The sequence below is a fragment of the Polypterus senegalus genome, chromosome 13 (assembly GCF_016835505.1).
Source record: "Polypterus senegalus isolate Bchr_013 chromosome 13, ASM1683550v1, whole genome shotgun sequence".
Taxonomy (NCBI): domain Eukaryota; kingdom Metazoa; phylum Chordata; class Cladistia; order Polypteriformes; family Polypteridae; genus Polypterus; species Polypterus senegalus.
In genome coordinates this window covers 98,033,017-98,171,350 of record NC_053166.1, presented here as the reverse complement: position 1 = coordinate 98,171,350, position 138,334 = coordinate 98,033,017, and the positions used below count along the sequence as shown (strand labels likewise).

Here is a 138,334-nt window from a genome sequence, read left to right as displayed (position 1 = left end):
TTGATCATTTTCATTTCCATCAAACGATGTGGCATCCTTTCGTTCCTAACACATTACCCAGTCTATATCAGTATAGATATCCAGGAGGATTTCTTTTTCCCATTGAGATCTGATGTGTTTTCAAAGTGTTCCTTTAATTTTTTGAGCAGTGTGTTATATATATATATATATATATATATATATATATATATATATATATATATATATATATATATATATATATATATATATACACACACACATATACACACACATGCATATCATGTGTGATATATAGTACCTGCAAAATAATTCAAAGTATAAACAACATGTGTTTCACCCTAATTGGGGCTCATCAGGTGTAAGCAAACCAACTGCTGTGGTACAACATCTGAGAGTCTGACTTGGGTGCTGATGTTCGAGGTTCCATTCTTGCAAGGGGAAGAAAAAATGTGAATACCTGATGAGCACAATTGGGGTGAAACATGTGTCATGTACTGTTTGTATTATTTGGCAAGTACTATATATCATTTCTTTGATCTGGTTCTCTCAACTGAGAGGACGTGACGAATGTCCGTTGACTGACCAACCAACCACAGTGTTACCTGGTAGGTGACCACCCAAATATCAGATTATGATCAGGCATATGCATATATATGTGCAAACATAAGCGTGCACACAAACACACACAAACTGAGTTATTCCCTTAAGGTGTATTTTATTTTTTATTTTAAATAACTACATGCTGGGAAAATTCCTGAATGCTGTAGGAACTGTCCTTTTTTTCCCCCTTGTATGGTTATATAAACATGGGGAGCAGACTCAATCCGATTCTATTATAGTTTAATGTAAACTTCAGGAAAATTAATTGAAATGGGTACTGAAAAAGTGAGGCACACGTATCAACTCAATGTGTACTAACAAATAGCCAGCAATGGTTTAGATAAGGGCAATCACTTTTCACCAATACACTAAAATTTTGTTAGAAAGGAACAAAATGATTTGGTCATGGTGAAACATATGATAATTATTTAAAATGACACTAAAAAAGCTTTTGCTAAGGTACTTCAAACTTCAAGAACTATGAGAATTCAAAGAACGATTTATACAGTAGATGTGTAGAAAAAGGTGCTTAAGAGAATAATTGTAAATAAGTGTATAGAAGTTTAAAAGTATTTCTTCACAAAAGGTAAGAACCCTGATATCTATATAATAAAAGGTAAGAGAAAGATCTTTGTCCGGAGTAGGCACTTCATTTTTGGAGTTGTGATCTTGTAATTTTGACTAAAAAATTCTTAATATTTTCAGTCAGAACCATAAAGAGGGTTGCATAGCCAGACACCTACTGAAATGATTAAGAGCAGCTCCAAGTCTGCAGTCCTCATTGGGCTGGAGATATTTTTTTTGGGTGAGACCTATGCAAACATAGTGAGATTTTAAAGATACACTGGCAAAAAGATAGGGTTACTACTTATCAAAATCCCAAAAGACAATGTTAATGGTGCAAATATTGAGTACCTTTCATTGTCAGTCAGCTCATAAATGAAAAAAGTTAAATTTTTTTTCAGTGAGTGTATATAAATCTCATAAAAAATAAATAATTTACATGCTTTAAAAAAATGATAAATGTATTAAACTTTCCATTTAGTTATGATCAAATAATAAATCTTCTTAAAGGACAAAATGTGGAGTATTGATCACAATATTCTTAGAAATCACCTTAGTCAATGGGTGGGCCTCTTTGGCAATGTCTTAAATTGGTTTCAGTCCTACATGGCAGGTAGAAAATTCTTTGCAAGTTGTGGTAATTATACTTCAAAGACCAATGATATTCTATATGGTGTTCCACAAGGCTCTATCCTGGGCCCACTGCTCTTTGTGATTTACATGCTTCCGTTAAGTCAGATTATCTCGGAGCATAACGTAAATTCACGCTTTTGTTTTCAGTCGATTTAATTACTGTAACGCACTCCTCTCAGGATTACCCAAAAAAGACAAATCGATTGCAACTAGTGCAGAATCTTAACTAGGAAAAGAAAATCCAAGCACATCTCTCCAGTTTTGATGTCACTACATTGGTTACCTGAGCCATTTAGAATTGACTTTAAAATCCTGCTTATAGCTTACAAAGCCTTAAATAATCTTGTTCCATCTTATATTTCGGAATGTCTTACACTTTACATTCCAAATCGTAACCTTAGATCTTCAAATGAATTTCTGCTTAGGAATTCCAAAAGCTAAACTTAAAAGAAGTGGTGAGGCGGCTTGCTGCTGTTATGCACCTAAAATCTGGAATAGCTTGCCAATATTAATTCGCCAGGCTAATACAGTGGAGCACTTTAAAAAACTGCTGAAAACGCATTACTTTAACATGGCTTTCTCATAGCTTAGCATAGCATAGCATAGTTTAATCCTGATGTTCTGTATATTCCATTAATCATCATTATTATTCGTGGTATTCATATTCAAAATCCGTACTAAACCCTACTTTCTCTTCTGATCTTTTTCCAGTTTTCTGGGGTGGAGACCTGTGCCACCACTACCTTATCAAAGCACCATGATGGATTAAAGGCCAGAGGTCCACATGACCAGCCTCATCAAGTTCTTCCATGAGAACCCTGAATACTATGAGGACTGATTGAGGTAATTTATGTTAGGTAGAAGGCCTAGAGGGGGCTGGGCGGTCTTGTGGCCTGGAACCCCTGAAGATTTTTATTTTTTTCTCCAGCCGTCTGAAGTTTTTTTTTTTCTGTTCTCCCTGGCCATTTTACCTTACTTTTATTCTATGTTAATTAGTATTCCCTTATTTTAATTCTTATTTATTTTGTCTTTTTTCTCTTTCTTCATCATGTACAACACTTTCAGCTTCATTATTTGTATGAAAATGTGCTATATAAATAAATGTTGTTGTATTTGTCAATTGACTCAATAAAAGATGTGACTAAACAGAATCAAATCAACTTTTCCGTTGAATTTGTCAATTCTCTCACTCCAACTGGAATGCCTATACATCGCATCACTTAAATTAAGAACAGGAACCATTATTATTCTACTGTGCAAAAAAAGAATTGTGTAATGGAACAAGACTTATTGTCACACAAATAAAATCTAATCTCATAATCAAAGAAGTTCTTACTGGAGCTGCCAAAGGACAAACAATTTTTATACTACAGATTCTTTTAGTTCAAACTATCAACTACTTCCTATAAAAGTGGCATTTGCTATGACAATTAACAAGTCACAAAGGTAAACTTTTCAAAAACGTTGGAATTTACTTACCGAATCCTGTCTTCTTACATACGCAAGTGAATGTTGCTTTCTCAAGACCAACTTCACATAAAAATATTAAAGTTCAAATTGAGAAAAATGTGATTCAAGGAAAATGAGTATCAAGGAGCCAAGTTTTTACTCAGAATGTTGTTTATCCTGAAGTTTTGTAACTTTTGAAATTCAATGTAAAGAAATTAATTATTTTCTAATAAGTTATTTCCTTATTTCCTATATTGTATTACCCAATATAAGGACGGGTGTTTGGATTGGGAACATGTGTCAGAGGATTAAAATAATCAGCACATAGCTACTAAATACTAGTATTCAAAAAGTTGCCAGATAAATTACCCTATACTAAAAAAAACAAACATATCATTTTAGGAGGTAAAGCCTTGATTTATAAGTATCCCAGATTCTAGAATAATCAGCCTGCCTCAAAATGACATATTATAGCAAATACTTTGCTTTTATCTGCTAGTGATGCTGCTAATACTGACATTATTAAGGAAATCTTTGAGTGATTGTTTCTCTTTACCATTTTCATATTTTTTTTACCAGACTTCCTAACCTTTGAACAGCTGTGTTATCAACAAAAACAAAACATAGTGTCAGATTTGCAGGATTCCATTGATCATTGACGCTAGTCTGCATAATACTGCATTGCAGTATTTTCAACAAGTGTAGTGCAACTAGTTAGCTTTGTGATTTTGACATGCTCTTTTCTGAATGACCATACACAGCAGAGATTTGCGTTCACTGGAATCGGTTGTTAATAGTAATTATATTTTGCTTTTCTAAACTGCAAACTGATCGTAAGTTAACATGGCTACACAAGTTTTATAAAGGCAATACATATGTCAATCTCTATACATATTGCACTGTTGTATGCGGTCTGCATTTTTAATATTGTACTGTACAATTTGTGATAATTGTACCTTTTTGTAAATGTGTAAAGGTTGTAAACTGGTGTGAGATATATAAAGTTTAAGAAAATAAACTGAAACAAAAAGTAAACTGAATTACTAACGTTACAGGAATCCATCCAAAAACTGTGGTACAATTTAAAATAATTCAACAGAAACTTGTAAAACACCAGTGCAGTATAACATTTTTTATTGTTCTTATTTGTGGAAAAAAATGATTAGATAATATTTTGCAGTGATTTTCTTTGCAATTCCAAGTTGTTTTTTTTTCTTGATGTTCGTTTAAAGTTAGGGATATCAAAATTAATTAGTACTTATTAATAAAGAATACATACTTATATAATAGGCTTTTAAAATAAAGCACACGGTAATTTAATCACAACAAAAGATTACCATCTGTTGTCACCTACCTGATACTCTCTGGATTCTTCTTTGGTTTTGGTTTGCTTCGCTTATGTGAAAAGTTTCTACCTTGAAACGGTAAGATTGATGCATAGCCGTGCTCCGCTTCTGCTGAAAACGGATACGTAATGGTTAATATCACGACTCGACAAAATCTGTTAACTTTGAGAGCAAAGGCACCGAACAAGCAAGTCTATTTATACATACTATGCCACTACTTTGTAATATTGAGAGAAAAGTGCACACGCAATATACAAAACCTAGTGTATAAATAAAAAATAATGTATACACATTCAAATACCTCACTAATTTTATGCAACTGCAGGTATACGTCAGCCATTTAAACATTATTATATTGTTTTATTATTTTTGACACTATTTAAAATTACCGTTTCTTGATAGGTGCAATCAATTAAGAAATGAGTAAAATGCTGCTTGAACAAAACAAAAAGATTACTGACTGATAGGATTTGGCGCCAGGAATACCGTTCATAAAATAATGATAATAAAAAAGATTAACATCACTTGAACATAACAGCCTTGCTTTCCGAAGATTAAAATGTCACACAAATGCAAATACAAACGACGCGCAAACATCCAAAACTGATGATTAGAAACAAACTGTGCTACTGCTTTTTTAAATTATGTGCAACTTGGCGCCTTCGTTCCTATTGCTAAATGCCTCTTAGGGTTAATAAAGCAATTCCGGTCAATAAAAATAACATGTATCCATGCACTTCCACTACAGTTCCGTCTGAGAATTTAGAAGAGTTTTATTTACATATCTGTTCGTAGTGAAAAAAAGAGAAGATCTGTTATATACCAAAAAAAATGCATCCAAGTGGAATATGCAAGCCTACTGGGAAAAACAATGTTACGTTACCTCTCTCTCGCCTCTCTAAATATTCGGCAGCTTGTAGTAGAACGTGAATATTACATGCACTGTTATCCATACTTTTTATATAAAATACTTTGACAGCGGCTGCAAAATCCAATATTGCTGTTGCGAGTGGCATACAAATAGTAATTGTCTCGCTGGAGGATCACGTCATCTCCACCCGCCACACCGCCCCCATGTCACGTGACGAAGACCGTTGGGCTACATTATACCACGCCTCTTCAGTATTGTATTAGAAGACCGCCTCTTGAGAAATACAGTATTTTTCTGCTTCTGAATAAGAAATGGGCGATTTATTCATTTATTTTCAGGTAGAATAATTTAAGTATTCAACACAAGCACCTGTTTTCTCATAGTAAGAATTTATGAAAAAGAAGTTAACACAGATACACAATAACTATTGAAATGGTGGCTTATTTTAAAACTGATTTTGTATATGAAAAGACAAAACTTAACCATACAAAGTAAAAATGACATACTTAGCATAATCGTATAATTAAAATTAATGGTTTGTTTGTTATAAAATTTTAACATTAAAAATGAATATTATTGCATACAATCGATTTTGTGACAGAGCAAGCTGAATAGCGAAATTTAATTTAACTAGCATTTTAGGAATAAATATTGAAAAATATATTTTATGTTCTAGGTGTTAATATACATCATTAATTAAAAACGCATTTATCGTAGGCCAATGGTGCCCAAGTTCAGTCCTGGGGGACGCCTGAATCTACAAGGTTTTGCCTGAACCAGTTATTGATTGGACACCTCTCGTGCTTTGGTGTCAATACAAAAATTACAAAACTGTTTTTTTTTATTGAAATGCAGCAAGCAGTTCTTCATGTATATTGAGAAAATTTAATGTTTGTATCATAATTTTTAAGATTTTGTCACCATCATGATGATTTTCATTCCACTTTTCCAGGTAATATTTAAGCCATTATTTACTACTGAGCATGCTGATTGATCTGATGTGCAAGTATCTGCAGTCAGTTTTGTCTTCTCTAGTGTTTACACTCCTCATTGCTAATTGTCATTATTAGATTGCAATTAATGGAATAGAAAAGCCTGATTAAAAGTAAAATAATAAAGAGACTTTAAAGCTATAAGAAAAATACAAATATTTCTACATTTATTGTAAATGTTAATCTCACACTAGTGTGATTTTTTAAATGAAGGAGGAAAAAAAAGACCAGCTAATTAAACAATGATATGTTTCTAGAATGTGAATGTTGTTAGAATGACTTTCTCGTTGTGAAACCGTTTGGAGCAAAAACCTCCAGTCACAGGTTTGATTTTTTGATTTTGGGAACCACTATCATAGGCAATACTGACGACTGTTAATGTTGTGGTAATGAACTACAGACCAAGATATAGGCCTTTAAAGATATGTTGGGCACAGCCATCAGCAGTGTGTCTGTCTGCGGAGAGTGTGTTGACCTTGTTAAGAGGTTTTCTTACCTAGGCATTGACATTCATGTCTCCGGTGACTCTTCTTGTGAAGTCAGTAGACATTGGGAGAGCATGGGGCGTCATGCGGTGCTCCCGATGTCTTTGCAAAAGGATGAAGGTCCAAGTCTTTACAGTTCTGGTGTTTTCTATTTTGCTGTATGGTTGCGAGACTTGGACATTAGCCAGTGACCTGAGACAAAGACTGGACCCCTTCGGTACCATGTCTCTTCCAAGAATCCTTGGGTACCTCTGGTTTGACTTTGTGTCAAACAAATGGTTGTTCACTGAGTCCCAAATAAGACACATTACCTGCATTGTGAGGGAGCATCAGTTACAGCACTATGGCCATGTGGCAAGATTCCCCAAAGGTCATCCAGCTCTCAGAATCCTCATTGTTGAAGACCAGAATGGCTGACCAGGCCAAAGGAGATGTATTGACTTGGCAGAGCCACAGCACCATATGTTACCGCAGGTCTATGCTAGCAGTTTCATGGCAGAAGTAACATTACCACATGTCTAGACCAGCAGTTTGGTAATAAACATTTATAGGTTATCACAAATCAAATTGATTGACACATTAACTATATCAAACCCTAACCTTAACAAAACTGACCCTTCACCTTAACCAACTATCCTACATGCTAACCGTAACCTTAACTTCCGTCCTATAACTGCTGGCGTAGACCTGCAGTGATGTACAGTATGGTGCTGACCTGCAGTGATGTATGGTGCTCTGGATCTGCAGTTGTATATTATTGGACCAAAGGGATGCCCATGTGTCTGCCTGGAGGGTTGCCAACCAAGATACCAAGGCTGTATTGTCATGTGGTGGGTGTGGCAATGTGCCCCGACCTGACTAATAATTGGGCAGCAAAAATAAATATATGTTTACATCAGTAGCTATATATATAATAATGTACATAAGCAAAATAAAAAGGTAACTTGCAACAACTCAAAGAAACACACATTCCCTGATGTTACCAAGGTGTTGAATAATAGACTCAACTTTTAACCTCACTGATTCTTTAGTTGGAGTTCTTTTAAATGACCTGACCTGAATTTAGGGTTTAGCTGGATTAGTCCTAAATACAAGTGACATCTTCATTGACATGTTAAAATATTGTAGAGCCTGCTTTCTCCACCATAGAAACACTGCAGTATTTAAATGGTTTCTTAACATTAAGGATATTTTTATTATTTTAAATAGAGTGCAGATCTATTCTATTCTTCCTCTGCTTTGTCATTTCTCTCCAGTATACCTTACATTATACCCACATTAGAGTATCATAAATAAAATGAAATTTAAAAATATGGACATATTTTGTTTTGTTTGAGTTGCATGTAAAATGATCTCTTACATTTAGGAGTAATAGATAATTCTTCAACAAGAAATAAATGCAGCCCTGTTTTCTTTGATGTGTGTGTGTGTTTGTGATTAAAATCAATTGTTTATTAAAACAAATCTTGGAAGATGTGTGAGTTGGTAATGAAACCAGGAGATGATATGGGTACCAAGAGAAGTGTTTAGGGATGAGCCATGGTCAAAGCCAGAAAGAAAGTCAGAACCAAGCAAACAAAACCAGAGGGCAAAACAAACTTTAGAGTAGAAAGCATAAATGAAGTTGTAACCAAAAACATAAGTGTTACATTAGGGCCAGTTTGAGAAGAAACTAACTACCATTAAGATTTTGAAGCTGCTTAGGATAATCCATCAAGGGATGTTGAACCTGCCAGGCACTGCCATGTTAATAGCCAAAGTAATATCACCAATACTGGCTTCCATTCACTTGGGGTCAGAGGCAACATTGTCTGCCTCACTTTCTCCAATTATATGAGCTGATCCAAGCCAGGATTCTTTCTGAGTCTCACTAGCAGACACATACACAGGCCAATGTATTTAATCAGAGGAGTGTGTCTCATATGTGCTGCTAGTTTTTTTTATGACTGGCTCCTCAGGATGGCTCTGACCATTCTGGCAGTGCCTTCCTCCCAGATATGTGTAACACCACCAGAATTCCCATGCTAAAAACACCATTGATAATGAACAAAATAGTATTTTTCTATATTAAATTGGATTAGATAGTTTTAGCTAATTTTAAACATATGATGTACACTCATGATCTCATATATTCTTTAAATCAGTCAATAATTTATATACCACAATGAAACCTATCAAAAACACCTTAAAGTAATTGTCAAATTCTAAATATGTTGATTTAAACAAGCAGTTAAAGCCAGACAAATCAATAAGTAGAATAAACAAACTATTAAAATAATAAATGTGTCTTAAATGTCTCTTACGTTGCTACTATAACAGTGACAAAAAATATTGTGTAGTGCCCAAAGATTTTAATGAGTGTAATTTAATATTAAAAATATTTTTCAATCAAATTCTGAAAAGAGAATATTCATTTTTAACTCTAGTAGTAACGTTGATTGCATCAAAACAAGGTAACAAAGGAAATGAGAATGTTACCTTTTTATCTTTCTCTATAATATACATATAAAATCCAATGTCTGTCTGTCTGTCTGTATGTATGTACAGTTGTGCTCGAAATTTTGTGAACCCTTTAGTTTTTTCTATATTTCTGCAAAAATATGACCTAAAACATCATCAGATTTTCACTCATGTCCTAAAAGTAGATAAAGAGAAACCAATTAAACAAATGAGACAAAAATATTATACTTGGTCATTTATTTATTAAGTAAAATTATTGAATATTACATATTTGTGAGTGGCAAAAGTATGTGTACCTTTGCTTTCAGTATCTGGTGTGACCCCCCTTTGCAGCAATAACTGCAACTAAATGTTTCCGGTAACTTTTGATCATTCCTTCACACCGGCTTGGAGGAATTTTTGCCCATTCCTCAGTACAGAACAGCTTCAACTCTGGGATGTTGGTGGGTTTCCTCACATTAACTGGTCGCTTCAGGTCCTTCCACAACATTTCGATTGGATTAAGGTCAGGACTTTGACTTGGCCATTCCAAAACATTAACTTTATTCTTCTTTAACCATTCTTTGGTAGAACGAATTGTATGCTTAGGGTCATTGTCTTGCTGCATGACCCACCTTCTCTTGAGTGTCAGTTCATGGACAGAATGTTCTGACATTTTCCTTTAGAATTCTCTGATATAATTCAGAATTCATTGTTCCATCAATGAATGCAAGCCATCCTGGCCCAGATGCAGCAAAACAGGCCCAAACCATGATACTACCACCACCATGTTTCACAGATAGGATAAGGTTCTTATGCTGGAATGCAGTGTTTTCCTTTCTCCAAATATAGCGCTTTCATTTAAACCAAAAAGTTCTATTTTGGTCTTATCCGTCCACAAAACATTCTTCCAATAGCCTTCTGGTTTGTTCACATGATCTTTAGCAAACTGCAGACGAGCAGCAATTTTTTTTTTGGAGAGCAGTGGCTTTCTCCTTGCAACCCTGCCATGCACACCATTGTTGTTCAGTGTTCTCCTTATGGTGGACTCATGAACATGAACATTAGCCAATGTGAGAGAGGCCTTTAGTTGCTTAGAAGTTACCCTGGGGTCCTTTGTGACCTCGCTGACTATTACACGCCTTGCTCTTGGAGTGATCTTTGTTGGTCGACCACTCCTGGGGAGGGTAACAATGGTCTTGAATTTCCTCCATTTGTACACAATCTGTCTGACTGTGGATTGGTGGAGTCCAAACTCTTTAGAGATGGTTTTGTAACCTATTCCAGCCTGACAAGCATCAACAATTAATGAGCAACAACATTTTTCTGTGGTTCTCAGAAATCTCCGTTGTTCGTGCCATGATGCTCTTCCACAAACGTGTTGTGAAGAACAGACTTTAATAGATCCCTGTTCTTTAAATAACACAGGGTGCCCACTCACACCTGATTGTCATCCCATTGATTGAAAACACCTGACTGTAATTTCACCTTCAAACTAACTGCTAATCCTAGAGGTTCACATACTTTTGCCACTCACAAATATGTAATACTAGCAAAATACCCGCGGTTCGCAACGGAGAAGTAGTGTGTTAAAGAGCAATGAAAAAGAAAAGGAAACATTTTGAAAATAACATAACATGATTGTCAATGTAATTGTTTTGTCACTGTTGTGAGTGATGAGTGTTGCTGTCATATATATATATATATATATATATATATATATATATATATATATATATATATATATATATATATATATATAATACATACAGTGGTGTGAAAACTATTTGCCCCTTTCTGATTTCTTATTCTTTTGCATGTTTGTCACACAAAATGTTTCTGATCATCAAACACATTTAACCATTAGTCAAATATAACACAAGTAAACACAAAATGCAGCTTTTAAATGATGGTTTTATTATTTAGGGAGAAAAAATCCAAACCCACATGGCCCTGTGTGAAAAAGTAATTGACCCCTTGTTAAAAATAACCTAACTGTGGTGTATCACACCTGAGTTCAATTTCGTAGCCACCCCAGGCCTGATTACTGCCACACCTGTTTCAATCAAGAAATCACTTAAATAGGAGCTGCCTGACACAGAGAAGTAGACCAAAAGCACCTCAAAATCTAGACATCATGCCGAGATCCAAAGAAATTCAGGAACAAATGAGAACAGAAGTAATTGAGATCTATCAGTCTGGTAAAGGTTATAAAGCCATTTCTAAAGCTTTCGGACTCCAGCGAACCACAGTGAGAGCCATTATCCACAAATGGAAAAAACATGGAACAGTGGTGAACCTTCCCAGGAGTGGCGGCCGACCTAAATTACCCCAAGAGCGAGAGACGACTCATCCGAGAGGTCACAAAGACCCCAGAACAACGTCTAAAGAACTGCAGGCCTCACTTGCCTCAATTAAGGTCAGTGTTCACGACTCCACCATAAGAAAGAGACTGGGCAAAAATGGCCTGCATGGCAGATTTCCAAGACGCAAACCACTGTTAAGCAAAAAGAACATTAGGGCTCGTCTCAATTTTGCTAAGGAACATCTCAATGATTGCCAAGACTTTTTGGAAAATACCTTGTGGACTGATGAGACAAAAGTTGAACTTTTTGGAAGGCAAATGTCCCGTTACATATGGTGTAAAAGGAACACAGCATTTCAGAAAAGAACATCATACCAACAGTAAAATATGGTGGTGGTAGTGTGATGGTCTGGGGTTGTTTTGCTGCTTCAGGACCTGGAAGGCTTGCTGTGATAGATGGAACCATGAATTCTACTGTCTACCAAAAAATCCTGAAGGAGAATGTCTGGCCGTCTGTTTGTCAACTCAAGCTAAAGCGATCTTGGGTGCTGCAACAGGACAATGACCCAAAACACACCAGCAAATCCACCTCTGAATGGCTGAAGAAAAACAAAATGAAGACTTTGGAGTGGCCTAGTCAAAGTCCTGACCTGAATCCAATTGAGATGCTATGGCATGACCTTAAAAAGGCGGTTCATGCTAGAAAACCCTCAAATAAAGCTGAATTACAACAATTCTGCAAAGATGAGTGGGCCAAAATTCCTCCAGAGCGCTGTAAAAGACTCATTGCAAGTTATCGCAAACGCTTGATTGCAGTTATTGCTGCTAAGGGTGGCCCAACCAGTTATTAGGTTCAGGGGGCAATTACTTTTTCACACAGGGACATGTAGGTTTGGATTTTTTTTTCTCCCTAAATAATAAAAACCATCATTTAAAAACTGCATTTTGTGTTTACTTGTGTTATATTTGACTAATGGTTAAATGTGTTTGATGATCAGAAACATTTTGTGTGACAAACATGCAAAAGAATAAGAATTCAGGAAGGGGGCAAATAGTTTTTCACACCACTGTATATATATAAATACATATATATATTTGCACAAACACACATAAACATATATATATATACATATCTATACATATACAGTACACATATATATACACACACACATATATACATACATATATATCTACATATATACACATACATATACATATACATACATATCTACATATATACACACACAGCTATTTCAGATCAGTGCAATACGCTGCTTGTTAAAACGGATAACTCCCGCTCTTACGCAAGTCTGCGTGGATATTATGAACTATCGATTTGTTCAAGTTCTATTTAAATTTTAAATAGAAGGAATTTTTATTTAGTCAACAGAAATATCTTTGGTAGGAATGGTAAAAACAGACAGGAATATTATTCCTGAATAAATCAACTCAAACCTTAAACAACTTATAATATTTTGCTCTCCATAAAAATATATCCTGTCTAAATTATACAAGTTAGAAATAAAGTAAACGTTAAAAGAACAAACATTCAAATTTCTTTACTCTTATGTAATTTTATATAAAAATAAACTTAGATTTTAAATATCCCAAAAGATTTTGCTCTCCATAAAAATATATCCTGTCAAAATTATACAAATTCAAATATGAACATGCTGCATAACAAAACCTGGAAATATAAATAAAATGTGTTCCTTTCAGCAATAACAAATCAAATCATTCAGTTGTCTTTGCTCATATGTCATTTTAGAGCTGGACGCCTGGCATCTTTTTGGCAACAGGTTCGTTTATGTTTGGTGTGAGGTTCTGTGTTGTGGAGATTCTCAGGATGGATTGCAGGTGCTCATCAGTGAGGCGACTCCTGTGTGCTGTTTTGTTAGTCTTTATCACTGAGAAGAGCTTCTCACACAGATATGTGCTACCAAACATGCACAAGGTTCGAGCCGCATGTAGACGGACTTTTTGTTCTTCAAAGTCACCAAAGCGCCGTGCAAACTCAGTGCGCCAGTTTATCAGCAAAGTGCGATTTGGGAACACCGTAGTGACGACTTGGTTTAACATTACTTGGCAACAGGGAAAGTGGGGCAAGTTGCACTGGTGCATTTGTGTCTCCCATAAAAGCAGCTTCACTTGAAATCACTTTGTGATTGTGCACGGGTAAAACGTCCGCTGAAGTGTCAGATTCTTATTTAATTCTTCTGCTTTCTGTATCTTCTGCATTGCATTCAGCTCTTTCAGGTTACCCTGATGTTTTGTCTCATAGTGCCGCCTTAGATTAAATTCTGTAATTACAGCCACATTAGCTCCACAAATGAGACACACGGGTTCAGTAAACATATACTCAGCCTCCCATCGGTTTTAAAGGCTCTATTTTCAGAATCAACTTTTCTCTTCAGCATCGTGTGAGCTAGCTTCGCAATAACTTGCAGCATCATAAGCTAGACTTGATTAACGGTAAGTGTTCGCAAGGCAGCTGAAGCGCTGCATTATGGGATCTGTAGTTTATTGTGTTACCAGCGCTTCATATACCCGGGCCATTAATAACAATAATACAGTATATAAAATGATCTCGCGGGCCGGATTATAATTACATGCCGGCCGGATGTGGCCCTCGCCCCTTGAGTTTGACACATATGGACTAAGTAGAACTTGAAAAGATATATTTTTTCAAATGTGATCGCGCAATTCAGATAGAGTTGACGCAAGACTACAGCCTGCATGCCTCAATAAGTCATCCTCCCTCGCTCTTACTTTTTACCGCTCATCTAATGAATACACTGAGTATGGCTTTACCAAAACAATCATTGATGGCGAATAAAGTATCCATTATTCGAGTATGTAGATCGGGATATATATATATACATATATATATACCCGCGTATCACAGCGGAAAAGTAGTGTGTTAAAAAGCTAGAAAAGAAAAGGGAACATTTTAAAAATAACGTAACATGACTGTCAATATACAGTATTTGTTTTGTGAGTGTTACTGAGTGTTGCTGTCATCAAGGATTTGATTATCATTATTTCTTTCAATCAGGTTCGTATTTGTAGGATGTGTTGTGTTCAAGTTACATTCCGTGTTTGTCAATCGCTGTAAAGATGACAGGTTTCATTCATCGATTCGCTTCTTACTGCATCAATAAACAGCTCGCCTTCTTCTTTATCTGAGACCTGACACACTGCATGCACGGTTTTTTACACTGTCTTCCTTTAGCGGACATTGACTTTTCCCACGTGCTTTGTTTCCGCAGTAGCTGGATTTATGAATATGCTTGTATGTATCAGACGCTTCATATTTTTTGCTGCCTTTTCAATTGTGTAATTCGGTTTTGTTCAGCTCTTTGGAACTGTTGCTTTTATCTGTGCACTGCGTCAGTTTACGTGAGCCGCTCGGTGCACATGCATCGAAGGTTCCCAGCTGTGCTGGTGCCATCTCGTGCTATGTCCATGGCTGTATTTAATGTTACCTTAGTCCTGGCACTTAAAACTTTCTCTCGCAGTTTGTGCCAAACACCACCCTGACCATCTCATCTTCCTCTGCATAAGTCGTTCACCCGTGAATATTTAGTGGGAGTTTGCTATTGGATTGCCGCTGACGGACGGCCTTATATGGGCAGGCACTAAATTACAAACGCCAGCGCAGCCTGTCTATGAACTTAATTTAAAGTGTAGGTTTACATCGTGCTTTGTTTCAAGTAGCAGAACTCATGAATATGGTTGTATATGTCACTCGCCGCTTCTTATTGTTTCACTGCCTTCTCAATTATATAATGCATGTTTTCTTCAGCGCTTTTTGGAGGTCTTCCTGGTTTTCTATGTACTGCGTGATTACGTGGGAGGCGTGATGATGTCACACGAAACTCCACCCCCCACGGCGTTCAAGCTCATCTCCATTACAGTAAATGGAGAAAAACAGCTTCCAGTTATGACCATTACGTGTAGAATTTCGAAATGAAACCTGCCCAACTTTTGTAAGGAAGCGAGTGAGTGAGTGAGTGAATGAGTGAGTGAGTGAGTGAGTGAGTGAGTGAGTGAGTGAGGGCTTTGCCTTTTATTAGTATAGATTCGATCATTTTCCTCAATAAATAAATGACCAAGTATAATATTTTTGTCTCATTTGTTTAATTGGTTTCTCTTTATCTACTTTTAGGACTTGAGTGAAAATCTGATGATATTTTAGGTCATATTTATGCAGAAATATAGAAAATTCTAAAGGGTTCACTAACTTTCAAGCACAACTGTACATATACTAGCGACTGGGAGCCCGATCGAATCGGGCTACAAATTCTACTTTTTTGAAATCCATACTTTCTCTGCAAATAATTATTTGTTTTTTTAAGTCCTTGAAATGATTTTGTTATCATGGCACTGATTTGTGCTTAAAATAGACCATTTCAGCTGATGTAATGAAAAGCTTCCTGTTTAAACGGGGCTGTGAGACGTGAACTCCGCTCTTCGGCGCACCTCATTTGATTTTTTCCGGCAAACAAATTTTCTAAACAAACCGTATTTTATAACTCCAATCAGAGTCGCAGTAATAATTATGTTGGCGTGGTCATATAAGATTTGAGATCAGCTGAAATTTAAACAATGACCGTTGTTAATACCCAGCCGTCATTACTCAGTTTGCCAATAGATGTCAGACGGATGGATGCCAAAACCAAACTGCCCAAAAGATAGATTTTGACGTACCAAGCAAATGGCTATACGTTCTAAATTACTTGCGGTTCTGGAGCTGTTGAAGGGTTTAAGTCAGTCGACGATGTTAGTTCTGGAAAGTACGCCCCACCAAACCAACGTTCCAAAAACCAACCGAACTTACTGTTATCTGCTTGAACCAACACCGTCTTACTATACTTGGCTGTCCAGTGGCGTCACTGAAGCATTTGAACATTCTTAGCCAATCATGCAATACTGCATTCGCGTTTGCCACGTTATGTTCTAACTACAGAGGCAGACTTCTATTGCATGGTTCTAATTTGTATTGAGTGAAGGTATTGACGCGAACACCATAGATATGGATAGTAATAAATTATATATAAGGATATATCTATACTAATAAAAGGCAAAGCCCTCACTGACTGACTGACTGACTGACTCACTGACTCATCACAAATTCTCCAACTTCCCATGTAGGTAGAAGGCTGAAATTTGGGAGGCCCATTCCTTACAGCTTACTTACAAAAGTTAAGCAGGTTTCATTTCGAAATTCTACGCATAACGGTCAACAACGTCCGCCATGTTGAACTTTCTTATTTATAGCTCCATCTTCACGAAATTTGGTAGGTGGCTTCCCTGCGCTAACCGAAACCGATGTACTTACTTATTTCGATGGTATGATGCCACTGTCGGCCGCCATATTGAATTTTCAAAACGTCACTAATTCTCCAACTTCCCGTGTAGGTAGAAGGCTGAAATTTGGGAGGCCCATTCCTTACAGCTTACTTACAAAAGTTAAGCAGGTTTCATTTCGAAATTCTACGCATAATGGTCAACAACGTCCGCCATATTGATCTTTTTTATTCGTGGCCCCATTTTCACGAAATTTGGTAGGCGGCTTCCATGCGCTAACCAAAACCAATGAACATACTTATTTCGGTGGTATGATGCCACTGTCAGCTTCCATATTGAACTTTCCAACATCACTAATTCTCCAGCTTCCCGTGTAGGTAGAAGGCTGAAATTTGGTACTTATTTCGATGGTATGATGCCACTGTCAGCCACCATATTGAACTTTTAATGGAAACCGATGTACGTACTTATTTCGTTGGTATGACGCCACTATCAGCCGCCATATTGAACTTTCCAACGTCACTAATTCTCCAACTTCCCATGTAGATAGAAGGCTGAAATTTGGCAGGCTCATTCCTTACAGCTTACTTACAAAAGTTAAGCAGATTTCATTTCGAAATTCTACACGTAATGGTCATAACGGTCAACAACATCCACCATGTTGAACTTTCTTATATATGGCCCCATCTTCTCGAAATTTGGTAGGCGGCTTCCCTGCACTAACCGAAACCAATGTACGTACTTGTTTCGGTGGTGTGATGCCACTGTCAGCCGCCATATTGAACTTTTCAACAGTCTTTGTTACTTATGGGCCCATCTTCAAGAAATTTGGTACACGGGTTCCCAACGCTAACTGAATCCTACTTACGTACATATATACATCCATAGCCTGCAGCTCGGTCACCGTGTGAGGTGGCGTTGGGTCCCCCATCCCAACGCCTCCCACGTTGTTGGCTGCCTGCCTATATAAGACCGTCCGTCGCTCCAGTCTCTACATTCCTTTCCTTGTTTCGCCACAAGATTCACGTCTCCCTACTGATAACTACAGCCTTTTTGTTTAATCCACGGCTTCTCCACTGTTTTATTGTTTATTTATTACAATTATAGTTATTGTATATGTATTTTAGACTTACTTTACATTTCTAAGGTACCCATTTCCTTTAATATTCCAACCCTCATTACCATGTCTATCGAGGTGATCTCTGGAGGAACATTGTGTCTTATGTATTGAATGATTGGGACAGGTTCAAGGTGTGGACTGATGACAGTACAGGAGATAATTATACTACACAGGAGCACTATAAGAGTGAAATGCTTAAGCCCTTCACCTATGGTTCTGTATGTGAGTTGATGACTGCTGCTGAATTGTTCGGTTGTCGCTTTCAAGTGTACCGAAATAGCCAAACATTTTACAACTTTCGACAACCGCCAATGCCTCTTAAACATTTTAGATTCACAGGTGACGATTTCAGTATTGGACACTTTAATGTTTATGAATGTTTAAACTCTCAAAAGCTGGATGTGATTTTATCGATGAAACCGGTTGTGTGCTTACAACGCTTGACAGATGCCGAATGTCACTTCAACACAACAAGTCCTGCAAATACTGTCGTAATTGAAACAAACCATAAAACTCAAACTGATTATGACAGCAGCAATCAAAGCTGTGAGATTTGAGACAAGATTACTGTTCACATGGCCAACTGTAAGTTGCATGCTCAAGAGTAAGCTCAGTGCACAGCTTCGTCATATTACAACCAGAGAGCCGAACTGACAATGTGGTATACAAAGAGATCTTTAACAAATAATTATTGGCATATTTTCCCTCAGTTTAAAAAGGTTTAATTTTCTTCTTAATAAAAATTTTAATGCAGTACTTTGCCTCTGCGAAGCACAGGTATTTTGCTATATATATATATATATATATATATGTATATGAGCAACACTCATAACAGTGACAAAACAATTACATTGACAATCATGTTACGTTATTTTTAAAATGTTTCCTTTTCTTTTTCATAACTTCTTTAACACACTACTTCTCTATATATATATATATATATATATATATATATATATATATATATATATATATATATATATATATATATATACACACGTATATATGGGGAAATAATAAAATGAAATAGGGTAGAAAGAAATGGGTTAAAAGTAACTAAGCATTTATGTAAATTCAGAAAATGTGAAAGGGGAAGTTTAACTGTGGCTGCAGGTAGGTACAAAAAAAATCATTTTGGGTCTAATTTTCAGAGCACATGCACTGTGAGAATGTCCAGACATTTTTTAAATATTTTTTCCTGTATCCTACATGTTCCCTTCTTTCTCAAAACACAAATCTTTATTTTCCTATACGTGAATCTTTCATTTTTAGTTTTCCATTCTAAACATGCATCAAATTCACCATTTGCCATTAATGATAATCGTCAAGTTTTTCATCACTAAGGTATAGGTTGAATGGCAAAAATAATTAATTAAAGGCACATTAAACACAACACTTGAACATGATTTATCATTAAATACAGTACTAGTTATAATGAAATGCTGACATCTTGGTATTGCAGCAGCAGGACTGTGACCCTTTTTATTTCTGTTTCAATCAAAGTGCAGAGTGTAGGGCATTTTTGTCTTTGAGATCAAAATGGTACTGCCTCCCACTGACCGTTGTATGTACACTATGCAGTGCAATGACATGCTGTAATGGCACCCAACAAATATTGTCTCTGGTTGGCCAATGGATAGACTGCACATGATAGTTTGGATGCATGAAACATATCAAGATGCCTGATTCTGCTTCACTCATGTCACAAATCACACCAATCCAACATTTTTCATCATACATGCACACAACATAGCCACCAATAGGACACTGGTCTAATGTGAGGGATGCATCTGATCCATCAGGAGTGTGATCATTATAGGGCAGAATCTCAGCTACTACTTCAGTGGTGAATATTCAGTCAGTCAATTGACTGTCTTCATCAGACACTCAGCTGACTTTGAGTTTTTCCATCTTCTGTAGGGATGTAATAGTGGTATTCTTGAGTACCAGGTACTCTTTTGACCATGACAAATTGCAATTGCATTCTCTGTTCAGCAACATGAGGCAAGAAATCATCATTTGATATGAAAAAAAGTTTGACATTTTTGATAACTTACCGATTGAAAACTCAATGGTTACCATTATTGACACATTGCACATTCAGCCTATGTTTAGGATGGAAAATAAAAATGAAACATTTGCTTAAGAAATATAAGGTTTGTATTTTTAGACAGAATGGTCAATGTAGAATAAATGAAAAATATATTTAAAATTTTCTGCACATTTCCACACGCCATTAGGGTGCTCTGAAAATGAGATACAAAATAATTTTTTGGATTTCAGGGGTCTGCTATTCAAACCCTGATACAGTTTTTTTTTCTGTTTATTGCTTTTTCAGAAATAATGACCTGGGTTCGCTTCCCGGGTCCTCCCTGCGTAAAGTTTGCATGTTCTCCCCGTGTCTGCATGGATTTCCTCCGGGTGCTCTGGTTTCCTCCCACAGTCCAAAGACATGCAAGTTAGGTGCATTGGTGATCCTAAATTGTCCCTAGTGTGTACTTGGCATGTGGGTTTGTGTGTGTGTGCGTGCCCTGCGGTGGACTGGCGCCCTGTGTTGGCTGGGATTGGCTCCAGCAGATTCTCGTGACCCTGTGTTAGGATATAGTGGACTGGATGATGACTTACTGACTGGCTTTTTCAGAAAGCCCATATAGTTATCTGAATAAGGAAAAAAAATCAAAGGTCTGTATTGGTTACAAATATGTGTTTCTGAGGCCTAAACATAGCTAAGCCAAAAACTCAAATTAAATTTTAGTCAGTTTTAAGGGGCTGCTTTGACTATGCAGGGTCATTTGGACCAAATGTTTTAATTTTATCACATACTATACCAATTGATGTATTAGTATGCAAAGTCTGAGCCTGCTTGTTCGTTTAGTTCTTGAGTTATGTGAAATTTGATGACAAAATGAGGCTGGATAAAATCGACACCACCACAACCCCCCATCAGTAAACTGGCTGTATTTTGGAAAGTATTGCTCTTACATCAATAAAATTTACAGAGTGTCTCCTTACTAACATGGGTGCACCTGGTAATTTGTCCAGAATTTTTAGAGTCTGAAGTGTGTGGCCCATTGGTTGATGTGACATGGAATGACCCTACTATTTGATGAAATAAAAGCATCTCCAGGATTGTTTTATATAACATTTTTTATGAATTAATGGCATCTTCTTATATTGCTCTAGTTAAGCTGTGTGAGAAGATGTTCTTTTGATAACTATAAAGTACACAAGTCAAATATTCTCTAAAATAAAGTTGTGTGTATATGTACGTGTGTACTCATGCGTAAAGTATGCATAGGAAGCATGCTTACTTAACTCAATTGAGATGAGAGTATTTGAATATATTATGTTAAAGTGTTAAAGTGATAAAGTGTATAACTTAAGAGGAAGGAAAGTAATTAGGAAATTAAATAAAATAATATGCTATATTGACCTGATAAATTTTCCTAACTGCAATCCGTTTTCCCCATTTTAGTGGTTAATTTATTTGTGAATTTCTCCTTGGGATTAATAAAGTATCTATCTATCTATCTATCTATCTATCTATCTATCTATCTATCTATCTATCTATCTATCTATCTATCTATCTATCTATCTATCTATCCATCTATCTATCTATCTAAATTTTACAGATGACCAAACCTGATGAATTGCACATCAGTTTTGTTCACCCTTTATTTTCAATTCAAAAAAACAAATTAAAGTGGATGTTTGTTGTTTGTATGTTATGAGGCAGCACAAAACTCTGTTCTGATTACTTCAGGTACTAATGGTATATGAAGAATAGGCGTATACACTGACAACTGGTCAGAGTTCAATTCAAGATCCATCCATCCATTATCCAACCAGCTATAGCCTTACTACAGGGTCACAGGGGTCCGCTGGAGCCAATCCCAGCCAACACAGGGCGCAAGGCAGAAAACAAACCACGGGCAGGGCGCCTGCCCACCACAGGGCGCGCGCGCACACAAACACACACACACACACCAAGCACACACTAAGGTCAATTTAGAATCGCCAATGCACCTAACCTGCATGTCTTTGGACTGTGGGAGGAAACTGGAGTACCCGGAGGAAACCCACTCACACACAGGGAGAACATGCAAACTCCACGCTGGGAAGCGAACCCAGGTCTCCAAACTGTGAGGCTGTAGCGCTACCCACTGCGTCTTCAATTCCAGATATCCCAGGTTAATCGTCCCGTTCCCCGATACTAGCTATCGTTTATACCTGGAAGGATTCATCCCAAACGGCTGAAAACTAAGTTGCACAGACAAAAAAACATAGAAAAGGCTGTAAAATAATATAGCTTTTATTTATAAAGGCACCTCAAGAATCGAGCGTTGTAGTTGTCACCTGTGAATGAATCGCAGAAGCCAGCGTTGTCGCGGGTTCCTTGCTATTGGTGGAGGGAGAATGAATTTGGAGTTTGTACCTTGCAACGATCCGTAATAAAAGAGTGTGGTCTAGCATTGATTTATGTGCACGCTCCAATCACGAAACTTCACTGATTTTGTGGGGGGAGGGGAAACTGAATCGGATTCAACATCTGTGTATCAATATATATATATATATATATATATACATACATATATAAATTAAGTTTATCGTTTCATACCTCTGCCAGTGATATTAAGAGGTTGATGTGTAATGACGATATCGGTGTCCCGTGAAATTTAATGCCTTGGGTGCCATTATTTAACATGCCAGTCCTGCTGTGTGTTATACATTTTGGATTTTTAAGACTTGATCATCAATGCCACCACCCCAACCCTGATCTATTATTTCAGATGGCCCTTGAGCTATTTTGGTCTGGAGCCAGGGCTGTCTTATAACAAAAACGTAAAATCTGTACTGTAAAATTTTAATTTTACCATTTCACGTTTCAGAATGGCATATTGGCTCAGTTACCTCTACCACCTTACAGTTTGACAGCCCAGGGTTTTAATGATTATCGAATGTGTGTGTGCACACATTATTTCTTCAGGTACGCTTTCTTTTTCTTTCCGCATCCCATTTCTGGGTGCTGTAGGTGAACTGTCACCTTTAATTTTGCTCAGTATGCGTGACTCATTGTGGCCTTTTTTGCCTTACCTGCAATGCTGCCAAAATAGGCTCTGATTTCTGTAACTCTGGACTGGATTAACGGAGTCAAATTATTAATAGATTATTATATTCCCATAAAGGAAATGTCCTACTGTTTTGACTAATACACTGTTTCTATTTTTACATTGTATTAACAGGGAGCTATACAAAGAGCTTTGATTTACTTTCTAAATCTTTCTAAAATGTTCTTTGATAAACCTGTAGTTCTGTTATTCTATTGTAGTTTTTAGCTTTCAGATTTAATTATATTAAAAAAAATACATGCAAACACATTGAATTAATACTTTTTAAAATTCAATACACTAAAACAGGTCAAAAGCATCTTTCTCTTGATTTTTGCTCATCTGTACGGCACTTGCGACATCCGCGCAGCCACAGAGACTCAAATACAATTTACGAAACAAAGTTTAGGGGCAGTGTTGGTTGAATTTCTTAATATGGCGTGACTTGCTGACTCGGCCTTCCCATGATGACGTCAGTACGTTAAGCGCGTCTCACGGTATTTATTAAGTTGCCGTTAAGCAGTGTGGTTTTACATCTTACAGGGCTCTCAGCTGCTGAAGTGGTGAGATATACGGCGATAATGGCAAACTATCAGAAACCAGCCGATAAAACACTCCAGACGTTAAAGGACACAGCTAATAAGTTTAGGATTAACTCCATCAAGGCTACATGCGCTTCCAATTCTGGGTAAATAAGAGATTTTTTTTAGATACTTTACTAATCCCAAGGGGAAATTCATATTATTTGCATTTGGAAGAAATGACAACAGCGATGCGACTATTTGGTGCCCAGTTGCGATTTTTTTAACGATTTCTATCAGATGTCTAGTGTTTGTAATTTTTTTTCCATTTGAGTACGGTCTGAAGAATGTAATCTTAAGAGTCTTAGTTGTGAATGTTACCGTTTGAGCTGTTTTTAAATTGCACTAATTTAATTTATTGATCTAAATCCTTGAAGTAACGCCACTTGTTTAAAAAAAACAAAAAAAAAAAACTGTTGAACTAAATTGATTTGGTAAGCTAAAGGTTCGTATTGATTTTTGAGTTTGTGCACGCGTGTTTAGCACGTGTGCAAATGGGTGGGTCTAATGAATTTTGATAAACCCCCTTTTCTCTTTTGAGAGCTAGGTGGCTTAAAACAACTGTATGTTTCTGACTATATATTAAACAGTCTGGCATCTTTTATTCTATTTTAACAGTTTGTGCTATTACCAATGTGTTTTGTACGATCTATGTCCTATGCAATTTTTTTCGAGATGTGCAGACATGTAATATGAAATGTGCATTTGACATGGTCTCGGGTTAAGCGTAACAGCCTCTTCAAAGTAGAAAAAACGGAACAAATCTGGGGACTTGGGTTACTGCCCAAATTACCTCCGTGAAAAAGCGAGGTGCGACAGGTTATATGGGAGGTATCAAATGAAACGCATACCGCGACGAAGTATAAAGAATTGTGGGAAATCGAGGTACAAAGCCCCGCACATTGTCCCGCGCTATTTGCGTGTTGAAAGCTTGAACATACAAAGTAGAAACGCGTTTTACTTTTCATTTTTGCAACTTCATTGATGCTCATACTGAAAAGGAAATGACAAGAAGGTTTATTTCATTTTTGTAGCATTCTTGCGTGTAGACTTTTGAAAATGAAATTGCAAACGAGGTTGCATTTTCTTTTTTGCACAATATGCCTCCTATAAGGTGATGTCCACAACGTCATTCATAAAACGCCCTTCGGATCGTATAACCCTCCGACAACCCTAATCTTAAACCTAATGTAATGGGGCCCAAATCTTAACTACAGTGTAATACGATGGGTGTTTCGTGAATTGCACTCTTGGCAAAATCTGATGGGTAAGGGTGGGATTTCGTTCTTCCAGCCAATCAATCTCATTCCCCATCTCCAAACTGGCAACGCGCGTTGTTTTACTCCATGAATTCGGAATTACAAATTAAATACACTTGGAACATAACTTGTGCTTACAGACTGTATGGTGCTTGCACTCAGACCTTTAGCAGTAATCCAACTCCATACTAGTCAAATGTAGTTTCACATTTGCAGGTAAATTAGGGGATGTCGCACTGCAAAATGTCTGACCTACCTTGACCCATTTTTATGTGGTAATGTTTAGGGTTACTATGTGGTATTCAGATTTTTGTTTAATATGACAAGTGACTTGTGGAACAGTATGTGATGTGTGTTGCATTTTAGCATCTATTGGCTTATGATAAGGTTATGTAGTAGTGTAGCACAGTTAACATGTATGCACCCTCCTGCCATTTTTAAAATGCAACTGTAGACTTGTATTTAAATGAATGCATGATTAGATACTTTTGAGTTGATTTAATTGACTTTTCATGTTAGCTCATGGAAAATAACATTGCTTCAATTGTGGTTTTGGGGTTTTGCATGGGTTCACTCCCTGTAAAATGGGGATTGCAATTTGTGTTATGCCTTGCTGGTTCTGGAATAGAGTACATGTTTGTTGTATAAATAGAACCTCTTGCAATATATTGGAAATTTTAATTTTTTTTATCTAGTCCACACTTATTCCAATAGTATATTAGCTTAGATTTTTTTTTCTTATTGTCTTTCTTTCCCCTCTGTCTTTGTGAAACTAGTCTAACAGGTAATGGAGTTTAAAATGTTAGCTGTAGCAGTGTGGTAGGATGAAATTATGTTTTGAAACTGCCAGGAGAGGAAGCAGTTGGGTTATGTTGTGCCTTAGTGGAATATCCATTTTATTATAGTGTCTTAGTGTAATTTTTTTTTTATTTTAAATTTACCTCTAAGTAGGGCATCATAATGAATTGTTGGGGTATGTACAGTGCTTCTCCCTGTCAAATAACCTTAAAGGAGTAGACACAAACGGAACAAAATGTATTTTGCAGTTAACTCATTTTTACTAATTGTAGGTGTTCTTGTACATCAGCAAAGTTATTTGTATCAGAGATCCTCTCAATGTAATTTATATATAATGCAATTTTTTTCCCCAGTTGATAACAATAGTACAGATACTAGTGTTCTGGCAACATGTAGATTTTAATTTGCCTATCGGATATTCATACTATCCTAAGCTTTTCATTCCTTAATGATAAGTTTGTCTTGCTTTATTCTAGCAAGATTGGTTGTGCACAGTGTCTGTCATCTTTGATAGTCATTTCTGAAAGCCCTCATTTTTGGCTAACTAGATCCTGTGTGGCAACACCTAACTGGAGTAGCTGAAAGAAGCAATTGTGTAAGTGTATATTTACTGGACATCATGCTCCTCTAGCACTCTTACCCATGTTGATTAATTGTTTTCCGCGTTTTCTATGTATTTCAATGAAGAACATAGACATTTTAGGGAAACGGTATGGCAGGTAATGCTTGACTCTAAAGAATTTTGTATTGTGACATTAAAACTTAAGTTGATTTATTCATTAAAGTATTGGATTTAGTCACAAACTTTAAAAGGTAAATACCCCAAGAGAAATGCATGTCATCGGATTCTCTGACATGCATGTGGTTGCTAGATTTGTGAAACACACCTAAGGTAACCTTGCATTGATTTATATTTAAATTATATGTAGTTGGACTGCTTCTCCTGAACTCTGGGTACCAAAAAGAGAACCTAGCAGGGAAAAACTGTTTTGAGCAAACAGGTTTCTTGTGTGCATTACAGGCTACATTACATTAGTGTTCCCAGCTCCACTTCCTTTTTATTTGTCACTTTGTACTCAATCTTTTGTTGACGGAAGTGTCACATTTGTTCATCTTCACATACTTTTTTAAATGACAGTGTATATACCTTTTTTAATATGAATATTTTAACATTTTTGGTTAACTTGACAGCCATTGTGTGGAAAGTGAGAGGTTATTCAATGTTTGTAATTTAATTGATGAAAGAAGACTTAATCTGACATTGCTCCTAAAGAAAAATATTTGCCCCTCATGAGAGAGCAAGTAGACAGACTTTTAAAAGCAGCTCTTGGTTAAAAGTGAGACCACTAAGTAAGCTGTTCAGATTGATGTAGCAGTCTTTAATGGTTAACATTAATTATTCCAGATCTATTTCGTGTTTATTTAGAAAAAAAAAGCTGGGGGTGTTTTTGATGTAAATATTATACAAAAATCTAAGATGTGTTTGCTTTGCAGAAATAAACACTTAATATAGTGATCCACACTTGCCTCAATAGCAGTTTTGTTTTTGACAGGTACTCCACATTAACATTGTCATTAGAAAGAAAAGGTGTGTGTGTGTGTGTGGGGTTATATAAAATGTTATTTTATGTGAAGAAGTAACTTCTGTTTGTGCAGTTGCCCAGTTTCTATTTTGACCCTACTCTTCTGCATGTATACATCATGCCTCCTTAATCTAATGGAGGATATTGGCAGCTGTAGCCTTTTCTAGAGGCAGTAAGTACATGGCGAGGAAGCTACTCTGGCCAGGGTGCTGGGTTAGGCTATCAAATTTAAATATTTAGAATGAAATATTTTGTCTTAAAATGTCTTAAATTTAGGTATACATTACACAGGCTCCTTCATATCTGCAGTGTATATTTTTAGGAGAGTGACGATTGTTACAATAAATAGGGTCAGTTGCAGTGTGCATTGAGTTCAGTGACCCTGTGCTAAACTGGTCTTGGTCCCTATTTATGATAACAAGACTGACTTTTGGGTTTAGCGCTGTTGCAGTGTCCCTCGCTGCTACAGACTAGCAACGGACAAGACTAAGTACAGTTGTAGTGTCCTTCTGGGAGTCAGGAGGGGAACAAAGTTTTATATACTAACTTGGACCACCTTGTGAACAGGTTTCACAAACTTAATATGGGTAATGTTGCATTCAGTTGCACACATCAGACAGACTGTTAGGGATGTAAAGCATAAATATGCCTTTAATAAATTATGAAAACCATATTTTACGTTCATATTTAGACTGATGTAGAGCATGATAGTGAATCAAATACTTATTGATTGCTATGATGGGGGATGGCAATGCATGGAAATATTTATATTGCATATTATAAGGATTAGAATTGTCTTGGCATGCATTTAACCATTAATTCTTAGTAAAAAGCTGCAGAAATCGGTGAGCCACCTGTTCTAAAAATATGCATTGAACCATACTGCTAGAGGTTCCTGAAGGCATTTTTCAGGGTGTTCTCCAGGTCTGTGTTGATCTCTTGCAACATGTTTTATATAGAGCTTGACTCTGTATCTCAAATCTCACAGTGGAGGATATTCTTTACAAATATGTCTTGCCTCTGACAATGTATTTATATGCTTTTGGGTTAACCGTATTAGGAAAAGCTGGGTGCATAGCAAGGTTTGAAATTCAGCACGGCATTTTTAGTATCCTACACAGATGAAGTAAATTTTTAATGTGCAAATTTCCTGCACCTGTTTGCTGGGTAAACTCTTGGTTATTGCGAGGATATTCAACTTTTTTGTTGTGGTTAATTTGTTACCTTTTTTTTTTTTTGTGTGTGTATTTCTTGAGATCACATGCATAGGATGTTAAGTTTACGTGCCCAAATAAGTTTGCCCACGTTTTTAACCCCACAAAGTCTAGTTTTGTCTAGTGTGATCACTCTGTGCCTGGCCAAACGTACTATGCCCTGGGCCGCATGGAAGAGATCTGGGCCCAAGCACAATTTAGTAGCATTCAGGAACCGTGTGATCGCTAAACATGTCTGAGCTCAGAAAACAGACATGACGTCAATGATGTGACAAGTCGATGCAATTTTTTATTTTATTCAATATCTTTTTTAAATTCAAAAAACGGCAGTTTATATTCTCTACTTACAATTCACATTCATGTGTATTTGGTGAGAAAGCTGCCTATCCCTCCCTTATATTGTTACTGTAAAAAATCTTCTCTGACATGCAGCATGATTAACAGGAAAAAGCTGTGCTACACAATCAAATCTATAAGAGTGTAGAGCATTATTCTGCCTTGCACGACTCCAAAATATCCACAAAATAAAGTCAATTTGACATTTAATGCTGTCAAACAGTGTTTTGGATCTTGTTTTGGCTTTACACAAAATTTGATTGGTCATGATGAAAGTGAGCCTGCGCCTGAATGTTGAGTGCAGGCTAGTGGGGGAGTAGGGATTTGTTTGGGCATGATGCCTAGTTTGAGTACAGCTTTTGTTTACTTGTTGAAGTTGCTTTTGACTGGCACATGGAGCTGTAGAATTTTGGCCTTTTGGTGGAACTGCCTAGTAGGAGTTAAGGATTTTTAGAGTAATTTTAGTTAAATTGAAAGCTACAAAAGGATGAAATACTTGTGCTAAAATCAAAAATTGATTTGGATTTTATAGTGAATTCATATTTGGTTTCACTCCTTTTTGTTTGTCAAACCTACCTCTATCAGTTTAACATTAAATGTGTTTGGTAGGGTGACAGTCTATTAAATCTGGATTCATATATGAATGAATATTGGTTGTGGTTATTGGTAAATTTGAATGTTCTTGATTGCTAACCACCTCATTCTCTTTGGACTTTGTGGTGTGTGTGTGTTTCTCAAAAAACACTAAGGGAATACTTAAATCACACATCAGATCTTGATCAATAAAATTTTAAGTGGAAATTCTTAACTGAGTAATACTGGGTAAATAGTAAGAGGACAAAATGATGCAACAGTGTAATAACGGTTAATGGAAACCACAATCGCCAACCCGCTGAAAGCTAGTTTTAAACAATATAATGAAAATCAAAATCAAAAATTGAAATCTCATGCTAATCCAAATTGTGTGAATTTCATCACGGCAACTCAATGTGACTCTGGGTGTTTTGATCTCATGTGCCTATATGCACTCCTGACCATGTCTGGGCATGCTCCTGATGAAATGATGGATGTTGTCCTGGAAGAATTTCCTCCCAGACCTGGATCAGGGCACCGGTGAGCTCCTGGACAGTCTGTGTCCCAGATATTCTGAATTGGATTTAGGTCAGGATAAAATGCACGCCAGTCAATGGCATCGATTGTTGCCTTCATCCAGGAACTGCCTAAATACTCTGGCCACATGAGGCTGCACATTTTCCTGCACCAGGAGGAACCCAGGGCCTACTGCACCACCATAAGGCCAGACAAAATCTGAGGATTTCATCCTGGTACCTAATAGTAGTCAGGATGCTGTTGCCTAGCAGGTGGAGGTCTGTGCAACCCTCTTTGGATATGACACCCCAGACCATCCCTGACCTACCACCAAACAAGTCATGCTGGATGATGTTGAAAGGTGCATTCATTCCCCACAGCTTCTCTAGTGTGTCGTCATGTGCTCGGTGTGAACCTGCTCCCATTTGTGAAGAGAATGAGATGCCAACATTGGAGATGCCAATTGTGGTATTCCCTGGCGAATGGCAATCGAGGTTTACAGTGATGGGCTGTGAGAACGGGTCCCATTTAAAGAGGTTGGTTTCATCTTCAGAAACGTGCATATCGGTAGCCAGCTGGAAGTCCTTTTAAAGGGCTCTGGCAGTGTTCCTCTTCACACAAAGGAGCAGATAACACTTTCTTCTGTTGGGTTGATGTCCTATGACCCTGTCCAGCTCTCCTTGTGTAAGGGTCAGTCTCCTGGTATCTTCCCCCATACTGTTGAGACTGCTGTATAAATATGGATGGATGTGCAATGTTGGAGAAGCGAGAATACCTGTGCAACCTCAGTTGGCTACAGATATCTCCTCATGCTCACAGTAGTGACAAGGACACTAACAAAACTAGAGAAGAATTAGTCAGGAAGGATAAGAGCAACTGTCTGACCACCACCTGCAAAGCCATTCCATTTTTCTGGTTGGTTTGCTGTTGCATCGCCATTGCACATGTTGTCCCCTTTTATTTGCACCAAAGCAGATGAAGTTGATTTGCAGTCGTTTATACTTGATAACTGGATACCCTGAAGCTTAATTGGCTTGGTGTTGGACTGTGGTGATTGCATGCTCCCTTATTTGTTTTGAGGTGCGTGTATGTGTTTTGTATGCATACTAAACTTTTTTTTCTTTCTTTTGTTAGGCATCCTACCTCATGCTGCAGTGCTGCAGAAATCATGTCAGTTCTGTTTTTCAACACGATGAAATACAAACCTTTGGATCCTCGCAATCCAAGTAATGATCGTTTTGTCCTTTCCAAGGTTAGTGGCTATGCACAAAAATGTAATAAAAATGATAGCAATCAAATTTTTTCATACATATTCATGAATTCTAGTATTTTACAACATAGAACAGCAGTTTTAAATGCGTCTGTGGTGGGTTGTGTTTTTTAAATTCCCTTTAGAGTTTTTCCTTTTTAATATGCAATGTATGGGGGGTGGGGTGGGTGGAGTACAATTAAGGGTCTGTGTGGTGCACACTGGCTATTTGGTAGAACAGAAGGGGAGGGGGGAGCATTGCTTACACTTATCCCTTTAGTTAACCTCAACCAAACTTGTTTTTTCACCATCATGGTCTATCCATTTTCCACAATTTTATGTTCTAAAGTATTTTTAGAAGTTTTTAAAAGTGCTTTTTCTTGCGACCCTTTTGAATTTTGCATCCATATGTAATACAAAGGTTTACAACTTAAAAATGTCAAGTGTGTGGTGTGGGTGTTTCCCTCTCCAAGCTAAAACTTTTATTGGTATTAACATCCTGAGATTGCAAAACCGTAGTATTCATGTCATTTTAAGAAGGGAGAAAAACAAAGCATTGCTGCGAGATTCAGCCCTTTTTGAAAGGAGACTTGCTACACATCCGAATCTGTTCATCTCCGAGTCTGTCAGGGAGGCTTCTGGAACGGTCCTTACAGATGACCCAGCAGTTGTGACCTGCTGGGCTGGACTTTGGATATCTCGGTCCACAGTTCTTGAAGCTGATCCTCCATTTAGGTGTGAACACCCAGTCTCGCCGAGATTGCACAGGAACCGGCTGCAGGGATCTGTGGAATCTATAGTGAACTTCTCCAGGCTGGTGGTAAGGCTGTCCTGCTAGCATTGCAAGCAATGTTTGCTTCCATTTGGGAAACCAGCATCATCCCAACTGACTGGAAAATGGGACTTGGCATCCCTATCTGGAAAGGGAAAGGTGATCACCTGGAATGTGGCAACTACAGAGGGATAGTGCTGCACTCAGTGCTGGTCCTCCATAGGATCCGCGATCAGCAACCGGAGCAGTCTGGTTTTATGTCTAAGAAGTCTACCATCGACTGCATCCTGGCACTGAGGCACCTTATGAAGCGCAAACCTGAATATTCAGAGTTTCTTTGCAGCTTTTGTCTATTCATGAAGCATTAGACTCGGTTCATCGAGCAGTCGTGTGGGATGTCCTGAGACTTTTTTTGGGATCCACTCAAGGTTGCTGGATATCCGGCGGTTGGCCTGTACATTAGTACTTTGAGTACTATGCAGAGTGGAGGCAGAACTTGTTTTTCCCAGTTGATTCTGGGGTTTGTCAGGGGTGTGTTCTTGCTCATACTTTGTTCAGTAGTTGCATGGATTGGGTGTTTTGCAAGGTTGTGGGGTCCAGCAGCTGTGGGGCATCTGTTGGTAAAGAAAGAATCAATGATCTTGACTTTGCTGACGATGCTGTGGTCTTTGCTGAGTCAATGGAGGCTCTGACCAGGGCTCTTGACTGAGCAAGGAGTCTGAGTGTTTGGGCTTGAGTGCCCTGGATAAAAATCAACATCCAGGCCTTTAATCTCTTGGGGATGGCCATCAGCAGTGGGTCTGTCTGCATAGAGAGTGTTGACCTTGTCGAGAGGTTTACTTTGTAGTGACATTCATGTCTCTGGTGAATCTTCCTATGTAGTCGGTAGATGGATTGGGAGAGCATTTTAATGGGGGTTTGGGTTGGTGTCTAATGAGGCTGCTGGAAAAGGGGTGTGTGGCACTGTCTATCTCTGTTCAAAAGGACAAAGGTTCCAAGTGTTTAAAAAGTCCTGGTGCTTCCTGTCTTGCTATATGGCTGCAAGACATGGATGCTATTCAGTGACCTGATATGAAGACTGGACTTCGGAGAATCCTCTGGTATAGCTGGTTTGACTTTGTCGAATGAGCAGTTACTCATGGAGTCCCAATTGAGGCACAGTACCTGCATTGAGAGGGAGTGTCCGTGTGTCCGTTACAGCACTATGACCATGTGGCACTATTCCCTAAGGATGAGCCAGCTCACAGGATCCTCCTTGTTGAGTACCCAAGTGACTGCAGAAGGGGAAACTTGTGTAACACTTGGCTGTGGCAAATAGAGGGCAATATCTGGAGATTGGGGAATAGACTGGGGATTGCCAACCGGGACCCCAAGCTGTTTTGTTGTGTGGTGGGTGGGGCAACATGCTATACCAGTGCATGTTCCCCAACCTGACCTGCCTGAAAGCTTCATGTCTTTACCTCATTCTGTTTTGCTCTCTGCTTTGTAAACCGCTAGACAATAATGTAAAACTCATTTGTTTGCATATTTTCACTGTACGGAAGTTACTTCCTGCTTTGGTTGGATTAATAAAGCATGCTTTCGTATAGCAGGTGGTGAAATGTCAAGAACTAGACAAACCTAATATGACTAAATCCAATGCTTGAGTGAGACAGCCAGTACTGTGCATCGGTGCATACTGCCCCTCTTCAAATCCAGAAGACTTGCAGCCATTCATCTTAACATGCTGAAGCTTATACCAGCAAGAATGATTCCCAGGAAGTGTGCCATTCCATCTCAGGGCAGCCTCTATCTCACTGGAAGATTTAGCAGTACAAGTTTAAACTTCAACCTGATTTAAATATTTTGGTTCTGTGCAGATGTTTTACCATAGTCCAAGTAGATTTGTCTTTGCAAGGCAAGGTTTGACACAGTCTGCATGTGTTCAGATGGTTTAGCATCGGTGTCAATGATTTTTACTCCCTCAAAGACTGTGCTCGGTTCTTTTCTTTCTTAGTGTATCATTGACAAAACCTACTTCTCGAAGCACCATTTACATAAAGTGACTTCACCACAAACCAATAGATTTTTTAAGGGTGTTTTTTCCCCAAACCTTCCTTCCCAAATACCCCAGCCCCCCCAAAATTGTGCACGTGCAATGCTTGGTAGAACAAAAGTAGCTTAGCTTTTTAAACAAATCTAATGTTTTTATTAGAACGTACCACACAGTGCAATTCATTCAATTTGGATTTATTTTGTACAAACTACAGTGAAACTCCTATGTGGGGTGTGTGTGTGTGGGGTTGTGTTTTTTTTTCACTACACTGAAACTTGGAGTGTATCTTGCTTTGTGGCCTACATAGAATATCTACACAGATTGTAATGGAGGGTTCAGCATTGCATTGTCATAACTCAAATGCTGCTGCAAGGAAACTATCTGTTCCTCAAGTAAATTTTGGGTGAAGAATCTGTGGTGATTTCTAGTTTCCTTTATTGTAACAAAGATGGTGTTTTCTTAAGTCCAAACCTTTCAGCAGGCAAAGTGAATGTATTTGGTTTTTGTTTTCACCTTTTGGACTTGTGTACCCTATTGTAAGCTGCAAGACTAAGTATTTAAATTTTTAAATGCTTCACTTTAGAGCACAATTTTATGAGGTAAATTTAATATATACCATGATTGTGAATAAATAATTTTGGTTTGAAAAATAACACGTTTACCTTTTTAAATAGGGATTTGAAAATGCAGACCCAATGAAACCGGTTTTCTTTTTCTTTCCTCATGCCCTCACTTGTATGCTTTATGAAGACTTGTAAATGCAGTTCTTTTGAGATGCGAGACTAGACACATGCAGCCAGCAGCATTTATGATTGTTATAAATCACAAGAACCCAACACCATGTAACTTTAATGCAAGTAAGAATTGTATTATACTGCGAACACATAGCAAACTTGAGTTGCAAACCTTTTTATGGTTGTACACATACAATCTTCTGATGCTTGTTTTATCTGCTTGTAACTAGTCTTACCTGCAGATATAGAGAGAAGAGAGTCTCCACCGACTTCAGGAAAACTAATTGTTAAGCAAAACGGGTGCGGTTAGTCTTAGTTTACATTGTTTATGTACAACTTTAATACAGAAATAGAAAATAGCAGTAATGGTTCCCCTGTATCAACCATTGGCTGACTGACGCATTACGCGGCAAGGCTGCCGTTGCCTCGGCGACCAGCAATCCCTGCTTGTGTGTGTTTTGATGCACTGTGCAGCTGGTGAAGTTCTGTGGTCTCAAAACCCTTGCATCCCCCACCTCCCCGTGCAGGGTGTGGGTTTGGTGTGGTGTGTTGGTTTTTTTTTTTTTTTCCCAACCCCAAGCCAAGAATTGCCACCCAGCTTTCTTCACAGCAGGATGGGCAATGTGACCATCTAAACAGTGGTCTGCTTGACGCGAGAGGACTTCTGCGTTTGTGCTTAGGCCCTGTCCATTGGCAAACATCAAAGCAAATGGCTGAAAAGTAATAAACCACATAGTGAGTCTGGGTTTGTAACTTTCTGCTGGTAGAGTCACTAGATCAGGGCATAATCCGTTGCTAGAGTAAACGGTCAGCCCCACAGTAATAGTGGAGGGCCTTCACCGCTCACTTAATGTTGTGTTATAATTTTAAGCAACTGTTGCATGAAAATACTAAGGATATTCTCACTCATTTAGTGGAGGGTTATGTAAATCCTTAACTAGAATAGTTTGTTTTCCTATTCCTTTGTCAGCCTTGATCTAGCAGGGCTACCCTGTCTCCATCAGTTAATCTGTGTTAATTGGTTACACTCACAAATATTGTAAAATGTACTAGATTGTTGACATGACAACATTCTCTAGTTGCAATCACTGAATCCTCCAGTAGTCTCTGAACAATTTTTATTTCCAATTCTGTAAGATGGAGCTGCTATGAGCATGTTCAGTAACTTTTGGGAAGGTTTTGTACCCTTCTCCAGATATCTTATTCACCATCTACATCCAATTCTATGGTTTGTAGTTAACTACATTTTGTCTTATTCTACAGGACATGTCAAATGTCCTAGACATAGTTACTGATACACTGTGGATGTTAGGAGAAATAATTATTGATATTTCAAATTATTGCAACAGTCTCCAATATCTCAATCGGTCATTTAGGCCACCTAAAAAATGCATTTTAGTGTACAATAAACAAAGTCATTTGGGGAAGAAAGATGATGATAGATGACAATAATAGACATGTATGCTAAAATGGAAAGTCTGAAAGACTTTCTCCAAAGTTAGTGATGTTCCTGTGATCACTGTTGGCAATATTATCAAGAAGTGTACGGCTAATAGGATTATAGCCAATATACCTGACCATGGTCACAAGAGAAAAATCTGACCCAAGATTAAAGAGATGCAAAACAGATCCAACCTAATCTTTAAACTACGTGCAGTAGTTTCATTTGACATCTTCTGTCACTGTCTGAATAAATCTGTGCTTCATGGAAAAGCCACAAATGCCACACTTCGAAGAGAGAAACGTAGATAAAACCCAAATGAATGTTGCCAATACATAAGTCTCCAAACCAAACACCTTTTAGGGAGAATGTCCTTGGGACATATGAAACAAAATTTTAAAGGCTTTTGATAAACTCCACTCGCTCTCTGTTCACACCATCCTTACCATGAAAGGCTGAGTAATGGTTTGGGATGGCTGAATTGAACACTAGGGAATTTTGAAGTGAAATGTACAATGCAATGACAAAGCTCTGTGTCAAAGGTTGTGGGTCTTTAGCAGTAGAATTACCCGAAACATACCACAAAATAGACCCAAGAAGAAAAACTTGGGCAATTCTGAAATGGCTTGCCCCATCTGTGTAAATAACTGAAATTTGCATTTGTCACCCATTTAACCCGGAGAGAAATTGGGGTTTACTGAAGGAGAGTGGGTTAAACTACCAGTCCAAATGTAGATCTTTCATTCAGAAAAAAACACTAAATTGCAGTTACAGCATTCAAAAGCCGTGCTACCTAAATACTAGGTTATGGGTAGCAATATTTTTTGTTGCAGTACGTACCCATTTCTTCCCCTTTCCTGAACCATGCTTGTAGGTGTTTTGTAGCTTAGCTGTAAGCTTTTTTTATATTTTTTTTTTTTTGCTTTTAGATGAGAGATCTTTGCACACCTTACAACACCCATTGGTGGTACACGGTCCGCTGCCTCCTACAAATGCATAATGTTTTTCCATGGTAGTGTTTATATTTCGCAGTTCTATGCTGAGGGTGTATGCAACCAAAGAAAGTATCCTGCACCTTAACTTGGAGAGTGGTGGTGGTGGGGGGGAAGTTTGGTCAGCGAGAGAGGAAACTCTACAATGGAGTAGTGTTCATTTCATGCATGGATGTGTGTGTGTGTGTGAGAGAGGAAGAGACCAATTTGACATCATTCAAGTGGTTACCAGAATATAAAAAACACTTTTGCAAAGATATAATTAATCAAATGTGCTTATACTCGACAATAAAACTGGAATTTAAAAAAAAGTGGCAACAAGATACCAAGAAGACATGACAGGAATACAGGTATATCCTTCAGTGAATTTTTTTTACAATTAGGAAAAACTTACACCGAGTGTTTAACCATGCATTTGAATTGAGTTTTTATTATATAAAAGTAATAGCCGCTCGCTACAAAAACGCTAAATACGAGCAGGACCCAGGATCGAACCTGCAAGCTTGATTACAAGACCACACTTCTTCCCTCTGCACCAGCGAAGCTGACATGTCTCTTTTGTGACTTGATATTTGGGCTTCAGTTTTTGCACCTTGATCACATGTAAATCAGGCAATTTTCTTTTTCTTGGATTATATTCTTGAATAAAAGTGCACTTATTATATAAGGTCCAGGCCTTGCCTCTTGGGCACAGCCATCAGCAGTGTGTTTTTGCGGAGAGCGTGTCAGCCTTGTCGAGAGGTTTACTTGCCTTGGCAGTGACATTCATGTCTCTGACTCTTCCTATTAAGTCAGTAGATGGATTTGGAGAGCATGGGGGTTCATGAGGTCGCTGGAAAGGGGTGTGTGGCGCTCCTGATATCTGTGCAAAAGGACAAAGGTCCAAGTCTTGAGTCCTGGTGCTTCCTGTCTTGCTATATGGTTGCAAGACATGGATGCTCTTCAGTGACCTGATATGAAGACTGGACTTTATTGGAGATTTCTTGGGTACAGCTGGTTTGACTTTGTTGAATGAGCAGTTGCTCATGGAGTCCCGATCGAGGTACATTACCTGCATTGTGAGGAAGCCTCAGTTACGGCGCTACGGCCATGTAGCACATTTTCCGCAAGGGTGAACAAGCTTGTAAGATTCTGGTCTTGCTGTAATAGTTGCGAGACTTGGATGCTATCCAGTGACTTGAGACGAGGACTGGACTCCTTTTGGTACTGTCTCTCTCCGGAAAATCCTTGGGTACTGTTGGTTTGACTTTGGGTCAAATGAACCTTTGCTCATGGAGTCCCAAGTGAGGCACATTACCTGCATTGCGAGGGAGCGTCAGTTATGACACTATCGCCATGTGGCGCATTTCCCTAAGGGTGTTCCAGCTTCTAAAATCCCCATTGTTGGGGACCCGAGTGGCTGGACCAGGCCAAGTATTTGCCCACGTAACACCTGGCTATGGCAGGTAGTGTCCTTTCCGGAGGGTGGGACTGGACCGTGTAATTGCCTGGGGCATTGGCAACTGGGGTCCCGAGTAGTTTCATCGTGTACTGGGTGCAGCAATGCACTGTACCAGTGCATGCTCCCTGACTTGACTTGTTTTGTTATACTAGTTGTGTTAACATTTCTTGCCTTGCATATCACAATATCCTGCATTACACAGATTGTTGTTGACTCTGAACACACATGAAATGTATGTGCTCCAAATAACAATACATTTACCTTGTACAATTCCACTCCCAGATAAAGAAACTTCAGTTGTGAGAATCATGAGGTCCTGGGATACTTCAGTGATCAGACTTGATCAGAGTTTGAATAGCTGCTTTCATCATCCAGCTTACACTTTTGGTCTGCATCCCTGCCTGTGGCAGTTTATGTAATACATCTTGGTGTTGACATAATGACTTCAAATTGTAGTTGAGAAACTTTGAATCAATACAAATCATCAACTTTTTAAAAATAAACTTTTGCCATCTTGCTTATCTAGCTGGTTGGTTATGGTACTAGTGCAGTATGTGACCTGTGGCTTCACATTGATCAGTTTGTGCTTTCATTGCCTGTTTTATAGCAACTGGTATAATAAATGGTGCACACAGGGTGGTCCAGTGCAAAATGAACTTGTACTGGGAGAGGTTCTGCTGGCTCATTTTGAAGATGACATAAGCATTAATAACCAACTGTTTTAAGAGTAGTCTTTCTGGTTGCATTCTCTGTGTTGTGTAGCTGTATACAGTTGTGGCCAAAAGTTTTGAGAATGACACAAGTATAGGTTTTCTCATTATTTGCTGCTTCAGTGTTTTGTCAGTTTCTATGGTATACTGAAGTAATAATTAACTAGCATTTTGTAAGTTTCAAAGGCTTTTATTGATAGTTGCATTAAGTTTATGCAAAGAGTCAATATTTGCAGTGTTGGACCTTTTTCAAGACACCTGCAAGGTCTGGGGGTTTTCCTGGACATGGACCCAAAATGTTGTTTTGTTTCCAGAGCCACTTAGTTATCCCCTTAGCCTTATGGCACGGTGCTCCATGTTGGAAAAGGCATTGTTCATCAAGTTGTTCTTGGATGGATGGTTGGGAGAAGTTACTCTCGGAGGATGTTTTGGATTTACTGGATGTTGGTGGCAGGTGCACACTTGGTGTCCCAGAATACTTATTAATGTCCCTAAAATGTATTGCATGTATTTAAAAAATATTGCACGTTAAAAAAATATCAAGTTTATTTAATTTCTTGTTTCTGGATCTTTTGCAGAAAGAGATCTGCAAAAATATGGACGTATTAGGAAATTTGCACTTATTAGGTTTTTGTGCTAGCTACTTGCCTCTGTTGGCAATACAGGCTGAATGCCTAACAACACAATGTTAATAGTATCTAGTGTCTTTTGGATCAGTTCCGTTAGTGAATACTGCTCCTTCCCCTTGGACAAAAAGTATAATCTGTGTTTTGTTGTACATAAATCATGGGGCAATATTGAATGTGTCTGACCACACAAGTCTTTATCGTCTGTCTATGAGCAGAATTTGCATTTTATGTTAATCCACTCTTTGACGTAATCACCCCCATTTTGTAGTGTAAAAGGTACCCTACCTGTGGTCTTGGTCATTAAAACATGAAAAAGTTAATTTCAGTTATTTAGGGGAAGACATGAGATTATTGATTAACACACAATTATCTAAGATGTCAACAACCTTTAAAATTGCAGGTTACATTGCTCCAAAAAATGCCCTGCAAGGTCTTCGCTTTCTGATCAACCTGTCACCTAAAGTGCACTTGCTTGGAGGTGCCTAACATACAGTGGAACCTGGGGTCACAAACGTCTCGGACCACACACTCTGGTGACAAACAAACAAGCGGGTTTGTACGTGCTGATTTCCACACGTTTTCAGGCTCTCCCTATGCATACCCTGTGCAGAGGGAGAGCGAGCACAAGAAGGCAGTAAGGCCGAAAGGCTGTTAATGAATGTACCGGGCTTGTTTTTAAAGAGTCTGCTTCAAGCATTGTTTTAATCTTGTATTTAATGAATACTTTTTTCTTTTCTATTTGATTTTAACCTCCACTTCTGTTTTTTATGGGATCATTTTATTTATTGAAGGATTCTGAAAGCACTGCACTTTATTTAATTTGGATTTTGTTTTTGATTTTGTTGATTTTAATAAAAACACTTGGGACTTTTTGCACCATCCGATTTGATCCATTGTAGTGCATCACTGTCATGCTCATCGGTAACATTACCGATGGTGACAGGCTTAAAGGCTCCCAGAAGCGAGATGGGACCATGCAGTGAACCTGCATCTTCACAGACCTTACCCCAAAACTGTAATCTCCTCTCCACCCAGTTCCTCCTCACTTTTTCATGCCAGAACTTGACTTGTGCAAGGTTAGCTTTCTTAGTAGTTTATGGTTAGTTTTTGTATAAATTACGGATTTTTCAAATGTTAATTTTTTTCATTTTTTTCCCTGTGCTTAAAACACTTTTTTCATTTATATATAATAATAAAAAAAAAAAATCTTGCAGAGAGCGGTTTGTAAGGCTATACCATGAACTCTTGCAATGCTTTCTCTTCTCAATGTTTTCTTAGTGTTAAATGTTTTTACATTTAGTTTACTATTACACTGTGCATTCTATGGTATATTTAACTAGCTATTTTTGTGCTTAATCTTTAAAAAATATATATTTACATACAGCTTGTATGGTCCGTAACGGATTAATTGTATTTGCATACAATCCTATGGGGGGAAATTGCTTAGGGAGGTTCCACTGTATTAAAATCAATCGGAGATTGCTGCTTTGTGGGGTTTTTTTTTTTTTTTTTTGTCCCCATTTGTGCAGAATATCTGTACAGTATTTTATTCTTCCAAACGGCATCAAATTTCATTTTATATTTAAAATTTATTTTTGTTTTCGAATGAGGTTACCAATGTACACAACATGAACATGAAACGATTTTTATTTGATTAATAACCGGTGTGCTTAAGTCTATTGTGATTTGACGCATCTATTCCCTAAACATTTTTATCTGTGGGTTTTTGTGTTTTATAAGAAATACATTAATGGATCTTTTGAAACTTGTTAACTGGCCCTTCTGGTAAGGTTCTGCAGAGGATCATGCTTCGGAATCCGGCTTCAGGGCTGCTATTTCCTATTTGAGCGCCCCCTAGATGGAAGTCAATGGGGGAAACTTAAGTTTTCTTAATTGTGAAATTTTTCCATTTAGTCCGACATATCAATTTAAGTATATCTGATTCTTCAAACATTTTTGCGTTCTGTCAGCTGCTTTGTAACACAATTTGTAATTGCTATGAAATGCTATACAGCATTATAAACTTAATGTGGATTGCCAGTGCAGGAATTATTGGGTTAAAAACATGTACAGGGAGTCCCCGGGTTATGCACGAGATAAGGACTGTAGGTTTGTACTGAAGTTGAATTTGTATGCAAGTCAGAACAGGTACATAATTTTAATAAACGCTATTGTTGACTGACTGTAACCAAGTGCTCTGCCAATGAATGATGGAGTTTCACCTCTCTCTGACCTTTTATTTCTACTTTATTTTCAATGGTGATGGTTTTTCTCCTCTTTACTGTATCACCAGCACTAGCATCAGATTTCTGTTTCAGAGACATTCTTGAAGGTAAAGACAAAAGGTTAAGATGCGCTCTTCTGCACAGCACTGTACACACTATCACTACAGGAAGGCACCCGTCATCCAACATGCCTGATGTACTGACAAAAGACAACTTCCTGCTGTGTGTGTGTGTAACAGTACAAGCAGGCTTGCTATTGAGAATGAATGGGGGTGGCTCGGGGCGGTTCAAAACCCACCCACCACACTGTCACCTCCACTACAGTATGCTGCCTGCAGTGTCTGCCCACTGAGAATGAACACAGTGCGGCCAAAGAGGGTAGTGAATCGCCCACCGCCACCATCGTTCTACAGGCAGCCAACCGAGGCACACTATAATGCTACCCCCGTCGCCCCGTTCACCCTCAATGGCCTCTGTTCAGCCACAACCAGGTCACCGCTTGCTGCATCACCAGCCACCCACCAAGAACTAACTGGGCAGCTGTGTGTGGTGGGCGGGCAGTAAAATGCCCCCCCTCTGCTCCAACCATCCTGTGTCCGTTCAGGAGCAGTAGCTGTGGTGGCGTGGTGGGCGGGCAGCAAACTGCCCCATCAAGTCTCCGTCCTGCACACGATTGATAACCTTGGCCCCGGTGACTATGGACTACTGGTCACCGCTTGCTGCCGGGATGCTGCCTGAGGGACACTACAATGCATGAGCAGCGAAATTGACCTACCACCGCTTGCAGCGTTCCCAGGCCGAAGATGACGGAGTGGCAGTTACTGAGGCACATGTGTTGCAGCTGCGGCCCCGTTTGTAAGTCATAGGTCCGGATGTCCGTAACTTGGGGACTACCTGTACTGTGTATTTCAAGTATTTAGTAATAAGATTTAAAAAAAAAAAAAAAAAAAAAAATTATCCAAATGTGTGTGTTTTAATCTTTCTATTTTAACAATACTGTTGTATTTTTTATTTATTGGTAGCACGCTGATACTTTCTGACATAACAATTTGCCCCCAAACCCACTTAATCCACTTTAAGGTTAGACAGCCAAATCCTGAAGAAGCGCCATGAGCATGGGAAAGGCGCTATATAGCTGTATTCTTTTATTCAGTTGGCAGTCTAACACATGACCCGCTCATTCACATACTGGGGTTAATTTATGAATCATAAACCTGCATGTATTTTTGTAACAGGAGGACAAATTATCCGCACAGGGAGAAAATGTAGAGTTCAAATGTACAACAGTTAGGGGTGGTAGTAAAACTCGGGTTGCTGGATCTGTAAAGCAGTTCTCCATGCTGCCCATCTGATCAGCAAAAGAAATCCATCTATTCATCCATGCTTTCACTTTAAAAGGGCCTCTTAGTACTGTTCAAGAGCAAATGTGCAGGAGCCTACCCTTGCAGCATTAGAAGCAGGGCAGCAACCAAACCCAAGTGGAATGTCTGTCAATACCAGGATGTTTCTCTCTCTCTCTCTCGCTCACTTGCGCACACACAGGGCACCTCAGTCTGTAATTTAATGTAATCTACACAGCTGTGTCACATAACATGTCATTTTGTAACCTGCTTAATCCAGACTAGGGTCACATACGGAGGTGGAGCCTATCCCAGCTAGCATAGCACACAAGGCAGGAACAAGCCCTGGACAGGCTGCCAGTCCGTGGGGCAGACACACACACACACACACAAGACCCAGTTTAGCATTGCCCCTTTTACCTAACCTGCATGTCATTGCACAGTGGGAGGAAACTGGAGCACCTGGAGGACACCCACACAAACAAGGCAAGAACATGCAGGGAGGACCTGGGACAGTAAACCTGGTCACCTTACTGTGAGGGAGCAGTGCTACAACTGTATCTTACTGCCACTCTGTCATATGATGCAATGGAAAAATTCCATATTGTGAAAAAATATGCAAAGACATGAACACAATGACGACCTATTTATTTTGTACACCTAATACTGCTACTTTAAAATAAAGCCATTTGTTACTCTACAGTTTTATTTTCCATGTTACATTCTAAGAATTGAAATCCTCTGATTATAATCACCATACTGTCTCTACAGGCATTTGTTTCATGTTTATCACAGTTTTGACTGAAATTCTATCCATGACGGCCATATTAGAAGGCCTTTATCAGGCATTTGTGTTTGTTATTTTATTAAATGGTCTTGCTAAGATGCAATTGTCATTATATACAATAAACAATATTTTTAAGTAACGCTATGTTTATATAGTATACTTTTAATTGCTTAAAATAAATATTAACAACATTTTCATTTTATAGAGCGTTTACTATGCAGAAAAATCAGCCTTGACTTTGAGTCTAAATGATTGTGTGGCACATTGAGATCTGTTTAAAATCTCAACATGAGCAGTAGTGAAATAAAAATGCATAGTAACATTAAATTCTAACCCAAGGTTAAAGTGCAAAACTCCAAATAAGCAACACATTAAACTGCTTGCCTTAATGCTATCAATAATGAGAGTAAACTAAAATTTGTAATGTAGCTAAGCATAATTATAATATTACAGCAATAATAGAAACCTGGCTAAAGAACAAAGATGGGGATGTGTGTAACATTGAGGGGTAGACATTTAATAGGAAGGGATAGACAGAACATTAAAGGAGGGGTGGTGGGGGGGGTGTTGCTCTTTTTGTCAAACGGACTTTAAAAACACGAGGCCTCTTCATTTGGACAATGCGCCAACCTTTAATGAGGTAGTCTGGATTTGACTGGAAAGAATTCAAGGAGGAGTCTTATATTAGAGGTGTGTGTGTTAGATCCCTCAAGTGCAGACTGCAATTTAATTTACTAATATTAAAACGGCAAGTTTTACAGGAGGATTTTCTAGTCATGAAAGACTATGTATCCAAATATTAACTGGACTAATGTTGCAAATAGAGCGCAGGGTAGGAGTCTTTTAGATGCAACCGGGGGGGCTATTTAATACTCCATCAGTGAGGAGGGAGCCTGTCTGCAGTTTCCAATTTTGTAATAATCAAGATTGGACCACTGGGGACAAGTGACCAGAATATCATACAATTTGTGTTTTGGAAGAGCGAGGAGAAACTGATGCGGCAGAGTATAAAAGGAATAGACTAGAATAAGCTTTTAGATGTGAAGACGGAGAGTAAAGCGCAGTAGAACAGATTTAAAGATCCTTGTGTTCTTCCCAAAAATTTGGAATTAGAAAACAGCAAATTTTTTTATATATATATATATATATATATATATATTAAAATGTCCTCACTTCATGTCTAAATCATATCAAAAGACGCATCTCAGTTTAAATTCATGAAGCATTCAGCATTTTATCTAATGCATTGTGAATGATTTGGTGTAAATGCTTTATTCAATAGTTAAACACTGGTATACAGTGATTTTGGTGCCAACAATGTCTGAATGATTTTATATTACATTTATGGTGCTGATTAAGAATAGGACTTTGGTTTTGCCAGATTTTCTCTAGTTTCTGAGATATGTAATTGTTAGTTAACGCAACATGTTTGTAAAGCATTCAGAATTGCAAGAATATTTTTATTTTAGTTACAACTAGTAAGTAAACAGTAACATCATGCCAAAAAAAACTTTTCCTGTCACTGTTAATTTTATGTATGATTTGATTAATACAATATTGTCATTAATGTCAGTGCTTCAGAAAACGCTGTTTATGCGATTTCCTTTTGTGTGTCATCAGGACAATCACGTTAGAGACTCCCAACAGTAGTCTGCCATGTGTATGTCCCATCTGCCTTTATCTCTCCTCCATCACCTTCATATACTGGTGGAACCCTCTCGCCTTGTTCCTCACTGAAGTCTCCAAGGTTATCTGCAAATCCGTTTAAATGGCTACAGAAAGTGCATCTTTATGCTCATACCCCCAAATTTCTGAAATTAGCAAGCATATCTTGCACCAATTCTTCAGAATTGTCTGCTCTGTGATTACCCAAGTAGTTCTTCACAACAGAGGCACAACTCTTCCAGGCCGAAGCCGCAGTGTTAGTCATGCATTTGGTAAAATTGGAATCGTTCATGAGTTTACAAATCTGAGGCCCATCAAAGATTCCAGCTTTTAGTTTTTCCATGCTCAGTCCAGGGAATGATCTGCAAATGTACTTCAAGCAATTACCTGTTTTGTCCAAAGCCGCAAGAAATTGCTTCATCAATCCTAGCATTAATATGAAGTGGTGGGAGAATGGTTTTGTTCTTGTCCACCAGCGGCTTGATGATGATTGCAGCGCCAACAATCATTTCTTCCCTTGTAGGCCATGACACTTTTTGCCTTGCTATCCCAGAAGCTTGGGTATTTGTGTATCCAGAATGCTGTCCAAGCAAGAAGTTCACCATCTTCAGATCGACACAAGTTGACCACTGATGTTCATAACAGATTTTCTGTAATACAATGTTTACATTATCATATTTAGTTTTGTTGAGCAAGCAATGGAAAGACGCATAATGGTTACCATTGTGCAAGAGAACACATTTCAAGCTTTTATAATGGAGCTGTCTATAAAAAGCCGCCAGACTTCTCGTCGATGTTCTGTTAGTCCCATTTGAAGTACAATCCCTGGGATATCATTGCAGTATACAAGTTCTTCCTCTTGGTTGAAATATGGGAGAAGCTTCTCTTGTCCTATAGGCTGTAATTTTAACTTCTGCCTTTTATAAGATTTCGTTAAGTCTGGATGCTAAAAGTTCATATGTGTATTGCATACCAAAAATTCTGATTCGAGACTTACAAGTGCCTGACTCATGTTGCAAATTTGTAACTCTGTATAGGGACAAGTTCCCTACTAAAGTTATAAATGAGCCCTTTTTAGGTTACAAAAAGGCCCTAACATCCATCTATCAATTGGATAGGAGCAGAAGCAAGCATACATTACATGGGAACAAACCCACCCTCGCCAGCCTGAGCCAAGAGGTAAAATTATATTTTGAGAAAATCCAGTTGACAGCAAAGAAATCTTATCTAAATTCTTTCTGTAACACGATTAAGTCAAGGCGTTACAAACCCAGATTTAAACAATTGAGCACCATCAGACCAAGTTTCGTTTACATTACTGGAAGCACCCTTAATCCTTGCTGCAGATAGCTGCAAATGTCTAGTAGGCCTTCTGCTATGACTTAATTCGAGAGTAATCTTTGAATTTTTATGACTGAAAGACCAGAAAGTCGTCCATTGTAGGATTGCTGAAAAAAAAACAGGAATTTCACTAAACAAAAGTAAATCCTGTCTGTGTCCATTGTTGCTTCCCTGCCATTATTGCAGATACTAATAATACATTGTGCACACCTAGCTATATGTACTTTGTAACATGTTACACAAAGCTGTAATTTACATTTCCTAAGATTGAGTTTGATATTCTTTTGGAGATACCCGACAATGAAATGCCTTATTTGAAAGATGTTTTTTCGAAATAAGAATATTAAAGTATTTATTTCATTTAAGGGTCATGCAGCACCTATCCTTTACGCAGCCTGGTCAGAGGCTGGCTTCATCAAAGAAGTTGATCTCCTAAACCTGCGGAAAATCGATTCGGATTTGGAAGGTCATCCCACTCCTGTAAGTGAATGTTTTTATTTATTTTTGATTAACAGAATTGCAGAAAGCTAGAATTTGAACATTTTAACCAAAAATTTCCAGGGATTTTAACAATCCTTTGTTTTGGTGATTTTTAAGTGTAATGCTAGTCTACAAAGCACAGCATTGAATTGGTTTACATTATTGTAACTTTTTGATATAACACCGAGATTTGAAATACTAATAAAGTAACCTTTTCAGCTTTTTAATTTCTCTAGGTAAAAGTGAATTCTCCCCACCCAAAAAAAAAAATCTGACCCTGAAGTATGTATTGCATTTGGGGTGGTTTTAACAAGGTGTTTTAATGCATGGTCAATACTCTTTCTATATATGGAATGGGAGGGTAGGAGGAGATTTTGACATTTTTGGCATATGGTTAATATGATCATCATGGATTATCTAATTTATTTTGCCATAAACATGTACTTAACCCCCTCCCCTTGTCACTTGGTTTCTTTGTAACTAAATGGTAAACACTGCTTAAACCAAATACAAAAAACGTTATACTGCTGCCATGTAATTAATAAAATCTATTTATAGTAGCTGACAGGTTGTGTCAATTTTATTACAAAATCACTGTCATTTTTGCATTTGAGATTGTAGTAGTGTGTGGAGGAGACATTAACTGGATGGATAAATACTCAACTCAAAAGTAGGAATGTGGTGTTTTTTGCTTTCATGTTTCCCTGGAGAACTTTTATATGATGGGACCATATGATGTGTTCAGCTTGATCAGAGCCGGACGGCAAGCATGTGAAAAAATCTTGTATTAACTAGTGTTGCAAAAATCCATATGTAAATCTTTCAGCCTTGTGCTCACAAAGGGCAAAACTTGGAAACGTTCATAAAATGGAAGTTGTCCACAAACAGGAAGTCCCTTTCTTTAGCTGCATGTTTCCAGTTATGTGCTTCCATTATGAACACCTGCTGTTGCCCTGTTGAAGATTGGCCTAATGCTTACAGTCTTTGAGGTGGAGTATACAAGTATCTGGACAATGTGGAAATTTTTCAACTGAATTTTTATTTTGGAATAAACCCACGCAACGGCTCATTCAGTCGCCTTGTAGACGGACGTGTGAGGTTGGTGCCTCATCTAATAGTGCTTGCCAAGTGCAGCTGGCATAGTTGCTTATTTCCAGAGATCCTCGTAAGATGGTTATAAAGTAGATGTGTTTTTTTGGAAGAACTGTAGCCACATTCACTACAATCTGAAGATGAATGAAAAGCCTCTGCTCATTTATTGAGGTCATGTCGGGTGCCATGTTGAAAGGCAATTTTATCTGGACATTATTCTAGCTCCCTAATTTAAATGCATAACTCTACATTAAAATGACTGCAACTGACAGTTGATCCAGTTACATTATGCTGTCAAAGCAAGCACAGATCAGATTTACTTCTGAGCAGATTCCATAAACTTAAGACTACTGTAAATGGTGTGTTTGTGTTTTTGGCATTGGAAATGCAGCAGAATTTTCTTCTCAATAGAGCGGTTTTATAGTTTGTATACACTTGTTCATGCACCATTGTGCGAGACTTATTGAGAAAGTGGGTGTGAAGGGTCCAAAAGTACTAGATTTTTTCAGTTATATTGGATGGGTATGTATACATTATAATAAAAAAAAAAAGTAATAAAAATTGGTGTTCTCTTTGATCTTCTGATGAGTGAATAATTTTATATTTGCTGTGCAAGCCCATGCTGTAAAAAGCTCAGGCTTCTAGAAACTCCTGAAATCATCAGGGGAAAAAAATAGAAATGCAGAGTCGGTGGTTTTGTTTTACGTACATGCTCGCAGTCTGTCTATCAGCAGCTGAGCAAGGTTTTTCTCCTGGGAGGATTAGTTTTGACGATGGGCTCGCTTCGTTTGTGTATTAGCGGCTAAGCAAGTTTGTCTTTCATCAGTGGTTTCACCTTGGCGATGGGGGTGTGTGGGTGTGTGTTTTTTTTTCTCTCTTCCCCCCCCAATCATAAGAACCTCATGCCCATAGTCTAAACATGGTAGTGGTGGTTATGGTAGAAACTGGTGCAAAGTTCCTCCACAAATATTCCAAAGACTGATCTCTGGTTACCAGAAGCATCTTGGTGCAGTTTGTTGCTTATGATAGCATCCACTTCTGATAAGGTGACACAACCATGTTTTGGGGTGGCGCTTTAACTGTTTTTCACATGGGTGATTATATAAGCGTTGATCATTTGATTTATTGAAGGAAAAATGGTAATTTGAAAACTGTATTATATTTTATGTGGAGACCAGAAACTAAGCGTTTATGAATAAGCAAAAATTGAGGAAATCTGGAAGTGGCAAATGTTTCATGGGGCTGTATTAGGGGTGGGCGGTATGACCAAAATTCTATATCACGGTATTTTTCTAAATTATCCCAGTTTCACGGTATTTGCCGAGTAAACCCACCAGAAAAACATGCAAATGCAAGGCAGGCATACCGCCGTGCCCCCATATGATTAATGCATGCTTTAATGCATTTCACAATGAAAATTTTATATTTATCTTAGCATTCTAAATGTTCAGAGAGCAGGAAGATCATGAAGTGAATGTATTCTGTGTGGAGATCGCTGCCGGCGTCGCCTCTTAGTGCAAGAAGAAGTCAGTTTAAGAATCACTTAACACAAAGCATTTAATGTGCTATATAACTTATGACGGGGTTTGAGAAAATCTAATAAATTTTAAATATTCATTTTACGATGGTCTACTTTAATGACAAATTACAAGAATAAAGTCAACATGTCGTCACACTATTACACAGTACCCAGGTACTTGGCTTGCAGTATTATCCAGTAGTATAGAAACCGTATTTACACATCTGACCTTTTAAAACTAAAGTTCTCTCCAGGCGACGGACGTGACTCCTTTTTTTTTTCGGCAAAAGTTCTTCTGTTCATGTTCAACTTTTACTTTTAGTTCAGTTTCGGAATGCTCTTTGTCCATTTTCACCACGCGGTGCTACCGCCCACTATTTGGTGGTGTAGCAGTGAAAAAGGTCCCCACTTGAGCAGTTTCCCGCTGCGCTACGTTCCGAACGTCGTTTAGGCAATTTAAACCGTTGTTGCGGTATAAGAAAAATCCATATCATAAAAAAAATAAACGGTTTTTGATATGAACCGGTATACCGCCCAGCACTAGGCTGTATATTCGTATGCTTTTTATTAATTGTAACATAACGAACGTTGATCGGTCTAAAATACAGCGCTTTCTTAATCTGTCCATCTGTAAACTAGGAAGTCCCATGTGATTCTTCTGACACTCATTGTAATTTTATATTCTTTAGTAAAACTAGGGGGTTTTGCTCTCCAACCCTATGCCTACAATTCGCGACAAACTTTGCGTCTCTGCCGCTCGTGAACAACAAAACTTTAATTCTCTTGGATAGGCCTTAATTTTAAAAAAAAATTATTTAGATGTCTGGTCATTGTTGGAAGATTTCAAACAATGTTGGTCGGTTCATAATGGTTTAAAGCATGAAGAAAATGTATTATAGTTGATTTTAATGTGTGACAGACGGGCATAACCGCAGAGAAATGGTCAGTGAGGCTATTAAAAAGCACTAATCGCCAATTGCTATATTCTGGTTTGTTGTGTGTGTTTTGAAATTTGGTTTGCTCATTAAATACTAAAGTATTTAAAATCTGCTATCTTTGCGCTATACTGATGCAAATATAAATCTCAGAAGAGCCAATCACTCAATTTCAGAGATTTGATCTTGGAAAATCTGGTTTGAAAAGTGTATAGATGTAAACGTTTGTGTAATATTCAGGATTTCATATGGTAAAGATTGTTTTGAGTTTATTTTTTTTTTTATTTTTTGCATTTAAACAATATGGTTTTCAGTATGTATGTCACATAATGCAGTATATAAGTACATACAGTATGTATAAAGGTTTTCCCCACAAGTAAAAGTCGGGTAGTAATGATATCATTCTTGATAAACCCTATACTAAATTCATGTCACTATTGTGCCTTGCTAATTTTGTTACTTTCTTCTTTTTCATACATGAAATTCAAGCCCTATTTTGCTTTAAGCATTAACCTCTTGTTTATAATTGTAGTTTTACTTTTTGCAGTATCCTTCTTGTAGAGAATGTTAATGAAGGATTGGTGGTGGTGGGAAATTTTTTTTTTTTTTTTGGTAACCTGATTTAATACCTTCTGTTCTAAAAATGTACATATGAAGTATTTACAGGATTTATTTTTTTAACAATATTTATCGTCTTTAATAAAACTTGATTTCATTTAAAACATTAAGACCATTGTTTGAAATGCTGTCTCTTTGTGTGTGTGTGTGTGTGTAACATGAGTTATGCATTTTTTTTTTTTTTCCCTTCTGTTAGAAACTACCCTTTGTAGATGTGGCAACAGGCTCCTTGGGGCAGGGACTAGGAGCTGCTTGTGGCATGGCATATACTGGGAAGTATTTTGATAAGGCAAGGTAAATTGTTTGAACCTAATGATTTGTAAGGCCAGTAGTAGTATACTGTGTTTAAACAAATCGGGGTTATTTGGTTTAAAGAGAGGAGAAAACACATTATGATTTTTGACATAAATTTAACCGTGTTTTCTGCTGTTTCAAGGAACCAGACCAGACTTAAGGAAAGACATTATTTCAGTAGCTATTTAACACTTGAGCATCATTAACTATTTTAGGATGTTTTAATATGGCATTGTGATATCACTGTTAAATTAAATTGTCACTCTGGGTAGTAAAATTGAATTGTTTATGGGTTTTATGTTTTTTTTTTCTAGTTAGCTTTTTTTTTTTTTTCTCCTTCAAGCAGCATGCCATGGAATAATGGCACTGATGTGAGTGGGCCCAGTATCTGATAGAAAGAAGAAAAATCTAAAAAACAATTCATTGACCTTTTAATTCTCTTGCACATGTACAGTGCATCGGAAAGTATTCAGAGCGCATCGCTTTTTCCACATTTTATGTTACAGCCTTATTCCAAAATGGATTAAATTCCTTTTTTTTCCCTCAGAATTCTACACACAACACCCTATAATTATAATGTGAAAAAAGTTTACTTGAGGTTTTTGCAAATTTATTAAAAATAAAACATGTACATAAGTATTCACAGCCTTTGCTGAATACTTTGTCAATGCACCTTTGGCAGCAATTACAGCCTCAAGTCTTTTTGTATATGATGCCACAAGCTTGGCACACCTATCCTTGGCCAGTTCCGCCCATTCCTCTTTGCAGCACCTCTCGGGCTCCATCAGGTTGGATGGGAAGCGTCGGTGCACAGCCATTTTAAGATCTCTCCAGAGATGTTCAATTGGATTCAAGACTGGGCTCTGGCTGGGCCACTCAAGGACATTCACAGAGTTGTCCTGAAGCCACTCCTTTATCTTGGCTGTGTGCTTAGGGTGTTGTCCTGCTGAAAGATGAACCATCGCCCCAGTCAGAGGTCAAGAGCACTCTGGAGCAGGTTTTCATCCAGGATGTCTCTGTACATTGCTGCAGTCATCTTTCCCTTTATCCTGACTAGTCTCCCAGTTCCTGCCGCTGATAAACATCTCCACAGCATGCTGCCACCACCATGCTTTACTGTAGGGATGGTATTGGCCTGGTGATGAGTGGTGCCTGGTTTCCTCCAAACGTGACGCCTGGCATTTGCACCAAAGAGTTCAATTTTGTCTCATCAGACCAGAGATTTTTTTCTCATGGCCTGAGAGTCCTTCAGGTGCCTTTTGGCAAACTCCAGGCAGGCTGCCATGTGCCTTTTACTAAGGAGTGGCTTCCATCTGGCCACTCTACCATACAGGCCTGATTGGTGGATTGCTGCAGAGATGGTTGTCCTTCTGGAAGGTTCTCCCCTCTCCACAGAGGACCTCTGGAGCTCTGACAGAGTGACCATATTGTTCTTGGTCACCTCCCTGACTAAGGCCCTTCTTCCCCCAATCACTCAGTTTAGATGGCCGGCCAGCTCTAGGAAGAGTCCTGGTGGTTTCGAACTTCCACTTACGAATGATGGAGGCCACTGTGCTCATTGGGACCTTCAAAGCAGCAGAAATTTTTCTGTAACCTTCCCCAGATTTGTGCCTCGAGACAATCCTGTCTCGGAGGTCTACAGACAATTCCTTTGACTTCATGCTTGGTTTGTGCTCTGACGTGAACTGTCAACTGTGGGACCTTATATAGACCGGTGTGTGCCTTTCCAAATCCTGTCCAATCAACTGAATTTACCACAGGTGGACTCCAATTAAGCTGCAGAAACATCTCAAGGGTGATCAGAGGAAACAGGATGCACTGGAGTTCAATTTTGAGCTTCATGGCAAAGGCTGTGAATACTTATGTACATGTGATTTCTCAGGGTTTTTTATTTTTAATTTGCAAAAACCTCAAACTTTTCACGTCATGGGGTGTTGTGTGTAGAATTCTGAGGAAAAAATGAATTTAATCCATTTTGGAATAAGTCTGTAACATAAATGTGGAAAAAGTGATGCGCTGTGAATACTTTGCAGATGCACTGTATTTGTACCTGTGTCTGCTGTAAATATCACCAGGTCTGCCTTCTATAGAACTGTATCACACCCTTGTACATCACAAGAGCCGATGAAAATACTTTAATGTTAGTGTTCATAATGAAAAGCTGGCCAGTGTCATGTGGTTGGAAAGGGTGAAAGGTTAAGTTTTAATTCCATTTGGTTTTAGGTGGGGGTATTATTACTGTAATGATTCCACTCTATGGACATGCTCCAGGCATTCATTACCCTAACAGACTGTTTTGTTCCAGATAGTAAAAGTGCCTAAAGTAGCGATATAATTTTGTGAAACTTACGCAGTCATAATAAAAATAATTGGTTAGAATACATTTTGTAATATTGATCTTATTTTTGTGAAAAGATCTAAGAATTCTAAATTTGTGGTCTTAAACTTTTATAACTTATTTTTTTAACTTGACTATTAATATATATATATTCTTTCACTGTGCTGGTAGCTATCGTGTTTACTGCTTGCTTGGAGATGGAGAGTCATCGGAGGGTTCAGTTTGGGAAGCCATGGCTTTTGCTTCTCACTATAAACTTGACAACTTGGTAGCTATTTTTGATGTTAACAGACTTGGCCAGAGTGAGGCTACACCACTCAAACATGAAATGGAGATCTATCGCAAACGCTGTGAGGCTTTTGGGTGAGTTCGGAGGCATGTGGTTCAGTAATATGCAAGAATGATTTGAAGTGTGTTGGAATTTTTTTTTTTTTGTTCCTTTACAAAACCAGTCACTGTTTCACTTTGTTGTAGGTGGAATACATATGTGGTTTGTGGTCATGATGTGGAAGAGCTATGCCAGGTTTTCTGGCAGGCACAGCAAGTAAAGAAGCAGCCAACTGCAATTATTGCAAAGACGTTCAAAGGAAAAGGAATTGAAGGTAAAGGGAAAAAGAAATGATGAAATGCTTGTCTGGACCACTTTTTTTTTTTTTAAATCTCTTAAAGATCTTGTAAACCAAATGGCCGTTTCCAGTTTTTCTTCATATAATATTTCTTAACCAAAGCATGTTCGGTTTTAGAATGAGTATATTTTTGTTTGTTGGTGGAGCATGCTAGAATATCAATTCTCCCCAAACCGCCTTGGAATTAATAGTGTCGATTGTAACTATGATGTGTGTGTGTGTGTGGTTTTATTTATTTATTTTTTTTTGGAAATTTTTATTTTATTGCAATCATTTCATGCAAATCAATCAATTTTTACAAAAAGTAGGATTGAGAACAAGTCGATCCCCACTCCAGAGAGAGAGAGAGGCCAACGGAGTAAAACTTAGGCTTGTAAACGTACCTAAATTGAGTTTGATAAGCCAATAGAGATGAATGGAGAAGAAAAAGCACAGAGGAAGTAATTATTTCTGTATTTCAAGAGGTTATTCTAAAATAGGACTGATTTGTATTTGTATTCCCTACTGATGACCTAATACTGACGATCACTGAGGTATAATATGAACCAAGAAAAAGCAGCACTAGATATACCAATAGCTGAAAGTCGGGGCAGTAAAATGTTACGGTTAACTGTATAAAATGCTGCGCTTAAGTCAAGGAGCACTAGAAAAGCGGCCATTACAGAATCTACAGTCGTACAATGCATCCGAAAGTATTCACAGCGCATCCTTTTTCCACATTTTGTCCTGTTAGTCTTATTCCAAATGGATTAAATTCATTTTTTTCCTCAATTCTACACACAACACTCCATAATTACAATGTGAAAAAAGTTTACTTGAGGTTTTTGCAAATTTATTAAAATAAAACATGTACATAAGTATTCACAGCCTTTGCTGAATACTTTGTCAATGCACCTTTGGCAGCTATTACAGCCTCAAGTCTTTTTGAATATGATGCCACAAGCTTGGCACACCTATCCTTGGCCAGTTCGCCCATTCCTCTTTGCAGCACCTCTCGGCTCCATCAAGTTGGATGGGAAGCGCCGGTGCACAGCCATTTTAAGATCTCTCAGAGATATTCAATCGATTCAAGTCTGGGCTCTGGCTGGGCCACTCAAGGACATTCACAGAGTCGTCCTGAAGCCACTCCTTTGATATCTTGGCTGTGTGCTTAGGGTCGTTGTCCTGCTGAAAGATGAACCATCGCCCCAGTCTGAGGTCAAGAGAACTCTGGAGCAGGTTTTCATCCAAGATGTCTCTGTACATTGCTGCAGTCCTCTTTCCCTTTATCCTGACAAGTCTCCCAGTTCCTGCCACTGAAACATCCCACAGCATGATGCTGCCGCCATCATGCTTCACTGTAGGGATGGTATTGGCCTGGTGATGTGCGGTGCCTGGTTTCCTACAAAGCGTGACGCCTGACATTCACACCAAAGAGTTGAATCTTTGTCTCATAAGACTAGAGAATTTTGTTTCTCATGGTCCGAGAGTCCTTCAGGTGCTTTTGGCAAACTCCAGGTGGGCTGCCATGTGCCTTTTACTAAGGAGTGGCTTCCGTCTGGCCACTCTACCATACAGGCTTGATTGGTGGATTGCTGCAGAGATGGTTGTCCTTCTAGAAGGTTCTCCCTCTCCACAGAGAGGACCCCTGGAGCTCTCACAGAGTGACCATCTGGTTCTTGGTCACCTCCTGACTAAGGCCCTTTTCCCCCATCGCTCAGTTTAGATGGCGGCCAGCTCTTGGAAGAGTCCTGGTGGTTTTGAACTGCTTCCACTTACGGATGATGGAGGCCACTGTGCTCATTGGGACCTTCAAAGCAGCAGAAATTTTTCTGTAACCTTCTAAAGATTTGATGTAGTGGGGTTAAATTTAGATAAACTGGAGATTTAGAAGTAGAATCTGTCAATATAGAGAAATGGTTAATGGAGAAACCTTGATATAGTCAATTTTTGACTGAAAAATTACAGTGCTCAACAGTGGAACTGAGATTAAGAGTAGGTTGACAAAGTCACCCTTGATCTCTTTAGTACAGTTAACAGTCAATAAGGGTGGAGTAGTACTTTTGAGCGTGCAGCCGATAAGGCGATTTTGTATTCCTTCGTGTGTTTGGTGTAAACCAGGGTGTTAACAGCCAGACCAGTCTTCATCGAGCCTTTCCAAGTGGCGACCAGTTTGTTTCATGGTACACAATTCTGCTGCAAACCATGGGGAAGTCAAGGTAGTAGGAAATCAAGGATTTAATAGTGCATAATGATCCAAAATTTGATATTGTGGAATTTATATATAGACAAAATCTGCACAAGGAAAGACAACCCAGAAACGTTATGAAACATGAGACCGGAAGCACCAACTGATACAAGTATAACTGATCAATATCCTTGAATTTTGAATTTGGTTTCACTTATCCCTGCCTAAAATAAGTCAATCAGCTTGTGATACAAGATACTGATGACAGAACCAGATGGACAAACATTCTGTAGACCAGTAGAACATACAAGATCCAGAGTATGGCCCTTCACATGGGTTGAGAAACCAACATGCTGCACAAGACTGAAACAATCCAGTACTGAACACGGCTCACAAGCAGATGGACAGTCTGTATCCACATGAATATTCAAGTCACCAAGCAAAGTAACAGCAGTAGACATGCTACGGGCAAGAGTGAGCATTTCATTAAGATGAGAGAAAACCCAGGTGAATCTTAGGAGGCCTGTAGATTAATATAATGTGCAGCAAAGCCTTTCCAGGGATTTTAACAACCAGGTATTCAAGTGATGTAATGTTATGAAAATCAACAGTGGTTGCTTTAAGACAATCGTGCTGAACCACTGCCAATCCACCACCTCTGCCTGTCAGATGGGGCTTAGGCCAGTAATTAACTAACTATAACCAGCAGGGTTAAGCAGTATTTGTAAGTAAGAAACTGGGTTTTGCCACATTTCTACAAAAGAACAGCATGTCCAGATTTTTGGAAGTAGATAAGTCATTGAGGAAAGTAGTTTTTGTTCTGCATTTCAGGAGTACACAGTGGAGAGCTGAATCGGGTTGTAATCCTTGGTTACTCCAATCCGTATCTGTGGCAGGTGTCTCAGCCAATTTTTCTGCCTACTTCATTGTTCTGCAGGTAGTCTCTTTGAGAAGATGGGTCTAACGGACCAAATGGTAGAAATCTTGTCAGTGGATGTAGAGGTAGTATTAAAATGATGCTGAGAGGAGCATATGCCTTGGGTCTCATCCAATTTGGATTGAATACAGTAAGCATAATTGTACTGAGGAGTAGGCAATCATGATCGGAAAAAGCCGTATCAGCCATCACCATATTTAACCAAAACCCATAAACTAAATCCAACTGAGCAATTAACAGTCTGCTAATTAAGTAAAGATTTGCTCGCCAACTATGCCTGCTCAGGGGTAGTATAGGGAGATGGCTCGTGGAATATATACACAGTTAACAGAATAAAACTTTGGGGATGGGGGGAACTACATGAATCCTGTGAGTCCATCCATAAAACATAAACGGCACTAGCAAGGCAGAGGGCGTAGTAACGGCAACAAACAAAAGAAGACACCGGTGAGAAGCGACAGCCAGATTGTACACAGTGTACTTTCATCCAGAACTGGAATGTTAGTTGTTGTTGCTGATTAAATCTTCTCCTTTTATATACCAAAAAAATTAGTCTTCCCAAATGTGATGGGTGAAAAGTTTCATTTTGTCTTTAAAATGCATCAAATTAGGTTAAAGAATAATTACCCATCCATCCTATCTTTACATTCCCATTCAACATGCGGATCTCTAGACTATCTGTTTTCATCATTACATTTCATCTGTTGCTAGTTTTAACTTGTTGTGTGTGTTTTAGTTTGTGCTTTGTTGTATTTAATGTGTAATTGCCGTAAGGGGAACATGGGTGGTATCGTGTTCATTTATTTTTGTTTTCATTACTTTCTTTCTTTCTTTGCTGTTTGATTACCGGTTTGCTTTGTGTCTGTTTGCGATTGCATGCAAGTCGGGCCAAGGTTGGGTGCATCCTGGAATCTCCACTATAAAAATAAATCGCCCATCTTCTTGATGGTGTGAATCTTGTAGGCACCGGACCACTACAGAGTTATTAATTTCTCCTTGCTGCTGATTGACTGTGATGCATCTCGAGCTGAGTGTACTTGTGTTTTCTGTTTTGTTCCTGTTAAACCTCCGCAATCGGCTATAGTCTTTTCCCAGTGCCATTTGCGAACATGCAGGAGCTGATCAGTCAGCGCCATACATTTGTTGAGCAGCCAGCTCATGACCACTGCCAACCCCTTGTGAGGAAGGCGGCTGAACGCACCCTAGAAGACACGGATGCTCCTCAGAAAACCCGCTCCCTTTTTAAATTAAAAAGCTGGTAGACTACTTTCACATTGCTCCCTTATTTGCTGGGCTTGCTTGCGGCTGCTCTGTCATATAATATTCTTGTGTGACACTACGCATGCTTAAAAGCCTGAACAGCACCTGTCCTTTTGGCTGATTTGCTTGGTCTCTCACTCTGCTCCTGTTGGGGGTCCCACTCCCGTTGTGCTCCCCTATGATTTTTGTCTATTTAATAGAACACTGACTGCATACTGAGCTTGTTTGTCTTCTGAAAGAGACATGTTTGTAGAGACAAGAACTTTATTCAAACACTTCAAAACAGTCTCCTGTGTTTCTGTGCAATTCTGTGACCCATCCGTGACACCCTGCAGCACTGCATACTCCCTGTCCCTAGGATGGAGCCAGCTGCGCTAGACTAGCTTGCAAGCATCAGCGCTTACCTCTGGTTTTTTGAGTGCTGCCAGTTCAAGCGCAGTTGGCTCAGTGATTTTACTCCATTTCATCCATGGTGTCATTTTCACCTTGTACATTATTATTATTATTATTATTATTATTATTATTATTATTCCAGTAGTGTGGTTTTTTTTTAAGTTTTTACAGTTCATTATCAGTGTGTAAAATGATCAGTGTTGCAGTAATTGTGATGTTCTTTGCATGAAGTGTTCCATTAAAATTTTCAGTTTTTCTTTGTGAATTGTGACATTTACTTAAAGTGCAGCAAAAAGTATTTGGTGTCCAGGGATGCAACAACCCCAAGTATGTGGCAGTTTAAGGGTTAAAGCCTCAAGATGCTGCTGAAACGCCCTGTACCTTCAAAGGCTTCTGGTAATGAAAACTCACTTGCATAAATTACAGTACATATAGCGGTAACATTGGTATTTTACATTCTAGCACTGCGGAGACATAGCAGTACAGTATACAGGTTTACCTTTTGCCCTTTTTTTTGGTAATGTAGTAAGCCAAGTTTGAAATTAGTGTTTTGGGGACATTATATTTAGGGTTTAAACTATAAAAATAGGCATTTTTAAAACCACATCCAAAATTGAATGGTTTTCCACAATTCACAGGAGCTCAAGGAAAGTAAACCCCACAAATTTTGGGTATGTACTGTACAATTGTTGGTATTTTAAATTTTAATCAAAGGTTTTGAAATATTTCATTGTTTTAAGATCTGAACAAGAAAAGATTCTATTTCCTTGTGATCTGTGTACTCCAGTATCAAAAGTACAAGATACTGAATTGAAAGCTTCTACTAGAGTATTTTTTTTCCTGGGGATCTTTTACTTAAGTCATTTTAAATGAGTGTCTGGTTTACTTATTTTATGGCTGCTGGTTATAACACCAAATCTGATCATTTATAAAACAGAATGGTAATTGCATGACAACTTGAGCAAAATTTAAAATTATGCTCTCCTTTTAATTTTAATGATGCACACACTCTTGGGACAATTTAATGTATGTTAACCTTGCAGTGGATTAGTGTCCTGGCCAGGAATTGATCCTACCTTGTGCCCTAGGTTTACTGACACACTCGCCACACAACCCTGCTATGGATAAAGTGAATTTAGATGATGGACTTAGCATTTATGTTAAGTAAGCATTTATATGTATGTGCAAAGTTGCTGCCAGTCATGAATAGTCAATCTAGGCGTGAGCTGTAATATACTGGTGCTTTTAACAAAAAAGCTTAATTCTTTAAAATTTTTGCCTTGAATACTGGGCAGGCTAGTAATCTGATTGGTCCACCCCATAAGGCTTGCCCTGAACAGCATATCTGTCCTGTGTTATGCATAGGCAATATGCAGTAGCGCTACTTTGGACAGAGTAGATTTACTTGTTGTATTCATTAATATTTACATTAGGTGTGGTATTAAACAGGAAAAAATGCATTTTTATTTGAGACCTATTTTAGTAACTTTGCATCTGTTAGGGTAGGCCAAGTCGACCTGGCAACTCTTAACTATGCCTGTGTATCTGAAATTACCTCCTTTGCTACATCCAAGATCATATCTTAATGAATAGAATGTCAAATGATCCTGGAAACCTGTAGCAAGATGTGCTTTTCTGGGATTCTATTTAGTATCATAGAACTAGAGAGAGAGAACCATCAGCTCAGTTGTGATCACATGGCGCTCAGCAGACAAAGTGTATCCATACTACTGTATTACAAGACATAAGCTTGTTTATCAAGTCAAAATTTATTAAATTTTTGCTCGTCTTGCAAGACACTCCTAAACAAAGTTACTCAGAAACTGAGGTTCCTGTGTATGTGTATACAGTAAAACATTAACGTTTTAAGAAGTAAAGATATATTGAGCACCACTGGAGTGGCTTCAGGTAAGCTACATTTTAAAGATGGTATAACATAACAGGTAAGTAATACTAACAGCAGCTAAAATGTATATGGATCATCTCTTGGTAGTTGATCCCTTTTGAAAGCGCTACGACAGCTGTGGTACAGAAATTACATTTTCTATGTGAACGTCAAATTTCTGCCTGTGGTAATGTGCCTTACCGGCATTGGCAACAATTAAAGAAAATTTAGTTTTGTGTCCTCTGCAGAGAAAGGCTTTGGTTTGGGACAAAAGGTGTAAAGAGGAAAGTTGCCTCCTTTTATATAGTGTAGAGACGTCTTCGCTGACGATATGAGCGTCGCGATGGGTCTCGTGTAGACTGGAGAGACGGCCCTGCAATTAACCGGCCGGGATGGCACTGTTGGTCCCACTCTTGTGCATGTCTTCATAATCCGACGACCTCATAATCTTATACGTGCAAAAGAAAGTGCGAAGCGCCTTAATAGTTTGCCATGGTCTAAAAATGGGATCCCGTGTTTGCAGTTGTCTGGGCTATAGCACATGGGAAGGAGGAAAAGAATTAAATGTGTTTACTTTCACTTAAGGCAGAAGCGCAGTCAGCGTCTCAAAGGTCGGCACAGCTACGCGCGACTTTTATAGTATTTTTGCAGACACGTTCACGTGATCAAAATGTCTCCACGCTCTTTAGAGATCTTGCTTGTTCTCTGCTTACTGCGTTCATAGTCCGTTCACGTGAGCCGCTCGGAGTACATGCATCGAAGCTTCTGAGCTGTGCCTGTGCTATCTTGCGATCTCACGATGTCCACGGCGTTATTTAATGTTAGCTAAGACCCGGCACTTAAGTTTTTCTCGCAGTTTGGCTGAGTTTGTGTCAAACACCACTCTGACCATCTCCTCTTCATCTAAATATTTAGTGGCAGAGTGTTTTTCTATTGGATTGCCACTGAGGGATGGCCTTATATGGGCTCAATTACGTGGGAGGCGTGATGATGCAAGACGCATCTCCGCCTCCCACGGCCATAGAGTTGCAGTCTATTACAGTATATGAATGAAAAATAGGTTCCAGTTATGACCATTACGTGTAGAATTTCGAAATGAAACCTGCCTAACTTTTGTAAGTAAGTTGTAAGGAATGAGCCTGTGAAATTTCAGCCTTCCACCTACACGAAGTTCGTGAATTAGTGAGTGAGGGCTTTGCTATATATATTCACTAAGATCATGGCAAGCAAGATGCATAATTGCTTAGGAAGAGAAGGTAAAGAAAGCGATTGTTAAGGGATGTTAGCTAGCGGGCTGGCATGGCACATGATGTCATCAGGCTGAGTCAGCACTGGCTTGCTTTGGAGTGTATTACAGCAGTTCACATGGCAAGCTTTGAACGGAGTGCTTGACTACTGTCATTAACTTGAGAAACGGCGATCACAATCGAAACGAAGAAGGAAATTGTGCGGAAATATGAGTGCCATTCGTGACGCAACACACTCGACACATCTTTTTAGTAATATCAAAAAGGCAAGTTTACAGGGGGATGATATAGTCATGGGGGACTTTAATTATCCAAATATTAACTGTGATAACCTTGCAGATGGAGGAGCACAAGAGTAGGAGTTTTAAGAAGTAATCGGCGACTGTTTTTTAACACAGCATGTTAAAGCATCAACACAAGGTGAAGCCTGTCTGGATTTAGTATTCTGTAATAATCAGGATAGAATTTAGGGTGTAGAGGCGATTGAACCACTATGGTCAAGTGACCATAATGTAATACAATTCTCAGTATTTTGTAAGAGTACAGATGCAAAGACTAAAATTGTTAAGTTGAGCTTTGGTAAGGCTAATTTTGAGCAGATGCGACAAAGTAGGATAGACTGGGATAAGCTTTTAAATGTGGAGACAGTCGAGGAGCAGTGGAACAGGTTTAAAAATGTTTTACATGTAATGCAGGACAGAATACCTAAATTTGGAATTAATAGGAAACTAAAAAAAACTCCACGATGGATTAATAAAGATTTAAAAAAGAAGTTGCAAAGGAAGAAACTGCTGTATAAGGCATATAAGACTAATGACTGCAAAGAGAATCGTAGCGCGTATGAGAACATGAGGGCAACCATTAAGGATATCAGAAAGCCTAAAAGATAGTTGGAGAGGAATATAGTAGATAAGGCGAAAGAAGACCCCAAGGGATTCTTTCAGTATTTTAGTAGTAAAAGAACAGTTGAGGAGGACAACTTCATCAGGAATAGTAAAGGGGAATTAAAAGATACAGACAATGAAATAGCAGATGCCCTAAACTTACATTTTTCTGAGGTGTTTACAAGTGAGCAAGCTGATAACCTGCCAGAGGTAAACACAACTACTAATGGCGCTTTTCCACTGCATAGTACGGCATGACATGGCTCAGTTCAGCTCACTTTTGGGGGGGTTTTACACTGGGAACAGTACCTGGTACCTGGATCTTTTTTTAGTACCACCTCAGCAGAGGTTCCAAGCGCACCGAACCGTTACCAAAACGTGACGTGTAAACTCTGCTGGTCACTGATTGGCCGGAGAAAATCGTCATTACTGCGTCACTGAACTTGCGACACGAGACACAACAGACCCGCTAGATTTTTAGCACAGCCAGCGAAGGTTCGGACGCACCATTTTGTTTTAACCAAAAATGGCTGTTTCGTGGTCTATTGAAGTACAGACGTTCCTCTCGTTGGTAGCCGAGGAGCGGATCCAGCGAGAGCTGGATGGGGCGATACGGAATGAAAGTTTTTCAGGAGGTCGCTTGTGGCGCGTTTACAAGGTCACGGCAGTAGAGGCGGCGCAACTATAACGACATGTGAATAATCCCGCCCACTCTGAAGCGGTACTAAACTGCAGTTGAAACGCAAACTGAGCCGAACCAAGGTGAGCTGTACTGAACCGTGCTGTGCCGTACTAAACAGTGGAAAAGCGCCATAAGGAGGTACTGAGGGATTTGGAAATTGTAGAGGGAGAAGTGCTGCTCAGATTAAATGAGATGAAATCAAACAAATCACCAGGCACAGATAATTATCCTCGTGTTCTTAAGGAGGCTAGTGAGTACATATATAAACCCTTGACACATTTTTAGGAAGTCACTGTGCACTGGAGAGATTCTGAAGGACTGGAAAATGGCAAATATCATCCCATTATATAAAAAGGGTGACAGGGCAGATCCAAGCAACTATAGGCCAGTAAGCTTAACAAGCATCACAGGAAAAATTAATGGAAGGAATTAAGGATAAGATTGAGCAACACATGGTAAGGACGGGAGTTATTCTGAACAGTCAGCATGGGTTCAGAAGAGGGAGGTCGTGTTTTACTAACATGTTGGAATTCTATGAGGTTGCAACAAAAGCATACGATCAAAGTGGCGCTTTATGATTTATCTGGACTTTCAGAAAGCATTTGATAAGGTGCCTCATGAGAGGTTGGGCATCAAGTTAAAAAGTGGGAGTTCAGAGTGATGCGAGGAACCTCATCAGAACTGGCCGATATTAAGAGTTGTTCCACAGGGGTCAGTGCTAGGGCCGTTGCTATTTTTAATATATATAAATGATTTAGATACGAATATAAGTAACAAGCTGGTTAAGTTTGCAGATGATACCAAGATAGGTGGATTAGCGGATAATTTGGAATCCGTTATATCATTACAGAAGGACTTGGATAGCATACAGGCTTGGGCAGATTTGTGGCAGATGAAATTTTAATGCCAGTAAATGTAAAGTATTACACAAGAAGTAAAATTAGGTTTGAATACACAGTGGGCGGTCGGAAAATCGAGAGTACACCTTATGAGAAGGATTTAGGAGTCATAATGGACTCTAAGCTATCAACTTCCCAACAGTGTTCAGAAGCCATTAAGAAGGCTAACAGAATGTTAGGTTATATAGCACGATCTGTGGAGTACAAGTCCAAGGAGGTTATGCTCAACCTTTATAATGCACTGGTGAGGCCTCATCTTGAGTACTCTAGGCAGTTTTGGTCTCCAGGCTACAAAAAGGACATAAGCAGCACTAGAAAAAGGTCCAGAGAAGAGCGACTAGGCTGATTCCAGGTCTACAGGGGTTGAATTATGAGGAAAGATTAAAAGAGCTGAGCCTATACAGTTTAAGCAAAAGAAGATTAAGAGGTGACCTGATTGAGGTGTTTAAAATTATGAAGGGAATTAGTACAGTGGATCGAGACTTGTATTTTAAAATGAGCTCATCAAGAACACGGGGACACAGTTGGAAACTTAAGGGTAAATTTCGCACAAACATTAGGAAGTTTTTCTTTACACAAAGAACAATAGACACTTGGAATAAGCTACCTAGTAGTGTGGTAGACAGTAAGACGTTGGGGACTTTCAAAACTCGACTTGATGGTTTCTTGGAGGAAACAATTGGATAGGACTGGCAAGCTTTGTTGGGCTGAATGGCCTGTTCTCGTCTAGATTGTTCTAATGTTGTATGTGACCGATCTCGCTAATATGTACAGCATGTCGAAACAAAGATTTGCATCAGGAGGCTCCTTCTAAACAATAACCACCTTCCGTTTTTCATTCTCCTCCTCCTCCTCCTCCCTTCCTGCAGCCCAAAGATGTCAAATTAAATGGCGAGTACAGTATGAAATTGTTTCTTTTAAAGAAAACTTTTTTGGTTGGTACGTTACCAAAACACCAATCATTTTTCTAAGTTACGCGCATTATACAACCCTTTTTTATTATGAAAAGGTTAAGTAAGTGTTGCTGTGGGAGGTTCAGAGTACATTATGGGTATTCCATTATTTCTTATGGGAAAAATAGTCTTGACTTAAAACCAACTTGAGTTGCAACCAGCCCTGTCTGTCTGGAGTCGTCCCCACATAAATCGGTCATCCAGACGATCTGTATACTTAGATCTGACCACCCTCTCTCTGTCTGTCAAGGTGGCCGAGAAAATGTTTTGGTTTTTTTTGTGGAGAATGAACATAGTTTTGTAATGGACTGTATCATACAACTTTTCTATTTCACTAATTTTACTAACTGTAATACAGTTAAATTGCCAAGTCTTTAAAATGTCTATTATATATTATTTAAATTGTCTATTATAAAGTCTATTAACCTCCTCCGCATTAATATAATAAATGCATGCATGCAATGCCTGACATTAACGCTGTTGCCGCTTTTACAGCCAGAGTAATCCTCTGGTCTAACGCTTATGTAAGACACATCTATAAAGTTGTCCGAGTGGTGCTTTGGACTAATGCTTTATAGCTCAAGTGATTCTTGGGTGTAATGCTGAGGAGGTTAATCAAAAAAGTCTTTGGTACAGATTGAAGCATTTCTGTTACTGAGTCAGCCAGAATGATGCAACTTTCCCAGGCAGTGACGTGGACAAATTTAGGTCTGCAATTGCTTCTACATCATGCATTTAGTTTTAATTATGCTGTACTCCCATTTTCATCACTGCATACTCAAATATTTCCAGATCTCCTCCAGCCTTTCCCCCCCACTCGGTCTGAAACCTCTCCAGCATTAAAATGTCTGAAATATGAAGTTTAAGCCAGTTCTTGGCAGTACCAGAGCTCTCCATAACTCTCTCTGAGATGACCGTTCAAACAGCTAGTATGAAGGCAACATTTCTCATTATTTGAAGACACCCAAGGTCTGAATCCTTTCATCCTCACTTTAGTCCTTCCTCTGGATCTTCACCTCTTCCATTGCCAGAGAAGCTTTTTTTTTACCAAAAATTTCTTCCAATTTCATTTTCAGGTGAGCAGCTCTTCCAGTAGGGCTTTTTTAGGCAATAGTGATTGTGGTACTACCGTCCTATATGGGAAAGTTTTTAATACATTCCACTTTACATTTTTTTTAGTCTTTTTATATTCTCTGTTATACATATAGTCAGCCATCAGATTCTTTTATGCTCACCATGTGACATTTTTTAAGTTTGTAGCTTGTCTGAGTGGCAGTTGAGGTGGGCTGGTGCCAGTCTGTATTAGCGGCATCTTTTCAGTTTTGTTTAAAGATGAAACTCTTTCATGGTACAGTGCTCGGAAGTAAATCCTAAAACTGCCCTTAACTTTACTGGTGTCTTGTTAAGGATTGGTCTCTTCACTCTGCTCTGTCCCATGTGGTTGGGCTTTGCCGTACACACCCTATTTAAAAATTGTGGGGAGGCTTAACAGAATTTTGTCTTAAATAATTGATTATTAACTACTGTAGAGCATTAATTTGCATTCTACTACATCCGACATATAGTAGCATGACAACTGTTTACTTTGAATAAGTAAAAAATTGGAAAAATAGGAATTTCTCTTTCTCTTGGGTGGGGGTTGAATTTAGTAGTATTAAGCTTGAATATATGAAATGTTACTTGCTTTAAATAAAAAAAAAAAAAAAATGCAAAGTGAAAGGATCCTCATTGTTGTACATATCTCCTGACTGCAGCAGGTAAATGGTAATTTCCGGCTCCGTTTTACCTGGAGTATGTTTTGGACAATGTTTATACTAGATAACTGCAATTGAAATACCTTTTAATTGAATTATGGAATGTTTTGCACACACAGAACTAGTGTATTCTGTGTATGGTGGAATTCCACTCACTTTCTGAGAAGTGAATTGAAAGGTCTCTTTTTCCCTAGAACCTTTAAATGGTAGATTCTTAAATTTGTGTTTTTTTTTTTTTTTAAATATTTAAGTTCTTAGTCTTCCAAGACTAACCAGTATGGACTGTGGGATTGATGTGGTTGTTAGGTGCAGAGAGTTGGGAAGGTTTCTTTTAACAATTTAATACGTTTATTTTTTTTTTAATTTTATAGAAAGGAAAAAGTGTGTAGATTGAAAATTTAAAATTGAGTGTAATTGTTTATAACATGCAAATATGTTGTCTATAAAGATTTCTAAGTGTCTTTAATCCCTCATGTTTTCTCTGAACTACGCAGTAAGGTATTATCATTTATGCCTTGAAATATATTCGGTATAGGCTCTGTAAATCTAAACTCTACCAGCAACCATTACAAATACCCCTTGCACTTCAACAGCCTCAACACCATCCAGTTACAAATTGGCAGAAGAACACAAATGGTAGGGAAGGCATGGCTGTCATGAAGTCGCTGATTAACACTAGAATTACCAGAGCCTACAAAAAAACTTGTAGATCCGGTCGCACCTCTCTGTCAGTGTCTTTTTGTCCTGTAAAATGTGCCGATAAAGACGAGCAATAAGCAGCCTGGTATCCCATCCCCTTCCGCTGCAGAATGTGCACAGTCTTCTCCCAGCTCATGCCTTGATTATCTGGGAGTGAAGTGCTGGAGTTTTAGAGTGGAAATAGGTTATTTGGAACACATGCATTTCAAGCGTGTTCCATTTTTGCAGTAAACTGTGTAAACCCATTGTTAAAACGGAAACGTTTTTCGTATTTTAGTACTAAATGACAATTTTGGCATAAACTATATAATGTGTGAAGCCTGAAGTCCAAAGATCAAATACAGTACCTCGCTCTCCTTTGAAGAGAAGATATGTTTGCATTCTTTTAATTGTGAGAAAGCACTGTCATCTGTCTTGTCATGGAGCACAGTTTACCCTTTTGACTAAAGGGTGTTATTTCATGTCTAGAGGGCTCTAATGTTTAAATCGTATTTAGAAAGTCGTAAACAGGTTTTCTATGCTCTAACTGCGAAAATATTTATAAATAAAGAATTCTACTTCGTGGAAATTCATCTGTCTGGAGCGGATTAACCGCGATAAACAAGAGTTTACTGTATAACTTGTGCAGAGAATATTTTATAAACCGTGTGGGAGAGTTTCTAAGGGCTTAAAATATATAAAAATAACCATACAAACGTATGGTTTCTACTTCGTGGATTTTCACCTATCGCGGGGGGGTCTGGAACGCAACCCCCGCAATCGAGGAGGGATTACTGTAAACACTTTCACAAAAGGTTCAAGGATGATGCAATGGCTTCCGTGGCATAGCGGTAAGATTTGCTGACTTGTAATCAAGAGTCCTTGGTTCGATCTCGACTGCCTCCTATATTTGTTTTCAGTAGTGAGCTGCTCTTATTGTTAATATACAGTGCACACATTTGGTTTGCATCTGTAACACAGTGTAGATTTATAGGACTTGAATGCATACTTGTAACTGTAGATGTGAGTGGTGTTTTGAGGCAATGGAAGTGGACATTCTCTTATCTGGAGGGATAAAAGCTGACACAAACGCTGGTGAATCTGCCTTATCTCCCTGTCACACGTGTGTGTGTGTGTGTGTGTGTGTGTGTGTGTGTGTGTATATATATATGTGTATATATATATAATTATTCATTTTATGACCTGTATAGTACATTTTGGAAAACCATTGTGGCACGGATGCAACATTCATTCATTCGCATAACATCTTGCAGTTGTAATTGAGTTAGTGTTTTGTGTGGGCACGGAGGGAAGGGAAAAAAAGGAAAGACAAATATAAGGGACGTGGGGTATAAATTTATTGTACTTGTTAAAGTTAGCTTTTTTCAGTTTTCTCTGTCGCGGTCACGCTATACCTCCAATCCCTCCACCCCTCCTGATCTGACTTGGTAACCGAAATTCCCACCTGATCTGACGCTGTTCATTTTCAAATACTGCATTAGTGCGATGTTTTCTGGTTTGGTATTCAGGTCATAAAATGATTCCTCCTAAATGTCACATTGTCTTTCAGGTATGTAATAGAAACCACAGCATAGAGTGTGTGTGTACACATGTCGTAAATGTAGGAAGGGAGGTCCTTGGGTATGTGAGAACTGTTAACATTTGAATTTGATTGCATATAGCGCTCAATTGAGCTCTCTGTAGTATTGTTTCCTTTGCATGTCCTGATGTACAAAAGAAGCCCCACCATACAGCAACGTGGACACTGGCAAGATTGGGGAGGGGGGGGAAGAACCACACAACACTCAAAACACTCAGTCACTGATTATAACCGCAAGATGTTATGCGAATGAATATGATAATGTTGCATCCATGCCACAGTGTTTTCCGAAATGTACTATACAGGTCATAAAATGAATAATTCCAAATATCAAATACTTATGTTTCTGAATATTTTTTTTTTTGGGGGGGGACATCATGGGCCATAAGCTGCATACTAATTCAGTGAGTAGGAACACTCAAACTGCATACAAAAAAATCAAGTGATGGTGAGATACGAAGGCAGATTCACCAGCGTTTTGTGTGTCTGCTTTTATCCCTCTGGAGCAGAGTGTGTCCAGTTCCATTGCCTCAAAACACCACTCGCATCTACAGTTACTCCCAGTTTCAAATAAAATCTAACCGTGTCAGATCCCGGGTGGGGTGTGGTAGTGAGCGTGACAGAGACTAAAAGTAGGGTAAAAAGGTAGGTTTTTTTTTTTTAAAAAAGCCCTATTAATGTACACTGTCTGTTACAGACACAAATCAAATGTATTTGTACTATATAATAAGAGCAGCTCATTACTGAAAACGGCAAATATAGGTGGCAGTCAGGATCAAACCGGGGACTCTTGATTACTGGTCAGCAAAACTTACCAATACACCACAGAAGCTATTGTATCGTCCTTGAACCTTTTGTGAAAGTGTTTATTTGATCTTTGGACTTCAGGCTTCACATATTATATAGTTTATGCCAACATTTTGTCATTTTAGTACTAAAATATGAAAAAGTTTCTCTTTTAACAATGTGTTTACACAGAGTATTGTAGAAACAGAACAAACCTGAAATGCATGTGTTCCAAATAACAATCTATTTCCATTCTAAAAAAGCACTTCACTCCCAGATAATCAATCAAGGCGTGAGCTGGGAGAACATTGTGCGCATTCTGCGGCGGAGGGGGATGGAATACCAGGCTGCTTACTGCTTGTCTTTATCGGCACGTTTTACAGGACAAAAGATGCTGAAGGAGAGGTGCGGACAGATTTAAGGTGGGCCGGATCTACGATTGTTTTTTTTTTCATAGGCTCTGGTAATTCTAGTGTTAAACTCTGAGTAGCTATAAAAGGATTATGAAGTAGAACAAATAACAGAGCTTAGATTTGTGCCTGAATATGAAGGATCTAGAAGTAAATTTAAGCAATACATTTTGATATTAAGTTGGGGGAAAAAAAAAAGCCGACATGGATAAAAGCAGTGAATGAAAAAGCAATTTTGAGAGTAATAGCAAAGCATTAAGAGCTTATTTGTAAGAAAGAGCATGCTAAGATATCACATTGAGGAAATAGAAAAAATTATGTCTGCTGCCTTAACTAATAATCTGAATGCTATGTACTTCATAATACTCTTGATGTCTCAAGATATAGATGGAATAACATTAGGATTGAAGTACCATCTGCCCAACCCAATGATGTGGTGAAATTTGTAGCAGCATTTTCTAAAATATTTGTAAAAAGCTTTAAAGCTTATGCTGAGAACTGTGCAGATAAATCCCTTGAAGCCACATAATTAGATTCTGTAAACAATGAGATACTGAGTAACTTATTTTAATCGTATCATCATTATGAAATCCACAAGCAGGAAGTTTTCAGTGCAAAGAAAGAAGTTCCCACCAGAACAGGAATTAAAATCTGGGTGCATAAAGAGATTACTGAACAAGAGCATTGGAATATACAGAGTATTGCAAGTCGTCGTATTCCAGTCAGTGAGTTTGTGTGTGTGTGGCTTTTTTTTAAATTAACAATACAGACACTAGCTCCTTTTTTTTTTTTTTTTTCTTCCCCTCTCTGAGTGAAGAATGACTTGAAAAGCCTTGGAACCCTTAGAAATAATATGGTGCCATAAAATTACTCAAGTGGAAAACCTAAAGGGTGCTACATCTACACATTTTATTTTATTTTATTTTTAATTTATTTAAAGAAAAGTTGAACAAAGCACACTAACATTTGATTTTATATAGATCAGTTTCACCTCTGAATAATATAATCGTGAAAGTCTTAACTAGGATTGAGAAAGTGCTTCCATCACAACAATCTGGATTTATTAAATGTGGACACTCCATCTTAAACCTTTTTAGAGCTTTTATTATATACTTGCCAAAAAATTGATTAGCCAGAATCCATAATACTGTGGTGGGTTGGTGCCCTGCCTGGAATTTGTTCCTGCCTTGTGCTAGCTGGGATTGGCTCCAGCACACCCCCGTGACCCTGTTAGGATATAGCGGGTTGGAAAATGACCGACTGACTGAATCTATAATATCTTTGTATGCCGAATGTTTTTGATGGCGTTTAGGTTTGGTCCCAATATCTTCATGAATTAAACCATCTTGTACTAGCCTCGATCTAAATTAATAACAGGATCATATTAAGATTAGAATGAGATGCCCACAATCGCCAGTGTGTAACATTGGTTACCGAGTTAGCTATTCATCACTGGAAGAAACTAGAGATAAAGGGAATTACAGGAAAGGAGTTGAACACAAGGTATCACTACGTAGACAATATTGGGCTTTATATATCACACCCATATCTACTTTTTTAGTCTTGAATGTGTTATGAGAATTATGAGATTTTCTGGATTTAAAATTAATCTGAATACGTGTGCTATAGAATTCACGATACTAGATTGGATATCTGTTAATATCAAAAAAGTTTAATTATCTTGCAAGAACTATGACAAGTAAATATAAAGATTTTTTCCAATACACTTTTGAAAGTACTTTAGATCAAATTGAATAGGATGTCAATAAATGGTCCACTCCATTTCGCGTGTCAAAGTGAACATCTCTAAGTAAGCTCATGCATCTGTCCTATTCTAGAGTTTTGCATGTACACAAACCAGTCTTTCTTCTAGAAAGTAGCAATGATTTTTCTTTCAAAAGGTGATTCTATAAAAATCTAAAGCAGAAGATGGCACACAGCTGTACCGAATATTCAAAGTTCATACTGTGCAGCAAATATGTACAACTAGCAAAATACCCGCGCTTCGCAGCGGAGAAGTAGTGTGTTAAAGAAGTTATGAAAATGAAAAGCAAACATTTTAAAAATAACGTAAGATTGTTAATGTAAATGTTTTGTCATTGATATTGAGTGTTGTTGTCATCTATTTATTTATATATATATATATTTGTGTGTGTGTAGATATAGATATAGATATAGATATAGATATAGATATAGATATAGATATAGATATAGATAGATAGATATAGTATATAGATATAGCTATATAGCTATATAGATATAGCTATATAGCTATATAGATATATATATAGATATATAGATATATATATATATAGATAGATAGATATAGATATATAGATAGATGATAGATAGATAGATAGATAGATAGATATATATATATATATATATATATATATATATATAGCATAGCAAAATACCTGCGATTGGCAGCGGAGAAGTGAAAAGGAAACTTTTTAATAATAATGTAACATGATTGACAATGTAATTGTTTTGTCATTGTCATGAGTGTTGCTGGCATATATATATATATCTATCTATACACAGATATATATATACAAGATATATATATATATATATATACACAGATATATATTAGGGGTGGGACTCGATTAAAAAAATTAATCCAATTAATTAGAGGCTGTGTAAGAATTAATCTTGATTAATCGTATGTAATCACACACGTAAATTTGCCCCAAATGCAAATGTTTTTTTTTAATTTAAAAGTGTTTTAGTGGGCTTACAGAATCAAATAATAGACATGTACATGAATATTGTAAACTGAAGCTGTTTTAATTTCTGAAAAAAAGCCTTTAAACTGCATTTGAATTCAAAACAGAAACAAAAATATCATCCCTGGTTAAAATTGGGCAGACTTAAAAATAAAGTGGTAGTTTAAGTACTTTAAGTAGATTTTCAGAATAGTATTGTCTTTAAATAATAATAACCAAAATTTCAACATAAAGTGCAGTTTTTCTTCTTAAAAAATAAGTCAGAAACATAAAAGGTAATTTGACCAACTTAATCTTTAAACTCTGAGTAACCTTAGCCAAAATTATTTTGTACATTAGGCTAAAACAGTGTGATCATTGAACATTTTGTAATTAGATGTAATTAGAATTACTAACGGTCACGGAAGTCCAATGATCCCCAGTAAGAGCCACAAAGTCTGCTTTCTGTAATGCATCTAATTTTGCTTGCTTTTCAGTGTGCACAAAACCATGCTTTTATCAAGGCTTTGCTCGGGAAGTCGAAATGATCAGTCGTAGGAACGCGCTTTATTCCGACTCTAACATTTTTGTAGCTGTGATGTGTGCATCAGTGTAATGGATGTACCAGGAAATCATGCATTGACAAAAGTTCCCGCTTGCTTGGAATTGAAAGTGTGATTAAATGCGTTATTTTTAACGCGTTATGGAGTACATGCATCAAGCTTCTCAGCTGTGCTTGTGCTAATAAAGGGAAACATTTTAAAAATAACGTAACATGATTCTGCGTTAACCTAATATTTTTTCATACGCCCCAAACCAAGGAGATGCGAAGGTAAAATGAATCAGTAGCGTACATACTCAGTGCATCCCTCTCGAATCGAACCTCAATGTCGGCATTAGAGGCTTAAGACTCTACAATTGAGCCACAGCATGTGGCTTGTCTATGAGAGTATGTACTGTAGATAGGGGTATATATATACATTTAAATATATACCAGCGTATCGCAGTGGAGAAGTAGAAGTTATGAAAAGAAAAGGGAACATTTTAAAAATAACGTAACATGATTGTCAATATACAGTAATTGTTTTGTGAGTGTTATTGAATGTTGCTGTCATCAAGGATTTGATTATCATTATTTCTTTCAATCAGGTCGTATTTGTAGGATGTGTTGTGTTCAAGTTACATTCCGTGTTTGTCAATCGCTGTAAAGATGACAGGTTTCATTCATCGATTCGTTTCTTACTGCATCAATAAACAGCTCGTCTTCTTCTTTATCTGAGACCTGACACACTGCATGCACGGGTTTTTTTTACACTGTCTTCCTTTAGCGGACATTGACTTTTTCCACCGTGTGCTTTGTTTCCACAGTAGCTGCATTTATGAATATGCTTATCAGACGCTTCATATTTTTGCTGCCTTTTCAATTGTGTAATTCGGTTTTGTTCAGCTCTTTGGAACTGTTGCTTTTATCTGTGCACTGCGCCAGTTCACGTGAGCCACTCGGTGTACATGCATCGAAGGTTCCCAGCTGTGCTGGTGCCATCTCGTGCTATGTCCATAGCTTTATTTAATGTTACCTTTAGTCCTGGCACTTAAAACTTTCTCTCGCAGTTTCGCTGAGTTTGTGTCAAACACCACCCTGACCATCTCATCTTCCTCTCCATAAGCACAGTCCTTCACCCGTGAATATTTACCCGTGGCAGTTTGCTATTGGATTGCCGCTGACGGACGGCCTTCTATGGGCAGGCACTAAATTACAAACGCCAGCGGCAGCCTGTCTATGAACTTAATTTAAAGTGTAGGTTTACATCGTGCTTTGTTTCCGAAGTAGCAGAACTCGCTTCTTATTGTTTCGCTGCCTTCTCAATTATATAATGCATGTTTTCTTGAGCGCTTTTTTGAGGTCTTCCTGGTTTTCTATGTACTGCGTGATTACGTGGGAGGCGTGATGATGTCACACGAAACTCCCCCCCACGGCATTGAAGCTCATCTCCATTACAGTAAATGGAGAAAAACTGCTTCCAGTTATGACCATTACGCGTAGAATTTCGATATAAAACCTGCCCAACTTTTGTAAGGAAGCTGTAAGGAATCAACCTGCCAAATTTCAGCCTTCCACCCACACGGGAAGTTGGAGAATGAGTGAGTGAGTGAGTGAGTGAGTGAGGGCTTTGCCTTTTATTAGTATAGATAAAATTTTGGAAATCTGCTGAAATTCATGACATCACACCAGCCTGGCTTGCAATGGAAACTAATCCTTTTCTAAATATTCATTTACAGTGGGTATAGAAAAGTATCACCCCCTTCGAAATATTCCCTTTTTTTTTTGCTTTACAGCCTTAAATGAAAACACACACACACAATATTTCTTCCCCAGATCTACAATATCCAAATGAGAGATTTCACAGCTACAGTTCAGAAAAATTATACAAAATCAAAAGACCTACTGAGATAAAGGATCACCCCCAATGTCAATCGCATCTAGATTGAGCAATATTTGCCTACTCTTTACAGAAACGCTCAAGTTTGGTCAAATTGGACAGTGAGTGTTGGTGAACTGCTATTTTCAAATCTTTTCACAGATTTTTTCAGTGAGATCAAAGTCTGGGCTCTGACTGGGCCACACAAGGACATTCAATTTTTTTTTCTTTTTTCTCCTTCAGCCACTGTGTGGTCAGTATTGCTGTGTGCTTCAGGTCGTCTTGTTGAAAGGTGAACATTCTGCCGCATCTTTCTGGAAGCAGGTAGAAGGTTTTTCCTCCAGAATTTGACAGTATTTTGCCCCATTCATTTTTTCCTTCTACCCTAACGAGAACCCTAGGCCCTGCGGCAGAGAAACGCCCCCACAACAGGATGCTGCCACCTCCATGCTTTACTGTAGGTATGGTTTGTTGTGAATGGTGAGCTGCATTGGATTCCCACCTGGTGTACCATTTGGTATTGAGGCCAAATAGTTCAATTTTTGGTCTCATCTGAACATAAGACATTTTTCTACTTTGCTAGAATGCACCTTGAAGATTTTGATGCCAAGTTCAAACTAGCCTTAAGTGACTTTTTCCTTGCGACCCTCCCAAACAAGCCACAATTGTAAGGGCTTTTGAAATTGTTGTAGTATGCAAACAATGGCCACTCTGCCATAAATTCCTGTAACTCCTTCAAAGTGGCCATTGGCCTCTGGTTAGCCTCTCTTACCAGTTTCCTCCTTGCTCATCCATCCAGTTTGGAGGGACAGCCAGATCCAGGGAGGGGCCTTGTGAAGCCAAACCCTTCCCATTTATTTATTACGAACTTTACTGTGCTCCTTGGGATTGATAAAGCCTTTTGAGATTTTTGTTTTGTATCATCTCCTGCCTTGTCTGTCCACAACTCTATCCTAGAGATCTTTTGAAAGTGGCTTGCCACCCATAGTTTGCTGTCAGTTGCACTACTAAACAGGGAATGCTCCAGGAACAGCTGTTGGTTTTTATCCTTCACTAATCGCACTGATTACAATTGATGACAGGTGGAAGCTAGTAACCATGGTCTTCAATGGAAATGGTGATTTACTTACACCTGATTGAGTTTACAGATATTGTTTGGGAGGGGGGATCCTTTTTGTAAATCTCAGTATTTCTTGTTTTAAATTCTTATGAATTGTAGCTGTGATATCTTTCACTTGGATGTTAGATCAGTCCTTCAGTGTAATGGAATTGTACAGTACAGATTTCTGCAGGTGTGTGTGGGTTTTTTTTCTCCCTCCTTGGGTTATTTTTACTCTCTGCCATGGAAATTGGCCTGCCTTCCCTTAAATTTTGCCTCAATGTAGTTTTGGGATCCTGAACAGTCAGTTTTTTTTTCTTGTAGTATATTTTTTGGGTGAGGTATGACCTCTAATCATCTGTTTGACCTTACGTTGGTGCTGATAGTGGACAAAATAAGTGACATTTAATATAAGATTAAAATAAACATTCAATCAATTGAAATCCTGTCTAATTTGATAATTTCTGGATGGATGGTACAGTTGGCCATGTGAAAAGCAATCTTGCCTCAAATGTCACAGCTTGGATTGCTGCTGTCATAATCAGTTTCATGGTTTGTTTCAATTACATTCGTATTTGCAGGACTTGTTGTGTTGAAGTGACATTTGGCATCTGTCAAGCGTATGCATACAACCGGTTTCATCGATTTAACTTCACATTCAAATTTTGAGAGTTTAGACATTCATAAACATCAAAGTGTCCACTACTCAAATCGCCACCTGTGAATCTAAGATGTTTAAGAGGCATTGGCAGTTGTGAAAAGGTGTAAAATATTTGGCCATTTGGTACACTTGAAAGCGACAACCGAACAATTCGGCGGCAGCCGTCAACTCGCATGCAGGACCATAGGTGAAACGCTTAAACATTTTACTCTTGTAGTGCTCCTGTGTAGTATAATTATCTCCTGTACCGTCATCAGTCCACTGTACCTGTCCCAGTCATTCAATACATCAGACACAGTATTCCTCCGGATATCAAGAGTGAGCCTGATATGGCCGTGCAATATGTAACACAGAGAATGGAAAAGGCAGGCACCATCTCCAGGCATGGAAACCACTCGGTAAGTGACAGTTCTTTGATCAATGGTGATCACCTCGATAGACATGTCAATGGGGGTACGGTTGGAACGATAAAGGAAATGGGTACTTGAACAATGCAAGTCTAAAATACCTACACAATAACTAATCCTAATAAACAAACAAAACAGCGGAGAAGCCTTGGATTAAATAAAAAGGCTGCAGTTATCAATAGGGAGACGTGAATACCGTGGTGAAGGAAGGGAATGAAGAGACCGTAGCGACAGATTGCCTTATATAGGCAGGCAGCCAACAACGTGGGAGGCGTGGGGATGGGGGACCCAACGCCGCCTCACACGGCAACCAAGCTGCAGGCTATGGACATATATATTGCCAAATTTCTTGATGGGTCCATAAATAAAGTTTAACATGGCGGATGTTGTCGACCGTTACGCGTAGAGTTTCTAAATGAAACTTGCTTAACTTTTGTAAGCAAGCTGTACGGAATGAGCCTGCCAAATTTCAGCCTTCTACCTACATGGGAAGTTGGAGAATTAGGAGTCAGTCAGTCAGTGAGGGCTTTGCCGTCTGTCTGTCTGTTGCTTAAAACTCATTAAAAGTGTTTATAGCGAGCGGGTTGTAAGGCTATAGCACTAACTCTTGCAGTGTTCGTTTTCTCTGTTTAAGGTTTTCTTAGTGTTATTCAGTGTTGTTACATTTTGTTTACTATTACGCTGTGCATTCAATGGTTTATTTAACTATTTGTGCTTAAACTTAAATTATATATATTTGCATACAGTTCTTACAGTCTGGAATGGATTAATTGTATTTACATATAATCCTATGGGGGAAATTACATGTAACCCGATTTGGTCGTGAACCGAGGTTCCACTGTATTGCTGTCAGACAAAATTGCAGGCATTTTACGGAAATACAAACCAGTATTACTGAGAGAGAAAATTAAAGTCCCATAATACAGTGACGCATATTACAGCCACATACAAGGTCCCTTGCCATTTAATATAGGCTGTTCCTACTAATGTTTATGCACTACTGTTCTAGCGCCCGTTATTGTAATGGGCTTAATGTCTAGTATGTATGTGTATATGTATATTATAATAATACAGTGGTGTGAAAAACTATTTGTCTCCTTTCTGATTTCTTATTCTTTTGCATGTTTGTGTCACAATGTTTCTGATCATCAAACACATTTAACCATTTAGTCAAATATAACACAAGTAAACACAACATGCAATTTTTAAATGATGGTTTTTATTATTTAGGGAGAGAGAAACCTACTTTTTCACACAGGGCCATGTAATTGCCCCCTTGTTAAATAACCTAACTGTGGTGTATCACACCTGAGTTCAATTTCCGCAGCCACCCCCAGGCCTGATTTACTGCCACACCTGTTTCAATCAAGAAATCACTTAAATAGGAGCTGCCTGACACAGAAGTAGACCAAAAGCACCTCAAAAGCTAGACATCATGCCAAGATCCAAAGAAATTGAGATCTATCAGTCTGGTAAAGGTTATAAAGCCATTTCTAAAGCTTTGGGACTCCAGCGAACCACAGTTAGAGCCATTATCCACAAATGGCAAATACATGGAACAGTGGTGAACCTTCCCAGGAGTGGCCGGCCGACCAAAATTACCCCAATAGCGCAGAGACGACTCATCCGAGAGATCACAAAAGACCCCAGGACAACGTCTAAAGAACTGCAGGCCTCACTTGCCTCAATTAAGGTCAGTGTTCACGACTCCACCATAAGAAAGAGACTGGGCAAAAACGGCCTGCATGGCAGATTTCCAAGACGCAAACCACTGTTAAGCAAAAAGAACATTAGGGCTCGTCTCAATTTTGCTAAGAAACATCTCAATGATTGCCAAGACTTTTGGGAAAATACCTTGTGGACTGATGAGACAAAAGTTGAACTTTTTGGAAGGCAAATGTCCCGTTTACATCTGGCGTAAAAGGAACACAGCATTTCAGAAAAAACATCATACCAGCAGTAAAATATGGTGGTGGTAGTGCGATGGTCTGGGGTGGTTTTGCGGCTTCAGGACCTGAAAGGCTTGCTGTGATAGATGGAACCATGAATTCTACTGTCTACCAAAAAATCCTGAAGGAGAATGTCCGCCCATCTGTTTGTCAACTCAAGCTGAAGCGATCTTGGGTGCTGCTTCAGGACGATGACCCAAAACACCCCAGCAAATCCACCTCTGAATGGCTGAAGAAAAACAAAATGAAGACTTGAGTGGCCTAGTAAAAGTCCTGACCTGAATCCAATTGAGATGCTATGGCATGACCTTAAAAAGTCGGTTAATGCTAGAAAACCCTCAAATAAAGCTGACTTACAACAATTCTGCAAAGATGAGTGGGCCAAAATTCCTCCAGAGCGCTGTAAAAGACATTGCAAGTTATCACAAACGCTTGATTGCAGTTATTGCTGCTAAGGGTGGCCCAACCAGTTATTCGGTTCAGGGGGCAATTACTTTTTCACACAGGGCCATGTAGGTTTGGATTTTTTTTTTCTCCCTAAATAATAAAAACCATTTTAAAAACTGCATTTTGTGTTTACTTGTGTTATATTTGACTAATGGTTAAATGTGTTTGATGATCAGAAACATTTTGTGTGACAAACATGCAAAAGAATAAGAAATCAGGAAGGGGGCAAATAGTTTTTCAAACCACTGTATATATGCACATTTGTGTATACTTCTAAGAAACCCATTGCTGCACCCTATAGGCTTGTTTCTACTGAAGTCTGTTTCACCCATGAATTTAATGGTTATTTTGTTTCAAATATTCCTTGTTTAAGGTGTTGAGGACCAGGACAACTGGCATGGTAAACCTATTCCAAAAGATAAAGCTGATGTTCTAATTGCCAACCTGCAAGCCAACATTCAAACAAACAAATCTTTGTCTCCTGAGGAGCCTGTGCAAGATGCTGTAAATATTGAAATTTCTGGACTTTGTATGCCCTCTCCACCCAAATACAGCATAGGGGATAAGGTTAGTCATTTTTTGGTTAACACTTGAATAAAAGGAAATTTATCTTTTGTGTAAGATTTTTAATTCTTCTTAACCCCAAACTCTGTTTTAAGGTTGCAACTCGTCGAGCTTATGGGGAGGCTTTGGCTAAGCTTGGGGAAACCAACAGCTGTGTCATTGCTCTGGACGGAGATACTAAAAATTCAACTTTCTCTGATCTCTTCAAGAAAGCCCATCCTGAGCGTTTTATTGAGTGCTTCATTGCTGAGCAGAATATGGTTTGTGTGTTGGAATTTTTTTTTTTTTTTAAACTGTGTGCATGCTCTTCTGGTCAAAAAAAATGAGCCTTTGTTGCAAAAGTTTTTGCTTTCGTTTTGTGCAGGTTAGTGTGGCTATAGGCTGTGCTGTACGAAATCGCACAGTAGTCTTTGCCAGCACCTTTGCAGCTTTCTTATCACGTTCTTATGACCACATACGCATGGGTGCAATTTCCCAATCCAACATCAACCTGTGTGGCTCCCACTGTGGTGTGTCAATTGGTAAGTTTATACAAACATTCCGCATTTTCTGTTACATTTTTCTCTGCTGATACTGCAATATTTGAAGTCCCCGTGATTTCACACAATTTATAAAGGAGATTTCTCTTTAGGGTGGTTTTTTTAATCTAAGCTTGAATTTAATCTGTTCTATTGGAAAAACCTCAAACATGTCTCTGTTCCTTTAGGGTTTAAATAAGCAAATTGGCAGTAATATTTTGAAATCTATAAACATTTCATAATCTTGGCTCTACAAGGGAAGCCATAAGCTGCCATGGGCAAGGTAATCATGTATGTGAGCATGTTAACAATTTTATTAAAAAAAAAAAAAAAAAAGTTTTGGGACCTGGAAGAAAAACCTATACAGTTCAAGGGAAGCGTACCTGAATCCACATCCTGTCTGACATTCTGTAGTAAAGAACTGGAGTGCGTTTGGGTTCTTCATGACCAGAGCTAGTAAGATTGGCACCAGCTTCCTGTAGCATTAATCTGTATAGGCAGATTAGAACATTGGTGAAAAGTGTATACAGTAATCCCTCCTCGATCGCGGGGGTTGTGTTCCAGAACCCCCCGCGATAGGTGAAAATCCGAAGTAGAAACCATATGTTTGTATGGTTATTTTTAAGTCCTTAGAAACTCTCCCACATTGTTTATAAATATTTTCTGCACAGTTATACAGTAAACCTTCGTTTTATAGAGGTTAATCCACTACAGACAGAAAAATGAATTTCCACAAAGTAATATTCTTTATTTATAAATCTAATATTTTCGCAGTTAGAGCATAGAAAGCCTGTTTACGACCTTCTAAATACGGTTTTTAACATTATTAGAGCCCTCTAGACATGAAATAACACTCTTTAGTGAAAAGTTTAAACTGTGCTCCATGACAGTTCTTTCTCACAATTAAAAGAATGCAAACATATCTTCCTCTTCAAAGGAGTGCCGTCAGGAGCAGAGAATGTCTGAGAGAGAAATATAAACAATCAAAAAACAATAGGTCTGTTGGGCTTTTAAGTATACGAAGCACCCATGATAAAACTGCCGCAATGACGGGATCAATGTGAAGGTGTGTTTTTTTTTTCTTCCAGCATTTTTTACAGGAGCGTCGATCTTCTGTGCAAACAGCCCCTCTGCTCACACCCCCTCTGTCAGGAGCAGAGAATGTCGGAGAGGGTGAGAGAGACAGAGAAAAGCAAGCAATCAAAAATCAATACGGGCTGTTAGAGCTTTGAAGTGTGTGAAGCACCGCGCGGGAAGCATATCGTATATCATTGAGGAGTTTTATTTATTACGTAATACATGCTCTGATTGGGTAGCTTCTCGGCCATCTGCCAGTAGGGTCCCTTATATGAAATCAACTGGGCAAACAAACTGAGGAAGCATGTACTATAAATTTAAAGACCTATTGTCCACAGAAATCCGCGAACCAGCGAAAAATCCGTGATATATATTTAGATATGCTTGCATTTAAAATCCAATGGAGTGAAGCCGTGAAAGTCGAAGCACGATATAGCGAGGGATCACTGTAGTCACTTTGGTTGTTCAGATGAGATCTTTATCACCCCCTGTTGGTTGTAATGTGCTTTTAAACGCTCGCAATCATGAGGCCAGAATCTTTGCATATTTCTCATCTGGTATATGCTAATAACCTTGTTTGTGAACTTATAAAATTGGAAAGACCTAATGCTTTCTAGACCAGTGGCCTAAATTTTATCAAAGACTAGAAACTGGACAACTTTTTTTTTTTTTTCTCTTGCTCAAGGGCTCTATTTTCTAGATTCCCACCTGTTGGGCCATTCTGTGATAAGTTGGTGAGTAGACAGCAGAAACTCGTACCTGTGTTGCAGTTGAAACTCCTCATCTGCTAACTGAGTAACAAGTTACAGAACTCTTTTTATTCATACTAATAGCATGATCAATATAAGGATATTTAAAACCATGCCATATTAATACAAACACAAATGAAATTTTTTTAGTAAATTGTTGCATACTGTATCCATAAGTAAATTGTTTCACAGAAAATATTTAATGGAATTTTTAAATATCAAGGGACTGTATAGTGTAATCCTAACCAATGCTTGAAGCCCCCATGATACAAGAATACACCTGCTTGGAGCACTCTACAATATCATATATTAAACTTTCAGATGCCATTACATACAGCCCTGTGCAAAAGTTTTGAGAATGACACAAATTTTCAGTTTGCTGCCTTAGTTTTTATGATGGCAATTTGCATATACTCCAGAATGTTATGAAGAGTGATCAGATGAATTACAATTAATTGCAAAGTCCCTCTTTGCCATAAAAATGGACTTGATCCCAAAAAACACATTTCTACTACATTTCATCCCTGTCACATTTCAGTGATTTTGTTAACGCACATGAGTGTTGACGAGGACAAGGCTGGAGATCACTCGGTCATGCTGATCGAGTTAGAATAAGGAGGTTCAATTGTTGCGAAGATGGCTTCTAGGCACCCAGGAAAGTCCAGCACGTGCCAAGACTATCTCTTAAGGCAGGTGTGAGTGCCTCTGCACATACAGTAAGGCATAGACCTTTTGGAGGATGGCCTGGTGTCAAGAAGGGCAGCAAAAAGCCACGTTTCCAAGAAAAACATCAGGGACAGACTAATTCTGCAAAAGGTACAGGGATTTCACTGCTGAGGACTGGGGTAAACTGATTTTCTCCGATTTTCCTTTCCGATTGTTTGGGGCATCTAGAAAAAAGATTGACCAGAGGAAAAAAGGTGAGCGTTCGCATCAGTCCAGTGTCATGCCAACAGTAAAGCATTTTGAGACCTTTCATGTGGGGGGTGGGGATGTTGCTTCTCAAGCCAAGGGAGTGGGCTCACTCAGTTTTGCCTAAGAACACAGCCATGAATCAAGAATGGTACCAAACCATCTTCCGAGAATAACTTCTCCCAACCGTCCATGAACAGTTTGGTGACAAACAGTGCCGTTTCCAGCTTGATAGTTGGCACTTTTGCTTTATGGTATGGTGCTCCAAGTGGCTTGGGGAACAAAAAAATATCAAAATTTTGGGTCCACAGCCAAGAAATTCTCCAGACCTTAATCCCATTGAGAACTTATGATAAATCCTCAAGAGGCAGGTGGGCAAACAGAAACCCACAAACTCCAAGCATTGATTATGCAAGAATGGGCTGTCATCATTCAGGATTTGGCACAGAAGTTGATTAACAGCATGCCAGGTTGTATTGCAGAGGAAAAAAGGGGCAACACTGCAAATACTGACTCTTTCCATAAACCTAATGTAATTGTCAATAAAAGCCTTTGAAACTTATGAAATGCTTGTAATTATACTTCAGTATACCATAGAAACATCTGGCAAAAAGATATAGAAACAGTGAAGCAGCAAAGTTTGTGGAAAGCCAGTAGTTGTCATTCTCAACTTTTGGCCACAACTATATATTGAAAACTGTCACGATGTTACTATTTGTATCAAACATTTTTGTGTGTGTTTTTTACAAATGTGAATCATTCATTTTGAGAGAGCTACCTACCAGGTGCAAGGTGAAATCTTAATCCAAATTATAGCAATCATAATTTTTGTAAACTCTTCTGCGTTTGCTGGATCTTGTGGTTTCGAGCACATCAATCCTGTATAATTTGTTACTGCATTGCCTGTTTTTTCCTGTGAGTATTAATTATGGTTTGAGGTACTGGTGTGGTGTGTTGTGTTGTTTTTTTTTAAAATAGTTTTTTTTATATATTGTAATGAGAAGCTCTAAGGAAGGTGAAAACTGTACTGGATAATAAATAGAATTAAGATATTCACTCTAAATCTGCCAAATGTCTTCAGCTGAAGTATAAACCCAATCCTATTGATGCCGCATAAGATTTTAAGACCTCGTTGACTTTTTTTTTTAAAAACTGTTGAGATAATATACAGAAAATACGCTTTGTTTAGACACTGCTTTCAATTCTAAGGTAGTAATGTTTGGAGCAATATTATATTTTAGATGTATGTGTTAACAATCATGGGGAATTTACAATTTTTAATCTTGGGGGGGGTTTTTTGTTTTTTTTGTGTAATAGTTTAGGGGACATTAATCAAAAGGCAGTTGAAATGCTTAATGAAATATCAAGGAATTGTAAACCAGTTTTGTATAGTTAGAATACAAGTTGTCCAGTATATGGACCTCCTTTAATTTTAAATATAGCGGTTCAGTATTTGGGTACATTTGTGATTATAAGGTGTTTTGATTCTAAGGAGAAAACCTGCAAACTATGAAGCAATTTATTGCATTCTTGATCTAGAGCTGCAAAAACATCTAATCAATTTTAAGAAGAAATAAAAAATTTTCAATTCTCAATCAGCCATGGAAATTTGTTTTGAGACCAGAAATTGTGAACATATGCTTAAAGTGTATAGGTTACCTGACTTTAATGTACTTATTATATCAAGCAGCAATTAAATGGACTAACATTTTAGTTTTTTTTTTTTTATATAAGTGAGGGTATGGCAAAATTACTCCCTGGTAGTGGCAGCAGTACAGGAAAGAGTACAGACTTAAAGGATGAAGTAGGAAATGGTGGTTGTGAATAAAGAATTGGTAAATGTGTAACACATGAAATGGCGAGCTTTAAAGCTAGCCTGGCTTCAGATTATTCACTTCTTTCAAAAGGAAGATTTTTGGTCTTAACTCTTTCAGGGCTGATGTCCACTTTTGTCAAAATTTAGGGGTAGAGGACAGTAACTGGCTGTAAACTGCGACAAAACTTGACTGTTCGACTCTTTGCTAGAGGAAAAGTTACATAGCTTTGCTGATTTAACCTCGATTCCCTACGCGAGTGTGAGCAGCGATGAGCAAACAACCTCTAAAATGGCATCAATATCTGGCGAGAGACCAAAGCGAATGTGCAAAGCAAAATGCTCTATGGACATTTCACGTAATTTCATTGAATAGGACTCAGACTTGTCGGATTTCAAGTTTAATGCAAGTGATCTAGAGATGGAGATTAAAAAAAAAAAAAAACGAAAGTGAGATACCAGCATCATCTGATCGGTTCCCAGCTGATCTTGGTGATGAACACTCTCGTGTAGCTGATGCGCCTACAGCAGCATTCACCTGGGAGGACCACCACGTATGATAAGAGGTGCAAACCATATTGTGCCACACTGCCACTGCAGCCCACCTGCTTTGCGAAGACAGCCAGGCAGCCGACCCACTGTGCATTCCTGCTGACCATCGAGGCGTTCCTGCCCTGCCAGAGATGCCGAACATGCGCCAACAGCAGATAGCAATAGACGTTTTATGTATGAAACTATTGCTTTGTGTGCATTTCAGAAAGTTGAGTTTTGTGGAAAAATATTCAGCCCTCAAGGAGTGATCATGGGGTGAATAGTTTTACATATTTGCATTATGTCCGATCAAGCTTTTACCAAAAGGGATAATGACTGGCTTGTAACATAGTTCACTGTAGAATTTTTAAGTATGGGTTGTGTGGTCATCTACTCTGTTATGTTCTCATTTTTGTTTTAAGACGGCTGTCTTTCATTCACTTTTAAGCTTTCAAGGAAATCTTATTTACATAGTTTATTGCATGGGTTTTCCTCCAACACCACTTTTTAACAAATTTGCCAAGGTGTGATCCATGTAATTTTAATACTGTAATTATTTTACTGTCATGTATTTGTGCTTTTCTATTCACATTGCCAGATTTTTCAGCATGTGGGGATAGGCATGCAGTGTGTTAACTTTGTGCAGTTCTGCATTTGAAATTTGTAATCGGGGGTTTTTCCCCCACTTTTTTTTTTTTAAATTATAGGGGAGGATGGTCCTTCACAAATGGCCCTTGAAGACCTGGCGATGTTCCGTGCAATTCCCACCTGTACTGTTTTTTATCCCAGTGATGGTGTGTCTACAGAGAAGGCTGTGGAGCTGGCTGCCAACACTAAAGTAAGAAAAGCAATATATACTAAAAAACAATGTACCGTATTTACTCCTATACCACACGCACATTTTTTCCCGAAAATGAGCATTAGAAAATTGGGTGCACGTCATACACGAGGAATGCGGTAGTTTGGCGTTGTCATTCAGCATGGATAGCAGCAAGGGTTTACGCTCCTTCACGGCGGGAGAGAAACTAAAAGTGATTTTGGAAGCAGAGAAGATAGGAAATCGGGCAGCAGGTAGCATATACGATGTTCCAGAGTCATGTGTTCGAGATTGGCGACAGAAGAAAGAAAAACGTTAGTCTTGCAACATAAACAGACGGGCATTTCGCGGAAAACGTGCCCAGTTCCCACAAGTTGAAGTTGCACTCACTGATTACATTCAAGGCAGGCGTCCGCTTGGATATGCAGTGTCCACGGAAATGATTCGGGTGAAAGCTTGTGATATAGCGAAAGAACATGGATACCAATCACTCAGTTCAAAGCAAGCCGCGGATGGGTAACGTGCTTCATGAGAAGGAATGGCTTATCAATAAGACGCCACACGAGCATTTCGCAGCTTCTACCAGATGCATATGAAGAAAAGCTACTAGCTTTCCAAAAGTACGTTATTCAGTTGAGGCAGCAGAAAATGTATTTAATGGGGCAAATCGGTAATGCTGATCAAACACCAGTTTATTTTGTGAACCCCTCAAACACTACTGTTAATGCAGTCTGAGACAAGAGTGAGTGAAGCAGCGGTGTACCGTGATGTTGACAATTCTTGCAGATGGAAAGAAACTACCGCCGTACGTAATATTATTTAAAAGGAAGACCTTGCCGAAAAATGAAGTTTCCTCCTGGGATCATTATCCATCCAACCCTTTAGTTGAGCTCTGACAATGATCTCGTAATCGATTGGCTGAAATGTGTGTGGCAACGTCGGCCGGGCAGTCTCCTGAAAATGCCAAACATGTTAGTCATGGACAGCTTTCGTGGCCATTTAACTAAAGGTGTTAAAGAAAAACTGAAAGATGGGTAAACAGATCAAGTGGTAATTCCTAGAGGCATGACTTCGCTCCTCCAACCTCTAGATGTCTGCATTAATCGACCGTTTAAGGCTCATGTATCTAGAATGTACACCGATTGGGCTGCAACAGCGGTACATGAAACAATGCCAACTGGCAAAATGAAAGCCCCAACATTGGCGCAGATGTGTGGCTGGATCATCGCTGCTTGGAAGCTTATTCCAGAGGATTTGATTGTGAAAAGCTTTACAAAGTGCAGCATATCCAACAGCATCGATGGAAGCGAAGAAGACACCTTATGGATAAGCGAAGACGACACTGTATGGGACGTCAGTAGCGGTGACGAATCCAGCAGCGAATCAGATGATGATGATTAAACTGGAATATTCTGGTGAGCACAATTTTCCACTTGCCGTTACAGTCCTTTACCAATTGTCTCTATACGGTTCGTTCTTTTCTCATTTCACAGGGCTATTTGTGATTCCCACCTGTCGCAGCATGGTGTGACAAACACTGAACGTTCTGCAGTAGGGGTACTGCTTACAGTTAGTACAATATACTGTGTCATGTGCAGAAAGAATTAAACGAGACACTATTATCCATTAGTTATTTCCGTCTGTGTTTTACTTCAACCTCACTTACTTCCTATACAATCACAATGCGTGTCGTACACGGGGCAAAAGATTTTTCCCAATTTTCTTTGTAAAAATTAGCGTGCGCGTCTTGCATGAGGGTGCGTGGTACAGGAGTAAATACGATATAATGATAATTAAGAGCACTAATTTTCTAAAACCAACTGAATTAGCAGATCTGTCTGCAATAGTCTGTATAACTGGTACTCGAGAAGGCAAATTTATTTTTGTAAGAAACCGTTCTGAGAAGCCATATACTTATGTTGCTTCAATAAGGTACTTTTGAGGAGACACTTTTCCACTCCAGTAGAGTCATTTCACTTTTAAAAGAAAGCATTTTTGTGTGATACATCTACTATAAATGTATACTTTTTAATGCTCTTTATGAACTGTAAGGTGTATAAACTTTCTTTTTAAATGTTCCTTCACATATTTTAACTTTTTTTTAATTAAGCTTTTTTTATTTCAAGTCTGAGTTGAAAAACTCTTAACCGCTATTTACATTTTCTTTTTAGCTTTGATCATTCTATATTATACTGTTTTTTTGAAGTTGTTACAAATATAAGCATGACTTGATGCTATATCTGAGTTCACTTTTTATATGCCTTTGTTTATAGGGCATCTGCTTCATCCGTACCAGTCGGCCAGACACTTCTGTTATATATTCTTCAGATGAAAAATTTGAAGTGGGAGTAGCTAAGGTAAAGGAGAAAGTATAATTTCAAATATTTTTCTGGAATTGCATAACATACCTTTTGTAAAATTGATCAATGATTGCTAATTTTCTGTGTTGCATTTTTTTTATTTTTTAAATAGGTGGTTCGCGAAAGCAACAATGACAAAGTTACAGTAATAGGTGCAGGTGTCACCCTGCATGAAGCTCTTGATGCTGCAGCTCAACTTTGTGAGCAAGGTAATCTTAACTCAAGTCTGTCACCATCTTAAATGAGTATTTTCTTAAGTTTAAACTGTGCAGTAAGCTTTTATGATCGTGAACTTGAAAGTCTCTTGACTTCTCATGTCGTGGCACATGTTCCCGTCTTTTGAAGGATATTTCTGGTTTTGTTCAATTCTTCAGTTGCTTCAAAATTGGTCTATTTTCATTTTTCAACTTTTATTTACAAAAGACCAATGACTTGCAGTATGTAGCTAAATGTGAAGTGTGAATATATTGTCCTAAGCATAGCTTAAATTGAACACACCATTCTTGACACTTTTCCTACTTAATATTACTTCACTAAAATGAAGTGTAATAAAGCCGTAGGTGAGTAATGGTGTGTTTTGTCTGCCGCTGCTTGCTGACACGGAGTGTGTTATCAATTTTTCTTTGAGTTTTGTCCTTCGTTCTATATTTTATGCCTGGTACAGGATCTTCCTTCACCTTTGCTTTGGATTGTAATTTAGTACTATGCATTCCTGTCCTTGCTGTCCCTAACTCTTGACGCAAGCCCCCTTTGAACCAAGATGGCAAGAATCTGTGTCGGTAGGTGGAAAATGTCTGTCTGTTTTGGTGTTTAGCATTGATGAACAGGGTGGAAACTGCCTCTTATAAAATGCTGAACCTGTGCAGTAAATGCCAGTGGTGACAGTCTTCAGATAACACGTTAGCTAGTACAGTGCCGAGTGGATAAATGAGGGTTATAAAGGCTGTAAATCTGGAATCTGCTTGGATGACCATTTTTGTAAATCTATCATGGTAAACTCTAATTTGGCTATTACAGATCATCCTCTATACTATGTTACCTTACTGTAGCTACTGTTGCTAGATTAAAATACTCTCTGGATGAACTTTATCAATTTCAGATCAATTACTCTGCTTTCTGATCTTCTGCTGTATGGGTACATTTTCAGACACCCAAAAGATATTTGTTTTCATTTCAGCAATACTGGCAGTAGGACTATTTGTACACTTTGGTCTATCTACATATTTATGGGCGACACATAGGTTACAATGTGCTGAGATCTCTGGTAAAGTCCACTGGATCATCAACAAGTCTATCATCAACAGCAAAATGTATTTATTGCACATTTTAATACAAATGGTATAGCTCAAAGTGCTTTACAAGATGAAGAAAAATAAATAAAATAAAAATAAGGCAATACTATAACAAAGAATAAAATAAGATCCAATGTCCAGGAGGACAGAAAAAAACAACCAAAAAAAACCCAAAAAAAACTCCAGCGTCTCAATCTGCAGGGTTTCCAATGTCCTGAAACTGCCCAGCCCATATGTCTATCAATACTTTAAAGTTTGGATTGTTTCTATTTCCAATAAATCTTTGTTCAGTGACTTTATTGTAGACACTGTTGGGCTATTTGTCTTACGGAAACTTTGTAGCAGCCAAGTGATTTAAAATGGATGTGGCTATCCATTAAAAACGGCATTAACAGAAATTTGGCTATGAATTGCATGTATGGATGGATGGATGCGTACTGGGCCACCAGCTGTTCACCCTGTCTAACAGCAGTGGTGCAAAGACAGCTCCATTAGCTGCTCTGCTGCATCTCATAAACCGTAAACCCAAGGGCAAAGTAATTGGTTGTCCCCTGCAGGATCACAGGAGGGTTACTGCGTATTGTGCTTGTTGCACAGTGTGTTAACGTTTAACACCAGAGTTTTGAACTGCTGTTCCTCACACTCTCCTGATCTGTTTTCTCCAGACCGTGTCTGCCACAGTGGTGATTCCAAGCAGACTGGTGTCCTTCTAATCTGAAAGTGAAAACTAAACGGCGATCTACTGTGTTGCAGTTCCCAACAGCTTTTTTTCTGAATGATGTCTTGAGGCTGCACCTGCCTTCTCTGTACTAATACCTGTAGTACCTGTATTTTCCTTGAAAACATGGGCTCATCTTCCTGTCTCTCATGCAGCTCTGTGACCCAAGCTTAACAAGAACTGTATTTATATAAAAAAAAAAAACCTGCAAAAAATATTTGAAAATGTGATAGTAGATGTAACTTTTTTTTTTATAGCAATACAGGTATGAAAACGTTAGATGTGTGGTGTGTGGTTTTTTTTTTTTTTTTATATAAAAAGTTACAAGTAGGGAAATACAGAATGGAAAAAGTCATTAGATGAAGGCATGATTCTTAAATACTTCTGCCACTTTTATTTTAGTCATTTTTCTTTTGTTCCACAATCCGCTTTGTCCAGGATCAGTGGCATTAACTGACAGTTTCTCGATTGTTTTGTTAATTTCAGAACTTTGAGACGCACTATAAAATTCAAACAGTATAACGTCCCACATACAACTACTCATGTGCATGCTAGGTGGAGCACTGAATCAAAATTCTATGTGTCTGATGTTGTGCCTACGTGCTTGGCAAGACTACCAGTGAATTCCAGAGACTGGAAATTTTGCAACACTCTGTCTGTTTTGGAACCACTTTTTTGCAGAGTTAAGTGTTTTGTGTTCCACATTATCTTCTGTGGCAGTTGTTGTTGTGTTTTTTTTTAAAAAAAAAAAAATTATACTGAGTAACATTTTGGTAAAAAATTTAACTCTATCTATGAACTTTTGTACACACACATAGTGCCCTCCACTATTACTGGCACCCCTTGTAAAAATTTGTAAGGTTAGAAAAAAATCACTGTTAAGAACCGTCATCTGGCACTGAAAAAAGGAGTAAAAAGGATAGCTATAATGAAAAGAACCTTGTCCCAACTGTGAAATATGGTGGAGGTTTTGTGGTGATGTGGGTTGTTTTTCCTCCAAAGGCCCCAGGAAACATAGTTAAGGGTACATGGTATCATTGATTCCATGAAATATTAGGAGATTTTAAATCAAAACCTGGCTTCCTCTGCCACTAAACTAAAAAGGGACGGTCCTTGGATCTTCCAGCAGGATAATGATTTGAAACCCGTCCAAATCAACATTGCAGTGCTTAACTGACCACAAAATCAAAATTCTGCCATGGCCATGTCAGTCCCATGACCTGATCCCTATTGAAAACCTGCGGAATGAGCTGAAGAGGAGAGTACACAGGAGAGCCTAGGACCCTGGGTGATCTGGAGAGATTATGTAAAGGGTCTGAAATGCCATCCTCTATTCTACAGCCTTAAAAGTTAACAGCAGAAGATTCCATGCTGTGTTATTGGCAAAGGGAGGTTGTACAAAGTGTTAAATGCAGGGGTACCACCAATTGCAGCATGTATTTTTATTAAATATTTCTTGATGAGGGCTTTGTTTTCCTTTGAATGAACTTGTTTCAATGAAGTCAGATGTTTCTCCTTTTTTCAGTGCAAGTTGATGGTTCTTCAGCTTTTTTTTTAAATTGGGCTGTATTTTTATTGTATCCAGAACATTACCTCCCCCAGAGTGATAGAGGGCAGCAGTGCCATGGGCACCCCCTGGCAGAGGCCACGGGCCCTAGCAGGGTTGAGCTTTCATGCTCCAAACCCATGGCACTGTTGCCCTCTAGCCATCTGGGGGAGGTAATGTTCTGGATAGGCTCCCTTCCTCAGACCTTCCATTATAAGGGCTTCCTGGCTGTGACGTGGTGTGTGTGTGTGTGTGTGTGTATGATCACTCCAATGCAACAAATTTATAACTATGTACATGTAAAATTATTTACACAAGATTAATTTTCATGCCAGTCCTTGAAACAGACAAACCTTTCACCAGTCTATTGAGGGATGGAACAATGTGTAGTTTCCGCTTCATGGGTTGTGATCCAAATACATTAGATCAAGGAGCAGCCTTCAAACCCTTCCAAGTGCATGGAAATTTGCATTTATAGTGCCAGCAGAGTTGTTGCAGTGCGGCAGTCTATTAGCTAGCGAATCTACATGAAGTGATGTGTTAACAGTTCTGCCTTTTTCCAGAAACGACTCTTAAGTATTTTAAGGATTGGCATTGCACATGTTTTGTCTCCCAATCTGCTGCAATCCAAAACTTTACTGCAAATTTGTTGTCCTTGGTTGAGATGCATTTCAAGAAAGGGCAATGGACCTTTGCCTGGAAACAGTTGCTCCCCAACAGTAATATGTTGCCCTGGGGTGTAACTCGGAACACTGTTCTTGACAAAATGTTTCCGAGATTGCAGCAAATCTGTAGATTTTCACATGTGTCTTTATTCTCAAAGTGCAAATGCCGCATGATAGTCTGATAGCAGTCACAGGGCATCATATCTTTGATTGGCAGTACAACAAATAGTTCTGAACAGGCATCAACCACAGCACCAACTGTGGTCATTGCTGCTCTTGTGAAAAGAATGGAGATAAACGTCATCAACTCTGAGAGGGAGAGGCAAGTTCATTTTGCCACGTGAACGTGACTAAGAACTGAATTTTAAAAAAAAAAAAAAACTTTTACAAGAAGCAAAAATTTACAACAGGTGTTGGATTCAAATCAAATGTATGCTTTTATTGTATAATAGTAATGACAACTCACTACTCAAAGCAGTAAATGCGGAGAAGATGTGAGATCGAACCCACAACCTCTTGATTTAGAGGCAGTCGTTGTTACCTCTAAACCAACTATGCTATTGATATTTGGGATTTGGTTTTTACGTTGGCATACTGAATTGATACTGAATTTTGAGCTTTCATTACCTGTAAACCATAATCGGCAAAATGAAAAAAAAATAAACGCTTTAAATATATCACTTTGTGTGTAATTAATCTAATGTTTCACTTTTTGACTTGAATTACTGAAATTTTTCAATGATATTCTAATTTATTGAGATGCACTTGTAATTGCAGCTGGTTTGGTAAATTCCGATGGGTTTTGATTGTCAGTGGAAAGAATCAGATTGCAATTTGCTTCCATGATTTGAGTGAATAATTTTTGTAAAGTCCTTTTGTGGATGGCAATTTTGGCAATGAGTTCTGAAATAAAAGTAGTAGGCAGCAATCCAGAAGGCAAAAGCAGAAAAGTTCATGACCTATTATAATACATGCCCTGGGCAATATCCAATGTTATTCAAACCATTCCCAAACATGTCAAACAAACCCTTCAAGCATTCTGTTACTTTATTCTGAAGTTTCTTAATTTTTTTTCATTGTCAAAGCAAAGGATCCACAGGATCTGGGGTCCCATGTGCCAGTAAAGCATCCATCCCTTGAGAGGCTGCTTCTTCAGACCCACGTGCTGTGGTTCCAGGACGCTGGCACAGTGGCTCAGATGCTACCAAGTTTGTGGCCCCTTCCACCTAGATTGTCCTCTAGGTCGATTGTACAACAGTGTAGGGACCTTCAGGTCTTGGTTCCTTCCAATTTCTGTGGAACATCCTTGGGTAGACTTTGTCTCCGGGCTTAATAGTATTTTCAGATTTCCCTGCAGGTAAATGGCTTTATGGATAGCAGTTAATTGTTAGTTTTTTTTTTTAATTCTAATTACAATTGTTTTGAAGAGTCCTTTTGAGGTCCCATCCAAACGGCATAGCCATGATTTAGCCAGTAAGTATTTTATGCAGTGTTAGACGAGTTATTCCGTTAGTTTCCATGTGGTAGGTAGCTCATTAAAGCGAGCATCACTGCATTGATCCAGTTTATTTTTGCTGCAGTGCAACTTTTTATTAGGTTTTTAGCTTAGTGTTCTGTTAACTCTTATATTACTTGTGACTATGAATGATGTAATGAAATTTCTGCTTAATTCCTAACTTTCATCACTTGTTTCACTGCTTTCTGAATAAATGTTGAACCCTTATCTGAACATATATTTTTTAGAATACCAAATCACCAGATCAAGGAGCAGGGACAATTGTTTTTTTAAACCAGAGAAGTGACTTTTGTCCAAATGAATATGTCAGTTACTACTAGGGGCCTTATTCCTTTCATCGTTTATCGTTTAGGTTTATCAACCTAATCCATAAACATATATTTAAATGGTCCTTTTGGTGTTGGTATGTGTGTGTAGTAATTCCTTTTTGTTCTTTGCACATTTCTGTTTGCCCAAAAAATAATGCACTGCTGCTGACATGGGGAGACTAGTAACTGCAATAATTAATCTCTTGTAATCTCTCCCCAAACCCCTCTCCATGGTCAAATCTATGCACATCTCAAAAGGTTTAGGAGTACAAAAGGTGCAACAATGAAACCTTCAGTTGACCTCCTTAATTATTGAATCTTTTGTGGCTCCTGTATCTATCATGGGGATGGTTTTTCCCTATAATTTTAATGTTCATCATTGGTTCGTTCTTTGAGCACCCTGTAAATACTACATACTGTCATTTCAAAGTTAGGAGACTCTGGACAGCCTTTGGTTTCCTGCTTGAACTCAAACCATGGCTTCATTGGTCCAAAGGCACAGCAAGGTACAACTGTTGACTGTTCTGAGCAGACTGATTAAACTCAGTCCACTTTGTTTAGCAGAGGCAGGAGGATTCTTCAACCCCAACTCCCCTTTACATCTTTCCTATACTCTGTCTCTACTTTTCCTCTTTTTGTTTTGTGTTTTTTTTCATTTTTTTTCCCTTTCTGTTTCTTCATCCTGAGCTACATTTCTTAAAATTCCCTCTTCATTATTCTCCTGATCACTTTTCATCAATATCTGTCCAATTATTGAGGTCTTTTGGTATTGGATGCTTTTTGAATGTCTTGCCCCTTCATGATGGTTCTTCTGATCTACACTCCTGCCTCAGTATTTTTTTTTTTTTTAATTTTATTACAATCCATACAAAGCAATCAAGATTTTACAAAAAGAAAAATTGAGTTAAGAACAGATCGATCCCCACCCCTGAGAGAGAGAGCAAGCCAAATAACGTTAAATTTAAGAGTTGTAAACATACCTAATTTAAAAAAAAATCTCTGTGCTTTATGAACTTATTTTAAAATATTACTGATTAGATCCTGCCATGTTTTGAAAAAGGTCTGTACAGATCCTCTAACTGAGCATTTGATTTTTTCCAATTTCAAATAACACATCGGTTTCCCACTGACTTAAAAGAGGAGAGTTTGGATTTTTCCAGTTTATCAGAATGAGTCTGCGTGCCAACAGTGTAGTGAATGCAATTACGATTTGTTTGTCTTTCTCCACTTTAAACCCCTCTGGAAGAACCCCAAACACAGCTGTTAATGGGTTAGGAGGGATTGTGAGTCCAAGGCTGTCTGACAGGTAATTAAAAATTTTTGTCCAGAATAATGTTAATTTGGTGCAGGCCCAGAACATGTGACCTGTTGAGGCTGGGACTTGGTTGCAACGCTCGCAGGTTGGATCATGTCCTGGAAACATTTTGGAGAGTTTTAGTCGAGACAGATGTGCTCGATATATAATTTTGAGTTGTATAATTGTATGCTTTGCGCATATGGAGCTTGAGTGAATTCTCTGCATTGCTACTTTCCACTCCTTTTCTGATTATATTAATTGAGAGATCTTTTTCCCAGTGTACTCTTGGATCTTTGAAAGGGAGGGATTGTAAAAGGATTTTATATATTGTAGAGATGGAGTCTAACTCCTTGAAATTGAGCAATAATTTTTCCAGCATGGTTGAGGGTGCAAGATGAGGAAAATCTGGAAGGTTCTGTTTAACAAAGTTCCTGATTTGAAGATAGTGAAAGAAATGTGTAGCTGGAATGTTAAATTTGGAATGTAATTGTTCATAGGATGCAAAGACGTTGTCTATATAAAGATCTCTAAGCAAGTTAATTCCAAATTTTTCCAGATATTAAAACTGCATATGTTTGTGAAGGTTGAAAGAGGTGGTTCTTTGCAGAGGTGCCACAGATAGAAGCTTCTCCGTCTTAAAATGCTTTCTACATTGGTTCCAGATTCTAAGTGAGTGGAGCACAATTGGGTTATTAGTGTATTGCCGATAACGTGTGTTTATTGGAGCACAGAGCAAGGAATACAAAGTACTGCAAGCTTTTACTTCTATCGCGGTCCAAGCCTGTGTATGTTCTATTTGTGTCCAGGTTCTTATCGCCTGTATATTTGCTGCCCAGTAATAAAACTGGAAGTTGGGTAGAGTCATGCCACCTTCTGCCTTTTGTCTTTGTAGGCGCGCTCTTTTGATGCGTGGATGTTTTGAATTCCAAATAAATGAGGTTATTGTTGAATCTAATTGCTTAAAGAATGATTTATTAATGTATATTGGGATGTTTTGAAATAAAAAAGGAGCTTAGGAAGAATATTCATCTTAACAGTGTTAATTCTTCCAGCTAGTGTGAGATGAAGGGTTGACCATCTATGCAAGTCTTGTTTAATTTTTTCCATGCAGACTGTTCTGCAATGATTAAAAGGTAGGGTGTCTAGTCTAATATTATATGCTTGAGAATTCACTGGAAAGAGTACACTTTTATTCAGACTTTTGAAATTCTGAGAGTGCTGCTAAGACTGCAGGCACAGAATTTTCTGGGTCCGATATATACAGTACCATGTCATCTGCATATAAGGAGATTTTCTGTTCCAGTCCTTCTCTGATAATCCCCTTTATCTGATCAGTATTTCGACAATGTATTGCCAGTGGTTCAATGGCAATGCAAACAGCAGTGGTGACAAGGGCATCCTTGTCTAGTGCCACGTTCTAGTTTAAAGTAGTCTGAGTAAATGTTGTTGATGCAAACTGAAGCTTCTGGGTTAGTATATAGTAATTTAATCCATGCACAAATGTTCGGGCCAAACCCAAACTTCTCCAATGTAGTAAAAAGGTATTTCCATTCAATCATGTCGAATGCTTTTTCTGCATCCAATGATAATAATATTTCTGGGGTGTTTGATTTAGTTGGTGAGTATATTACATTAAACAGGCGATTTGAAGATAAGTGTCGGCCCCTAATAAATCCAGTTTGGTCTTGTGATATTACTGAGGGAGCACTTTCTCCATCCTTCTAGCTATGATTTTAGAGAGTATTTTAACGTCATTATTCAGAAGTGAAATTGGTCTGTATGATGCACATTGTAATAAGTCCTTATTTTGTTTTGGAAAGACAGTGATTAGTGCTTGGCAAAAGGTTTGCGGGAGAGATTGGTTATCTCTGGCTTCTGTAAATGTTGCTAATAGGAGGGGAGCTAGCTGAGCGGAGAATTTCTTGTAAAACTCTGCAGGGTAGCCATCAGGGCCTGCTGCTTTTCCACCTTGGAGTGACTTTATAGCATCTAGTAATTCTGATAATGCAGAGGTTTATCAAGTTCCTCCACACTAATAGCGTCTATTTGTGGTATCTGTAATGTATCCAGAAATGCATTAGATTGTGTATTGTCTTCTTTAAACTCAGTAGTATATAGGGATTTATAGTAGTCTCTGAAAGTGTGCATTATATTTTTGTGTTCGATGATTTTATCTCCATTCGTGTTAGTAATTACGAGATTGCATTGCACTTCTTGCTTGTGAATTTGTTGAGCTAAAAGCTTATTAGCTTTCTCTCCATGTTCATAGTAATGATGTCTGGATTTGTAAATTAGTTGTTCAGTTTCTTTAGTTGTCAAGAGGTTTAATTCTGAATGTAGAGCCTGCCTCCTATGTAGAGTCTCGCTTGGTAGTCTGGCATGTTCTTCATCTATTTTAGTAATTTCGCTTTTTATCTCTGCTACTTTCTTGGCTTCGGATTTATTTCTGTGGGAAAGATATGAGATAATCTGTCCTCTTAAGAAGGCCTTAAGAGTTTCCCCAGAGAATTCCTGCAGAGATCTCGGGGGGGATGTATTTGTCTCTACAATTCTCGTCAGCTAATAGAAGCGGGTTGAGGCGCCATCTGCGTGGTGAGTGTATGGGGCTTAGTAATTTTAGCTCCAAGATCATAGGTGCATGGTCAGAAATAACAATAGCATCGTATTTGCAAGATTTAATCTTAGGCAAGAAGTTATTGTCTATAAAGAAGTAATCAATCCTTGAGTAGCAATGATGTACTGGTGAGTAGAAAGAATATGTTCTTGAATTTGGGTTTAAAAACCTCCAGGGATCTGATAAGTTGTGATCAGTTATAAACTTTGTAATTATCTTTGCAGTGTTAGATACTGTTCCCCCTGTGGAGGAAGTCCTATCTAAAAGTGGATTTAAACACAATTAAAGTCCCCAGCCATTATAACTTTATGAGTGTTCAGATTGGGAATGGATGCAAATAAATTTTGTATAAATTCCTTATCATCAACATTAGGTGCATAAACATTTATCAAAATCATTTTACAGTTAGATAAGTCTCCCATGACCATTACATATCTCCCTTCAGGATCCAATACTACATCTGATGCTACAAATGGTACTGTTCTATGTATGAGAATTCCCACCCTCTAGTTTTCTTTGTAAAACTAGAATGGAACATTTGGCCAGTCCAGTCTTTTTGCAGCCGGAACTGATCCTTGCTTAGTAAGTGGGTTTCCTGTAAAAATACTATTTTAGCATTTAGACCTGTTAGGTGAGAGAGTACTTTCTTTCTCTTTAATTCGTGATTCAGGCCTTTAACATTCCAGCTTACGAAGTTAACTGTCCCATCATGGAGACACTGATTCTGAGTTTTTGATGTCATTTTATAGTCTTAACTGGAAGTGAGACAGTTTAGGTCTTAATTTCCTATTTCCCCTAGAGTTGTTGCCATGCAGCTTATTTTTATGTTGGTAGTTATAATTATAAAGATTTGAGGATAGATTAGGTATAGATCAAGCCTGCTCTCTTTCTCCCCCCACCCCCTCTTTTGCCTCCCCAAGTGAGGCTAAAACCCACTTCACATAGTCCCAGTCCTCTGACATACCCAGAGACAGAGCACGTCCAAAGCAAAACAAGCCCCAATGCAGCGGCGCTTTAGGGTTAAAAGATAGAGATATCTGTTACCAATATAGTCTTTAAAAGAGAAAAAAAAAAAGAATTTTGCACTTAAAAAAAAAAAATATATATATATATCTCACACACACACAATCACAATGTTTCTGATCATCAAACACATTTAACCATTAGTCAAGTATAACACAAGTAAACACAAAATGTAGTTTTTTAAATGGTTTTTATTTTTTAGGGAGAAAAATCCAAACCTACATGGCCCTGTGTGAAAAAGTAATTGCCCCCTTGTTAAATAACCTAACTGTGGTGTATCACACCGGAGTTCAATTTCCGTAGCCACCCCCAGGCCTGATTACTGCCACACCTGTTTCAATCAAGAAATCATTTAAATAGGAGCTGCCTGACACAGAAGTAGACCAAAAGCACCTCAAAAGCTAGACATGCCAAGATCCAAAGAAATTCAGGAACAAATGAGAACAGAAGTAATTGAGATCTATTAGTCTGGTAAAGGTTATAAAGCCATTTGTAAAGCTTTGGGACTCCAGCGAACCACAGTGAGAGCCATTATCCACAAATGGCAAAAACATGGAACAGTGGTGAACCTTCCCAGGAGTGGCCGGCCGACCAAAATTACCCCAAGAGCAGAGACGACTCATCTGAGAGGTCACAAAAGACCCCAGGACGACGTCTAAAGAACTGCAGGCCTCACTTGCCTCAATTAAGGTCAGTGTTCACGACTCCACTATAAGAAAGAGACTGGGCAAAAACGGCCTGCATGGCAGATTTCCAAGACACAAACCACTGTTAAGCAAAAAGAACATTAGGGCTCGTCTCAATTTTGCTAAGAAACATCTCAATGATTGCCAAGACTTTTGGGAAAATACCTTGTGGACTGATGAGACAAAAGTTGAACTTTTTGGAAGGTAAATGTCCCGTTACATCTGGCGTAAAAGGAACACAGCATTTCAGAAAAAGCACATCATACCAACAGTAAAATATGGTGGTGGTAGTGTGATGGTCTGGGGTTGTTTTGCTGCTTCAGGACCTGGAAGGCTTGCTGTGATAGTAGAATTCATGGTTCCATCTGTCTACCAAAAAATCCTGAAGGAGAATGTCCGGCCATCTGTTCGTCAACTGAAGCTGAAGCGATCTTGGGTGCTGCAACAGGACAATGACCCAAAACACACCAGCAAATCCACCTCTGAATGGCTGAAGAAAAACAAAATGAAGACTTTGGAGTGGCCTAGTCAAAGTCCTGACCTGAATCCAACTGAGATGCTATGGCATGACCGTAAAAAGGCGGTTCATGCTAGAAAACCCTCAAAGCTGAATTACAACAATTCTGCAAAGATGAGTGGGCCAAAATTCCTCCAGAGCGCTGTAAAAGACTCATTGGAAGTTAGCAGCAATAACTGCAATCAAGCGTTTGCGATAAGGGTGGCCCAACCAGTTATTAGCTTTAGGGGGCAATTACTTTTTCACACAGGGCCATGTAGGTTTGGATTTTTTTTCTCCCCAAATAATACAAACCATTTTTAAAAACTGCATTTTGTGTTTACTTGTGTTATATTTGACTAATGGTTAAATGTGTTTGATGATCAGAAACATTTTGTGTGACAAACATGCAAAAGAATAAGAAATCAGGAAGGGGGCAAATAGTTTTTCACACCACTGTATATGTGGAGCGCAGCAGCGACTCAACACTAACACACAGAACAATTGAGGTCACCAAGCTGTTGCCAGCTTAAGCATGTAATCTTTATTCCTTGAACAAACCCATGACTTTTTTTTTGCCTACGGGGCTCACTATACCGTTTACTCCCTTTGCTTGTCCTGTGTGTCAAATCTCTTAAGCCTAGCTTCCCTACAATTTTATGTCAAAATGAGTGGTGTGGTGTGTTTTTTTTTTTTTTTTTTTTTTTTATTAAACCTTTATCTTACTGTGTTCATTTCAGTTCTTATTTCTGAAAGTTTTAATCATTTCAAGTTAGTTACACTGACCAAGCATCAGTCGGGGACATCTACCTCTAAGGTGTGAAATGGACTCTGGTTCTCAGCATTTGACCACAACAGAGGTTGACTTAATTTCCTTACTCCAGAAGGCATCCCTGCTGGACTGAAAAAGTGAAACTCCAAACTTCCCCCTAAAAACAGAGGAAAGTTCTGTCTAAACCAAGAGATGGAACTGGCAAGGTTACTTGCCTTGTTCTACAAGAATTTTTAAATTAAGCTTTCATGATTTTGTTTGTCTTTAGTTTGTATGTATCTGTATAATTTGCATATTCATATTTTCTGTTATAAATAGTGTTTTGTCTGTTTCAATAAGCATGTCTGGGTTATTTGTTGCGATTCAAAACATGGCTGAAGACTTGCTTTCACAGAGGATGGGAGTGTTGATGTAGACTTTCACTGATGTGTGTTTTTTTTTTTTTTGTTTTTTTAATATAAATAAACCTTGTTCATAAGTTGCATTGATCTCTTCATATTTGTCATCCTAGCCGGAACATAAAAACAGAGATCCTACACCCCATTACTTTCATTCATTTACTGTCCCTGAGTAGGTGCTTTATTGATTTTATTTTCATCAAAAAATCCTATACTGTTTTGGTTCCGGAACTTGAATTCACACTTGTTTCGGAGTGTTACCAGGTGGCAGGACAATGAAGTGAATAGGAGTTTTTAGTTTCACATTTAATCAAGGCATCAGTCGCTTTCTGATGTTCTTAAGCTAATTACATTAAAGCTAAGGGACATGTTCTCTCAATACAGCTGGTTTTGGTGTTGGTATTGCCTAGTATTAATTGCCAATAGGGTTTGGTGTCATTAGGATTTTATTGGTAGGTACTGATACTAATCGGTAAAACTCTTCATAATGTGTGAAAAAATAGACATGACATGATGCAAAGAGATTTTAATGTAACTTTTTTTTTTTAAAAAAAGATCTTTACCAGAAGCTATGTTTAAACATTATATGTAGATCTATTAAACATAGAACTATTTACAATAAAAATAATAATAAATAATAATAAAAAATACCCTGCCTTTTATAATCTAAAATATATTTTTAATAAAAAGTACACCTTTCCAGAAAGGAAAAAAAACAGGGCATCCTAAAAACAGCTTCTCCACCTGTGCCTAGTAAATTGATTACAAATTATGAAAAACATGACTTAACAAAAGTAAAACAAGTTTTAAAATAAGGTTAGCAACTCCTATCCACATGTTCTATAAAGCACATTTCTCAGACCAAAACTGCTTCTATATGTTTTGTATCTTTTTATATATAAGATATAGGAGGAGGGAAGAATTGCAAAGGCACAGAAACAAGAAGAGATTTGTAATAAGAGTGCACCTTAATGCACCTGCAGTAAATCTGAATGCAATGAAGTTCGCTGGACAGCTGTTAGCAATACCCTCTCATCTCCAAGCTAGCAAGTAGACATGGAGATGCCTGCTGGTATGTTCACAGTGCTGCTTTGCTTGGTTGCGGTGTGCTTGTATTGATAAGAAGAAATTACTGTCTAAATTTCCAATACTTTTTGAAAGTGGGGAGTGCTTGTTAGCAGTGTGTGTCACAGCAGAACATTTACATTTTACTGGAATGAATAGCTATTACTAACAATACTGTATTTCCTACTTCGTTTCCAAATGGAATAGTAAGCGGTTACCTACTTATAAAGCTTTAACACTATCATTTCTGCAGCTTACATTTTTTCGTTATCACTGACCTCAATTTCCTGTCACTGTGCTAATAACCTCCTGTTTTGCAAATGTGTGGTTCAGCAGAACGCAGCCAGCTACACACCCCATTCAGTCAGATGAAGGCATTTCCCTGCTGCATAGTTAATCTTGGTTGAAATGTTTATCTGGTAATGAATTTGTAAGGAATTATAGGAAATGAAATATTGTGATTTGAAACACATTTCCTGTGTGTTCCGTGTCTACAACGATCTGTGCAAGTATAGAACAGGAAATGCGAGGCAAAAAGTGCTGAATGCACTGCTAAAATGGAATGTTTTAATGTGTTATTAATAATGACAATTTTTGATGGGCAGTGTAGGATGTGTGAAGCCCAAATATCCAAGAAACACTTTCACAAAAGGTAGAACAAAAAAAATGCTTTTATTCAAGAACTAGCAAAATACACACGCTTCGCAACGGAGAAGTAGTGTGTTAAAGAAGTAATGAAAAAGAGAAACATTTTGAAAATAACGTAACATGATTGTCAATGTAATTGTTTTGTCACTGTTGTGAGTGATGAGTGTTGCTGATATATACACTCACTCACTCACCTAAAGGATTATTAGGAACACCATACTAATGCGGTGTTTGACCCCCTTTCACCTTCAGAACTGCCTTAATTCTACGTACACATACTCTTTGGGGTGTGAGCCACAGTTGCTGGGGGTGGCAGAATCCATCAAGGAAGAAAAATGAAAAACATTTGTACAAAATCTTTATTTATCCATTCCTAAATTAAATGGGCAGGCTATTTCGTATCAGTGCAATACGCTGTTTGTTAAAACGGATGACTCCCGCTCTTGCGTTCAAGTCTGCGTGGATATTATGAACTACCGTATCTGTTCAAGTTCTATTTAAATTTTAAATAGAAGGAATTTTTATTTAGTCAACAGAAATCTTTGGTAGGAATGGAAGTTAAACGTAGGCATCATTGCATACATTTTTTTTTCCACCATACAAATGTAAAGAGTAAATTCGCCTTATATTCCAACCAAAGATATTTGTCGAATAAATCAGGGGTGTCAAACTCAATTGCACAGGGGGCCAAAATCCAAAACGCACTTTAGGTCGCGGGCCGAACAGGATAAACATTTATTGAACACACTAAAACTAAACTTTTAAAACTTTTTTTGTACATAAAAAATATGAATAAAAACAGACAGGAATATTATTCCGGAATAAATCAACTCAAACCTTAAATAACTTTATAATATTTTGCTCTCCGTAAAAATATATCCTGTCAAAATTCTACAAATTCAAATATGAACATGCTGCATAACAAAACCTGGAAATATAGAAGTAAATTTGTTCTTTTCAGCAATAACAAATCAGATCATTCAGTTGTCTTTGCTTTGTATCGTACTTTGAGCTGCAGTGTAATGGCACACTGAAGGCTATCACCTCCATCTGAATCTGCAGAGGTGCAGTTTCCACATCGACGGCAAATGGGTTGCGAAACAACTAAAAGTTCTTTTTTTTTTTGTTCTTCAAAGTCCCCAAACCGCTGTGCGAACTCTGTGCGCTCCATTTATCAGCAAAGTGAGTATTTGGGAACACCGTTGTGCCGACTTGGTTCAACATTACTTGGCAACAGGGAAAGTGGGGCAAGTTGCACTGGTGCATTTGTGTCTCCCATAAAAGCAGCTTCACTTGAAATCACTTTGATTTTGCACGGGTAAAAAACGTTTGCTGAAGTGTCAGATTCTTCTTTTAACTCTTCTGCTTTCTGTATCGTCTGCATTGCATTCAGGTCTTTCAGGTTATCCTGATGTTTTGTCTCATAGTGCCATCTTAGATTAAATTCTGTAATTACAGCCACATTAGCTCCACAAATGAGACACCCGGGTTTACCGGCAATGTCAGTAAACATACTCGGCCTCCCATCGGTTTTTAAAGGCTATTTTCAGAATCAACTTTTCTCTTCGGCATCGTGTGGGCTAGCTTCACAATAACTTGCAGCATCATAAGCTAGACTTTATTAACGCGGTGTTTGGCAAGGCACCTGAAGCGCTGCATTATGGGATCTGTAGTTTGTTACCAGCGCTTCATATCCCCGGGCCATTAATAACAATAATCCAGTATATAAAATGATCTCTGCCTGCGTGCCTCTAAGTCACCCTCCCCCCTTTTTTGCTGCCTTCTCAATTGTGTAATTCGGTTTTTGTTCAGCACTCTTTGGAACTGTTGCTTTTTGTCTGTGCACTGCGTCATTTCACGTGAGCCGCTCGGTGAACATGCATCCAAGGTTTCCAGCTGTGCTGTTGCCATCTCGTGCAATGTCCACGGCGATGTTAGCTAAGACCCGGCACTTAAGTTTCTCTCGCAGTTTCACCGAGTTTGTGCCAAACACCACCCTGACCATCTCATCTTCCTCTGCATAAGCACAGTTCTTCACTCGTGAGTATTTGGCGGCAGTGTTTCTATTGGATTGCCGCTGACGGATGGCCTTATATGGGCAGGCACTAAATTACGTGGGAGGCGTAACTCCGCCTCCCACGGGCATCGAGCAGAAGTCTATAATAGTATATGGACAAAAAAATAGGTTCCAGTTATGACCATTACGTGTTAGGGATGCACCGAATGTTCGGCAACCGAAATTAAGTAAAAAGGCCGAATAAATTTTGCCGAACAATGACGTTTTTAATGACGCGATCAAATAGTAACCCGCGTAGAGTGAGAGGCGCGTGCTTTATGCAGCAAAAATGTCAGCAGTGTGGAAGCACTTTAAAGCGTCGGAGAAAGAGGCAAAAACGGCTGTTTGCAGACACTGTTCTGCTGAATTGTCCAGAGGGGGTACATCTGCAAAAACGTACAGCACTTCAAGTTTAATTTATCACTTAAAATCAAGACACCCCAACATCATGCAGAGTACGAGAAAGACACGGCGGCTACGGAAACAGCAGCAGCGAAAAGGAAAGTAGCTACTCCCAGTCCTAAGACACCCACTCCATCTGTGGCTGACTTCTTAGAAAAGGCAAAATAGTTTGCCAATGACCGTGCCAAAGCTAAAGGTATTACTAAAAGGATAATGGAATTCATCGCATTGGATGATCAACCATTCTCTGTTGTAGAGGATGTTGGATTTCGCAGGCTTATAGACCATATTGAGCCCCGTTACACCATGCCTAGTAGACGGCATTTCTCAGACGTGTGCTTACCTGAGATGTATAACGTCGTTTTAATTCACGTCCATGAGCACTTGGCTACAGATATTGCAGCTCTCAGCTTCACGACTGATATTTGGAGCTCGGATGTGAGCCCCACCAGTATGCCGAGTTTAACTGCGCAGTGGATCAACACAGATTTCAAGCTACAAAAGATTGTGCTTCACTCACAAGAGTTTAGAGGGTCCCATACAGCTGTAGCCATATCCGAGGCATTCGCCAACATTTTTGACACTTGGCGTATCGACCGATCTAAAGTGCATGCGGTGACAATGCAAGAAATATGGCTAAAGCCATGGAAGATCGTGATCTGAAAGGCATACGGTGTATGGCACACACAATTCAACTGGTGGTCAACGAGGGATTGTTGAGTCAGCGCAGTATAGCAGATGTGATAGCGATAGGCAGGAAAATTGTTGGCCATTTTAAACATTCACCGCTTGCCTATGCGCGCCTACAATCTATCCAAGAACAGTTTGGAACGCCACAAAATCGTTTCCAACAAGATGTGAGCACAAGGTGGAACAGTACATATTATATGCTGGAAAGCCTTTTTGCGCAAAAGCGAGTCTTGGCTACATACATAGCAGATCATGACCTGCCCGCCACATTCGACGCATACCAGTGGGTGTTAATCGAGAACGTTCTCTCTCTTCTCGCCCCCTTTGAGCAGATAACAAAAGAGAAGCTCATCTGATGCATCTGTGGCAGACGTCATACCTTTACTTGCAGCACTAAAACGTCTTTTAAACAAAAAGGCTGAAACAGACCACGGAGTTAAAACAACTAAAAGTGCGCTCTTGGAAGCTGTCAGCACACGATTTAGTCAGGCAGACTCAGAACCCCTGTACTGCATCGCGACTGTGCTTGATCCACGATATAAAGATCATTACTTGGATGTGGGGGGAAAAAGCTGCGCACACGAGTAATGATCCAGGCCGAGTTGGATTTGGGAAAGCCTCTAGGTGATGGAGACAGTCAGTCAGGTGATGCACAGCGCAGGAGATGAAAACAGCGCAGAGAGTAAACAGGCTCGTACTACAGATGAGCCGCGTACAGTCTCGCTGTCTGACATGTTCGATGAGATCCTCCAAGAGAATAACCCATTTGCAAGACAGAGGACAAGCTCAACAGTTAGATGGTTATCTCTCAGAAGTCCCCATCCCCAGGAGCAATAACCCTCTCGAATTTTGGAGGACCAATCAAGGCCGCTTTCCCGACCTCGCAGATGGCACGCAGGTAGGCTACTTCTATGGGAAATTAATTTAAGATTTTATTTATATTTTGGATTATGGTAACACTTGAAGTAGTTTCTATTTTTAACATTAACTAACAATGAAAAACCCTTATTAAAAGCATTTATTAATCTTAATGTTAACATTTACTAATACAGTATTTACAGTAATTTTTGAATTAAAAAGTATCAAAAGTTGTAGGCCTATTTGTTAAAATTGTTAATGCACTTATACTAACATGAACTAAATATTTTTTATCTTGCATTAACGAAGATTAATTAATACCATAACAAATGTATTGCTCATTGTTAGTTAATGCAATAATGTTAACAAAAGGAATCATTGTAAAGTGTTACTACCTATATTTTATATTATGTATTTTGTGAAAATGTAACTATTTTCAGTGTAGTAAAATAGTAGGCCTACACTGGGTTTCAACCATTTCATTATCTTGAAGACCTTGGTCGTTTTGAAATGAGCAACTGTCAGAAAACTGCAATAAAAATTTCAACTATTCTGCAGGTACTTGTCTGCTCCATGCACAAGCACCGACAGCGAGAGACTGTTTAGTGCTGCATCTCATGTCATCGATGAGAAGAGGAACCGACTTTCATGTGAGAAAGCTGAGAAGCTACTTTTCATAAAGAACCACCTGCCACTTTTCCTGAAGAAGTAGGCTAAGTAGGCTTATGTCTAGGACAGTTATTCATTTGTTGTGGGTTCATCCACATTTTTGCACTATTCAATGCACATTTCTTGTTGTAGACATACAGAGTTACATTCTTTCAGCAGTCAGTTATAGGCCTAACATAGGCTATTCAAGAAGGGGGGCTTCAAAGATGGCCAAATAAAAATATTTTTTATTTTACTAATTTATTTATTTTAAGTTATATTGTGCTTTTTTTGTATAATATCTGTTGAATGTTAAAAAAAAAAAAAAAAATGTTCAGTGTTTAAATAAATATTTTGAAATTGTATTTTTGTTGTTTGATTTATTTTTCTGAAAAGCAACACAAAATAGTAAAAAGCAAATTTTTACTATTTAATTATTGTAATGGTGAAAAAATTGGCAAAATAAATGGGGAAAAAAATGCAAAACACCGCATTTGGTATTCGGCCTTCGGCCAAGCATTTCAGTATTATTCGGCTTCGGCCAAGAATTTCATTTCGGTGCATCTCTATTACGTGTAGAATTTCGAAATGAAAACTGCCCAACTTTTGTAAGTAAGCTGTAAGGAATGAGCCTGCCAAATTTCAGCCTTCTACCTACACGGGAAGTTGGAGAATTAGTGATGGGTGAGTGAGTTTATTAGTATAGATAAAACCAAAGAAAAAGAAATTGCCCGATTTTGACATGTTACTGAAGCTCAACTATCAATCGGTACACATTAAGGCCGGAGTTATACTTCACGCAATGCATGCTGCAGCGGACGCTCCAACTACGCAAGCGTTGTAGTGTTCATACTTGCGCTCGTACTTTACGTAAATCTGGAGGAATCCGCCAGGTGGCAGTGCGAGATATTAGCATGGTGAGAACATGTTCGGTTTCTCTGTGTTGTGAATTGCCTAGAACACTTAAATTCCGATGACACCTTACCGCAATATCTCTGAAAAGGATGCTTAATGATTAAATCCATCAATCCACGGATGTGCCCATTCCAGCAAGCATTGGGCACGAGTGAGAAACAGTCCCTTGATGAGGCCTCAGCTCATCGCAAGGTGAATACAAGCACTTGCATACACTAGCGTCATTTTAGCGGCACCAAATCTGCATATCTTTGGAAGGAATCCGGAGCACAGTGTGGAATACAAGCAGAAAATACCAGCAACATAACTTCCTACGAGACAGCAGTGCTATCGCTCCACCATCGTGACACCCCACATATTCCCCCATTATGTGTAATTATTAACATAATTTCGTTTAAATAATGAATACTGTGTAAAATGTAACTCTCTTAATGCATTTCATCATGAAAGTGATATCAAGTATAAATCTAAAGATTCTAAATGTGCAGAGATTTGGAATATCGTACATTTTAATTTGTTCTGTGTGGCAATCTATTGCTGCTTTCCGCTGCTGTCCAGTCCAAGAAGCTCGTAGCGCTTAAAAACTGGGATGACGTTTACGATGGTCTGCATTAATGATAAAGTAAACTACGAGGTTAAAGTGGACATTTTGAGATTAAAGCCAAAATTTCCTCTTTAATCACAAAATACACGTTTTCACCGTGTCCTTTTTTTTTTCTCAGTGGCTCAAATATAACGATATACATTATGTTGCTGTTAAGTTGCAAAAATAAAAAGACGGCACAAAAGATGGTATATGAGACTTTTAAAATATTTTGGATCATTTATGTTCTGGAATATGCAACGCTTGAATATAAAAGCACCACAAATGCATCTGTATGTCGGCAATTTGCTTCACCACATCGAAGCATTCATCCCGTAGGATCTGCATAGAGGCTTTCTGTCACATGTAGGTAGTAAACAGATACTGTCGTCATGTTCCGACTTTTAGCACACTGCGCCCCCCAACTTTTTGCTGGTACTGCAACTCGCGCACGCATCGCGTTAATTTCAGAGGACGCATGAAATGAACGCTGGGAACTTGTGGCAGCCATGATGTGGGCGCGTACACGTTCTGAGCATCAAGTATAAATCGGCCCTAAGACGTTCGCACACATGCATTTGTGAATTTCATTTTCATCCATTTCTCACAGTGGTAACGCTGCTCCATCGTGGATCTGCACAAATGGTGCAGAGGATAAGCTACTGTTTAGTATTGGCGAGGTAATAGGTTAGAGTCCCGCATCGTGTCTGCATTTTTCATACAGTGAACTGCTGTTATCACATACATTTTGTGAGTCTAACATCCTGTGTAAATTTTATTGTACTTGTAAAAGATATTACTTTTCCTGGTAGATGGAAATTCATAATAACATGTCATTTGAACATTTTTTTTTTTTTATTCATTTTTATTGTTGGATTCCTGATAAAGCCACTTCTGAATGATTCTATTTTTTTTTTTCTTGAATTTTTTTTAATCCATCATTCATATAACACCTTTTCCTTGCACACTAACGTTCACGTCAACATAACATCCACCATAGACACTGTGGTGTTTGCTCAACAAGACACCAAGAAGAAACAATTGAGCTGCATTTGTTTGTCTGATTTTTATCCCTTCAGCACTAGCTTTAACAAGCACCATAAATTTACACCGACTGTTAAGACTCAAATCAAATGTATGTTTTTATTATATGCTGTAGTAGTAACTAATAGCAGCTCACTATTCAAAACAGCAAATGTGAGGAGGACCCAGAATTGAACCTGCAACCTCTTTATTGCGAGGCAGCAGTCCTAACCTCTACACCAGCAAAACGGATGTCTACTTTTGTATCAATTGATAGTTGGCTTCAGTTTAGTTGGTGTTCGTTTTTACACATTGCAAGTAACATGTAAATTGAGTAAGTTATATTCTTGAATAGCCACGCACTTGTTTTGTTATACCTTTTTGTTAAAGTGTTTACATGATATTTGGACTTCAGTTTTTACACATGCGTTTGACGTCAACATTTTGCCTTCGTGTCTCTGCTTCTCACATATGTGGATTTCACTTTCACCAAACAACAAATCTTTTATTTCTTGCAGATAAGCCTCTTCATTGGGAAGAAACATTACTTTTCCCTGATGGCAACACTAATTAGATGATCTAGAAGTCTCCGACTTAAATTCCTCAGTGAAATAACAGAACAGCAAAGAGAGATCAAATAAATGGTTATTTTGTGCTAATGTAATCTTTACTTTTTTTTTTTTTGAGACTTTCAAATTTTAGTACTATCTTATCTCTAACCGACTCTGCATGTGTATCACGCCAACATTTTTTGTATTCATTACGACATTCTACTTTGTCATCTACTCTCATACGCTCCCAGAGCGTGGTTAAATCTCTTGGCACAAAGTCTCGTCTCGCGGGATGTGAAAGTATCTCTCTGTAAAAGTCTCGTCCCAGGATCTTTTTATTATAATAGAGAAACATGAAAAATTTGTTTCCTCGTATTTCCTGTAATCCTACATTTACACAGATTATTATATTCCAAATAATATTTACCCTATACAATTCCATACACCTTAACTCCCAGCTCTGAGAATTTTGCATCTGACTTGACTTCAGCTGGCTCGGTGGGGGACGGGGATAATAGGCTGCTTGTGCTGATTGACGAGAACAGCAACAAAATTTATTTATATTGCACATTTTCTTACAAAAGATGTAGCTCAAAGTTCTTTACAGGATGAAGAAAGAGGAAAAAAATACAGAAATAAAATTAGGCAATACTAATGAACATAGAATAAAAGTAAGGTCCGATGGCCAGGGAGGACAGAAAAAACAAATTCCAGGTGGCTGGAGGAAAAACAAAAACAGGGGTTCCAGGCCGAGACCAGCCAGCCCCCTCTAGGCATTCTACCTAACGTAAATGATCTCAGTCCTCATGGTTTTCAGGCTCCACATGGAGGAATTAGACAGTGATGGTCATGTTGACCTCTGGCCTTCAATCCATCCAATGTAGGGAATGCATGGTGCTTTGATTGGGTGGTCGCCACCACAGAAAATCGGGAAAAGAACAGCACAGAAAGTAGGGGTTGCTATGGATTTCGGAGCCACCAGGAATGATGATAATGCATATACAGAATATCAGGGTTACACTAAAATGAAGCTATGAGAAAGCCATGTTTAAAATAAGTTTTTAGCAGTTTATATACATACATACAGGTAGGTGCTGGTCATAAAATTAGAATATCATGACAAAGTTGATTTATTTCAGTAATTCCATTCAAAAAGTAAAACTTGTATATTAGATTCATTCATGTATTTCAAATGTTTATTTCTTTTAATTTTGATAACTGACAACTAATGAAAGTCCCAAATTCAGTATCTCTGAAAATTAGAATATCAATTAAGACCAATGCAAAAAAAGGGGATTTTTTTAGAAATGTTGGCCAACTGAAAGGTATGAACATGCACAGCACTCAATATTTAGTTGGGGCTCCTTTGGTCTGGATTACTGCAGCAATGCGGCATGGCATGGAGTCGATCAGTCTGTGGCACTGCTCAGGTGTTGAGAGCGCCCATGTTGCTCGGATAGTGGTCTTCAGCTCTTCTGAATTGTTGGGTCTGGCGTATTGCATCTTCCTCTTCACAATACCCCATAGATTTTCTATGGGATTAAGGTGAGGCGAGTTTGCTGGCCAATCAAGAACAGGGATACCATGGTCCTTAAACCAGGTACTGGTAGTTTTTGCACTTTGTGCAGGTGCCAGGTCCTGTTGGAAAATGAAATCTGCATCTCCATAAAGTTCGTCAGCAGCAGGAAGAATGAAGTGCTCTAAAACTTCCTGGTAGACTGCTGCGTTGACCTTGGACCTCAGAAAACACTATGGACCAACACCAGCAGATGACATGGCACCCCAAACCATCACTGACTGTGGAAACTTTACACTGGACCTCAAGCAACGTGGATTTTGTGCCTCTTCTCTCTTCCTTCAGACTCTGGGACCTTGATTTCCAAAGGAAATGCAAAATTCTCTTTCATCAGAGAACATAATTTTGGACCACTCTGCAGCAGTCCAGTCAAGACGCTTCTGACGTTGTCTCTTGTTCAAGAGTGGCTTGACACAAGGAATGCAACAGCTGAAACCCATATCTTGCATATGTCTGTGCGTGGTGGATCTTGAAGCACTGACTCCAGCTGCAGTCCACTCTTTGTGAATCTCCCCCACGGTTTGGAATGGGTTTTGTTTCACAATCCTCTCCAGGGTGTGGTTATCACTATTGCTTGAAAACATTTTTTTTTTTCCCCTACCGCATCTTGTCCTTCCTTTCGCCTTTCTATTAATGTGCTTGGACACAGAGCTCTGAACAGCCAGCCTCTTTAGCAATGACTTTTTGTGTCTTGCCCTCCTTGTGCAAGGTGTCAATGGTCGTCTTTTGGACAACTGTCAAGTCAGCAGTCTTCCCTATGATTGTGTAGCCTACAGAACTAGAATGAGAGACCATTTAAAGGCTTTTGCAGGTGTTTTGAATTAATTAGCTGATTAGATTGTGGCACCAGGTGTCTTCAATATTGAACCTTTTCACAATATTCTAATTTTCCAAGATACTGAATTTGGTACTTTCATTAGTTGTCAGTTATTATCATCAAAATTAAAAGAAATAAAGATTCATTCATTACACACAGACTGATGCATTTTAAATGTTTAAGTTTCACTTTTTGAATGGAATTACTGAAATAAATCCACTTTGTCATGATATTCTAATTTTATGACCTGTGTTTGTATGTATACCACCACTTAAGTTTAGCTCTTGAAATTCTAAACAGACACTCATTTGAAGATCTGAAGTTACAATTTGGAGTGAAAGGCATTCTGAAATATAGGATGGAGCGAGACTATTGAAGGCTTTGTAAACTGTAAGCAGTATTTTAAAGTCCATTCTAAATGGCACTGGTAACCAATGTGGTGACATTAGAAGTGGAGAGATGTGCACAGATTTTCTTTTCCTAGTTAAGGTACTGGCAGCTGCATTCTGGACTAGTTGCAATCAATTTTTATATCTTGTTTTGGGTAGTCCTGAGAGGAGTGCATTACAGTAAATATCTGTTTTCTCCTTATTTGAGAAAATTACTACTCGTCCATTGAGAGAAACAAGTAAGACAATTGTCAGTGAACCAAGACTCGGGGTCATCAGGCGCTATTGATAAATACAGTTGTGTGTCATCAGCATAGCTGTGGTAGCTTACGTTATGCCTTCAGATAATTTTTCTATCTGCCAGGCAAGACTCAAACCAATTTAAGACACTGTCAGAGAGGCCCTCCCATTAACTAGGATGATTTCTAAGAATATTGTGATCAATGGTATTAAATGTGGCACTCGGATCTAAGAGGCTGAAAACTGATACACAGCCTCTGTTTGCAATTACCTGCCAGCCATTTACTACTTTAACAAGTACAGTTTCTGTACTATGATTTGTTCTGAAACTTATCAAGAATAGCATGTTTTATTGAGGCGGTCATTTAGCTGCATAATGACTGCCTTTTCTAGGATTGTACCTAAGAAAGGCAGGTTATAAAGGGTCTTAAAATTTTCAAAAGCAGAGGAGTCAATTTTTCTTGAACCGGGGTTTAACTGCAGCAGTCTTAAGACACTCTGGGACGACCCAATATTATCTAATGATGAATGTACTATGTCAAGAAAACTATCAATTAGCACACCGGATACTTTTATTTATATTTAAAAAAAAAAAAAGTAGTATTGGGTCAAGGATGCAGGTGGAGGGTCTCAGTTGAGAAATTATTTTATATGAATTACGTAAATCTATCCTGGTGAAAGAATTTGTTTAACATGGAGTACCAGGGTTTAGGAGGATCAGTTTTGGGGGAGTGTACTATATTTCTAATCCTTAATTTTGTAATTTAAAAAAATATAGCAAAATTCTCAAGTTTCACTGGAAGTTTTTTGGAGCCATTCCATTGAGTGACATGGATTTAACAGACGATCAGTTGTAGAGAATAAAACTCTGGGATTACTAGCATTGTATTGGAATTTTAGAGAACTAGCACCGCCTCTCAAGACGGACTATGTTGTGTTTTTGTTATTTTAGCCTTCAATATCTCATCATAGATAATCAGTTTAGTTTTTCTCCATTTACACTTGGCTCTCCAGCATGTTTTCTTTAAATCGGACACTTTGTGTCTTTTCGTGGTGCAACAGTGCTGAAGGATTTTCTGTATTTTCAGGAGTGATTATGTCCGCAGCAGCTCTCACTTTAGTATTGAAAATTTCCTCCTTACTATTTACATTATCCCTCACTATTAAGTAAGCTCTACAAATGCTTCTCGTGTGGGTTTTTTTTTTTTTTTAATTCTGTCATTTCTACATTAAATAGTAAGAGAAAATGGTCTGATAAACCAATATCAACAATCTGATTCATATCAACTTTTAGTCCTTGAGTAATTGCTATATCCAATGTATGCTCTGCATTTGTGTGTTGGCTGACTAACATGCTCGCTCAAATCAAGAGTCCAGGAGGTTCATAAATTCTTTTGCTTTCAGGTCACGGATTATAGATATGAAAGTTAGTCTCCAACTATTAGGAATGTGTCATAATTCATAATTATAATTGACATCATCTGAGAATTCCTCAAAGAAAGACGCATTGTATTTAGGAGGTCTATGCACAGACAACATTAGAAACTGAGAAACTCCTTGAATTAACCATTGCAAGGTACTCAAAGGACTTGAATATACCAAAGCCAACATCTTTACACTGTAACCAGCTCAAGTAGATATTTGCTAAACCGCCGCCTACCTTCTTACCTTGGCAAACTGCATTAGTAATGCTGTAATTCGGAGGTGAAGATTCAATTCAAACCGCTACACCATCAGAGCTAAGCCACGTTTCACTTAATGCAGTAAAACTGATTTTTCTATCACTAAGATCGTTGATGGGAAACGTCTTGTTGGTTAATGCTCTAACATTTTAAATAAGGCCATAATTTAAGGTCTCGGAAGAGCAGAACTAAATTGTAGGATCATTATGGGTATTAGAGATGGAAATTGTTGTTCATATTAGTGCCGCTTTCTGTGCATTTTTTATTTAATCTTGTTTTTATGTGTTTAACAAATTGCTAATCTAGTGGTGAAATGGTAATTAAATTATTTGCATTTATGCCGTACTGTCTAGATTTTTCAAAAAAGACAATGCTGATGAGGTGCAAGGAAATTAAGGTGGCCCAGAATTACAAATATTTTGGTAGGCTTTAGAGATTCTAGTGTTACCAAGACATGTTGCTGAGCACTGCTCTTTTGTGTTCATTTCTAATGGGGGCTTCGGGGAAGGAAACATCTGGACTTGTTTGAATTTTAAGTCTCATTGGAGATCTGTATTAATTACTGATGAGCATTTATTAATTGCCTTCAGGCTGAACTCCCTCTGTAACCGGATGAGTTGGTATAATGAGGACAAATCAAACTGAGCAAAGGGATGGTAGAAAAAGGTGCAAGTGCTTTTATTAAAAATTATTATTGCAGTGCTCCAAAATGTCCATAAACAAATAAATCCATAAAAAGGTAAAAATCCTAAAGGTTTTAAACAAGCCTAAGATGTAAGAATTAAAACCTGCAGCAGTCATTGGGGCCACACCAGCCAAAAACCACTTCTTCCCAGTCTCTCCAGCTCACCCTAGGTGTGCTCAGCTGAAGAGACTTCAGCCACCGCAGTCCTCCCACTACCAACCCCCATCAGTCCGCTCGGGGGTCGGTTGTCGTCCTGCCTTCTCGCACGCAGTCGTCCCTCGGATCCCTAGGGAGGGTTCCACCTTGATTGGGCCCACTCCTCCACATCGCCAGTGGGCATGATCCATACCTCAAGCACCGATCCTTTACTCCACATGGGACCCCTGACTGCACTGACCTCTCTTTTAAGATGGCTAGCTCGTCCTGTCTTTCACCCCGATGCTGCTCTTGCTCTCCAAGCCTCTCCATTTCTCTGTGCCGTTACCCCCCACCACCTCCTGTGCCTTCCTGTACAGTACTTGCACGGCTCCCTGTGCACAGTCTCTCAATCAATCATGCACCGCAGGAAGCTGGTTATGTAATTGAGAATGATCGCACCCTCATGTGCAGGTGCGACTCGCCCCAATTACCTCCAACTCCCCACAGCTGCACAATCGTCCTCACGGAGACTGACCTGGCCAAATGAATTATTTGAAAACTAGCATTTCATTTTGAGCCGAAGTCCCGCTATATTACAGGACCACTGGTGCTTGGAAAGCTGTTGAGGTACATGGCCCTTTGAATTTCCATCTGGATCATTACTATATGGTTTGTGTGCTACTAACTATATACAAGAACAATTGATTTTGGGGAAGTTCATAAATAAAACAAAAAATTACAAAAGACAAATTGCACTTTGTGCTGCAGGCATATTTTATTTGTGCAGCTGCGTGTGTAGCAGCCATTACAAGATGGTGAGGAATTTTAAAAACACCACTAATGTAAGAACGAATTAAAGTTACAAAAATACTGACGGCACCACAGTTTCTCTAAGAACATATTTAGGTACTGACCAGTCCAGAACCGGTACCAATTTAATACCAGCTTTTGAGACTCATCCCTAATTGCCATAGTGTGTAGCCTATTTTGCCTGTGAAAAGAGAGTACTGCATTTTGTACAGCATAACTGGCAATGGCGGTGTTGTCTCTTTTTGAGGATATTGCCAATGACTGGCTATGCAAGGAGAGAGTTTTCAGGGATTGCAATATTTTTTTTTGGCTAATGTCTGGCTTATCTGATTGTTGACTTCGAGCTGTCATCTTGGAGTTATATGCTGAAGTGAAGCCTACATTACAGACGATCACACAGAAATCGCATCATCCCTATTCCATTACATGATTTATCAGGATTAGGGTATTTGGAGATGCATGTTCTGGTTCACAGGTTATGGATCTTAAGTCCCCCTTGAACAGTGTCATACCATCTGTATGGGATGGTTGACATATATTTTTGTGTATTCCAAAGGACTGGAAAATGGCAAATATCATTCCATTATATAAAAAGGTTGACCGGGCTGGTCCAAATAACTATAGGCCAGTAATCTGAACGTGTATCACAGGAAAATTAATGGAAGGAATTAAGGATAAGATTGAGCAACACATGGCAAGGATAGGAGTTATTCTGAACAGTCAGCATGGGTTCAGAAGAGGGAGGTCGTGTTTTACTAACATGCTGGAATTCTATAAGGAGGCAACAAAAGGATATGGTCAAAGTGGAGCATATGATATTAATCTGGACTTTAAGAAAGCATTTGATAAGGTGCCACCTGAGGTTGGGCATCAAATTTAAAACGAGGAAGTTCAGGTTGATGTTTTTTAGATGGGTGCAGAATTGGCTCAGACACAGGAAGTAGGGTGATGGTGTGAGGAACCTCATCAGAACTGGCCGATGTTATAATTGGTGGTCCACAGGGGTCAGTGCTAGGGCCGCTGCTATTTTTAATATATATAAATGATTTAGATAGGGATATAAGTAACAAGCTGGTTTGCAGATGATACCAAGATAGTTGGATTAGCAGATAATTTGGAATGTGTTATATCATTACAGCAGGACTTGGATAGCATACAGGTTTGGGCAGATTTGTGGCAGATTACATTTAGTGACATTAAATTTCAAGTATTACACATAGGAAGTAAAAATGTTAGGTTTGAATACACCATGGGGGTCAGAAAATCAAGAGTACACCGTATGGGAGTGATTTAGGAGTCATAGTGGACTCTAAGCTATTGACTTTTCGACAGTGTTCAGAAGCCATTAAGAAGGCTAACAGAATGTTAGGTTATAGAGCACAATGTGTGGAGTTCAAGTACAAGGAGGTTATGCTCAACCTTTATAATGCACTGGTGAGGCCTCATCTTGAGTACTGGTTGCTGTTTTGGTGTCTCTTGCTGTTTGGTTTCTATTACACTGAATGAGCACCTGACACTGTACTTTCTTCCCTGGGGGAAGGTCCCGCATCAGAGAATTTCCAGTTCCTGCATAAATTCACACCCGATCTGACGCTGTTCGTTTTAAAATAATATTGCATTAGTGCGATTTATATTTTCACATGTATTGTCTCTTTCTTTCAGGTGTGTAATAGAAACCACAGCATAGAGAGAAGTGTGTACATTGCTTCTTACAGGAAAAGGCGATGGAAAAAGTGCACTTGAATAAAAGTGCACTTTTGTTATACTTTTACACCAATAAATTGCACCGGCTGTTACAGACTGAAATCAAATGTATGATTTTATTCTAAAATAGTAAGACTAAGAGCAGTTTACTTCTCAAAACGGAGGGGCGCAGGATCGAACTAGTGACCTCTTGATTCCCAAGCGGGGGCTGAGTCTATTGAACCACGGAGGCAATTACAATAAACTGCTGTTAATGTCGCATGTTAAGGCGGCTTTTTGTTTCTGCAGTTATATTTTTGAATAAAAGCACAATTGTGTTGTTCTTGTGAAAATGTTTCTTTGCTATTTGGACTTCAGGCTTCATACACTATATAGTTTATGCCTACATTTTGTTATCTACTACTAGAATATAAAAAACGTTTCTGTTTTAACAATGTGTTGACACAGATTACTGTAGAAACGGAACAGACATGAAATGCGTGTGTTCCAAACAACGATCTATTATTTCCACTGTAAAACTCCACTTCACTCCCAGATACTCAATCAAGCTGAAGTTCGTGCACGTTCTAAATTGGGGTGTAATAGTCAGCTGCTCCTAGCTTCTCTTTATCAGCGATTTAAGGTGGGACGGAATTACGAGTTTTTTCGTAGGCTCTGGTAATTCTAGTGTTAAGGAAAAGATTAAGAGGTGATATGATTGAAGTGTTTAAAATTATGAAGGGAATTAGTCCAGTGGATGGAGACTTATTTTTAAAATGAGTTCATCAAGAACACGGGGACACAGTTGGAAACATGTAAAGGTTAAATTTCACACAAACATTAGGAAGTTGTTGTGTTTTTTTTAATATAAAGGGGATAGGACTGGCAAGCTTTGCTGGGCTGAATGGTCTGTTCTCGTCTAGAGTGTTCTAATGTAGAATTAGGTTTCTTCCCTGATGGATCCAATTTTCAACATGATCAGGGTGAACCCAAAATCAAAAGCCAATTTGTAGTAATTGCTGACTTTCCTAATGCAAATGTTGCATTGGACTGCTCATATGTTGTGATTTTGACACATCATTGAATTTGTTTTTTTATAAACAGAAAGCACTTTATTTCATATAATATACCACAAATATTTAATGTTGGCATGTGTCTGCTTATACAAGATGGCCCACCTCTAACTGATAGGTTTGAAATAAAGTTTACTGCAGTACTTCTTGTATTATCTTCCTTTTCGCGTGATAGGGAATACATCACAAGGTAAGGAAATACAATAAAAGGCATTAGCAGCACACTCTCTTATTGAACCAATGGTCCATTCTATCACCAAAGGTAGATGGTGGTTTTTGGACTTGATAGGCAGCTTGGTGCATTACAGCCGCACAAAGGGTTGCTGCATTGTGCAGACATGTTTGGATGTTGTACGTAGAAATGTGGAGAGACTTGCATGTATTGCAACATTTAATATTTACTTTGCTATTTTTTTAAAATAAACAAATTCAATATGACATGCAGGCTGTATCAAATCATACTGGGTACTGGGAGCAGCTTCGGCACTGGATAATGGCACATTGATGATGATTTCTGCACTCGGCTGCTGATGCTTGCTCAAGTTCTACTGAGAGACCATTAAATGTTTTTCTGGTTCACCATTGGCACAGTTTTTATACTTCGATGTAAAGATGTCACTTGGCTGTAACCAAATTTTATATGGTGATTAAATCATGAATATTCAAGAGGCAATTTTATGCTGTATATGGTTATTGATGGAAGGTGTGCATAAAAGCAAATCCACAAGCGCATATTTGTCGGTTGATTTGAATTTTATAAAGGAACTTGATGTGACATGTGGCGCATGTATGGTGTGTGTTTTTTTTTTGTGTACTTTTTATTTTTGCCTTTTGGGAATAAACCATTTTATCATGGAATCTAAACAATGTTTTATACATGAGACCCTTTGTCTTGTGCTATGATGCTGGGCTAATCTTAGAAGTATTTGGGTAATTAAATTCTTTTCCCACTATAATATCTTTTCAACCCCTCAAATTTGCTGTTTGCACTTACAGTATGTCTGATATTTCCTAGTCTGTTACAGGCTTCCTCACTTATGTACAGTTTTGTGCACAGTTCTAGTATCCATGTGATTAGATTCTCAATTGTAAATGGATCTTTTTAAAGAGCAGCTTGACTGAATTTCTGAGGGCTATCAGAGGTGACCTTTGTAAAAAGATTGAGGCTTTTCACTTAAAGCAAACTGAGGTGAAGATGAGACATGAGAGAAGTGTTGAAAATTATTGAAGGAATTTGGTGAGCAGCAGATACATTAAATAACCTCCGAGGTACTGTAGATTGGTGGTGGACTTTTGGGTCCATCTGAACTTAATACTTTGCAAAAGGGATTAATCCGCTCTTTGGCTGAATGACTTTTTTTTTTTTCTCTTTCTCTAAGATTGCTGTTGATTTCTTATAAATGCAAAATCTGCTATTCTGGATTTTCTTGTGCACACCATTCCTGGCTAAATGCTGGCTTAAATAACCAAGAGATGGTCACATATGCCTGTGTAGTGTTTTTTGACTTCAGTTTGTGATTTTTATTCCATAGGAATTAACATTCGTGTGATTGACCCCTTCACAATCAAACCCCTGGATGCTGGTACTATAATTTCAAGTGCTCGTGCAACTGGTGGCCGTATCATTACTGTAGAGGATCACTACAAAGAAGGTTTGAATTGAATATAAGCTTGAGTAGCCTTTTTATAATATGATGATTGTGATTTCTAAACTCCCTTTTGTATTTGTAGGTGGCCTAGGAGAAGCAGTATGCAGCGCAGTTGCAGAAGAGCCTGGTATTATAGTTCAGCAGTTGGCTGTGAAACGTGTTCCACAAAGTGGTAAACCTGCTGAGCTCCTTGAGATGTTTGGAATCAGTGCAAAGAATATAATTGCTGCAGTTAAATCCACTTTTGCAAACTGAATCCTTCCCAGTTGTCTCCTTCTGAAAAGCTTCTCCTGTTTAGTAATACATGGTCTACAGTATTGTTTTGGGACATGCATTTAAACATTAGACCACTTATTTCTTAGGTCTGTTATTTTTGTGTGTTTGTGTTAAGTTAAATGTTAAACTCTGAAATGCAACAAATATTCAAAACTGGTCTTATTAAACCATTTTACATTCCATTACTACTTTCTTGTACTAGAATGTAAAACATTGTAGTTTTACATCAGCAGCTGAAATGTATGTTAATTGTACCTGTGCTTCCACTGTTACTGTACCATACATCGTAATACTGTGCTACGTAAACTAATGTAACAGCCTTAAACATTCCATTTCCTGAATGCAAGTTTTTCCACATACTGTATAGAGAGATCCTTTCTATTGTAAAAGTAAAAACACTTGTAATTCTAAAATTTGTTTAGTTTTATTTTCTCTTTTAGTTAGCCTAAATGTGTGACCAGACACCAATATATTTTTCTCTATCCCTCATTTATTGAATAACTAGCAAAATACCCGCGCTGCGAAGTACTGCCTTAAAATTAAGAAGAAAATTAAACCTATTTTAACTGAGGGAAAATATACCAATAATTTAAGTATCTCTTTTTATATACCACATTGTCAGTTTGGCCCTCCAGTTATAATGTGACCAAGCTGTGCGCTGAACTTACTCTTGAGCATGCAACGTACAGTTGGCCATGTGAAAAGTAATCTTGTTTCAAATCTCACAGCTTGGATTGCTGCTGTTATAATCGATTTGAGTTTCATGGTTTGTTTTAATTACGACCGCATTTGCAGGACTTGTGTTGAAGTGACAGTCGGCATCTGTCCAGCGTTGTAACCATACAACTGGTTTCATCTAACTTCACATCCAGCTTTTGAGTTTAAACATTCATAAACATCAAAGTGTCCACTACTGAAATCGTCACCTGTGAACATAAGATGTTTAAGAGGCATTTGCAGTTGTCGAAAGGTGTAAAATATTTGGCCATTTCGGTACACCTGAAAGCAACAACCGAACAATTCAGCGGCAGCCATCAACTCGCATGCAGAACAATAGGGCTGAAGGGCTTGAGCTTAAGCTGGAGGGCTTAAGCATTTCACTCTTAGTGTTCCTGTGTAGTATAATTATCTCCTGTACCGTCATCAGTCCAAACCTTGAACCCGTCCCAGTCATTCAATACATAAAACAGTGTTTCTCCGGATATCAAGAGTGAGCCTGATATGGCCGTGCAATATGTAACAAAGTGAATGGAAAAGGCAGGTGCCATCTCCGGGCATGGAAACCACTTGGTAAGTGACAGTTCTTTGATCGATGGTGATCGACTCGATAGACATGTTAATGGGGGTACGGTTAAACGATAACGGTGGAACGATAAAGGAAGTCTAAAATATTAAAAAAGGCTGCAGTTATCAGCAGGGAGACGTGAATCCCGTGGCGAAGCAAGGAAAGGAATGTAGAGACCAGTGTGACAGATGGCCTTATATAGGCAGGCAGCCAACAACGTGGGAGGCGTTGGGATGGGGGACCCAACGCCGCCTCACACGGTGACTGAGCTGCAGGCTATGGACGTATATATGTACGTAAGTAGGATTCAGTTAGTGTTAGGAACCCGTGTACCAAATTTTTTGAAGATGGGCCCATAAGTAACAAAGACCATTGGAAAGTTCAATATGGCGGCCGACAGTGGCGTCATACCACCGAACTAAGTACGTACATTGATTTCGGTTAGTGCAGGGAAGCCGCCTACCAAATTTCGTGAAGATGGGGTCATAAAGTTCAATATGGTGGACGTTGTCGACTGTTATGCCCATTACATGTAGAATTACGAAATGAAACCTGCTTAACTTTGTAAGTAAGCTGTAAGGAATAAGCTTGCCAAATTTCAGCCTTCTACCTACACGGGAAGTTGGAGAATTAGTGAGTGAGTCAGTGAGGGCTTTGCCTTTTATTAGTATAGATATTTTCTGAATAGACTTAACTACAGTGGTGTGAAACTATTTGCCCCCTTCCTGATTTTGTATTCTTTTGCATGTTTGTCACACAAAATGTTTCTGATCATCAAACACATTTAACCATTAGTCAAATATAACACAAGTAAACACAAAATGCAGTTTTTAAATGATGGTTTGTATTTGGGGAGAAAAAAAAATCCAAACCTACGTGACCCTGTGTGAAAAAGTAATTGCCCCCTGAACCTAATAACTGGTTGGGCCACCCTTTGCAGCAATAACTGCAATCAAGCGTTTGCGATAACTTGCAATGAGTCTTTTACAGCGCTCTGGAGGAATTTTGGCCCGCTCATCTTTGCAGAATTGTTGTAATTCAGCTTTATTTGAGGGTTTTCTAGCATGAACCGCCTTTTTAAGGTCATGCCATAGCATCTCAGTTGGATTCAGGTCAGGACTTTGACTAGGCCACTCAAGTCTTCATTTTGTTTTTCTTCAGCCATTCAGAGGTGGATTTGCTGGTGTGTTTTGGGTCATTGTCCTGTTGCAGCACCCAAGATCGCTTCAGCTTGAGTTGACGAACAGATGGCCGGACATTTTCCTTCAGGATTTTTGGTAGACAGTAGAATTCATGGTTCCATCTATCACAGCAAGCCTTCCAGGTCCTGAAGCAGCAAAACAACCCCAGACCATCACACTACCACCACCATATTTTACTGTTGGTATGATGTTCTTTTCTGAAATGCTGTGTTCCTTTTACGCCAGATGCAACGGACATTTGCCTTCCAAAAGTTCAACTTTTGTCTCATCAGTCCACAAGGTATTTTCCCAAAAGTCTTGGCAATCCATTGAGATGTTTCTTAGCAAAATTGAGACGAGCCCTAATGTTCTTTTTGCTTAACAGTGGTTTGCGTCTTGAAAATCTGCCATGCAGGCCGTTTTTGCCCAGTCTCTTTCTTATGGTGGAGTCGTGAACACTGACCTTAATTGAGGCAAGTGAGGCCTGCAGTTCTTTAGACGTTGTCCTAGGGTCTTTTGTGACCTCTCGGGTAAGTCGTCTCTGCGCTCTTGGGGTAATTTTGGTCGGCCAGCCACTCCTGGGAAGGTTCACCACTGTTCCATGTTTTTGCCATTTGTGGATAATTGCTCTCACTGTGGTTCGCTGGAGTCCCAAAGCTTTAGAAATGGCTTTATAACCTTTACCAGACTGATAGATCTCAATTACTTCTGTTCTCATTTGTTCCTGAATTTCTTTGGATCTTGGCATGATGTCTAGCTTTTGAGGTGCTTTTGGTCTACTTCTGTGTCAGGCAGCTCATATTTAAGTGATTTCTTGATTGAAACAGATGTGGCAGTAATCAGGCCTGGGGGTGGCTACGGAAATTGAATTCAGGTGTGATACACCACAGTTAGGTTTTTTTAACAAGGGGGCAATTACTTTTTCACACAGGGCCATGTAGGTTTGGATTTTTTTTCTCCCTAAATAATAAAAACCATTTAAAAACTGCATTTTGTGTTTACTTGTGTTATATTTGACTAATGGTTAAATGTGTTTGATGATCAGAAACATTTTGTGTGACAAACATGCAAAAGAATAAGAAATCAGGAAGGGGGCAAATAGTTTTTCACACCACTGTATATCAAATAGTGCTTTGGGTTGTTTGAAAACATTTACAGTTTTATTTTCAAACTAACTAAAAGTGGTTTCTGCTTCTTAACTGAATGTAAACTTGTAGGTTATCCGAATGATTAAGTGAGAAGAATTTAAGAACTGGGTACCAAGAAACCATTATTTCTAAGTTGGATGGTTGTCCCACATTGTTTAGCAAAATGAGAACTTTTGTTTTCTCTTAAGTGATGTGAACCACAACTGGCTCATTCTTTAATATGGTTATGTAATAGAAGTAAATGCAAGTAATTTCTGTATAAATTTAAACCCATTTTTAGGTTATTGTGTGTATTTTGGAATAAATCCCTTCATTACATGCTATATACTATTTAAATTAATAGGTTTAGTTTTGTTTCCATTAATGATTCATGTATTGTTTCACTTGAGACAATAACTGAAAATGAAAAAAATATTTAATTGTAGCATTTTTTTTTTTTTCTATCCCGACACCACACACCGCCCCCCCCCCTTTTTTTGTGGGAGGGTGGAGCAATCGCTGCCTTGTTAGCATCTAGTATTTCAATAGACAGTGTTCGATTGTGTAACTATCTCCTTGAGTTTTGGTTGGAAATGGTGGCTGCTATAAACTTTTTAATTGTCTCTCAAAGGTGAGCAAACTGAAATTTATTCAGATTATGATGTAGAATTTTTTAAGCACCTGAAAATCTAAGAAATTAGATTACCTAATCAAATCCTTCACGGTTCAGGGTAGCATGTTTTAAGTTAAACTCCTAGCGAGTTGCATATTTCACCAGGGTACTTGGAAAGTGAAGTATTTTTTAACTAGTCTTAAGGTATATGTGAATGTGAAAATGCTATGGTTTAATGACTTTTTTTTTTTTTTGACATATTTAAAAGAAACAGTACCAGTAATGGTTTGCATCTAACATTTAAACCTATTAATTTCTCTGATATTATAATTTACAGTGCCCCCTCAATTAAATGTTTCAGACAACATGGACAACACCAGGAATGGATTGATGTGTTTTGAAATTGGGCTAAGCACACTGAAGTGCTTCTATAAACTATCAGGCAACTGTGTATCATAAACCTAAATCTTAATTTTCCATTAATTTTGCAGTGTCACATTGTTGCCTCAACTTGAAGTTAAATAAAGAACACTTAACTGTGACCCCGATGTTCTGCTCACATGCATTCTTTTTTCATTTTGTATTTTAAAATTAGACTGAGCCGCATGAAATAAAGCAATGCATAGAATTGCAAACATTAAGTTACATCTTCAAACCATGTCCTTTTTATGTATATGGTCAAATGAGGGAAGTTTAGAAGAGAGTAAAAGAAAATTTATTCTACCAAAATGTATTGGTTGGGTGCTTGGTGTGTTAAGTACAGTCATGACCGAAATATCAGCACTCCTGGAATTTCCCAGAAAATGCACCATTTCTCCCAGAACATTGTTGCAATTACAAATGTTTTGGTATACACATTTATTTCCTTTATGTGCACTGGAACAACCCAAAAAAAAAACAGAAAAAAGAAAAATCTGACATTTCGCACAACTCAAAAACCAGGCTGGACAAAATTATTGGCACCCTCGACTCAATATTAAGAAAAAATAACTGAAATCAAGTGCTTCCTATAACCATCAACAAGCTTGTTACACCTCTCAACTGGAATTTCCAGCCACTCTTCTTTTGCAAACTGCTCAAGGTCACTCAGATTTGAAGAGCGCCTTCTCCCAACAGTAATTTTGAGATCTCTCCATAAGTGTTCAATCGGATTTAGATCCGGACTCATTGCTGGCCACTTCAGAACTCTCCAGCACTTAGTCTTCGCCCATTTCTGGGTGCTTTCAGATATATGTTTGGGGTCATTGTCCTGCTGGAACACCTATGACCTCTGACGCAGACCCAGCTTTCTGACACTGGGCCCTATATTGTGCCCCAATATCTTTTGGTAGTCTTCAGATTTCATGATGCCTTGCACTCAGTCAAGGCATACAGTGCCATAGGCAGCAAAACATCCCCAGAACATCTTGGAACCTCCACCATGTTTGACCGTAGGTACTGTTGTTCTTTTTTTTTTTTTTTTTTTTTTTTATCGTAGGCCTCATTCCATTTTCTGTAAACGGTAGAATGATGAGCTTTACCAAAAAGCTCTACCTTGGTCGCATCTGTCCACAAGTCGTTCGCCCAGTGCGCACAATGGAAATTAACGTGTATACCAAAACATTGGTAATTGCAACGGTTTTCTGGGAGAAATGGTTCATTTTCTGGGAAAATTCCAGGGGTGCCGATTAATTTCGGCCATGATTGTATAAGCAATTAACATTTTTGAAAAGGTGAGCATTGACTTAGCAATTTACAACTTTAAAACTTTTTTTTTTTTTTTTAAATAACCCTTTGATATGGGAATAGACAGTCAAGTGTTTGGTGGGCAGTTGTATATTTTCTTATCTCTGCTAACATGTATAGGCATTAAAATCTCCTTTCCAGCTCGTTGCTGTACCCAATGGCAGTGCAAATCCCCATTTCCTGCTTTATGCTGTTCAAAATGTTTTCTTGCCACTAGAGATGATTGAGTGAGTTGAACTGTTAAAGCTCCTGCCAAAAACAATAAGCCCCGCTGCATCTATGCAAAACCTGCTTCAATAAAAGACGCTTTATTTACAACCCATGGCCCAGTGTCATCGGTATTAACATATATGTAACATTAAAGGGACATGCTAAACAAAAAGGAACCCTGTATGTGGTAGTGGCAAAAGTGTCTTTTATACGAGTAGCCCAGCTTTAAAACCATGGATTGCTGTAATGTCATGGCAGTGAGTGTTTGACATCAGTTGTTTCAAAAGGTAGAAGAGAGAACCAGCTGTACTCCAGAAAGTTTGTGCGTGTGTATGGAATAAACTTGTCAAAAATATTAAAGGAACACTTTAAATATATAGCAGATCTCTGAGGGGAGGGGGGGGTTGGTGGTGGTTAAGGGGGTCTTTGGGTTATATCCTCCAAAACCTATACTCGTATGGACTGAGTAATGTATTAGGAATGAAAGGATGCCCATCTCCATTTCACTGAAATTTTATTGCACCAACTCAAAATCATACTTGGTAGTTTGTATGGCCCCCACGTACTTGTGTACATGCCTGATCACATCGAGGCATGCTCCTAATCAGACGACAGGTGGTGTCTTGAGAGATTTCCTCCCTGATCTGGACCAGGGCATCCCTGAGCACCTGGACAGTCGGAGGTCCAACTTCGTGGTGGCTGATGGACCAAAACATGATGACCCAGAAGTGTTGTATTGGATTTAGATCAGGCTAGCGTGGGGGCCAGTGAATGGTATCAATTCCTTCATCCTCTAGGAACTGTCTGCATACTCTTGCCACATGAGGCTGGGCATAGTTGTGCACCAAGAGCAACCCAGGACCCACTGCACCAGCATAGTGTCTGACAATGGGTTCAAGGATTTCATCCCAATACCTAATTGCAGTCAAGTTGCTGCTGTCTAGCCTGTCCAGACCATTACTGACCCACCACCAAACCTGTCATGCTGAATGATGTTACAGGTAGCATAATGTTCTCCTGGGCTTCTCCAGACCCTTTCACACCTGTCACGTGCTCAAGGTGAACCTGCTGTCCACTTTGAAAAGCACATGGTGCCAGTGGTGGACCTGCCAATTCTGGTATTCTATAGCAAATTCCAATCAACCTCCATGGGGCTGAGCAGGGAGCACAGAGCCCACTAGGGGACGTTGGGCCACCTTCATGAAGTCTGTTTCTTAGTGTTTGGTCAGATACATTCATACCAATGTTCTGCTGGTGCTCATCCTGTTTCTCCTTGCCCAAAGAAGCAGACACCGGTCCTGCTGGTGGGTTAAGGACCTTCTACAGTCCTGTCCAGCTCTCCTAGAGTAACTGCCTGTCTCCTTGAATCTCCTACATGCACTTAAGACTGTGCATGGTGACACAGCAAACCTTCTGGCAATGGCAAGTATGGATGTGCCATCCTGGAGAAGTTGGTCTACCTGTACAACTAGTGTCCAGGTATCTCCTCATGCTACCAGTAGTGACACTGACTGTAGCCAAAGGCAAACTAGTGAAAAACAGTCAGACAAGATGAGGAGGGAAAAATGTCATTGGTCTCCACCTGTTAAACCATTCCTGTTTTGGGGGTTTCTCATTGTTGCCCCACTAGTGCACGGCACCTGTTGTTAATTTCATTAACACCAAAGCAGCTGAAACTGATCAACAACCCCCTTTGCTACTTAACTGACTAGATCAATATCCCAGAAGTTTCATTGACTTCATGCTATTCTCTGATTAAAAAGTGTTCCTTTAATTTTTTTGAGCAGTATATTATGCTAGCCCAAAATTGGATCACTTTATGAGAGCTCCATAAGTCGTAGTTGCGGTATAGTCTCACAACATGGTGTGACTAAGTCTAGGCACCAGTACTATGAAACCTAAACCATACTCTACTTCCAACTGTACCAGTGAAATATCTCCATGGGCCATAAAGTCTAGTATATAGTTGCAGCTCTATCTGCTTATGCAACAGGGGAGAGAACAAACAGCACATTACTTCTGGTGAACTGTGTTACTTTAGGTGAATCGCCTTCTTTCTTCTTCTTTCGGCTGCCCCCATTAGGGGTTGCCACAGCGGATCATCTTCCATATCTTTCTTTCCTCTGCATCTTGTTCTGTTACACCCATCATCTGCATGTCCTCTCACACCACATCCATACACCTTCTCTTAGGCCTTCCTCTTTATCTCTTGCCTGGTAGCTCTATCCTTCGCATCCTTCTCCCAATATACTCAGCATCTCTCCTCTGCACATGTCCAAACCAACGCAATCTCGCTTCTGACTTTGTCTACCAACTGTCCAACCTGAACTGACCCTCTAATGTACTCATTTCTAATCCTGTCCATCCTTGTCACACCCAATACAAATCTTAGCATCTTTAACTCAGCCACCTCCAGCTCTCTCTCCTGCTTTCTGGTCAGTGCCACCGTCTCCAACCTATATAACATAGCTGATCTCACTACTGTCCTGTAGACCTTCCCTTTCACTCTTGCTGATATCTGTCTGTCACAAATCACTCCTGACACTCTTCTCCACCCACTCCACCCTGCCTGCACTCACTTTTTCACCTCTCTCCCACAATCCTCATTACTCTGTACTGTTCATCCCAAGTATTTAAACTTGTCCAGCTTTGCCAACTCTACTACTTGCATCCTCGCCATTCCACTAACCTCCCCTCTCGTTCATACTGACCTTCATTCCTCTCTGTAGAGAATATCTCTACCTCTCCAGGGTCTCCTCAACTTGCTCCCTACTGTTGCTACAGATCATAATGTCATCAGCAAACATCATACTCCACGGGGACTCCTGCCTATTCTTGTCTGTCAACCTGTCCATCACCATTGCAAATAAGAAAAGGCTCGGAGCTCATCCCTGATGTAATCCCACCTCCACCTTGTCCACCATCTGTCACTCATACCACAGACCTCACCACAGTCACACTTCTCTCATACATATTCTGTACAACTCTTATATACTTCCATACAATACCACAACTCATCTCGAGGCACCCTGTCATATATTTTCTCCAGGTCCACAAAGATGCAGCTCCTTCTGGCCTTCTCTAAACTTCTCCATCAACACCCTCAGAGCAAACATCACATCTGTGGTGCTCTTTCTTGGCATGAAACAATACTGCTGCTCACTAATCATCACCTCCCTTCTTAACCTAGCTTCCACTAATTCCTCCCATAACTTCATGCTGTGGCTCATCAATTTTATCCCCCTGTAGTTACTACAGTCCTGCACATCCCCCTTAATATCAACACCAGTACACTACTTCTCCACTCTTCAGGCATCCTCTCACTTTCCAAGATTCCATTAAACAATCTGGTTAAGAACTCCACTGCCATCTCTTCTAAACACCTCCATTCTTCCACAGGTATGTCATCTGGACCAACGGCTTTTCCCTTCTTCATCCTCTTCATATCTGTCCTTGCTTCCTCCTTGCTAATCTGTTTTACTTCCTGATTCACTATCTCCACATCATCAATCTCTTCTCTCTCTCGTTCTCTTCATTCATAAGCTTCTCAAAGTACTCTTTCCATCTGCTCAACACACTTCTCGCTTTCCATCTTTATCCTTTATTACCGTAACCTGCTGCACATCTTTCCCAGCTCGGTCCTACTGTCTAGCCAATCGATACAGGTCCTTTTCTTCCTCCTTAGTGTCCAACCTCTCATACAACTCATCATTTTTCTTTAGCCTTCGCCACCTCTGTCTTCACCTTGAGCCTTATCTCCTTGTACTCTTGTCTACTTTCTGAATCTCTCTGACTATCCCACTTCTTCGCCTTCCTTTGTATACTCTCCTGTACTTTCCCATTCCACCTCCAGGTTTCCATTTCCTTTTCCTTCTTCCTCCGTCCAGATGCCTCACCAAGCACCCTTCTTGCTGTCACCCATACTATATCTGCTGCGGTTGCCCAGCTGTCTGGTAACTTTTCACTACCACCCAGTGCCTGTTTCACCTTCTCCTTAAACTCAACCTTGCAGTGTTCCTCTTTCAACTTCCACCTTTTGATCCTTGGCTCTGCCCTTACTCTCTTCCTCTTCTTGATCTCCAATGTCATCCTACAGACCACCATCCTATGCTGCTTAACTACACTTTCCCCTGCCACTATTTTGCAGTCTTCAATCTCCTTCAGATTGACTCTTCTACAAAGGATGTAATATACCTGTGTGCATCTTCTTCCACTCTTGTTCGTCACCGTATGTTCCTTCCTCTTCTTAAAATACGTATACACCTCAGCCATGTCCATCCTTTTGGCAAAATCCACTATCCTCTGACCTTCTTCTTTCCTCTCTTTGACACCATACCTACCCATCACCTCCTATGTTCCCTTCACGAATATGTCCATTGAAATCCGCTCCAATCACCTTTTTCTGTCCCTTGGGTACACTGTTCATCACTTCATCCAACTCACTCCAAAAATCTTTTTTCTCATCCATTGCACACCCAACTTAAGGGGCATATGCACTAACAGCATTCATCATCATACCTCCAATTTCCAGCTTCATAATCATTACTCTGACACTCTTTTCACCTCCAGAACACTCTTGACATACTGTTCCTTCAGAATGATTCCTACCCCATTTCCCCTCCCATCCACACCATGATAGAACAGTTTGAATCCACCTCCGATCCACCTGGCCTTACTCCCCTTCCATTTAGTCTCTTGCATATCAATCCTCCTTCTCTCCATCATATCTGCTAACTCTCTCCCCTTGCCAGTCATACTGCCAACATTCAAAGTCCCTACCCTCAGTTCCACTCTCTTTACCTTCCTCCTCTTCTCCTGCCTCCAGACACGTCTCCCGTTCTTCTTCTTCTTCTTCGGCCAACAGTAGCCCAATTTCTGCCAGCACCCTGTTGGCTAACTACTGGTGGCGGTCATTGTTATCATGGGGCTCGACAGATCTGGTATGGAAATTTGTATTGTTGTCCGCATATTGATTTGGCAAAATTTTACACTGGATGCCCTTCCTGACATAATCCTCCACATTCATCTGGGCTTGGGACTGGCACGAAGAAAGACACTGATTTGTGCATCCCCTGTGGCTGGGTTACTTTAGGTAGATAAAGTGACAGGCAAATATTTTAACTTCCTTAGTTCTTCATTTCTAGAATGATTTAAAAAAACTAATTTTGAAAGAAAAAAAAGTTCTTGACTGTTGTCCACTCTCAAACTCTCACTATTGCAGTTAATTGTAGCCACTAGTCTAAAAATTGGGACTCTGGAGGCAGCTAATAGGTACCAGCAGGCCAAGCGGAATGTGGCTTTGATGGTTGCTGAGGCAAAAACTTGGGCGTGGGAGAAGTTTGGGGAGGCCATGGAGAACGACTTTCGGACGGCTTTGAGGAGATTCTGGTCCACCATCTGGCGTCTCAGGAGGGGGAAGCAGTGCAGTGTCAACACTGTATATGGTGGGGATGGTGGGGGGAGTACTTCGAAGACCTTCTGAATCCCACCAACATACCTTCCAATGAGGAAGCAGAGCCTGGGGACTCAGAGGTGGGCTGTCCCATTTCTGGGACTGGGGTCACCGAGGTGGTCAAAAAACCCCTTGGTGGCAGGGCCCCAGGAGTGGATGAGATGCGCCCGGAGTTCCTCAAGGCTCTGGATGTTGTAGGACTGTCTTGGTTGACACGTCTCTGCAACATCGCATGGACAGCGGGGACAGTGCCTCCGGATTAGCAGACCGGGGTGGTGGTCCCCCTCTTTAAGAAGGGGGACCGGAGGGTTTGTTCCAACTACAGAGGGATCACACTTCTCAGCCTCCCTGGAAAAGTCTATTCATGGGTCCTGGAGAGGAGGGTCCATCGGATAGTCGAACCTCGGGTTCAGGAGGAACATTGTGGTTTTTGTCCTAGTCGCGGAACAGTGGACCAGCTCTACACCCTTAACAGGGTCCCGGAGGGTGCATGGGAGTTTGCCCAACCAGTCTACATATGTTTTGTTGACTTGGAAAAGGCGTTTGACTGTGCCCCTTGGGGAATCTTGTGGGGGGTGCTGCGGGAGTATGGGGTACCGGACCCCCTTATAAGGGCTGTTCGTTCTCTGTACAACTGGTGTCGAAGCTTGGTCCGCATTGCCAGCAATAAGTCAAACCCATTTTCAATAAGAGTTGGACTCCGCCAGGGCTGCTCTTTGTCACCGATTCTGTTCATCACTTTTATGGACAGAATTTCTAGGCGCAGCCAGGGCGTTGAGTGGGTCCGGTTTGGTGAACTCAGGATTGGGTCACTGCTTTTTGCAGATGTCCTGCTTGCTTCATCAGGCTGTGATTTTCAGCTCTCTCTGGATCGGTTTGCAGTTGAGTGTGAAGCGACTGGGATGGGAATTAGCACCTCCAAATCTGAGACCATGGTCCTCAGCTGAAAAAGGCTGGAGTGCCCTCTCAGGGTTGGTAGTGAGATCCAGCCCCAAGTGAAGGAGTTCAAGTATATCGGAGTCTTGTTCATGAGTGAGGGAAGAATGGAGCCTTGAGATCGACAGGTGGATCGGTGCGACGTCCATAGTGATGCGGGCTCTGCATCAGTCTTTCGTGGTGAAAAAGGAGCTGAGCCATAAGACAAAGCTCTCAATTTACCAGTCAACCTACATTCCTACCCTCACCTATGGTCATGAGCTGTGGGTAGTGACTGAAAGAACGAGATCGCGGATACAAGCGGCTGACATGAGTTTCCTCCGCAGGGTATCTGGGCTTTCCCTTAAAGATAAGGTGAGAAGCTCAGTCATCCGGGAGGGGCTCAGAGTAGAGCCGCTGCTCCTCCGCATTGAGAGGAGTCACATGAGGTGGCTCGGGCATCTGATCAGGATGCCTCCTGAATGCCTCCCTGGTGAGGTGTTCTGGGCCCGTCCAACCAGGAGGAGGCCCCGGGGAAGACCCAGGACACGCTGGAGGGACTATGTCTCCTGGCTGGCCTCGGAATGCCTTGGGATTTCCCCGGAAGAGGTAGAAGTAGCCGAGGAGAGTGGAGTCTGGGCATGTCTGCTCAAGCTGCTGCCCCAGCGACCTGATCTCGGATAAATGGAAGAGGGTAGATGGATGGATGGATAGTCTAAAAATCCTAACAGAATTCAATGTGCAAGTCATGTATAATACTTCCAAAGAAGTTGCATTCTCTGGATATGAATTTAAGGAGAAACAGCACTCCTAACTCTGTTTACTCTTTAAGAGAAACAGGATGAGAGAGATAAAGAGAAGCTTTTTTTTTATTGTCTTTTCATGTTCATTTTCTATAATCTGTATGTATGGAGTGGTAGCTGTGAGGCTAGGGATTTGCACTGCTAATTGGAAGGTTGCCAGTTCAAATCCCGTAAATACCAAAAGTGACTTTGTTGTGCACGCGGAGCAAGGCCCTTAACCTGCAATTGCTCCATCCTGGGTATGACTTTAATCTGCATCCAGCCCTGTATGTAGGCCCTCCAACCTGCAGGGAAATAACTGGGGGTTGGTGGCAGAATTGACACACTGGCCACCATAAAAA

The 138,334-nt window shown here is 38.9% G+C and overlaps 2 protein-coding genes across 3 annotated transcripts in view; one reads left to right on the top strand and one right to left on the bottom strand.

The window, feature by feature from the left end:
* The window catches only part of mxd3 (MAX dimerization protein 3), a 66,385-nt gene extending 60,760 nt beyond the window's left edge, over positions 1-5,625 (bottom strand). Inside the window, exons 1-2 of one of the 2 annotated variants that reach the window (XM_039774920.1) lie at positions 5,458-5,625; positions 4,583-4,685 (exon numbers count right to left, since the gene is read on the bottom strand). In XM_039774920.1, coding sequence (XP_039630854.1) covers positions 4,583-4,685; positions 5,458-5,590 — 236 coding nt within the window. In that variant the 5' untranslated portion in view covers positions 5,591-5,625. The remainder of the gene's footprint in view (positions 1-4,582; positions 4,686-5,457) is intronic. The other variant, XM_039774922.1, reaches the window with a different exon arrangement.
* An 18,079-nt stretch (positions 5,626-23,704) lies between these two features.
* Positions 23,705-125,095, top strand: tktb (transketolase b). Its single transcript, XM_039774416.1, has 14 exons — positions 23,705-23,892; positions 31,199-31,316; positions 47,792-47,905; positions 52,266-52,363; positions 54,873-55,064; positions 55,176-55,303; positions 81,927-82,120; positions 82,213-82,377; positions 82,482-82,638; positions 88,425-88,555; positions 90,808-90,891; positions 91,007-91,103; positions 124,290-124,409; positions 124,489-125,095. Exons 1-14 carry the CDS (start codon positions 23,786-23,788, stop codon positions 124,659-124,661), a joined length of 1,878 nt encoding a protein of 625 aa, XP_039630350.1. The 5' UTR covers positions 23,705-23,785; the 3' UTR covers positions 124,662-125,095.
* Positions 125,096-138,334: the final 13,239 nt, after the last annotated feature.

Coding starts and splice junctions, on each gene's coding strand:
- tktb (XM_039774416.1), top strand. CDS start 23,786: ATGGCAAACTATCAGAAACCAGCCGATAAAACACTCCAGACGTTAAAG. Junction 47,906..52,265: donor TGGAAGGTCATCCCACTCCT/GTAAGTGAATGT, acceptor CCCTTCTGTTAG/AAACTACCCTTTGTAGATGT. Junction 124,410..124,488: donor AGAGGATCACTACAAAGAAG/GTTTGAATTGAA, acceptor TTGTATTTGTAG/GTGGCCTAGGAGAAGCAGTA.